Source organism: Oncorhynchus kisutch, linkage group LG24 (assembly GCF_002021735.2).
Source record: "Oncorhynchus kisutch isolate 150728-3 linkage group LG24, Okis_V2, whole genome shotgun sequence".
In the NCBI taxonomy this organism is placed as follows: Eukaryota; Metazoa; Chordata; class Actinopteri; order Salmoniformes; family Salmonidae; genus Oncorhynchus; species Oncorhynchus kisutch.
The window spans coordinates 1,854,662-1,998,840 of record NC_034197.2 but is presented as its reverse complement, the minus strand read 5'-3'; the positions used below and the strand labels follow the sequence as shown (position 1 = coordinate 1,998,840).

General features: G+C 42.9%; 1 protein-coding gene and 1 non-coding gene across 2 annotated transcripts; both read left to right on the top strand.

Moving 5' to 3' along the window:
• The first annotated feature begins 75,686 nt into the window (after positions 1 to 75,686).
• Positions 75,687 to 142,915, top strand: LOC116356838 (chemokine-like protein TAFA-5). Its single transcript, XM_031803401.1, has 5 exons — positions 75,687 to 76,246; positions 98,613 to 98,762; positions 107,764 to 107,891; positions 138,834 to 138,880; positions 141,664 to 142,915. The coding sequence occupies exons 1-4, from the start codon at positions 76,162 to 76,164 to the stop codon at positions 138,855 to 138,857; spliced, it is 387 nt and encodes a 128-aa protein (XP_031659261.1). The 5' UTR covers positions 75,687 to 76,161; the 3' UTR covers positions 138,858 to 138,880; positions 141,664 to 142,915.
• Positions 86,071 to 86,125, top strand: LOC116357040 (U7 small nuclear RNA). The gene has a single exon (XR_004205350.1). It is a non-coding gene; the product is annotated as a U7 small nuclear RNA (small nuclear RNA).
• Positions 142,916 to 144,179: the final 1,264 nt, after the last annotated feature.

Genomic DNA, 144,179 nt, shown 5'->3' with positions numbered 1-144,179 from the left:
TCCCCATTTTCAGTTGAATTCATCTAACTTTCTTTCTTGGCAACTCATAAGCAGGCCAGGTCGTATTTGCTTCATAGTCAATATATAATCATATTTCATGGCAGTGTAACGGTTACCTTTTTTTACAGAGTGATGAAAGAACACAATATGTCTGTCAGGGAATGCTATTCTGATATGTCAGATGAAGAGTTAGACCAGAAAGTCAGGGACATTAAGGCAAGATGCCCCATGCGGGCTTTAGAATGGTCAAAGGAAGTCTCAGAGCAGTGGGCCATCGTGTACAATGGTGAATAGTTGGGGAGTCTTTGCAGCGTGTAGATGGTGCAGGTATCATTGCCAGAATGATCCAGCTTCGTTGCATTGCTCTGCAAAAATACTCAGTTCCTGCACCCCTGTCTCTTGTACACATTGATACAAATCATACATTGATAAGGTACTAAGATGTATAATGTCTCCATCAAATCTAAGAAGTTATTTATCTTTTTTAATCTTACTTATTCCTAGACACATTTTCAATGATGTATGAAATTTGAGATGTTAAACTGGTAATAGATAAATAATGAATCAGGTTAATAGGTTAAACATTTCACTTTTAATTCCAATGTGGGTTTTTTCAAGATACAACATTGTCTCATTTGGTGGTATAGGTGAGTATATTATTTTGTATACATATTCCATATGTCCCATCACCTAATGAACAACCACAGCACCAATCTGGTGTTAAGATTTCTGTGCTCTATTGTCGCATCCTGAAAATGACATCTGCTGCTTTAGATTGAAAGGTCATATCTCAGTTATTATTTTCATATCTACCAAAAATAAGCTATTTTCTTTCATTTCAGATGTATGTTCACTGTCCGAGGAACAGGCCGTGGAAGCTTTATTGCTGGCAAAAGTGTCCATAACCAGAGGTAATTAAACTGTTCTGTGTTGTTTTTCTCTCTTCCTCTCTGCCTGTCTTGTTGTACATGGAACCTGTCTCACATGCATTAATTAAACAACCCTTAAGATGTCAGCTGCTAATATTCAGATTTACACCACATTAACACTCAACCATTTTCACTGGACTGTCAAGCCCCTGTTGCTGCCAAATGTATTGTCACTGTTACAGATGTGTTTCTTTTGAGCGTTCCAGATTCAGCAGGTGGAGGACCTGCTTTCTCAGGAGGATAATCTGGTATCTGGAAACACTGACAATGGGGTCATTGTTCCTGACATCCCATGCCCCTGTCTACTGGGAATCTTGCTGTGCTGCAACGTCAAGTGAACCCTACCACTGACTCCTCATATTTTGGTCAGGACATATAGATGCATGCTACTCGATTAGTTATGAGTATCCGGCCTTTTTAGGTGCAGTCCTGCCACACTATGTAGGATATTGTTTTAGACCCCCAGTGCCACTCATGATAATTGCAAACAGTTGTATTTTTTGGAGGAGGGTGAAGGATAGCAGGCCCAGCTGTCAAAGTGAGAGAGTAGGCTGGATAGAGCAGGTACTTTTGTGTAGTCTACTTCTTGTGAGGTTTTCTGTCCTCAGATAAAGAGAGATGTGAAAGCCTGTCTGCAGATTAAGAGTTCCCAATGAAGAGCAGTGGTTCTCATTCCTGGGGACTTAGAGGTGCACATTTTTGTTTTTGCCTCAGCATTTCAAAGCTGATTCAAAGGATCGACTCATCGTCAAGCTTCAAGTGGTATTTATGTATTCATTTGTGACGCTATCTTTGATATTATCCTGCTCTTGTCACATGCTACACGTATCTATCTATCCAATGTTAGCACTATGTGTTATAAGGGATATTATACAGGAAGTATTATTAAAGAGATGCTTTACATTGAAATACAGATAGAGATGCAGAAGTCCCAGAGTTAATGATCCAAGGTCAGTTTATATTAAACAGGAAGTATTATTAAAGAGATGCTTTACATTGAAATACAGATAGAGTTGTAGTAGTCCCAGAGTTAATGATCCAAGGTCAGTTTATATTATACAGGATGTCACGCCTTGGTCTTAGTGTTTTGTGTTTTCGTTATATATTTGGTCAGGCCAGGGTGTGACAGGGGTTTACGTGTTGTATTTCGTATTGGGGTTTGTTGTATTTGGGATCGCGGCTGATTAGGGGTGTTGTATAGGCTTGGCTGCCTGAGGCGGTTCTCAATCAGCTGTCAGGTGATTCTCGTTGCCTCTGATTGGGAACCGTATTTAGGTAGCCTGAGTTCGCTTTGTCTTTCGTGGGTGATTGTTCCTGTCTCTGTGTAGTTTCACCAGATAGGCTGTAATTAGGTTTCACGTTCCGTTTGTTGTTTTTGTATTTATTTAGTTATTTCATGTATCGTCACCATTTCCTCATTAAAGATCATGATTAACCACCACGCTGCATTTCGGTCCGACTCTCTTTCAACAAACGAAGAACGCCGTTACAGAATCACCCACCACATACAGACCGAGCGGCGTGGTTACAGGCAGCGACCGCAGGAAAAGCGAAAGGAGGAAGTTATGGACAGCAATGGCAGGGAGTATACGACGTGGGAAGAAATCGACAGGTGGGCGGCCGACCCAGAGAGAGTGCAGGAGCCCGCATGGGATTCGCTAAAGCAGTGCGAAGAAGGCTATAGGCGAATGGAGTTGGAGAAACAGACACGGCGGCGCAGAGCGAAACCCGAGAGTCACCCCAAAAAATGTATTGGGGGGGGGGCTCAGAGGGAGAGTGGCTGAGTCAGGAGATGGACCTGAGCCAACTCTCCTTGTTTATCGTGAGGAGCCAAGGAGGAGACCAGAACCAGAGCCGGTGTTAGAGGTGAGCGAAGATGAGACTGTGAAGGAGTTAATGGGGAAAGTGGAGTGGAGAGTAATGAGGGAGTTGCTAGCTTGGTGCTATAGATATCATATTCGTCCGACGGATCGTGTCGGGGATTTGATGGCACCTGAGTTAGCGCTCCATACTCGTCCTGAGGTGCGTGTTAGTCGGCTGGTGAAGTTGGTGCCAGCCTCACGCACCAGGCCTCCTGTGCACATCCCTAGCCTTGCACATCCTGTGCCACCTCCACACACCAGTCCTCTGGTAGCAGCTCCCCGCACCAGGCTTCCTGTGCGTGTCCTCGCTCCAGTATCACCAGTGCCCGCACCACGCATCAGGCCTACAATGCGCCTCGCCTCTCATGCTCTGTCGGAGTCTCCCACCTGTTCAGCACAGCCAGAGCCTTCCTTCCCTCCTGCGCTGTCGGAGTCTCCCGCCTGTTCAGCGCAGCCAGCGCTTCTCTCCTCTCCTGCGCTGCCGGAGTCTCCCGCCTGTTCAGCGCAGACAGAGCTGCCAGCCTGCAGGGAGCAGCTGGAGCTGCCAGCCTGCATGGAGAAGCCAGCCTGCAAGGAGCTGTCAGCCTGCATGGAGCAGTCAGAGCTGTCAGTCTGCATGAAGCAGCCAGAGCTGCCAGTCTGCAAGGAGCTGCCAGTCTGCAAGGAGCTGCCAGTCTGCAAGGAGCTGCCAGTCTGCAGGGTGCTGTCAGTCTGCAAGGAGCCACCAGTCTGCAAGGAGCCGCCAGTCTGCAAGGAGCTGCCAGTCTGCAAGGAGCTGCCAGTCTGCAAGGAGCTGCCAGTCTGCAAGGAGCTGTCAGCCTGCATGGAGCAGTCAGAGCTGTCAGTCTGCAAGGAGCTGCCAGTCTGCAGGGAGCTGTCAGTCTGCAAGGAGCTGCCAGTCTGCAAGGAGCTGCCAGTCTGCAAGGAGCTGTCAGTCTGCATGAAGCAGCCAGAGCTGTCAGTCTGCAAGGAGCTGCCAGTCTGCAAGGAGCTGCCAGTCTGCAAGGAGCTGTCAGCCTGCATGGAGCAGTCCGAGCTGTCAGTCTGCAAGGAGCTGCCAGTCTGCAGGGAGCTGTCAGTCTGCAAGGAGCTGTCAGTCTGCAAGGGGATGTCAGTCTGCAAGGAGCTGTCAGCCTGCATGGAGCAGTCAGAGCTGTCAGTCTGCAAAGAGCTGCCAGTCTGCAAGGAGCTGTCAGTCTGCATGGAGCAGTCAGAGCTGTCAGTTTGCATAGCGCAACTAGATCCGCCAGTCAGCCATGATCCTCTAGATCTGCCAGTCAACCAGATTCTTCCAGATCAGCCTGTCAACCAGAATCTTCCAGATCTGCTAGTCAACCAGAATCTTCCAGATCTGCTAGTCAACTTGAATCTTCCAGATCCGCCAGCCAGCCAGGATCTACCGGAGCCTACTACCTACCTGAGCTTCATCTCAGTACTGGGCTTCCTCTCAGTACTGGGCTTCCTCTCAGTACTGGGCTTCCTCTCAGTACTGGGCTTCCCCTCAGTTCCGGGCTGCCCCTCAGTCCCGAGCTGCCCCTCAGTCCCGAGCTGCCTCAGTCCCGAGCTGCCCCTCAGTCCCGAGCTGCCCCTCAGTCCCGAGCTTCCCCTCAGTCCCGAGCTGCCCCTCAGTCCCGAGCTGCCCCTCAGTCCCGAGCTGCCCCTCAGTCCCGAGCTGCCCCTCAGTCCCTAGATGCCCCTCAGTCCCGAGATGCCCCTCAGTCACGAGCTGCTCCTCAGTTCTGTGGGGTTCTGGGTGAGGACTATTAGGCCATGGTCGGCGGCGAGGGTGGATTATCCCAGGACGCGAAGGGGAGGAACGAGGACATTTATGAAGTGGGGTCCACGTCCCGAGCCGGAGTCGCCACCAATGACAGACGCCCACCCGGACCCTCCCTTTGGTTTTGAGGTGCGTCCGGGAGTCCGCACCTTGGGGGGGGGGGGGGGTTCTGTCACGCCTTGGTCTTAGTGTTTTGTGTTTTCGTTATATATTTGGTCAGGCCAGGGTGTGACAGGGGTTTACGTGTTGTATTTCGTATTGGGGTTTGTAGTATTTGGGATCGCGGCTGATTAGGGGTGTTGTATAGGCTTGGCTGCCTGAGGCGGTTCTCAAACAGCTGTCAGGTGATTCTCGTTGCCTCTGATTGGGAACCGTATTTAGGTAGCTTGAGTTTCGCTTTGTCTTTCGTGGGTGATTGTTCCTGTCTCTGTGTAGTGTTCACCAGATAGGCTGTATTAGGTTTCACGTTCCGTTTGTTGTTTTCGTATTTATAGTTATTTCATGTATCGCACTTATTTTCATTAAAGACATGAGTAACCACCACGCTGCATTTCGGTCCGACTCTCTTTCAACAAACGAAGAACGCCGTTACACAGGAGGTATTATTAAAGAGATGCTTTACATTGAAATACAGATAGAGATGTAGTAGTCCCAGAGTTAATGATCCAAGGTCAGTTTATATTATACAGGAAGTATTATTGAAGAGATGCTTTACATTGAAATACAGATAGAGATGCCCAGAGTTAATGATCGAAGGTCAGTTTTGCATTTCACCTCCTGATGGTTATGATGACTGACGTGTTAACACGATTAAGCTTTGTTTGTCTATTATATCTCTATCCATCTGTCACTCGTCTGCAGGTATGTTTTGATGTGAGAGACGGTGCCAGTCCCCTTAACGGCACCTCACCCGCTGTCACGAGTCCGACCGAGGGTGTTTCCCCTCGTCACCGGCCTATTAGCTGCCACTGATTGTTTTTCCTCCCCCTCCTTGTATGTTTAGTGGTAGCACCTGTGTATGGTTAATTAGTTTGTCTTTATTAGACAGCCGGCCCGCCTGGTTGTTGTGCGGGATTATTTCAATGTAACCTTCGGCTCTGTTGTAGAGGTACGTGTTTGTGCCTGGTCGTGATTTTTTCCATTGAACATTTAGATTCCCTGTGTTTGGGAACGTAACTTTTGTGAGCACCCTGTGGTGCGTTGGTGCTATTAAAAGACGCACAGCATTGAACTCTCTGTCTCCTGCATTTGACTCCACACCCACGACACCCGGAGCATTACACCCGCTCTTAAGATAACCTTCGGGCCGACTAGGAGCCTGGCTAAGAGACACCACAAGAGACACTATAATTGTGATGAACTGAGAGAGTATTAGGTAGCATTGGAATTCATTCATCTTATGCTGTCTTCCCTGCTCCTCTGTTCTTACCTCTTTCCTTTTGTCTTCTATACCTCTCTCCCCACCTTTCTTCCTCTTTTTATAATGCAAAACATATGTGCATTGAAGTACAGATTGAACTTGTATTCATAATAGAATATTACAATTATAATATTTATAACACCTGGATAATGAACTTTCAATAAAGCGTTTCACATTCTCCACTGGTTGAAATGAAGTATCTCATTGAAATACTATCCTGTGTCCTCAGATTAATGCAGATGAAGGGAGTTAGATATGCATAGGAAGTGTGGTACTGTTTTTTTCTGTATATATGAATTACAAATGAGCCTTTACTTAAATCATGTTTCTAGTCTATTACATAGTTACAATGTGTAATCATTGATGGAGCTTGTGGTAAACACTGTTGAAGTGTATAATTGTAATACATACATGCAGACACAGCATCATTCAAATAATGGAGTTTGATACATCTGGATTGTCTCAGAGATTCATACCTGAACCGCAACTTTATTTACCAAGGAAGAGTACATGATCAGTGAATATATTCAATGTACAGGCTACAATGTGGGGGATCTCACGCGTGGTAATAACTACAGTACATGTATATAGGACTTGCATCCTTGGCACAATAAAGTTATTATATTCTACTCAATCCATTGGCTTCATTAATGCCATTCAGACTTGAAGTCGATACAACAACAGGTTCATAGGTTCTGAACTAATGGTCCATACACAGATCAGCTACATACTGTAGCTAGCTACACATCCATAGGCGTACAGTTATTTTTATCCTCCACTACACAATAAGCAAATAAATAGCTAGCTATGTTACTTCAACTGTATTGCATGGCAAATATAAGCAATTCAAGCTAACACAGTTCTACATTAAATTTGCAGTAAATGCTTTAGCTAGCTAGATTCTTTACATCCACTGTTTCACAAGACGACAGCCTGGTTTGCTGGTTTTCTCAGGAGTCCATAAAACATTAAACAACACGCATTACAAATTCATTCTCATGTCATAACACCAGCCAGCTAGCTGGCTAATGTTAGCTAGTCAGCTAACTTGCTAAATAGGGATTTTTGTAAATTAACTTTACGGCAAAAAAATATGCACAAACGTTTGTCTCTACATCAACTAACATATTCCTCTCAATTATACATTTCTTGCTTGACTCGTTATGACGTTATAACCACTTACATTTGCTTCTACCATAATGTTTTGTCAAATTTGTTATTGGAACCACTCGATATGATTGGTCATATGAAAACCTTGGGACCCAAAAGCATAATCAGTGCTCTAACTCCCCCTTGTGGTGGTCTGGAGCAATGAAGCCGTGACGCAGGGTACCTCTAAGTCCCACGGTGTAAGCTCACAACTTTTAAAGGAGGAACCACTGTACTAAACATAAGGTTTGTGTGTTGTTATGAGTTGATTTGAAAGGAACCAAGGACACTCTTGGAGTGTTATACTGTATGCCCATGCCCACACTGCAGACAAGAAATGCCACTTTTTTCATCCCTTGAGTGCCATCCTCTATCTCTCAACTATCTCATTACATAACAACATAACAAATCAAGAACATGGTCTGTTTAGACCCAAAACATTTCCCAGAGGCCCTACTCCTCTGGGACATCTCACATATCTTTCATATTGGCTAACACACTAGAAGTTGATGTGATAACATGAGTTCAAACGTATGTTTAAACATGTACACCTAACATTCTATAACCCCTAATCAAATTAAAACATTGCTCACCTGGTGTATTTTTGTTGTTGTTGCAGGCCTGGCACTCATGGGCAGTGTACACAGAACCAGAACCAGGGACGGGACAAGAAGAAAAGAAGGACCACGCCTGTGGTGCCAGTGCCACAGGCAGCGAGCTGGACTGCACAGAGCACAGCCCAGCGCCCTTGTCGGGCCAGACGAAGGCCAACAAGGCAAGGGCGGCAGCCATCTTGAACCCTTCTTCCTCCTCCATCCACAAACACTAACCTGCCCTTTCAATCTTCACTATGGGACCAATCCGAACTAATTTGACAGACCTGTGTGTAATTTGAAACGTTGCCTAAATCACATGTTGATGTCAATGAGAAACAAGGAGAGAATTTGAGTTGAAGGACAAGTGAGGCTGGTGTGACAACTTGATATCACACCAAAAAGGAGGTGGTGAAAGAGTGACAGAAAAAACCTATTGTGCAAGCCGTAGATTAAGTTTTCCCTCTGCTCTGTTGACAACAAATTGGTTGTTTGTTTGTGGTAAGATAATTCAGACAAATCTATTAATTTCAAATGGACCAACTTAGGTCTTCTGTCTATGAATTAATGCCTTACTGAATTCAAAGTACAATCAATCACAATTCTTTCTCTCCTTCATTCTCCCTGTTGTTTGGCAAGCACAGGACCTCTCCAAGACGTTACTTCTCTATGTGGTTCCTGCTGTCCAGGGTTTCTTCCACTCCATCTCCCTCTACAGGGGGAACACCTTCCAGGACACCCTCAGGTAAGTCTCCACACGGGGCCGGGGCCAGGGCCAGTAGTCACAAAAGGTCTTAGAGTAGGAGTGCTGATCTAGCATCATTCTTCTCTTTTAGATCAAAATGAATAATATTATAAGGATGGGGGAGACCTGAACCTAGATCAGCACTCCTACTCCTACTTTTCTACATTGATAGACCCTGAATTGAAATATGTTGAGAGGGAGCCCTCTGGTGGCAGAGAGAATAATTTGTGTTGCTTCATGGACTTGATGCCTTGGTGTTGATTTGCTTTGGTTTGAATGTGTGTTGAAATTCAGCTTTTCAGGGAAACTTTTTTGTTGTTGTGTGTGAACCTATCAATAAATATGCAATGGACACAAGACTTGATGCTTCTGTTTACTTTCTCCAGGGTGCTGACCCTCTGGTTTGACTATGGGTACTGACCTGAAGTCAACAAGGCACTGGTGGAGGGCATCAAAACCATTCAGATGGACACCTGGATCTCACATGCTCATTTTCGATTTGCTTTTATTGTTATGTCCGTTGTGATAAAAGTTCTTGAAACTGAATTCTTCCCATGGGCAAGGTTGGTCTTGGGCCATGAATCATCCATAACAGTTATTCAACACAGTCTTATAGGACAGTAACAGAATAGGAAAGCCACATTGCATTTCCACGGGGGGATAACTATGTTATGTCTCCCTCTTGCCCCCTCGCCCATAGGTGATCCCCCAGCTGATTGCCCACATTGACAGTCCCCGAGCTCTTGTGGGCCGCCTCATCCACAAGCTGCTCACTGACATTATTCGGTAAGACCCCCAGGTAATGATTGGCATACTGCTGCTGGAGCTAGGTAGCCTTGGTTGGAAGCCTATTTCTGCTCTCTTTCCAACTTCATTAAATGATCGTGCCATGTTCTATCTCTCCCTCTTTTCTTCTGGTCTTTGAGCTATCCGTTGACCGTGACCTCCAAGTCTACCACCAATGCCCGCCACAACGCTGCTAACAGGATCCTCGAGAACATGTGTGAGAACTGCAACACCCTGGTCCAGCAACCCATCATGGTATGTGATGCTAGTCAGTGCACAATACTCCACCTCACAGTACAGCTATATACAGTACCAGTCAAAAGTTTGGACACAGCTACTCATTCCAGGGTTTTTCATTATTTTTGTTACTATTTTCTACATTGTAAAATAATAGTGAAGACATCAAAACTATTAAATAACACATATGGAATCATGTAGTAACCAAAGAAATGTTAAACAAATCCAAATATATTTTTGATTTTATATTTTTCAAAGTAGCCACCCTTTGCCTTGATGACAGCTTTGCACACTTTTAGCTTTCTCTCAAACAGCTTCACGAGGAATGCTTTTCCAACAGTCCCACATATGCTGAGCATTTGTTGGCTGTTTTTCCTTCACTCTGCAGTCCAACTCATCCCAAACCATGTCAATTGGGTTGAGGTCGGGTAATTGTAGAGGCCAGGTCATCTGATGCAGCACTCCATCACTCTCCTTCTTGGTCAAATAGACCTTACACAGCCTGGAGGTGTGTTTTGGGTCATTGTCCTGTTGAAAAACAAATGATAGTGGGACTAAGCGCAAACCCACATGTAGCTAACGCCCCACACTTTTCTGGTCTGGTATGTTCATTCTCAACTCATCCCTTATACACTCAGGTAAAAAGGTGGCGTTTCCGTCATGCTGATACGCTCTCTGAGCTCCCTCAGGCATGGCTACTTACTGGTGCAAAGCATCATCAAAAACGATGATCTCATTAGAAAACAAAAATTACATTCCTACCTTAACAGAAATAGTTTCATCCAATTTCATATCACATAGACAACGTATTGGATGTGAATTTGACAGATAACAGGAGGAACCTTCCTAAGTTATAGTATTTGATTTATACAGTTTTTTATCACAACATGAAAAGCAATACGACATTAGTTTTATACCTCATTGAGCATTTCCCACATTCAGATGTTAGAAATATTGTTCCAAAGTTAGATTTTTGGACGTTAAAGTTGTGGGCTGGCGAAAGTCTTCTGGGGATATTGACATTCCGATTTCAATACTAGAGAGCCAGATAGTCCTCTGCTGCATAAAATATACCACCAGTGTGTGGAGGAGTCAAAGAGAGGCACAGCACCCACCTCCACTCTTCAGTGGGTAAGAGAGGGACTGGTAATTTGTCAACTAGTGCCAAGCTGATCTGAGCCACTGGATTCTCAAGTGTAGTCATGACACTCCCATACATCTACATTTAAGCCAAAAAACATTCAAACAAAAAGTGGACAATGACCCAGCTACCATTTGAATCCGCTCTCTTTTGTGATCCACAGCTAACACTAACTGAAACAACCGATCCAGGACCAGAACGGACTCTGCTGGACAATCAAGCGGTGAAACAAGATGGCATTTTTTGCCACGAACAACCTTTTGACTGTATCCAACGAAATGTATCTTTCTGTTCCGAGTTTGTTGTCCACTGTAAAATCACTGGATGGACATTGGCCACACAATACAAACCAGGAACCACATGCCTGAATCCATGAGTCTTTGGCTCAAGCCAAAACTGTAAAAATGCATTAGTTAATGCTAACATTCTTAGTAGTTTCTATGGTACTTTTGTTTGTTAAGGGAAGTTAACAAGCTAAGTGGCATGCCTTTGTAAGTTGGAGCTTCTACTGTATAGCTTTCTCTTTCCTCAACCAAGAGTTGTGGAGGATATTAGTATGTGGAAGTACTATCTTTCCTTGTTGTTGGCCCAAATGTTGCCTCAATGTTGACACTAAGTCATCACTCTGTGTTTCTTTCCCATCTGTTGGAGATGACACTGTGTAGCCTGAGGCCTTGAACAAAAAGGCTATCCGGATTGTCAACAGAGTACAAGACAAACTGACTGGTAAGTCTTTCACTACACATGTAGTTATAAATGCTATCATATGCTATCATATACTAGGATACGCTAGTACAGGGGAATTCAACTCTTACCCTACAAGGTTCAGAGCCTGCTGGTTTTCTGTTCTACCTGGTCATTAATTGCATACACTTGGTGTCCCAGGTCTAAATGGGCTACTGATTAGAGAGGTACAATAAAAAAGTTTAATTTGAGGGTGCTAGTATATTAGCATTAATTGACTAATATTTGTTGTTTTCCTCATCAGGGCGAGATTTCTCACACAACAAGACTCTGGAAGTGTCGAACCCAATTGGAGCTCCTCATCAAACAGGAGACGTCACAGGAGAATCTGTGCCAGTGCTATATTGGTAGGTCAGTATGATCTGTTTCTGTTAGTCAGTCAGCCTGATGTTAGTCACTGTCACCAGCTTCATTAATAAGTGCATTGAATACGTCATCCCCAGAGTGACTGTACGTATACAGTTGATTTCAGAAGTTTACATACACCTTAGCCAAATACATTTGAACTCAGTTTTTCACAATTCCTAACATTTAATCCTAGTAAAAATTCCCTGTCTTAGGTCAGTTAGAATCACCACTATATTTTAAGAATGTGAAATGTCAGAATAATAGTAGAGAGAATTATTTATTTCAGCTTTTATTTCTTTCATCACATTCCCAGTGGGTCAGAAGTTGACATACACTCAATGAGTATTTGGTAGCATTGCCTTTAAATTGTTTAACTTGGGTCAAATGTTTTGGGTAGCCTTCCACAAGCTTCCCCCAATAAATTGTGTGAATTTTGGCCCATTCCTCCTGACAGAGCTGGTGTAACTGAGGCAGGTTTGTAGGCCTCCTTGCTCGTACACACTTTTTCAGTTCTGCCCACACATTTTCTATGGGATTGAGGTCAGGGCTTTGTGATGGCCACTCCAATACCTTGACAATGTTGTCCTTAAGCCATTTTGCCACAACTTTGGGAGTATGCTGTATGCTTGGGGTCATTGTCCATTTGGGAGACTCATTTGCAACCAAGCTTTAACTTCCTGACTGATGTCTTGAGATGTTATATCCACATAATTGTCCAACCCCATGATGCCATCTATTTTGTGAAGTGCAACATTAACACCTGCAGCAAAGCACCCACACAACATGATACTACCACCCCCGTGCTTCACGGTTGGGATGGTGTTCTTCGGCATGCAAGCCTCCCCCTTTTTCCTCCTAACATAACGATGGTCATTATGGCCAAACCGTTCTATTTTTGTTTCATCAGACCAGAGTACATTTCTCCAAAATATTACGATCTTTGTCCGCATGTGCAGTTGCAAACCATAGTCTGGCTTTTTTATGGCGGTTTTGGAGCAGTGGCTTCTTCCTTGCTGAGCAGCCTTTCAGGTTATGTTGATATAGGACTTGTTTTACCGTGGATATAGATACTTTTATACCGGTTTCCTCCAGCATCTTCACAAGGTCCTTTGCTGTTGTTCTGGGATTGATATGCACTTTTCACACCAAAGTACGTTCCTCTCTAGGTGACAGAAAGCGTCTCCTTCCTGAGCGGATTGACGGCTGCGTGGTCCCATGGTGTTTATACTTGCCTACTATTGTTTGTACAGATGAACGTGGTACCTTCAGGTGTTTGGAAATTGTTCCCAAGGATAAACCAGACTTGTGGAGGTCTACAATGTATTTTCTGAGGTCTTGTACCAAGTTCCAAACTGCCTCTGGAAGAAACGTCAGCACAATAATTGTTCTTTGGGAGATTGAAGAAATTGGTTTCCATGGCGAGCAGCTGCACACTAGCCTAAGATCACCAGGCGCAATGCTAAACGTCGGCTGGAGTGGTGTAATGCTTGTCGCCATTGGAATCTGGAGCAGTGTAAACACATTGTCTGGAGTGAGCATCATGCTTCACCATCCAACGGACAAATCTGTGTTTTGCGGATGCCAGGAGAACGCTACCTGCTCCAATGCATAGTGCACAATTGTCTGGGGATGTTTTTCAGCATTCGGGCTAGGCCCCTTTCAACTTTGTGGCAACTGCGAGCCAAGCATAATCGCCCAACATCAGTGCTCGACCTCACTAATGCTCTTGTGGCTGAATGGAAGCAAGTCCCCGCAGCAATGTTCCAACATCTAGTGGAAAGCCTTCCCAGAAGAGTGGAGGCTGTTATAGCAGCAATGTTCCAACATCTAGTGGAAAGCCTTCCCAGAAGAGTGGAGGCTGTTATAGCAGCAATGTTCCAACATCTAGTGGAAAGCCTTCCCAGAAGAGTGGAGGCTGACTCCATATTAATGCCCATGATTTTGGAATGAGATATTCAATGAGCAGGTGTCCACATACTTTTGGTGATGTCGTGTACGTACGGCATCTACCTCAATTACCTCATATGCTTGCACATCAACTCGGTACTGGTACCCTGTGTATATAGCCAGGTTATCGTTACTCATTGTGTATTTATTCCTTATTATTTTTGTTGGGGAGGGCCCATAAGTAAACGTTTCACTGTTTCACCACCTCTCCAATGTCAATGCCATCCTGAATCTCCCAGAACTGTCCTTGATAAGCTCCACCATCAGTCCTCCCCTCAGGCAGAGACACTGTGGAACTGGACTGCCACATGTCAGGCCATTCAACAGCCAAAATGCCGTCTGGAAATTGATAGTGTGTATTGCCGTCATATGTACCTATTTTGCTACCACCCCATGGCTGGCCAGCCCATGTGATACCTGAACTGGACTCGCATGTAAAGGATGAGCTTTCATATTGGGGAGACTCATGCATTGTTCTGGGAAACTGTGCAGTAATCCCAACATCCCTATAAGGACATGTGCTTTCTATGGCAAACAAGATGCACCTTTAGGATGGTAAAACTCACTGTATATGATTGTTTACGGTGGCTATGGATTGACTGTGAGATAGTGGTATTTGTCCACCATGCTTGATCTGCTCAACCTCCTCTGCAACCCTTTTACTGTCCATCTTCAAATGTATAGAAGACTTGCAGTTGCGTCACAAATAAATCAACCAATCAAATGTATTTATGACGCCATTTTTACATCAGCTGATGTCACAAAGTGCTGTACAGAAACCCAGCCTAAAACCCCAAACAGCAAGCAATGCAGGTGTAGAAGCACGGTGGCTAGGAAAAACTCCATAGAAAGGCCGGAAACTAGGAAGAAACCTAGAGAGGAACCAGGCTATGAGTGGTGGCCAGTCCTCTTCTGGCTGTACCGGGTGGAGATTATAACAGAACATGGCCAAGATGTTCAAATGTTCATAGATGACCCCTTTGTCAGATAATAATAATCACAGTGGTTGTAGAGGGTGCAACAGGTCAGCACCTCAGGAGTAAATGTCAGTTGGCTTTTCATAGCCAATTATTCAGAATTAGAGACAGCAATCTCTCCAAAAGAATGTGGTGATCGATGGTATCAAAAGCAGCACTAAGGTCTAGGAGCATGAGAACAGATGCAAAGCCTCGGTCTGATGCTATTGAAAGGTAATTTACCACCTTCACGAGTGCAGTTTCAGTGCTATGTTGGGGTCTAAAACCAGACTGAAGTGTTTCGTATACATTGTTTGTCTTCAGAAAGGCAGTGAGTTGCCACGCAACAGCTTCTAAAAAATGTTTTTTGAGAGGAATGGGAGATTCGATATAGGCCGATAGTTATTAATATTTTCTGGGTCAGGGTTTGGCTTTTTTCAAGAGAGGCCTTATTACTGCCACTTTTAGAGAGTTTGGTACACATCCGGTGGATAGGGAGCTGTTTATTATGTTCAACATAGGAGCGCCAAGCACAGGAAGCAGCTCTTTCAGTAGTTTAGTTGGAATTGGGTCCAATATGCAGCTTGAAGTTTTAAAGGCCAGGACTATTTTCATCAATGTGTCAAGAGATATTGTACTAAAGAAACGTCTCCTTTGATCCTAGGTCCTGGTAGTGTTGTGCAGACTCAGACATCCTTGGGTAGGTGGAGGGAGTCTGGAAGGGCATCTAGGAATCTTTGGGTTGTCCGAGAATTTATAGCACAATTTTTGATGATCCTTGGTTGGAGTCTGAGCAGATTATTTGTTGCAACTGCAAACATAATAAAATGGTGGTCCGATAGTCCAGGATTATGAGGAAAAACATTCAGATCCACAATAGTTATTTCACGGGACAAAACTAAGTCCAGAGTATGACTGTGGCAGTGAGTAGGTCCGGAGACATGTTGGACAAAACCCACGATGATGGCTCCAATAGGATCCGATAGGAGCTATAAAAAGTGATTGAGTAGGCTGCATAGATTTCATGACTAGAAGTTCAAAAGATGAAAACGCAGTCTTTTTTTGTAAATTGAAATTTGCTATCGTATGTTATCAACACCTCTGCCTTTGCGGGATGCGCAGGGGATATGGTCACTAGTGTAACCAGGAGGAGAGGCCTCATATAACACAGTAAATTCATCAGGCTTAAGCCATGTTTCAGTCAGGTCAATCACATCAAGATTAACGTCAGTGATTAGTTAATTGGCTATAACTGCCTCGGAAGTGAGGGATCTAAAATTAAATAGCCATATTTTGAGATGTGAGATATCACAATCTCTTTCAATAATGACAGGAATGTAGGTCTTTATTCCAGTGAGATTGCTACGGCGAACACCGCCATGTTTAGTTTTGTCCAACCTAGATCGAGGCACAGACATGGTCTCAATGGGGATAGCTGAGCTGACTACACTGACTGTGCTAGTGGCAGACTCCACTAAGCTGGCAGGGTGGCAAACAGTCTGCTGCCTGGCCTGCACCCTATCTCATTGTGGAGCTAGAGGAGTTAGAGCCCTGTCTATGTTCATAGATAAGATGAGAGCACCCCTCCAGCTAGGATGGAGTCCGTCACTCCTCAACAGGCCAGGCTTTGTGGGTGAGTCCCAGAAACATGGCCAATAATCTACACATTCTATCTTTTGGGAGGGGCTGAAAACTGATTTCAACCAGCAATTGAGTTGTGAGACTCTGCTGTAGAGCTCATCACTCCCCCTAACTGGGAGGGAGCCAGAGACAATTACTCGATGCTGACCAATCTTTCTAGCTGATTTACACGCTGAAGCTATGCTACGCTTGGTGACCTCTGACTGTTTCATCCTAACATCATTGGTGCCGACGTGGATAACAATATCCATATACTCTCTACACTTGCCAGTTTTAGCCTTAGCCAGCACTATCTTCAGATTAGCCTTAATGTCGGTAGCCTTTCCCCCTGGTAAAGAGTGTATTACTGCGGGTAATGGAGTCACCAATGACTAGGGTTTTCAATTTGTCAGAGCTAATGGTGGGAGGCTTCGGCGTCTCAGACCCCGTAATGGGTGGAGAAGAGAACAGAGAACACTCAGACTCTGACTTCAACTCGTTGCTTAATGGGGAGAACCGGTTGAAAGTTTCTGTCGGCTGAATGAGTGACACCGGTTGAGCATTCCATCATCATTTCCTTCTAGAAGCCATTAGAAAATTGTCCGGCTGCGGGGACCGTGCGAGGGGATTTATACTACTATTTGTACTTACTGGTGGCACAGACGCTGTTTCATCCTTTCCTACAATTAAATGACCCTTGCCTAATGATTGCGTCTGAAGCTGGGTATGCAGAATGGCTATCGTTCTCCTGTATATTATGAGCACAGCGACTGCAATTAGAATGCATAATGTTACTACTTAGCTTTGGCTGGTGGAGGTCCTGTAGAACCATGTCCAGATAAAGTGTCCGGGGTGAAAAAGTTGACTGAAAAAAGTTGAGCGAGGGAAGAAGAAAGAAAAAAAAGATATATAAAACGGTATTTAAAAAGTAAAAACTGTCAAATTGGCAGGTAGCAAAGAAACGCTAGTAACAAACAGCACAGCAGCACGTAGACAAGTCCACAAGTTGTGACCAGATAAGACGTCAAATCACCTAGCAACTGCACCAAGTGCCATGTTGGAAGACCAAACTCAGTCGGTTGAAAGTCCCCTGATTGTCCACATGGCTGGCTGCTTTTTGCTACCATTGGAAACTTCCGGAAGATTGCCCATTATTTCGTTTTTCTAAGGACCCAGAAAACAGAGGCAGTGGGAGAATCTATTCAAATAAGTAAATATCTGTTGAAAGAAAAACAATGTATTATTAGATAGCTTGCTACATAAACTTAGTGTGCATGCTAACTCAAATGAGCTTCTAACATAAAGTTCGCTAGTTGGCTAACTTGACATACTGTAAACTGAATTAAATATCACCCGCTAGCTAAATTCATATTAGCTAGCCACTTACACCTAGCTAACTAGCTAACAGCCATGGAAGAGGGTGAAAGGATTAGCTAGCACTTCCAGCTGTCAGATAAGGGATAGTAGTCTACTCTGGACAGGAGAGGTAACTTTGTGGGACATTATGAAAACATTCTCCAGTTCCAGTCCCAAGCAAGAAAAACTGAGGACAGAGATAATTTATTTTTTATTGAACCTTTATTTAACGAGGAAGGGCTCATTGAGATTTAAAATCTCTTTTACAAGAGCGTCCTGGCAAAGATAGGCAGCACCAAGTCATTAAAAAATTACAGACAAACAACATGAAAAACTACAAGTAATCTAGTAAAAACCATAGAATTCACAAGAGTAAAACAATATCAAACACAGCTAATTAAAAACATTGACAAGTCAGGGAATCAGTCTGAAGATCATTCATCAGTGATTTAAAAACATTGACAGATCAGGGAATCAGTCTCAAGATCATTCATCAGTGATTTAAAAACATTGACAGATCAGGGAATCAGTCTCAAGATCATTCATCAGTGATTTAAAAACATTGACAGATCAGGGAATCAGTCTCAAGATCATTCATCAGTGATTTAAAAATACCAATCGGGACAAGTTCTTCTAGTTTAAAATAATTTTGTAAGGTGTTCCAAGACGATGGCGCAGAGTACATGAAAGCCCTTTTGCCAAATTCAGTTGGGACATTTGGAACAGTTAGCAGGATAAAGTCCAGCGAACGAAGAGAGTACCTACCACATTTCTGAACAATATAAAAGCCCCCAAAAAAAGGTAGTAAACCCTCCTTGCCCTGACAGGCAGTAATAAGGGAAAGGTTCAGAGGTCTATTTCTTGCTTTAGAAAACACCATTAGTTTAGTTTTGTCAGTATTGAGGATAAGCTTCAATTGACACAAGGTATGTTGAACAGTATTAAAAGCAGTTTGCAAGTTCTGGAAAGCTTTTGTAAGACACGAGGCACCACAGTAAATAACAGTATCATCAGCATAAAAATGAAGTTGCGCATTTTGGACATTTTTGTCTAAATCATTTATATGAATAGTGAATGAGAGAGGACCAAGTACAGAGCCTTGGGGCACAACATTAAAGACAGACAATTTAACAGACATAAGCCCATCAAATTGTCCTATCAGCAAATTGTTCTATCAGCAGCAGTTCTATCAGACAGATAGTTAGCAAACAATACAACTACATGCTCTGAAAGACCGACACTCGACAATCTCTGCCTGACCAACTGTATCAAAAGCTTTAGAGAGATCAATAAAAAGTGAGACACAGTGCTGTGTTTTGTCAATGGCTTCAGTGATATCATTTAAAACATTCATGGTTGCTGTAATTGTGCTATGCTTCTTTCTGAAGCCCGATTGGTACATTGATAAAATAGAGTTAGTAAATAAAAACTCTTTTAGCTGTTCACTCACAAGGGTTTCAAATATTTTCACCAGGGGTGACAGCTTTGAGATTGGCCTATAATTATTTAAAATATTTGGATTTCCCCCTTTTAAAAGTGGTAGGACAATTGCTGATTTCCAGATTTTCATATGTAAGTGGTTCAGCTATGAAATCAGCTGCCAGATTTAAAAAGCAGGGATCCAAAACATCAGGACCTGCAGGCTTTCTCTGATCTATGGACTTCAGGGCTTTATGTACCACCTGCACTGAGAATGGCAAAAAGCTAAACGTTTGACCAGCTCTCACTGGTTCATCCACACAGGGTTGTACAGAGACAGAGGACACTGAATCAAACAGCCTACCAGATGATACAAAGCCCAGGCTAGATTGCGGTTGTGAATAATAAAAGACAGCTCAGAAGAAAACCATGGATTAACTCGCCCTTTAACTCTGAACCTGGAGAATGGGGCATGTTTGTTTATTATTTGGAAGAAAACATAATGAAATAATTTCCAGGCAGTTTCCACATCAGGGATAAACTCAATCTGCTCCAGTCAAAATAAAACAAATCATGAAAGAAAGCCTGCCCATTAAAACAATTCAAATTTATCTTACGAATAAAACGTGGGTTTGTCTTAGGAACCTTAGTATTTCTAACAGCAACAACAGCACAATGGTAACTTAAATCATTACAGAAAACACCAACCGCAGAATATTTATGTGGAACATTTGTCAATATCAAATCAAGCAGGGTAGATTTACCTGGGCATTTAAGATTTGGCCGTTGTAATGGTTCTCTTCTGGGGAAAGAGAGGCGGACCAAAATGCAGCGTGGTTAGTTTTGTACATCTTTAATAGAGATGAAAGTACAACAATCTACAAAACAAGAACTGTGTGTGTGTGTGTGTGTGTGTGTGTGTGTGTGTGTGTGTGTGTGGGGGGGGGGGGGGGGGGGGGGAACTGTCCTATCTGGTGCCACAAACACAAAGACAGGAACAATCACCCACAAGAGACCTAAAGAATATGGCTGCCTAAATATGGTTCCCAATCAGAGACAATGATAAATACCTGCCTCTGATTGAGAACCACTCAAGGCAACCATAGACTTACCTAGAGTACTACTCTAACCACAATCCCATTACTACAAACAACCCCAGCCAAAACAAACCACATAAATCCCCATGTCACACCCTGGCCTCACCAAAATACTCAAGATACGTAAGATTCATAGAATTACAAAACATCTTTAAATCATCAGACACCGGCTTTAACCAACACCAGTTGAGATCACCAATCAAGATCATTTCACTGTAAAGAAGTTTAGACATAAGGTGCGTCAAAGAAGAAAATGCATCACCGAGAACACAGGGGGGTCTATAACAGCCAATCACAGTTATAGAGAGTTATAGAGAGACCCTTTGAAACCTCAATATTCAAAGCAAGAAATTCCAACTGTTTACAAATAGTTTCAGACTTGCCACACTTACAGGGAATTTCGTTTTTTACATATATAGCAGCACCCCCACCTTTCTTAACTCGATCATTGCGATAAACATTGTCACCACTTATACAAATATCCTTATCAAAAAGGATGTTTATGGAGACATTGCATATCAGGGCCAGGGTTAGGTTGCACGTTACCTGATATCAACGAAAGAAGAATAACTAGGCACCTCGGTTTAATAACCTTGCATGGCTTCTCTTTTTTAAGAGACCTACTGTAAGCGAATTCTACAAGTGAGTTTCCAGACAATACAAAACAGTAATTTAAAACCATTAAAACCATTAGACTTTGGTAGTGACACAAATTCGTACTGTTCACAGATAAAACAATATAATATTCAGGGCTGTCTAAATTGAGAATAATGCAGCCTGTTTCTTAAAATTCATCTGTCCTCGGACACTGTTGGCAGATCCTGAGGTCCCAATGAATGTCCCAAGAGAATAAGGGTACATCCTTGTATACCATGTATTATACAGTTGACGTCTGAAGTTTACATACACTTAGGTTGGAGTCATTAAAACTAGTTTTTCAACCACTTAACACATTTCTTGTTAACAAACTAGTAATAGTTTTGGCAAGTCGGTTAGGACATCTACTTTATGCATGACACAAGTAATTTTTCCAACAATTGTTTACAGACAGATTATTTCACTTATAATTCACTGTATCACAATTCCAGTGTGACTTTAAACAGCTTGGAAAATTCCAGAAAATGATGTCATGGGTTTAGAAGATTCTGACAGGCTAATTGACATAATTTGAAACAATTGGAGGTGTACCTGTGGATGTATTTCAAGGCCTACCTTCAAACTCAGTGCCTCTTTGCTTGACATCATGGGAAAATCAAAAGAAATCAGCCAAAACCTCAGAAAATAAATTGTAGACCTTCACAAGTCTGGTTCATCCTAAACACCATGGGACCACGCAGCCGTCATACCACTCAGGAAGGAGACGCGTTCTGTCTCCTAGAGATGAACATACTTTGGTGCGAAAAGTGCAAATCAATCCCAGAACAACAGCAAAGGACCCTGTGAAGATGCTGGAGAAAGCAGGTACAAAAGTATCTATATCCACAGTAAAACGAGTCCTATATCGACATAACCTGAAAGCGCGCTCAGGAAAGAAGAAGCCACTGCTCCAAAACCGCCATAAAAAAGCCAGACTACGGTTTGCAACTGCACATGGGGACAAAGATCATACTTTTTGGAGAAATGTCCTCTGGTCTGATGAAACACAAATAGAACTGTTTGGCCATAATGACCATTGTTATGGTAGGAGGAAAAAAGGGGAGGTTTGCAAGTCGAAGAACACCATCCCAACCGTGAAGCACGGGGGTGGCAGCATCATGTTGTGGGGTGGATTGCTGCAGGAAGGACTGGTGTACTTCACAAAATAGATGGCATCGTAAGGAAAGAATATTATGTGGATATATTGAAGCAACATCTCAAGACATCAGTCAGGAAGTTAAAGCTTAGTCACAAATGGGTCTTCCAAATGGACAATGACCCCAAGCATACTTCCAAAATTGTGGCAAAATGGCTTAAGGACAACAAAGTCAAGGTATTGGAGTGGCCATCACAAAGCCTTGACCTCAATTCTATAGAAAATTTGTGGGCAGAACTGAAAAAGCGCATGCGAGCAAGGAGGCCTACAAACCTGACTCAGTTACACCAGCTATGTCAGGAGGAATGGGCCAATATTCACCCAACTTATTGTGGGAAGCTTGTGGAAGGCTACCCGAAACGTTTGACCCAAGTCAAACAGTTTAAAGACAATACTACCAAATACTAATTGAGTGTATGTAAACTTCTGACCCACTGGGAATGTGATGAAAGAAATAAAATATGAAAGTTAACATTCTCTCTACTATTATTCTGATATTCAACATTCTTAAAATAAAGTGGTGATCCTAACTGACGTAAAACATGGAATTTTTACTAGGATAATTTTTTGGGAGGTGTACCTGTGGATGTATTTCAAGGCCTACCTTCAAACTCAGTGCCTCTTTGCTTGACATCATGGGAAAATCAAAAGAAATCAGCCAAAACCTCAGAAAATAAATTGTAGACCTTCACAAGTCTGGTTCATCCTAAACACCATGGGACCACGCAGCCGTCATACCACTCAGGAAGGAGACGCGTTCTGTCTCCTAGAGATGAACATACTTTGGTGCGAAAAGTGCAAATCAATCCCAGAACAACAGCAAAGGACCCTGTGAAGATGCTGGAGAAAGCAGGTACAAAAGTATCTATATCCACAGTAAAACGAGTCCTATATCGACATAACCTGAAAGCGCGCTCAGGAAAGAAGAAGCCACTGCTCCAAAACCGCCATAAAAAAGCCAGACTACGGTTTGCAACTGCACATGGGGACAAAGATCATACTTTTTGGAGAAATGTCCTCTGGTCTGATGAAACACAAATAGAACTGTTTGGCCATAATGACCATTGTTATGGTAGGAGGAAAAAAGGGGAGGTTTGCAAGTCGAAGAACACCATCCCAACCGTGAAGCACGGGGGTGGCAGCATCATGTTGTGGGGTGGATTGCTGCAGGAAGGACTGGTGTACTTCACAAAATAGATGGCATCGTAAGGAAAGAATATTATGTGGATATATTGAAGCAACATCTCAAGACATCAGTCAGGAAGTTAAAGCTTAGTCACAAATGGGTCTTCCAAATGGACAATGACCCCAAGCATACTTCCAAAATTGTGGCAAAATGGCTTAAGGACAACAAAGTCAAAGTATTGGAGTGGCCATCACAAAGCCTTGACCTCAATTCTATAGAAAATTTGTGGGCAGAACTGAAAAAGCGCATGCGAGCAAGGAGGCCTACAAACCTGACTCAGTTACACCAGCTATGTCAGGAGGAATGGGCCAATATTCACCCAACTTATTGTGGGAAGCTTGTGGAAGGCTACCCAAAACGTTTGACCCAAGTCAAACAGTTTAAAGACAATACTACCAAATACTAATTGAGTGTATGTAAACTTCTGACCCACTGGGAATGTGATGAAAGAAATAAAATATGAAAGTTAACATTCTCTCTACTATTATTCTGATATTCAACATTCTTAAAATAAAGTGGTGATCCTAACTGACGTAAAACATGGAATTTTTACTAGGATAATTTTTTGGGAGGTGTACCTGTGGATGTATTTCAAGGCCTACCTTCAAACTCAGTGCCTCTTTGCTTGACATCATGGGAAAATCAAAAGAAATCAGCCAAAACCTCAGAAAATAAATTGTAGACCTTCACAAGTCTGGTTCATCCTAAACACCATGGGACCACGCAGCCGTCATACCACTCAGGAAGGAGACGCGTTCTGTCTCCTAGAGATGAACATACTTTGGTGCGAAAAGTGCAAATCAATCCCAGAACAACAGCAAAGGACCCTGTGAAGATGCTGGAGAAAGCAGGTACAAAAGTATCTATATCCACAGTAAAACGAGTCCTATATCGACATAACCTGAAAGCGCGCTCAGGAAAGAAGAAGCCACTGCTCCAAAACCGCCATAAAAAAGCCAGACTACGGTTTGCAACTGCACATGGGGACAAAGATCATACTTTTTGGAGAAATGTCCTCTGGTCTGATGAAACACAAATAGAACTGTTTGGCCATAATGACCATTGTTATGGTAGGAGGAAAAAAGGGGAGGTTTGCAAGTCGAAGAACACCATCCCAACCGTGAAGCACGGGGGTGGCAGCATCATGTTGTGGGGTGGATTGCTGCAGGAAGGACTGGTGTACTTCACAAAATAGATGGCATCGTAAGGAAAGAATATTATGTGGATATATTGAAGCAACATCTCAAGACATCAGTCAGGAAGTTAAAGCTTAGTCACAAATGGGTCTTCCAAATGGACAATGACCCCAAGCATACTTCCAAAATTGTGGCAAAATGGCTTAAGGACAACAAAGTCAAAGTATTGGAGTGGCCATCACAAAGCCTTGACCTCAATTCTATAGAAAATTTGTGGGCAGAACTGAAAAAGCGCATGCGAGCAAGGAGGCCTACAAACCTGACTCAGTTACACCAGCTATGTCAGGAGGAATGGGCCAATATTCACCCAACTTATTGTGGGAAGCTTGTGGAAGGCTACCCGAAACGTTTGACCCAAGTCAAACAGTTTAAAGACAATACTACCAAATACTAATTGAGTGTATGTAAACTTCTGACCCACTGGGAATGTGATGAAAGAAATAAAATATGAAAGTTAACATTCTCTCTACTATTATTCTGATATTCAACATTCTTAAAATAAAGTGGTGATCCTAACTGACGTAAAACATGGAATTTTTACTAGGAGAATTTTTTTTTTTAACCTTTATTTAACCAGGCAAGTCAGTTAAGAACACATTCTTATAAATGTATTTGGCTAAGGTGTATGTAAACTTCCGACTTCAACTGTATGTCTCCTCCTCTGTGTTGTTCCCTGTAGTAGCATTGCTTGTCATGTTTATGTCCAGACGCTGTTCCTCATCCGTTGTTGGGACAGTTTTATGTAGGCTCTAACATTTTGTGGGCACCGTTTTTCACCGTTATAGTGAAAGTAATGTGTTGTGTATTGGCTTTTCTGGCACAAAACAAAAAAAAAGATTGGGTGAGTTTACACCACCAAGATTGATATGCTAATATCGCTACAGTAATTGAGGGATGTCTCCTTTCGTGGAAAAGGACAAAGTAGTAGAAGAAGTAGATACTGATGCTGTTTAAGCATTGCTCATCTTCACAGTGGGAATCCAGTCAACAAGGGTGTCTTGATAGATGTCAGCTGGTGAACCTACAGTACTACATAAAGAAATAAATAGCACACCTGATGTTAGAATATCACTTCTTCAGCTCACCTATACCATCAGTGCTCTTAATTGTTTGGTTGTGTTTCATTCATAACATCGAATGTTGTAATGGCAGCCATATTGGATTTGAGGCCCCGTTACTTAATTGCAAGACTCGGGGCTAAAGATACAAAATCCTTTAAGGACCCCCAACATTTTTAATTTCGATGTCTGAGTCCACTTCTACTCCTTAGAAACGATTACAATCGCCACAAAATCAAAAAATGCATGCATTTTTGTCAGGCAGGATCATACACCACTGCATGAGAGCAGTGCTCCATTTCGGCATATTGTATTGATTTATTTACAGGTCTATACTATGCTTAAGATATCCTAATGTTGCTTGTTTCTCTATGTAGGGCAGACAATTGACTACTTGTATTTCACATTTTTGCAATATCAGAGCTTTCATTATTGGGTTACACAAGCATATGTTGCCCACCCCCCATTCGAGCCAGGCATTCTTCTGCACTGTTTGAGTTAAGGGGGTGTGTCACAATATCTATACATTTAACCACATTTTCAGTAATATATTTTTACCCAACCATGCATTTCATATATGGGAGACAGAGATACGGAAAAACATGGTTGTGTTTGTTATAGGGGTATCTCAACATTTTGGGGACCTTGCCACTAGCCTATATTATGATAATTTACCGTTAGCATCAATTAGATTAGCCTGGCTAATTCTGCATTCAACAATGCTTAGGCACTGCCTTGCTGTCTGGGAAGACAACTACAAGTTGCCTAAAGCAGGATCAGACGGGGACCCAGGCTACAAACCAGTATTTTAGTTGGGGAAACTTTAGGGGGGTTATGTTGGGAAAGCGTCAGACAACAACATTGACGAATACGCTGATTCGGTGAGCGAGTTCATTAGAACGTGCGTTGAAGATGTCGTTCCCATAGCAACGATTAAAACATTCCCAAACCAGAAACCGTGGATTGATGGCAGCATTCGTGTGAAACTGAAAGCGTGAACGACTGCTTTTAATCAGGGCAAGGTGACCGAATACAAACAGTGTAGCTATTCCCTCCGCAAGGCAATCAAACAAGCTAAGCATCAGTATAGAGACAAAGTAGAATCGCAATTCAACGGCTCAGACACAAGAGGTATGTGGCAGGGTCTACAGTCAATCACGGATTACAAAAAGAAAACCAGCCCAGTCACGGACCAGGACACGGCCTGCAACCAAAACATGCGGACTCTCCTTCACTGCAGCCGAGGTGAGTAAAACATTTAAATGTATTAACCCTCGCAAGGCTGCAGGCCCAGACAGCATCCCCAGCCGCGCCCTCAGAGCATGCGCATACCAGCTGGCTGGTGTGTTTACGGACATATTCAATCAATCAATCAACCACATGCTTCAAGAGGGCCACCATTGTTCCTGTACCCAAGAAAGCTAAGGTAACTGAGCTAAACGACTACCGCCCCGTAGCACTCACTTCCGTCATCATGAAGTGCTTTGAGAGACTAGTCAAGGACCATATCACCTCCACTCTACCTGACACCCTAGACCCACTCCAATTTGCTTACCGCCCAAATAGGTCCACAGACGATGCAATCTCAACCACACTGCACACTGCCCTAACCCATCTGAACAAGAGGAATACCTATGTGAGAATGCTGTTCATTGACTACAGCTCAGCATTTAACACCATAGTACCCTCCAAACTCGTCATCAAGCTCGAGACCCTGGGTCTCGACCCCGCCCTGTGCAACTGGGTACTGGACTTCCTGACGGGCCGCCCCCAGGTGTTGAGGGTAGGTAACAACATCTCCACCCCGCTGATCCTTAACACTGGGGCCCCACAAGGGTGCGTTCCGAGCCCTCTCCTATACTCCCTGTTCACCCACGACTGCGTGGCCAAGCACGCCTCCAACTCAATCATCAAGTTTGCGGACGACACAACAGTTGTAGGCTTGATTACCAACGACGAGACGGCCTACAGGGAGGAGGTGAGGGCCCTCGGAGTGTGGTGTCAGGAAAATAACCTCACACTCAACGTCAACAAAACTAAGGAGATGATTGTGGACTTCAGGAAACAGCAGAGGGAACACCCCCCTATCCACATCGATGGGACAGTAGTGGAGAGGGTAGTACGTTTTAAGTTCCTCGGCGTACAGATCACAGACAAACTGAATTGGTCCACCCACACAGACAGCATCGTGAAGAAGGCGCAACAGCGCCTCTTCAACCTCAGGAGGCTGAAGAAATTTGGCTTGTGACAAGCCAAAAGCACTCACAAACTTCTACAGATGCACAATTGAGAGCATCCTGTCGGGCTGTATCACCGCCGGGTACGGCAACTGCTCCGCCCACAACCGTAAGGCTCTCCAGAGGGTAGTGAGGTCTGCACAACGCATCACCGGGGGCAAACTACCTGCCCTCCAGGACACCTACACCACCCGATGTCACAGGAAGGCCATAAAGATCATCAAGGACAACAACCACCCGAGCCACTGCCTGTTCACACCGTTATCATCCAGAAGGCGAGGTCAGTACAGGTGCATCAAAGCTGGGACCGAGAGACTGAAAAACAGCTTCTATCTCAAGGCCATCAGACTGTTAAACAGCCACCACTAACATTGAGTGGCAACTGCCAACACACTGACTCAACTCCAGCCACTTTAATAATGGGAATTGATGGGAATTTATGTAAAATACATCACTAGCCACTTTAAACAATGCTACTTAATATAATGTTTACATACCCTACATTATCCATCTCATATGTATACGTATATACTGTACTCTATATCATCTACTGCATCTTTATGTAATACATGTATCACTAGCCACTTTAAACTATGCCACTTTGTTTACATACTCATCTCATATGTATATACTGTACTCGATACCATCTACTGCATCTTGCCTATGCCGCTCTGTACCATCACTCATTCATATATCTTTATGTACATATTCTTTATCCTTTACACTTGTGTGTATAAGGTAGTAGTTTTGGAATTGTTAGGTTAGATTACTCGTTGGTTATTACTGCATTGTCGGAACTAGAAGCACAAGCATTTCGCTACACTCGCATTTACATCTGCTAACCATGTATGTGACAAATAAATTTGATTTGATTTTTAACTCCTGCATGTATTTAAATGGTGAAGTCATGAGAGATGGTCCATGACTGATAAGTGGTGGAGGAGTTTAATGTCCAAATGATGCCATGCCATGTTAATGTCAAGCATTTTACATTGACTTAGCTAAGTGCTTCTAATTTGGTTCACTGATATGTGTATATTCAAAGATTGAGCAACTGAACTCAGAAGCGTTGATTTAAAACAAAAAAGGTAAAGAAGAAGCCTCCGATAAGGAAATTAGCGCCAAATCTTTAGTTCTCAGTAATGACTCATTAAGCATTAAATCCCAGAACGTATTACCATGTAAAGGTATCAGCCTGGTTATTTGCTGGTGCTTTTTGCTCAAGGCGCTGGCTGTAAAGAGGAAGTGCTGCCCATTATTTTGTTATGTCATTGCCATAATGCTAATGCATTCTAAGTTAAAACTGGAGAATGTGCTTCATAGAGCTCACTAGTCCATTGTATTATGGTGTGTTAATGTGACTGTATGAATATTATATGAATAACATACTCCATGCCTTTTACTGACTTAAACATTATTGATGGGTGTCCTGTGATATAATAGGAATGGGGGTATATGATTTAAGATCGTGATGATAATGTAAGCATTTTTCTGTGCCAATATATTGTGAAAAGATCTATTGGTAAGTGTCTTGTGCTCTGTAACATTGTCTGAATATATATTGCTATTCATGTTTGTAGACTTGGACGGTCATTGCCTTTGAATTATCTTCTACTATGCATGTGCAGAATTATCAGGAGAACAGTGAAGCAATCCTACCTACAGAGGGCCCTCCAGCTCTGTCCATGTGAGGAGCACCTCTGCAGAAACTGCTCTAACAGTATAGCATTTTTAGAGCTGACGTGAGGAGGGATTCTAAAATGAATAGGTTACACTGAAAACAGACGTGTTGGCCGATAGCTGATTGATCATTTCAACTCCATTCCTGATGATAGAGATCTAGGAACCCACAACAGCAGTTTGCCCTATGTAGACTAGCTTATCCCAACTAGCACATTTGGTTCCTTAGAAGTTGTGTTAATGTACCTTTTTGGGAACGAAGTCATACGTTTCCTGACCGTTTAAAAAAGGTTAAATCCTACCTGTTCTGGGAGCGTACATTTTTAGGTTGCAGGGATTGAGAACGTTTTACTATGGTTTCCTGAAGGTTTTCCTGGGAGGTTTAATTCACTTTCTGAGAATAGTTTTAATAACACTGCTAGCTTAGTTTGGGTTAACTGTTTTGAACTCCAAGCACAGATAGGACACTTGGAAATGTAATTTCCTTAGGCATTAACCATGCAAACACTTTTTTTTGTGGCACAGCGTCAGTGAGATTCAAAACTATGATTTTCTGTTCTCTATCCTTAGAATTAGTCCACTGCGTCACCAGGGTAGAGCTAGCATGCCATGTGTTTTTAACTCATACAAAGCTGTTCATTTTAGTCTAGTCACAGACCACATTTCCAAGGAAACAAGCACTAATGAAGATCAGGTGTGGCCTTTCTCTCTTTCTGTTTTATTCATTCATTCCCTGGTTCTCCTCTGAAGGTTGACTACTTATATATAGTTATGCATTACAGAACAAGTACCCACCCTTGTAATGTCACCCATTTACACATTGGGGCAGAGCCCTAGATTATCTGCTTGCGTTGTTTGATTCCTCTTCTGTGTTCTCTCTCTCCATCCCATTGGGCACACCACGTCATTCCAGCGTGGAAATTTGGGTAAAATTTGTTTGAGAGGTTGATCAATGCCTAGTTAAATATGAGATGTCAACCCTTATTCACCGACTAAAAAAAAACAGCCAAAAGTTTGTTGAATTCCCAATGTGATATCACTGCTTTCAGCCATCTAAAAGCACAACCAAATTCCAACGGAAAAACAATGTCAGATGTTTGCTTTACTTGTCCTCTAAATGTGTCATCACTGCACTTTCAACCATAAAAAAAAAAAACTTTGCGTATTATCACTGTGCTTCATCTAAGAGCACAACCAAATGACCTGGATTGCAGTTGAGGTTACATTAAAAGTACTTAGTGATCAATGCGTTTCAATATTCTGAACAGATTATTATACAAATTGTGAAGATCTTGACAATGCAACCAAATATCAACATTTAAAGTGTATCTAATGCTTGGATATTTTCTTCTGAGCCACTGGCTTAATCCTATTATTTAAGTTGTCTTTTTGGTTGAGTTGGAGACGTGGATCCAACATATAATGTGTTAACTTGTTAATAAGCTGTTTACTGTGTTGGAAAAGTGATTTTGAATTGTGTTTGGTTGTCAACGCAACCAAATATCAACATTTGAAAGAGATGTAACTTTTGTGCTACTGACTTAGTCTGGTGGTAATTACAGTTTGACTACAAATTAATAATTGATATGTTGGATTCACGTCTCCATCTCCACCAATAATCAAAGTTAAAGCTGAGGACTCTTTAACTTTTCTTGGTTGCGTTGACAACCAAACACAATTCAATATCCAGTTTGTCTACAACTTAATAATTGATATGTTGGAGTCACGTCTCCATTGCAAACAAAAATCAAGGTTAAAGAATAGGACTTAAACACAATAGGACTCAAACACAATAGGACTCAAACACAATAGGACTCAAACACAATAGGACTCAAATATCAAATCAAGCTTTAAAGTCACTTATGTCATAAACCCTCAAAGTTCCGGAATGGGGTGAAAATGGCAGCCAATCCAAACCAGTCTAATTGGAATTAATTGCAGTAGAGTCATAATCCTCATTTTACTCATGAAGGAAAATAAAAGTAAGGCATGTGATATATCCAAAATGTTAAGATTGTCATCCTAAAATATTATATAATTATAAATACGGTTTATATGGGTTGTATACCAATTTTCTGTAATAATAGTCTGGAAACAGACCAAATCATGTCTCAATTGTAGTTTTCTTGGAAAACTGTGTGACTACTATTATAAGATACAACATCAGTACTTGTTGCATTTGCAACTTGTCTAAGTCTTATCATCAACTGATTTCAGCCAGTGTATGGTTGTGGATTGACTGTATTGTTTCAATGGAATGTTGGCATATTGGCAGATCATTTGAATACTTTATGGAATCATTCCTCTAAAACTGTCTGGCTAGCTAGCTAACAAACCTACAGTGCAGATCATTTATTTAAATTAATTATTTTACACAAAATCTTATTACAGCACTGGCAATAATGGTTGACCAACTCCCTGACCAAAATGGCTGACCTTTATCCCATCATAACAGGTTCATGTCCATTCTAATATTCTAATTCCTAATTTTACGGAATATTTATTTAATTCAGAGCTCTCTCAATAATCATTATCCCGATAACACATTGGTAGTAGTCAGTGACGAATATGTTTAAAACCCTGGAAGTTGAGACCAAAGAAATAGCTGTAGAAAGAGCAACTCTCCAGTAGGAGGTGCTGCCTAGCCTATAGTTTTTTTCTGATAGTGGATATAATGTTGAAGATCTGTCGTTGTGTCAAAGGTACAAATCAACATGCTTAATAAAAGGTTTGTCTATGTTGACAATTGATTACAATGATGACATACTCATGTTATTGAAATTCCACCCTCAAAACAACAGTAAATTACTTTTTTCAAATCAAACGTGTTTTCCACTTTGATTCCATGCCACAATATGTTGTTGACAAATGACGTTGAAACAATGTTGATTCAACCAGTTTGTGCCCAGTGGGTTTTCTCTCTGCAAAGATTGTTAGTGAGAAGCAGAGTTTTCAGGCCGCATCTCCATTTAAGTGTTTTGTATTTTTTCAGCATCTCTGTCTGTTGAACGGCCGTGAGTCAATAGCTGAAATTAAATGGGCTCCATCGATCGGGGAGATTTGGCCAAGCATCTAGTCAGTCAATGATGACGAATGATAGTCATCGGGAGACAATGCCTCCTAAACGATGGAAGGTGAAGTGCCTGACCATGGAAGCCAGAGGACAAGCGTAATCAAGGACATAACATTTAGATTCATCCCTGCACTTGTATGCTGGTTAAATCAAAAAGTGGGCTGGCTAATATGGTCATCGTCCAATGATCTCCTCCTTGCTGTTCTCTTAACAACTCTCACTTCACAGTTGCTGTCTTTCGGGCTCCTATCCCTTCTACTTGCCGCTTTCAAGTGGTTAACTGTGAAGAAGACAGAGGGTTCGTATTGGCACATTGGAGAGTTCAGTATCTGGCCATGGAATGGAGTGTTTAAAGCAGGGCCAGCAGACAGTAGCAGCCTGTCTTTGTGCTGGTGTAGAAGCCTGTATCGGTTAACTTGACAACAGTTTAGCCATGTGGAGAGCTGCTCCCTAAGGAGGTTAGTCTGGTGTTGCTCCCTTTACCCTGGTTGCTAATGGGAGTTGGAGGGAAGTTAGACGTGACGGGAGTTCTCATTTCCTTTGTCCTAGCTACTTCTATATTTCTGGCCATTGCCTTGGTCTTTGAATATTTTGGTATGTTATAAGTTGGTACTAAGTGATCTAGAGTGAGATGAGGGCAGATTTCAGTTTTGTTTTCTTTCTAAATCCAGTAAATGGCTGTGAACCTTAGGTGGACCTAACCCATTGACTCTCAGCCGTCCTCAATTTGTCTCCATTGACCAGACCACCGCTGTCTCAGCCATTACATCTCCTGTTATTATTTGCCATAAAAATCAGCTGAACGGCGATTAACCGTGGGGCCTATAAAAGACATCGGGGTGTGAGATGGTGTCTGCATGTCATCAGTCAGATACAGTGGTGAAAACAGCAGCTTCTCCAGTGGGAATATATTTTTCTACATCTCAAAAATGAGGTTGTGTGAGGCAGAGGATGGAAGGAATGGGGGATTTTGGCGAAGGAGAGTGGTCTGATGGTGGATGCTGTGAGAGAAGGGTGGGAAAAAAGATTGTGAGAGAATGATGTTGAAATAATTCAGCCTTAAAGTTTGAGAGTGGCACTACAGCTACAATAGTGATTTTGTGTCTTTGTATTCCTCAAAAGTATTGTTTTGAGAATAAGGGGTTACTACAGTATAACAAAATAGGTATTGACATGCAATGCAACACTCTGCGATCAAATTATTGGATGGCCTTTACAGTGCTTGATTTAACTATGGTAGCTACAAGACTACTTGTTTTAGTCATCTTAACTCCCTCTCTCTCCCGTTTGCCAACTAACTGCACCACCTAGCTACTATAGCTCCATGGCCACTAAGGACAAGAGCCAAGGAGACAAGGAAGGAAGCCAATGTTGAATTAGTGTGACTCCAATGGCAGTGACTCAATAATTCAACTGTGAAGAGTCTGAATCATGCTTTGATGGTTTTCTGTTGCTCTAGCTACTCATCTATGAAATGCCCTATCCATTCAAACAACAAGCAGAGCTCTTCAACTCCAGTCCTGGAGGGCTAGAACATTTCCGTTTTTTAATCATCTCCTTCTAATTAGAAACAGATTCAGACCTGGGACACCAGGTGAGTGCAGTTACCTAGCAGGTTTTAGAGACATATAGCAGGTAGAAAGAAAAAGCTGTATTTCGGCCTGGAGTTGAAGAGCTCAGTACAGTACAGTCAGATCTGAGCCAGAGCTCTATTCTTATCATAGCCCTGGTGTAGTGATATATTCTAATACCCACGCTTGTGCACTGACCCCTGCCTGCGTCTCATAGCATAACCGTGTTCTGCAATGACAGAGGTGTTGGGAGACAAGACACTCGCTCTATCATCTGCTATCATTGTTTTTTGTTACATGGTTACACCACATACAGTACCGGTCAACAGTTTGGACACATCTACTCATTCAACAGTTTGGACACATCTACTCATTCAACAGTTTGGACACATCTACTCATTCAACAGTTTGGACACATCTACTCATTCAACAGTTTGGACACATCTACTCATTCAACAGTTTGGACACGTCTACTCATTCAACAGTTTGGACACATCTACTCATTCAACAGTTTGGACACATCTACTCATTCAACAGTTTGGACACATCTACTCATTCAACAGTTTGGACACATCTACTCATTCAACAGTTTGGACACATCTACTCATTCAACAGTTTGGACACGTCTACTCATTCAACAGTTTGGACACGTCTACTCATTCAACAGTTTGGACACGTCTACTCATTCAACAGTTTGGACACGTCTACTCATTCAACAGTTTGGACACATCTACTCATTCAACAGTTTGGACACGTCTACTCATTCAACAGTTTGGACACATCTACTCATTCAACAGTTTGGACACATCTACTCATTCAACAGTTTGGACACGTCTACTCATTCAACAGTTTGGACACGTCTACTCATTCAACAGTTTGGACACATCTACTCATTCAACAGTTTGGACACATCTACTCATTCAACAGTTTGGACACATCTACTCATTCAACAGTTTGGACACATCTACTCATTCAACAGTTTGGACACATCTACTTATTCAACAGTTTGGACACGTCTACTCATTCAACAGTTTGGACACATCTACTCATTCAACAGTTTGGACACGTCTACTCATTCAACAGTTTGGACACGTCTACTCATTCAACAGTTTGGACACATCTACTCATTCAACAGTTTGGACACATCTACTCATTCAACAGTTTGGACACGTCTACTCATTCAACAGTTTGGACACGTCTACTCATTCAACAGTTTGGACACATCTACTCATTCAACAGTTTGGACACGTCTACTCATTCAACAGTTTGGACACGTCTACTCATTCAACAGTTTGGACACATCTACTCATTCAACAGTTTGGACACGTCTACTCATTCAACAGTTTGGACACATCTACTCATTCAACAGTTTGGACACATCTACTCATTCAACAGTTTGGACACGTCTACTCATTCAACAGTTTGGACACGTCTACTCATTCAACAGTTTGGACACATCTACTCATTCAACAGTTTGGACACATCTACTCATTCAACAGTTTGGACACGTCTACTCATTCAACAGTTTGGACACATCTACTCATTCAACAGTTTGGACACATCTACTCATTCAACAGTTTGGACACGTCTACTCATTCAACAGTTTGGACACATCTACTCATTCAACAGTTTGGACACATCTACTCATTCAACAGTTTGGACACGTCTACTCATTCAACAGTTTGGACACATCTACTCATTCAACAGTTTGGACACGTCTACTCATTCAACAGTTTGGACACATCTACTCATTCAACAGTTTGGACACATCTACTCATTCAACAGTTTGGACACATCTACTCATTCAACAGTTTGGACACGTCTACTCATTCAACAGTTTGGACACATCTACTCATTCAACAGTTTGGACACGTCTACTCATTCAACAGTTTGGACACGTCTACTCATTCAACAGTTTGGACACATCTACTCATTCAACAGTTTGGACACGTCTACTCATTCAACAGTTTGGACACATCTACTCATTCAACAGTTTGGACACATCTACTCATTCAACAGTTTGGACACATCTACTCATTCAACAGTTTGGACACGTCTACTCATTCAACAGTTTGGACACATCTACTCATTCAACAGTTTGGACACGTCTACTCATTCAACAGTTTGGACACATATACTCATTCAACAGTTTGGACACATCTACTCATTCAACAGTTTGGACACATCTACTCATTCAACAGTTTGGACACATCTACTCATTCAACAGTTTGGACACGTCTACTCATTCAACAGTTTGGACACATCTACTCATTCAACAGTTTGGACACATCTACTCATTCAACAGTTTGGACACATCTACTCATTCATTCAACAGTTTGGACACATCTACTCATTCAACAGTTTGGACACATCTACTCATTCAACAGTTTGGACACATCTACTCATTCAACAGTTTGGACACATCTACTCATTCAACAGTTTGGACACATCTACTCATTCAACAGTTTGGACACATCTACTCATTCAACAGTTTGGACACATCTACTCATTCAACAGTTTGGACACATCTACTCATTCAACAGTTTGGACACATCTACTCATTCAACAGTTTGGACACATCTACTCATTCAACAGTTTGGACACATCTACTCATTCAACAGTTTGGACACATCTACTCATTCAACAGTTTGGACACATCTACTCATTCAACAGTTTGGACACATCTACTCATTCAACAGTTTGGACACATCTACTCATTCAACAGTTTGGACACATCTACTCATTCAACAGTTTGGACACATCTACTCATTCAACAGTTTGGACACATCTACTCATTCAACAGTTTGGACACATCTACTCATTCAACAGTTGGACACATCTACTCATTCAACAGTTTGGACACATCTACTCATTCAACAGTTTGGACACATCTACTCATTCAACAGTTTGGACACATCTACTCATTCAACAGTTTGGACACATCTACTCATTCAACAGTTTGGACACATCTACTCATTCAACAGTTTGGACACATCTACTCATTCAACAGTTTGGACACATCTACTCATTCAACAGTTTGGACACATCTACTCATTCAACAGTTTGGACACATCTACTCATTCAACAGTTTGGACACGTCTACTCATTCAACAGTTTGGACACATCTACTCATTCAACAGTTTGGACACGTCTACTCATTCAACAGTTTGGACACATCTACTCATTCAACAGTTTGGACACATCTACTCATTCAACAGTTTGGACACATCTACTCATTCAACAGTTTGGACACATCTACTCATTCAACAGTTTGGACACATCTACTCATTCAACAGTTTGGACACATCTACTCATTCAACAGTTTGGACACATCTACTCATTCAACAGTTTGGACACATCTACTCATTCAACAGTTTGGACACATCTACTCATTCAACAGTTTGGACACATCTACTCATTCAACAGTTTGGACACATCTACTCATTCAACAGTTTGGACACATCTACTCATTCAACAGTTTGGACACATCTACTCATTCAACAGTTTGGACACATCTACTCATTCAACAGTTTGGACACATCTACTCATTCAACAGTTTGGACACATCTACTCATTCAACAGTTTTTCTAAATGTTTTACTATTTTCTACATTGTAGAATAATAGAGAAGACATCAAAACTATGAAATAACACATATGAAATCATAGACTGTTGGAAAAGCATTCCAGGTGAAGCTGGTTGAGATAATGCCAAGAGTGTGCAAAGCTGTCAAGGCAACGAGTGGCTACTTTGAAGAATCTCAAATATAACATATATTTTGATTTGTTTAACACTTTTTTGGTTACTACATTGTTCTGTATGTGTTATTCCATAGTTTTGATGTCTTCACTATTATTCTACAATGTATAAAATAGTCAAATTAAAGAAAAAACCTTGAATGAGTAGGTGTGTCCAAACTTTTGACTGGTACTGTATATTAACTGTATATTTGTAGGCTCTCATCCTTCTCTCTTATTCAAAGCTTCTCTCCATTTTTTCAGCTGTGTACGGAAGTCTTTTCTCTCTTGTCGTTCTCCTCTCTTTTTGTCCTCAGGGTCAATTGTGAATGTGGTCAGGAAAAAGGCAGCCAGATGAATTCATGTTGTTGTAGAGGAGATGCCAGTCGCTAGAGTATAGATGTTATCTGTGACGTTTGAGGTTCATTGATGGGTTACTACCTCAACTGTATGCCCTCAGTTTAGTACGAGTGGATATGGACAAGAGTATGTCTAGGCCTTGATATAACGCCAGGCGCGCAAGCAAAACTAAATTCTAAAAGTGGACTTTTGTCCAGGACAATAGGGTTGTGAAACAATTATAGCCCTGCTGCCATACAGTTACCACATTATCCAGGCTCACAGACATTCTAATTTCTAGTCTTTTTCTATCTGTGCCTTTGCCTCATTGTTCATCTATCCAGGCAGGGACACAAAAGGATCAATTGGTCAGTGAGTTACGAACCGTAGAGAGGTGAGAGAAGGAGCAGGACAGACAAAGACACGGGCCAGGTTAGTCCATGGTAACACAGTGACTTCATCTGTGTCATTAACAGGCCACTGAGTGGGATGACACTACCATGCAGGTCAGCCAGTCTCACACGAGCAGCAGCCCCTTCGATTCACCTCACCTCCATTCTCTGACCCTCTCCATCTTTTTGCCATTCTTCTCCTCTTCGTCTTCTGTAGTCTCTCTTTCTCAACTTGCTTTCCTCCGTTTCTTGGCGTGCTCTTATAGAGTGCGACACTCCACCAAAGCAAAACAGTGGGTTGGCACAGTAAGTCACAGCAGGACACAGACAAACACAAAACAGTGGGTTGGCACAGTAAGTCACAGCAGGACACAGACAAACACAAAACAGCACAGAGGGGTAAACAAGGTCATTTATAGAGGCTTGTGTTCCCGTGAGGATCTGAAAACACACTGCACTGCATAGAGGGGGAAAGAGACAGCAAAAAAGTGGCATGATGGTAGCTGTCTGTTGTGGTACAAGTAGTGAGAGACAGAGGTGTGTGTCTGGTAAGGTGGCTTTCACAGTGTGACACCAAAGACTCTTAATGGTTTGTTAATACAGAATGAAGTAGCAGAATGCTGTCACATTATGTCGGTGTTTCTGGTGGGATGTGAACTCTGGTCTCCCTCTTGGAAATCCAATGTCTTAACCATTACACCTAATGTCCTCTTTGGTCGAGGACTTCATGCAGGGTTACCTCATCAGAACAGCATGATTCCAAATCACCTCCACTACACGTACATACTGGAGCTGTGCCTGTGTGATCTGCATCAGTCCTTCAGTAATGATGATCACGATTAATTTTCTTCTGTACGTGTTGTGTTTGTGACAATCAGCACTTCTGTTCAAAGAAATGTGGTTATGGGTGTTAATGTGTTTGTTTCTCCATTACCTAAGCTTGGTCGTGTGCCTCAGCTCCTATCTACATTTTGTGCTTGGCTGCACTGCACTTGCCCCAAAGCAAAGAGATTCTCTTGCTGTTTAGGTACTGCCTTTCAAAGCTGTGCATATGCAAGTGTGTGTGTCTGTGTGTAGACTACATGTGTGTGTGTGTGTGTGTGTGTGTGTGTGTGTGTGTGTGTGTGTGTGTGTGTGTGTGTGTGTGTGTGTGTGTGTGTGTGTGTGTGTGTGTGTGTGTGTGTGTGTGTGTGTGTGTGTGTGTGTGTGTGAAACGTGTGAAGTGTGTGTGTCTATGTGTGTTTGAGAGTGTGAAGCGTGTGTTTGCATGGCCATCATTTGAATGTCAGACACTTTCACAATTGAAATAATTGGTTGATCATTGACTAGATTTCACAGTGTGACTGATTGTGTATAACTCCGTGATTAAACATGAGAATTCTGTATCTTTACGCTACCGTGCCCTTTAGATATCATTGTCACAGAAGCTCTAAAGCCACGTTTTAACACAACAATTGTCTCAACCATTTTGTACTCACCACCCCAAGAAATACACTATCTTTCAAAACACAACGTATTAAGTGCCTTCTGTGAAAGGCATTACACAATGGTAGACTTCACAGTTCATTCAGTTTTAGTATTCTGATCATAGAGCTCTGATCACGGAATTATAAGTGCTTTCTGTGAAAGGCATTACACAATGGTAGACTTCACAGTTCATTCAGCTTTAGTATTCTGATCATAGAGCTCTGATCACGGAATTGCGAACGAGTCATGCGTTTAAATGTCCATAGTGTGTCCGAATTCCCTTTTGCACGCTATATTCAAATGCCAGTATGCATTCTACAAACGGTGGAATAGGCTAAATATGATAACATCTGATGGCAGTAGCTAACTAGCCAGCTAACCTCTGTAGCTCACCAGCAAGTTAGTAAGCAATGCTAAAGGGATTGCAAATGGGTTAGCATAACTCTAGCCAAACTAAAAATAATTGTCCTAAATATTATCTAGCTGACTAGCATTTATGAGTCCAGAAAACACATTCCTGACAGACTAGGAACATATTTCCGTTATAACGTTATAATAAAAGGTGCCTCTCGGGCCCAAAACACACGTTTTCTGGAGACTTGTGGGAGGAGTGCTGATGATGTCGCCCACTGTATGTGCTTTTGGTAGCCTGATTTTCATCCAAACTGAGGGGAAATCCACCCACAATGCATCGCTGACCACCTCCTCAATTGGTCAGCCAGATCTGAACACAATCAGACCACAAAGCAACTTTGTGCGTCTAGACGTGTCTTTTCTATTACATTTTTTGTCATTTTACCCCCTTTTCATGATGTCCAATTGGTAGTTATGATCTTGTCTCATTGCTGCAACTCCCCAACGGGCTCGGGAGAGGCGAAGGTTGAGTCACCCGGAAGCCAGCCGCACCAATGTATCAGAGGAAACACCTCAACTGACAACCAATGTCTGCTTGGTTGATGTATTCATTGTCAGCACTGCAGCCAAAACAAGTGATGTCACGACTTCGGCCCGAAGTCGGTTCCTCCCCATGTTCGGGCGGCGCTCGGCGGTCGGCGTCGCCGGTCTACTAGCCATCGCCGATCCACTTTTCATTTTCCATTTGTTTTGTCTTTGAGTGTTTGTGTTTGGGCAAGTGTAGTGTTTTACCTTGCACAATTCCTTATTCTGAGTAAAGTTACGTTGCTCCCAGTTCTCTGCTCTCCTGCTCCTGACTGCATTCACCAGCTACACCCACCATTCTGACAAGTGATTTGATTTCCCTGACCACAAATTAAGTTAGGGTGATAAAATGTTCAAATTGGGCTTCTCTCACAGCCATACATCACGGCCAACATATTTCACTACACAGCCACAGGCACCCAGCAGTGACACCCCTCTATTGGAAGATAGTTGTTGCAGCTGTTGCTGCTTGCCCCAGTTATCACTGTACAGCACAACAGCACACCCCTGCACAGCTATTTACAGCCACAGAGGAAACACTGATACACTGCTGCCTCCTGGTCGGCTCACCGATATTCTGGCTGTAAGATACACACATTGACACACCAATACACCAATATGTAAATATGTTTAATAGTAGCTCATTCCATTCTTTCACATTAATAGATATTATGGCTTTAAGATACAAACACATATACATACATACGTAAGCGTAACATGCTGATTCCATTCTATCTCAGTCAAAACTGAACACACACTAACTTGTCGTATGACTTATTTCTGTAGATTTCAAAGCAAATGGCAGTCTGTCTCTGTTAGAGAGCATCATGGAGCCATGTTTGATTGTTGTCTGGTAAAGACTGAGTGCTCAATCACCCAGAATTCCCCTCAGCACCACCCTCCCCACAATAGAGCCAGAAGCTTTCTGGAGTAGAGAACCTAGACACAGTTGTCTGGTATCTAAATCCTTTGACACAGTAACAATGGGAGGTCAACTGATCTGCTGGTTCATCCTTGTGGGTATTTGGTTGTCACCAAGTTAGGACCAGGTGTCCCCTGTCCATTCATGATAATCTAAAGCATAACTGATCCTAGATCAGCATTCCTAATCTGGGACACTTTATTAATACAGGCCCTGACTAGTTTGAGAGCTCACCACCTGCTTGCAGAGTGAGATTACAGGGTATGAACTAGACACAATTATCTGTGCTGGTTAAATCCTTTCAAAGCATTTAAACACACACAAAAATACACTATAAATAGTCTGATTAGAAATACTTCCGGCCCCACTGAAATATCAACCTATCAGGAACATTGAAAATAGCAAGGCTGTTAATTCACAACAAATATTTATCGTAAGAGACAAGACCCGGTGAATTGTAAGAAACCAGAGTACAGTAAACTTGAGTATAGTACATACAGGAATGTAGAGTAGTTTAGTATAGTATAGCTCAGTACTGTACTGAACTTTAAAAATGTATATATTTCACCTTTATTGAACCAGGTAGAACACGTTCTCATTTACAACTGTGACCTGGCCAAGATAAAGCAAAGCAGTGTGACAGAAACAACAACACAGAGTTACACATGGGATAAACAAACATACAGTCAATAACACAATGGAAAAATCTGTATACGGTGTGTGCAAATGAAGTAAATAGGTCATAGTGGAGAAGTGATTACAATTTCGCAATTTACACTGGAGTGATAGATGTGCATATGAGGATGTGCTAGTAGAGATACTGGTGTGCAAAAGAGCAGAAAAACAAAAACAAATATGGGGATGAGGTAGGTGGTTGGATGGGCTATTTTCAGATGGGCTGTGTACAGCTGCAGTGATCTGTAGGCTGCTCTGACAGCTGATGCTTAAAGTTAGTGAGGGAGACATAGGTCTCCAACTTCAGTGATTTTTGCAGATTGCTCCAGTCACTGGCAGCAGAGAACTGTAAGGAAAGGTGGCCAAATGTGTTGGCTTTGGGGATGACCAGTGAACTATAACTGCTGGAGTGTGTGCTACGGGTGAGTGTTGCTAAGGTGACCAGTGAGCTGAGATGAGGTGGAGCTTTACCTAGCAATGACCTGGAGCCAGTGGGTTTGGCGACGAATATGTAGCGAGGACCAGCCAACAAGAGCATACAGGTCACAGTGCTGGGTAGTATATGGGGCTTCGGTGACAAAACGGATGGTACTGTGAAAGACAACATCCAATTTGCTGAGTAGAGTGTTGGAGGCTATTTGGTAAATGACATCGACAAAGTCTAGAATAGGTAGGAAAGTCAGTTTTACAAGGGTATGTTTGGCAGCATGAGTGAAGGAGGCTTTGTTGCGAAATAGGAAGCCAATTCTAGATTTAATTTAGGATTGGAGATGCTTAATATGAGTATGGAAGGAGAGTTTACAGTCTAGCCAGACACCTAGGTATGTATAGTTGTCCACATGTTCTAAGTCAGAACCGTCCAGAGCAATGATGCTAGTCGGGCGGGCGGGTGCGGGCAGCGATCGGTTGAAGAGCATGCATTTGGTTTTACTAACATTTAAGAGGAGTTGGAGGCCACGGAAGGAGGTTTGTTAATACAGTGTCCAAAGAAGGGCCAGATGTATACAGAATGGTGTCGTCTGCGTAGAGGTGAATCCAATAATCACCAACAGCAAGAGCGAGATCATTAATATATACACAGAGAAAAGAGGCAGCCCAAGAATTTAACCCGGTGGCACCCCCATAAAGACTGCCAGAGGTCCGGACAACAGGCCCTCCGATTTGACACTGAACTCAATCTGAGAAGTAGTTAGTGAATCAGGCGAGGCAGTTATTAGAGAAACCAAGGGTGTGGAGTCTGCCGATAAGAATACGGTGATTGACAGAGTCGAAAGCCTTGGCCAGGACGATGAAGACGGCTGCACAGTACTGTCTCTTATCGATGGCGGTTATGATATCGTTTAGGACCTTGCTCGGACACGGATTGCATAGCGGAGAAGGTACGGTGGGATTCGAAATGGTCTGTAATCTGTTTGTTCACTTGGCTTTTGAAGACTTTAGAATGGCAGGGCATGATGGATATAGGTCTGTAACAGTTTGGGTCTAGAGTGTCTCCCTCTTTGAAGAGGGGGACGACTGCGACTGCTTTTCAATCTTTGGGAATCTCAGACGATATGAAAGAGAGGTTGAACAGACTTGTAATAGGGGTTGCAACAATGGCGGCTGATAATTTTGTGGACGAGAGGGTCCAGATTGTCTAGCCCAGCTGATTTGTAGGGCTCCAGATTTTGCAGTTCTATCAGAAAATCAGCTGTCTGGATTTGGGTGAAGGAGAAGCGGGGGGGGGGGCTTGGGCCAGTTGCTGCGGGGGGTACGGAGCTGTTGGACGGGCTGGGGTAGCCAGGTGGAAAGCATGGCCAGCCGTAGAGAAATGCTAGTTCCTAGCCTCAGTGCAGTGGGCAGCTGGGGGGAGGTGCTCTTATTCTCCATGGACTTTACAGTGTCCAAAAACTTTTTGGAATTAGTGCTGCAGGATGCAAATTTCTGTTTGAAAAAGCTAGCCTTTGCTTTCCTAACTGACTGTGTATATTGGTCCCTGACTTGCCTGAAAAGTTGCATATCGCGGGAACTATTCGAGGCAAGTGCTGCACGCCACAGGATGTTTTTGTGCTGGTCAAGGGCAGTCAAGTCTGGAGGGAACCAAGGGCTATATCTGTTCTTAGATCAACATATTTTGAAAGGTACATGCTTATCTAAGATGGTGAGGAAAGCACATTTAAAGAACAACCAGGCATTCTCTACTGACGGGATGAGGTCAATATCCTTCCAGGATAGCAGGGCCAGGTCGATTAGAAAGGCCTGCTTGCAGAAGTGTTTTAGGGAGTGTTTGACAGTGATGAGGGGTGGTCGTTCGACAACGGATGCAGGCAATGAGGCAGTGATCACTGAGATCCTGGTTGAAAACAGTAGAGGTGTATTTAGAGAGCAAGTTGGTCAGGATGATATCTATGAGGGTGCCCATGTTTATGGATTTGGGGTTGTATCTGGTAGGTTCCTTGATAATTTGTGTGAGATTGAGGGCATCTAGCTTAGATTGTAGGACGGCCGGGGTGTTAAGCATATTCCAGTTTAGGTCACCTAACAGTATGAACCCTGACGATAGATGGGGGGCAATCAATTCACATAAGGTGTCCAGGGCACAGCTGGGCGCTGGGGGGGGGGGTCTATAACAAGCGGCAACAGTGAGGACTGGCCACCCCTCATACCCTGGTTCCTCTCTAGGTTTATCCTAGGTTTTGCCCTTTCTAGGGAGTTTTTCCTAGCCACCATGCTTCTACACCTGCAATGCTTGCTGTTTGGGGTTTTCGGCTGGGTTTCTGTACAGCACTTTGAGATATCAGCTGATGTAAGAAGGGCTATATAAATACATTAGAGTTTTGGGTAATAGGTATGCTTTGTCAGTCTTGAATCCAGACAAAATCCAGAAACGTGATTGTTTCACCCTCTACGCTCTATAACCAATCAATTGTATTCTAAATAACTTTTAAAGTTTAGAAATTGTGTGTTTTTGTAATGGTAAAACATGGCATGTTTTCAATTTCCTGAAAATGTTCTGTTTTGAGATAATAAAAAACATCACTATCCTTCTACCTACACTCAAAGCCTAAAGAGAGGTTACAGTTTTATATCAACAGGCGATATCATAGCCTAAAGAGAGGTTACAGTTTTATATCAACAGGCGATATCATAGCCTAAAGAGAGGTTACAGTTGTATGTCAACAGGCGATATCATAGCCTCAAGAGAGGTTACAGTTTTATATCAACAGGCGATATCATAGCCTAAAGAGAGGTTACAGTTTTATATCGACAGGCGATATCATAGCCTAAAGAGAGATTACAGTTTTATATCGACAGGCGATATCATAGCCTAAAGAGAGGTTACAGTTTTATATCGACAGGCGATATCATAGCCTAAAGAGAGGTTACAGTTTTATATCGACAGGCGATATCATAGCCTGAAGAGAGGTTACAGTTTTATATCAACAGGCGATATCATAGACTAAAGAGAGGTTACAGTTTTATATCAACAGGCGATATCATAGCCTAAAGAGAGGTTACAGTTTTATATCAACAGGCGATATCATAGCCTAAAGAGAGGTTACAGTTTTATATCGACAGGCGATATCATAGCCTAAAGAGAGATTACAGTTTTATATCAACAGGCGATATCATAGCCTAAAGAGAGGTTACAGTTTTATATCAACAGGCGATATCATAGCCTAAAGAGAGGTTACAGTTTTATATCGACAGGCGATATCATAGCCTAAAGAGAGGTTACAGTTTTATATCAACAGGCGATATCATAGCCTCAAGAGAGGTTACAGTTTTATATCAACAGGCGATATCATAGCCTAAAGAGAGGTTACAGTTGTATGTCAACAGGCGATATCATAGCCTAAAGAGAGGTTACAGTTGTATGTCAACAGGCGATATCATAGCCTCAAGAGAGGTTACAGTTTTATATCAACAGGCGATATCATAGCCTAAAGAGAGGTTACAGTTTTATATCAACAGGCGATATCATAGCCTAAAGAGAGGTTACAGTTTTATATCAACAGGCGATATCATAGCCTAAAGAGAGGTTACAGTTGTATGTCAACAGGCGATATCATAGCCTCAAGAGAGGTTACAGTTTTATATCAACAGGCGATATCATAGCCTAAAGAGAGGTTACAGTTTTATATCAACAGGCGATATCATAGCCTAAAGAGAGGTTACAGTTGTATGTCAACAGGCGATATCATAGCCTCAAGAGAGGTTACAGTTTTATATCGACAGGCGATATCATAGCCTAAAGAGAGGTTACAGTTGTATGTCAACAGGTGATATCATAGCCTCAAGAGAGGTTACAGTTTTATATCGACAGGCGATATCATAGCCTAAAGAGAGGTTACAGTTTTATATCAACAGGCGATATCATAGACTAAAGAGAGGTTACAGTTTTATATCGACAGGCGATATCATAGCCTCGAGAGGTTACAGTTTTATATCAACAGGCGATATCATAGCCTCAAGAGAGGTTACAGTTTTATATCGACAGGCGATATCATAGCCTAAAGAGAGGTTACAGTTTTATATCAACAAGCGATATCATAGCCTAAAGAGAGGTTACAGTTTTATATCAACAGGCGATATCAAAGCCTAAAGAGAAGTTACAGTTTCATATCAACAGGCGATATCATAGCCTCAAGAGAGGTTACAGTTTTATATCAACAGGCGATATCATAGCCTCAAGAGAGGTTACAGTTTTATATCAACAGGCGATATCATAGACTAAAGAGAGGTTACAGTTTTATATCAACAGGCGATATCAAAGCCTAAAGAGAGGTTACAGTTTTATATCAACAGGCGATATCATAGCCTAAAGAGAGGTTACAGTTTTATATCAACAGGCGATATCATAGCCTCAAGAGGTTACAGTTTTATATCAACAGGCGATATCATAGCCTCAAGAGAGGTTACAGTTTTATATCAACAGGCGATATCATAGCCTAAAGAGAGGTTACAGTTTTATATCAACAGGCGATATCATAGCCTAAAGAGAGGTTACAGTTTTATATCAACAGGCGATATCATAGCCTAAAGAGAGGTTACAGTTGTATGTCAACAGGCGATATCATAGCCTAAAGAGAGGTTACAGTTTTATATCAACAGGCGATATCATAGCCTAAAGAGAGGTTACAGTTTTATATCAACAGGCGATATCAAAGCCTAAAGAGAAGTTACAGTTTCATATCAACAGGCGACATCAAAGATGTTTTTGGAGAGGCATGGAAAATAGGGTCTCTAAATATTGTGTTGTGTTGTTTGCTACCTGTGGTTTGGGAAGGATACGGATGAGTTGTTATCTGACAGGGAGGCAGCAGTGGTTGAAGTTTCAGAGACAAGCAAGCTGCTACCAGGCTTCGCAGTCACTTTACCTGCTGATAGTTTGACAACTGAGCGCCATCTTCTTCCTGCAGCTTTGACAAATAGTACTTTGGTTCCCTTCTCTGAAATGAGATGGCAATAGATTGGTACCATTCACACAAGGAAGGAAACAGCAGAGGATATACATCTTCCTTTGACTGAACACTCAACTCAGAGTATTGTGTTTGAGTCACAATATGCTTTCAAAATGTTTACAGTAACATTACACTTTGGCGTTGACAAGGGTGACCAAACGCCCCAAGGATAAGTTCCATCCCTCCACTGATACAGTACTTTAGCTGCCTTATTCTCATTTCCCTCTGGTTGTGACCATATTCCCTACACAGTGCTCTACTTTTGACCAAGGCCCATTGGGGACCATTTGGGTCACAACCTCTGTCTGTAGGGTACTGACAGTGGTTCCTGGCAGTGTTGCAAACACATTTTCAGGGGAAGTTGATAGAGGCAGGTCGATTTGTTGCTAAAAGTTGCTAAATGACGTTGTGATATCATTGCGTAATAATGTAAAACTGCGTCATTACGTAGAATACACAATAACATTACTCAAATTGACTGGCCATCTCGGCAAAAAATATGATTTGACATTTGTTAGTTTAGATTGGTTTGTTTATCACATTTTTATTTGTAAAAGTAATATAAACAACACATTTTATATGTGTGTATTGTGACTGAGTGTGTGACAGAAAAAAATCGTTTGTGTCATTTAGAGGGAAAATGCATGTATTTTAGTGTTTTAGTCACCTTTCAAAAGTTGCTAAAAGTTCCAAATACATTTGTTGCTAGGTGCTGTCTGAAAAGAAAGTTGCAAGGGTAGTCTGAAAAGTTGCTAAATCTAGCAACAAAATTGCTAAATTGGCATCACTGGTTCCTGGCCAGAGCTGCAAGATTAATTGGATTGCATGGCACCACTTTGTAATGGAGACTTAGAAAGCGCTAATAGCATTGAGAGACTCCCTAGTTCTTTCAAACGGATCTCAGCCTGCATTCCAATATAGTCGGACTGTAGCAAACCACATAGGGGCTCCTTTTTTATCTGTGTGTGAGTGTGTATGTGTGTGCGTGCGTGCGTATGTGTGTGCGTGCGCAAGTGCTTTTTTGTGTGTGCATGTGAGCACCTGTGTGTGTAAAATCTGTCAGCATAACTTTGTATACCATAGAGTATACCATATGCGTATGGATGGAAACCTACAATCTAGAGATTCAGTGTGATTTGTTACTATAGATACAGTACATGAAGAGATGTGTTTGGTCTCAAAGTCAGTTGATGTAGATAAACTAAATATACAAAGGTATGTGGACACCCACATGAGTGGATTCGGCTATTTCAGCCACACCTGTTGCTGACAGGTGTATAAAATCGATGACACACAGCCATGCAATCTCCATAGACAAACATTGGCAGTAGAATGGCCTTACTGAAGTGCTCAGTCACGTGGCACGTCATAGGATGACAGTCAGTTTGTCAAATGTCTGCCCTGCTAGAGATACCCCGGTCAACTGTAAGTGCTGTTATTGTGAAGTGGAAACATTCAGGAGCAACATCGGCTCAGCCGCAACGTGGTAGGCCAAACAAGCTCACAGAATGGGACCTCCGAATGCTGAAGAGCGTAGCAAGTAAAAATTGTCTGTCCTTGTTTGCAACACTCACTACCGAGTTCCAAACTGCCTTTGGAAGCAACGTCAGCATAATAACTGTTCATCGGGAGCTTCAAGAAATGGGTTTCCATGGCCGAGCAGCCACACACAAACCTAAGATCACCATGCACAATGCCAAGCTTCGGCTGGAGTGGTGTAAACCTCGTCGCCATTGGACTCTGGAGCAGTGGAAACACGTTCTCTGGAATGATGAGTCACGCTTTACCATCTGTAGTCCGACAGACTAATTTGGCAGATGCCAGGAGAACGCTACCTGCCCCAATGCATATTGCCAACTGTAAGGTTTGGTGGATAAGTAATAATGGTCTGTGGCTGTTTTTCATGGTTCTGGCTAGTCCCCTTAGTTCCAGTGAAGGGAAATCTGAACGCTATAGCATACAATGACATTCTATACATTCCATACAGAAATGTGACCGACCACCTTGATTCGGTCTTACGTTGTAAAATTTGAAATGGTGTTTTTTACGAAAAAGCAGACACAGAGCTACAAAATGGTATATCATACACTGCATTTGAGGAACAATGGGAAAGTAATTCTGCTTTGAAAGTTGATCACCTTGTAAACTCACTTTAGAGAAAATCCCCTTTGAATGTTTTGATATGTAGTGAAGAGCTCCTCTTTGTCTACACCCATTCAGCATCGTTCACACCCTCTTAAGCTTTAGCCCCACCCATCTCATTTCGCTCTCAGAGCGCACACTTGACGCTCTGGACGATTTATTTACCTCTGGATAACATGAAAACAGCCTTACCAGCTCCGCTGGCAACAATTTCATTATGCTTTTTTGCAGACGTTTACTGACACTGGCCATATTCAACGGGTGTTGTACACGTAACGTTAGCTAACAAGCCAGCCAGGTAACGTTAGCTAGTTTAACAACAATGAACCAAGTGTCAACAATGCCACAGTGCTGGGAGCTAACTAACCAGGTTCAATGTTTTGCTAGCTAACATTAGGCTCAAACTAGAAAAGCAAACAGCTCTGGAAAACAAATAATAACGTCAGCTAGGGAGCCAGCCAACTGTTAGCTAGCTAAACAACAATGAACACAGTGCCTACACTCCTTAACATTAGACTCTAACTAGAAAAGCAAACAGCTCTGGGAAAGAAATAATAATGTCAGCTAGGGAGCCAGCCAACTAATGTTAGCTAGCTAGCTAATAGTACAATTTAGCTTGAAATGAAACCACTTTCTGTCAAAATTAGAAGTGTGTATCTGTAACGTTCCCCAGATTATGTGTTGTAGTTTGTGTACTTGCATGTGTTTATTTCAGGAAATGGCTTCCTGAAATCCCTCAAGCAGCTGATTGGTCGACTCCAGGGCTAATTGGAGAGCTGACCCCGCCCCCTCGTCAAGGGGAAGGGGTCAGATGTCCTTTGTTTCTTAGTTTGTTTGTGAAATTGTTTAATATTCTCTTTCATTTGTTCCCAGGGGGAAAGGGGAAGGCACCTTGGGAGTGTTTAGGCAAGAGGCCCGCGGGCATACATATACCCGTAGTATATTCACTGTCTAGACACACTAGGTAAGACCTGGGTGGACCACCCCCTGTATTTTGGTTAGGGCACCAGGGGGTGCTAAATTAGGTAAGTAGTGGGTAGGCAGGTAAGATAGGAGAGGGGGGGGCTTTGAGATTTACTTTCTTTGCTTTGGTTCCGTCCAGCCCCTTTTCCCCATATTACCGTGTGAAGGAATAAAGTCCTTGTAAACGGTACCACATTCTGCCTGTTGTCATCCTTACTCGCACCTACAGTCCATACCTTTTTTTTCACTTCATGGAGAGTTTAGTTGTAGCAGGGTGTTGCGTTCCCTCTTCATAGAAGCGTGCGTAACATAATGGGGGCTCATCCGGGATCTTTCCATTAAACCCACCGGACCCTGCTGCTCTGAGCTCTCTCTGGTTAGTGATTGAGGTGTGATGGTAGGTTGTGAGTTTGGATGACTTGTTTAGTTAGTGTGTTCAGTAGACTGCATTGTATAAGATGGCTGCATCAGCCATCTCCAAGTTTTTTGAAGCGCCCTCTATTGATTGTTTGTTGAGGTTTCGTAAAGTAGACCTTATAGCTATAGCTGACCATTATGGATTTGTTGTCCCTGAGAAAGCCCTAAAGGCTGAACTTTTGTTGCTAGTCAGGGAGGGTTTAGTGAGAGAACGGATTCTCTCATTGCAAGGAGAGGAGACGGGTAGACCTTCTGATGCCAAGTCGGAGGACAGGGCGTACCCCCTTTACATTGCCCCGATTCGATCCTTTATCTTCTGCTTCGGGTCGTTCAGATGGGACTGCTAGGCTGAAGGTGAGGCTGGCTCGGTTAGAAATGGAGCAAAAAGATAAAGAGAGACAGATGAATTTTGAACTTGAAATTAGGAGAATAGAAGCTGACAAGGAGGTGAGGATCCGACAACTGGAGCTAGACGCTGCCTCCAGTGCGACTCCACAAGCTGCTCATCATCAAACCCACTTCGATGTGAGTAAAAACATAGCTTTAGTCCCTCCATTCCGAGAGTCGGAAGTTGATTCTTACTTCTCTGCATTTGAGCGTGTGGCCGCTGCGCTGCATTGCCCACTCGAGGTTTGGCCGCTCCTGTTACAATATAAATTGTCTGGAAAAGCCCAGGAAGTAGTAGCTGCTCTCTCCCTGGAAGACAGTTTACATTACGATACAGTTAAAACTACCGTGTTGCGGGCTTATGAGTTGGTGCCTGAAGCTTATAGGCAGCGCTTCAGGAACCACAAAAAAACGTCTCACCGTACATTTGTTGAATATGCTAGGGACAAAGAGTCTCTGTTTAGTCGTTGGTGTTCAGCCAGCACAGCTAACACCTTTGCTGATATTCGGGAGTTGATGCTGTTGGAGGACTTTAAAAGCAACCTCCCAGATAGAATTGTAGTTCATTTAAATGAACAGAAAGTGGCGACATTGGCCCAAGCAGCAGTGTTGGCAGATGAGTACGCTTTGACACACAAGACACTCTTTGGTGCACCACGTTTTGAAGGCCGGACGATTACGTCATCAGTTCCTCGTTCAGGTCGCTTTTCCTCTGACAACCCTAAACCTTTTCATGAAATCCGTGAATGTTTTTACGGTCACCAAAAGGGTCACGTGATTGCGGACTGCCCAGTTTTGAAAAATAAACCGCAACAGTCCCAGTCACCGTCCCCAAAAATGAAAAGTTTGGGTTTAGTCAAGTCTTTGGCTCTTCCATTGGATCGAGTTATTGATTCAGCATTTGAGAAACCGGATCCTGTCTATGCTCCGTTTATCTCTGCCGGTTGTGTTTCCTTAACAGGAGAACAAGTTGATCAAAAGCCTATCCAAATCCTACGTGACACCGGGGCGGCGCAGTCAGTAATCGTTACTGATGCTTTACCCTGGTCTCCTGAAACGTATTGTGGCTCGCATGTCATATTACAGGGGATAGAGACAAAAACCGTACCTGTACCATTACACTGGGTCCACTTAGTGTCAGACTTGCTATCAGGACGTTTCCGTTGACAATGTAGCTAGCGGTCTTACCTGTATACATGATCATGCATGATGGACGCGTCTCCCTTTCAGGAATTCCGTACCACGGTTGCCCGTAGTTTGAAGATGTAATCCGGAAACAGGTGTTTTCTCCATCTCTTTAGCTTTCATACTCTAATTCCACTGATTTCAAAACTTGATCCTCAAAAAAGTGGAGAGCAACACTTAAGCAGCTCCTCTACCAACACAGACTGACGAGTTCAAATAGACAGAAGCCTTCAATATGGCAGACCCATCTGAACTCCTCTCTCGGCATGTCTAGCCCACTCATTATCTCAGTCAATCGTGGCTAGTGGGAAGGTTGCCAACTTTTTCTGTGGCTTAACAAACAAGGCCCGTAAGTTAACAATTCTATTCTTATTTACAGATGACATACAAGTTTGTTATTAAGACACATAAAAGTTCACATGTTCAAGAAGCCATTTCTGCCAAAAAAACAAACATTTTGTTTACGTTCAAACGGATTTCCTGTGAAGTCGTGTCTTGCGACATACCATACCCCTAGTTTCCTGAATCGGGTCACATATTTGATGGGTCATGTGAAAGAAATAACCCCCAGCCACATCCAGTGGTGGAAAAGTACACAATTGTCATACTTGAGTTAAAGTATAAATCATTTCAAATACCTTATATGAAACCAGATGGCACAATTTGTTATTTTAAATTTATAGCAAGGGGCACACTCCAACATGTCACGTCTGCTCCCCCCCCCAATACCTGCTTCCTCTCTACAGCGTCATTCCATGTGACAACACTCAGACATAATTTAGTTTAGTGAGTCTGCCAGATCAGATGCAGTAGGGATGACCAGGGATGTTCTCTTGATAAGTGTGAATGGGACAATTTTCCTGTCAAAATGTAACAAGTACTTTTGGAGTCAGGGAAAATGTATGGAGTAAAAAAATATTTTATTTCGGAATGTAGTGAAGTTAAAGTTGCCAAAAATATAAATCCTAAAGTAATGCACAGATACCACCACTTAAGTATTTTGCTAAATGGATTTAGTCTTGCTAAATGGATGGGTCTCGACAGAAGGTGTAAATGGTACAGCCAAATGGTTACTCCCATAGTAGCAATATCAGAAATGGATAGTGTCAATATAAATCAAATAATATACAAGAACGATATCAGTCATAGACAAGGTAGTTATAAGCTGTAAAACAGGGAATAACAACAAAAAATCAGAAGACATTACAACCCTGCAAAACTTCAATTCACCTCCCAAGCTTAGATAAGAAGAATAACGTCGTACAACGCAATTAAAATCATTTTCAGCTGAAGTGCTGGTACTGCTAGATCTGTGGCAGCGGCCTAAAGTACGGAGTCAGGTGTTGTTGTCAGCCGTAGCTTTCCACCAGCACCGTACCATCCTCCAGTCCCACCAGCTGTGGGATGTTGACCTCCCCCCCATTCGGAGGCAAACTTGGTATGGCCTGTGATCAGGAAGTGAAGGTCCAGACTGTGGTGGAGCTTGTGCATGGTCCGCCAGGCACAATACCAGAGCATAAACTTGTTCTTGTTTTGGCCACTGAAGTTATCACAATTCAGGTCCACGCGTGTTTCACAAACTCCGTAGTTGGTGAAAAAAAAGTGCTGCCTTTGCTTGCTTGGGCCAGCTCTCTTTTTGATGGGAGGCATTCGACCATTCTCCTTGTATGACTGGTGGAGGAGAGTCAGGCGTGTTCTACTTATGCTGGAAGACAAATTCCAGGTACAAATATTTTAGCATTATTATACAATAGATGCCAAATGGCATTCTGAGATAAGATCACTACACACAGTTCATACACAATGTTAGCTAGCAATACAAACCGATTGTCATAGCTAGCTAAATTTGAGAAAACATCACTAACGTTACAAACACACTTCATACACGTAAGTTAATGTTAGCTAGCCATCTAACCTCAGCTGACGTTAGCTAGCTAACAGCAAGCTTGAACTTGTGGTCTTTTGTTTAGACATTTAATGTTAGCTAGCTAAAAAATGAACTAATCCTAATCCATAAAGTAACATTACTAGCAATACAAACCGATTGTCATAGCTAACTAAAGTTAACCAAATAGTTTCAATGTTAGCTAGCTAGCAAACCAGCCATCGAACTCCAGCTGGTTAGCTAACAGCAAGCTTTAACTTGCAATGAAAACAATTTTGTGACAAAATTAGAAATGTATAATATCTGAAACTGGAGCTAGATTCTTACCCGTATACATGGATGAAAGCTTCACGGCAGATGGCAACCCCTTTTATTAAATAAGACGTCCTGTGTCATTTCCGTTTAGTTTGCACAACAAAACTCGGGTCAACTTCTTTCGTGACAACAACACTGTTGATCACCATGTCAGAGAGAGTCAACATGGCACGATCATCCTCCAGAAAGTAATCCATCAGAACTTTTCCCCACAGATCTTTGTCAATTGCGCCTGATAAATTCAGGGCAGCAATGTAATTTAGAGCAATAGCAACATCTTTGCAGTTATCCATGGCTAACATTATATCTTCATAAAAAAACTGCACTAGAAAGGATTATCTACACATCCCGAGCAGCTCATTTTATCAACACAAGATGCTACACCATAGACCAATCTGAAACTCATCTCTCGGAATGTCCAGCCCACTCATTATCTCAGCCAATCATGGCTAGCGGTAAGGTTCCCTACTTTTTCTTTGGCTAAACCAACTAGCCTTGTAATTTAACAACTTTATTAATATTTACAGAGGGCATAAACGTCTGTTATTAAGGCACATGAAAGTTTGAGAAGGCATTTCTGCCAAAAAATGCATTTTACGTTCAAACGGCTCTCATTCGACGTACAACTAGTTTCCTGAATCGAGTCACAAACGCCCCTGGAGGCAGCAGTTCGACACCTATTCTGCCACTGGCTCTCTGCTGTTGTTCTGCTAAGCACTACTTTACATTCTAGTGTAGGTGACCACAGGCAGGGTGTAGTAGGTGCGACCACAGCCTTTGTGGAACGGGTAGGGGTTGTAACTTCCATCCGGGCAGGTGCCTGGGAGCCTTGCACTGGGTGCACACCGAGCAGGAGGAAACATAAACCCTCACGTCCTTGGTCAAGGTGAACCACCAGTACTTCCCCTAAGGCAACGCACCATCCGACCGGTGCCAGGGTGACCAGAGGAGAGTGACGTGTGGGCCCAATAGATCAACCGGTCACGGACAGCAGAAAGTACAGGCGCCCATCCCAGGGGGAGTGGCCTCTGTGTGCAACGCCCGCTCTATGTCCGTGTTCAGCTCCCACACCACCGGTACCACCAGGCAAGAGGCTGGAATTATGGGAGTGCATTGACTCGATTGCGTCAGCGATGAGACAGTGAGTAGCTATACCTCACTGTAATCTGATTGATCCCTCGATAGTCAATAAAAGGGCGCAGACCCCCATCCTTCTGCTTCACAAAAAATAATCTTGAGGAGGCAGGTGAAGTGGAGGGCCGAATGTATCCCTGCCCCAAGGATTCGGAGACATAGGTTTCCATAGCCGCCATGACTCCTGGGAAGTGCTGCGTCTACCAGGAGATTTATCGCACAATCCCCCCGTCGATGGGGTGGTAATTTAGTCGCCCTCTTCTTACAGAAGGCGAGAGCCAAATCGACATATTCTGAGGGGATGCGCATGGTGGAGACCTGGTCTGGACTTTCCACCGTAGTCGCACCGATGGAAACCCCCTACACACCTCCCACTTCTCCTGACCACCCCTTGAGAGCCCTCTGTTGCCATGAAATAGTAGGGTTATGACAGGCCAACCAGGGTAGGCCCAGCACCAGGGGAAACGCAGGAGAATCAATAAGACTGATTCTCTTCTTGTGACCCTCCTACGTAACCATGTCAAGTGGAGTGGTGGCCTCCATAATCAGCCCTGACCCTAATGGTTGACTATCTAGGGCGTGCACAGGGAAGGGCATATCCACAGGAACAAGGGGAATCCCTAAACTATGAGCAAATGACCGGTCAATAAAATTCCCACCTGCGCCTGATTCTACTAGCGCCCGCTGGGAATGCGGGGAAAACTCAGGAAATGAAATAAACACATACATGTGAGCAACAGGGGGCTCTGGGTGAACCTGGTGCCGACTCACCTGGGGTGACACGATAGTGCCCTGCCTGCTGCCTCAACTCCCTGAGGAACCCCTCCAGCACCGACCAGCAGTGTGCCCTCTGCGGCCACAGATGGTGTAGGAAATGGCCCCTCCTCCGGTCGCCCTAAGTGCAGTATCCCCCCCAACTCCATGGGCATCGGAGCGGAGGTGCTGGGGGATGGAACTGACAGGTCCCGATTCGGATGTCCGCAGGCAGTCAGCAGGTTGTCCAGCCGGATGGACATGTCACCCAGCTGGTCCAATGTGAGGGTGGTGTCCCGACAGGTGTCCTCACGCAGACTGCACCTGTAGTGATCGATCAGGGCCCTGTCGTTCCATCCCATGCTGGCGGCCAGGGTCCGGGAGTCCAAGGCGAAATCCTGCGCCCTCCTCGTCCCCTTCCTCAGGTGGAACAGACGTTCACCCAACTCTGCGTCCCTCACTCCATACGGCATTGACCCACTCCAGGGCTTTGCCTGTGAGGCAGGAGACGAGGGCGGACACACTCTCACGTCCCGAAGGAGCCGGGTGGATGGTCGCCAGGTAGACGGTCGCCAGGTAGAGCTCCAGCTGGAGTAGGAACCCCTGGCATCCGGCAGCCGTCCCATCATACTCCCTCGGGAGCGCAAGTCAAATCCCGCTGGGACCAGGTGAAGGAGGGGTGGACAGTGGGGCCTGTTGTAGTGGGGCTGGTGGAGGCGCTGAAAAACCTCCTCCTCTCTCCCAACAATCCATAGTCTGCAGCACGCGATCCATGGCGGTGCCCAGACGTTGCAACATGGTCGCGTGTTGCTGAACGCGCTCCTCCACTGCAACTGGGGGGCGTCTGCGCCTGCAGACTCCATTATTCGGGTGAGTGATTCTGTAATGTGGTCCTGTGTGTAGCTGGTGTAGAGAGTCAGGCGCAGGACAGCAGAAATGAGTAATCACTGTACTTTACTCAAAATTCAAGGCAAATATACGAGCCCACGAAATAATGAGCCCAAAAAATAACAAACAAACATGGGGAACGGAGGGTTAAATAATAAACAGGTAATTGGGTGAGTGAAACCAGGTGTGTAAGACTAAGACAAAACTAATGGAAAATTAAAAGTGGATCGGCGGTGGCTAGAAGGCCGGTGACGTCGACCGCCGAACGCCGACTGAACAAGGAGAGGGACCGACTTCGGGGGAAGTAGTGACATGATGCAATGATTGCAATATCAATGTATAGATATATGTTATTCAATCATTGCATCTGCACTGCTCGCGACTGTCTGCGTAGCCAGGCGCTAAAATAAAACTTGGTTCTATTCGTGACGCTTAACTCGCTGCAAGTCCCGACTCTCCCATCTAGTCATTTGTTTTTAGGAGCATATACCCACAGTTATACCCACGGGTGATTGAAAGACGAACTGAGGTCCACACGGTAGTGGTAATGCACCTTAAATTTGATTGCCAACCGCCATATAAAGTCCAAAAAAGAAGAAGCCTGAAGGAAGAGAGATTACTAGAAACAAACTTTTACCTTTTTATCTGTGGATTAATTGTCGGAGTAGATTTCAGGTGAAATAACAATCCAATGTTTATATCCCAGGCCAAATTAGCTAGCAACAGCAAGCTAAATTGCTAAATTGCCATAAATGTTTAATGCATTTCCACCTGTCCCCAAATGAATATAGTTGGTTCAGAGTTGGTTTTGATATTTCAACCTGCGTGCCCTGATAGCATCTGGTGTGGGGAGACAAAATCAACATGCGTGCGATGGTACAGTCTGTTCAGCATGTTAGTTTAACAGGGTTATATTGGTGATTGCCCTTGCCACTTCATTGTTAAGCCAATGGGTTTTTGGTTTTTAGTTTTGTCTTGCCTTCACCTACTCAACATTGCATCTTATTGGCTGGTTTGCGTGGCTTGCTTACAAGGGAGGAGGTTTCAGTTAGAATCGTCCCAGTGAACAAGCACCAAACCAGCTGTAAGTTGTTGGTTGTAAAGCACTGTACATCAAGTGATTTTTATACTCCCAAGTGATGATTTTAATATACAATTTATATCAATTTGTTTGTAAATGTCATTAGAACATCACACATAAGATGCAGCACTTTTTGTTTATATTTGTTGCAGAGAATTCCAGCTAATTCTAGCTAGCAACTTACTGTCTGATGGGGGTGGTTCATATATTTTGTACAGTGCGTGAGTGCAGAGTTGGATGGTGAGCCGTGCATTGCATGACTTCCAATTTTGTGCTGTTTCTATCAGGTCATTGTTAAAAAATATTATATTTTATATCGTAATTGCTATATTATTTTGGTAAATACGTTGCCCAGTGAACAAGCACCAAACCAGCATGAGTGAGTGCAGAGTTGGATGGTGAGCCGTGCATTGCATGACGTGCAATTTTGTGCTATTTCCATCAGAGAAATCTCCATGACTGGTGCTACAAGCTGGAGATCGTGTCACAACGCAAGAGGAGCACTGTTATATTAGCCTACATTGAGTGACATTAAACAAACACGCTTCTCAAAAGTGTGGGTGGTACAGGGAAGAATTTTCCCTGCTGAACAGGTAATCAAATATCTACCCGGACTATTTGCATTGTGTGCCTCCCCCAACCCCTCTTTTACGCTGCTGCTACTCTCTGTTTATCATATATGCATAATCACTATAACTATACATTCATGTACATACTACCTCAATTGGCCAGACCAACCAGTGCTCCCGCACATTGGCTAACCGGGCTATCGGCACTGTGGCCCACCACCCGAAAACCCCTCTTTTTACACTACTGCTACTCTCTGTTTATCATATATGCATAGTCACTTTAACCATATCTACATGTACATACTACCTCAATCATTCTGACTAACCGGTGTCTGTATGTAGTCTCGCTACTTTTATAGCCTCGCTACTGTATATAGCCAGTCTTTTAACTGTTGTTTTATTTCTTTACTTAGCTATTGTTGACCTAATACCTTTTTTTGCACTATTGGTTAGAGCCTGTAAGTAAGCATTTCACTGTAGGGTCTACACCTGTTGTATTCGGCGCTATTGACAAAACTTTGATTTGATTTGATATTTCCATGACAGACTGAGCAGGTGAATCAAATCAAATCCAATTGTATTTGTCACATGTGCAGAATACAACAGGTGTAGACCTTAGCGTGAAATACTTACTTACAAGCCCTTAACCAACAATGCAGTTAAGAAAATACCCCCCCAAAAAGTAAGAGATAATGATAACAAATAATTAAGAGCAGCAGTAAATAACAATAGCAGGGCTATATACAGGGGGTACCGGTTCAGAGTCAATGTGTCAATGTGCGGGGGCACCGGTGTGGAGGTGATTGAGGTAATTATGTACATGCAGGTAGGGTTATTAAAGTGGCTATGCATAGATAATAACAGAGAGTAGCAGCAAATAGTTTAGGTAGCCAATTGGCGCTCAGGTACCGCTTGCAGTGCGGTAGCAAAGAGAACAGTCTATGACTATGATGGCTGGAGCCTTTTACAATTCTTATGGCCTTCCTCTGACAATCCAGGTGAAAGTTATGATCCTTTATTGATGTCACTTGTTAAATCCACTTCCATCAGTGGAAATGATGGGGAGGAGACAGGTTAAAGAAGGATTTTTAAGAGACAATTGAGACATGGATTGTGTATGTGTGCCATTCAGAGGGTCAATGGGCAAGAGAAAAGATTGAAGTGCCTTTGAACGGGATATGGTAGTAGTTGCCTGTTGCCTGTTGCACCGGTTTCTGTCAAGAACTGCAACGCTGCTGGGTTTTTCACGGTCAACAATTTTCTGTGAGTATCAAGAATGGTCTACCACCCAAAGCATTGGAGTTAACATGAGCCAGCATGCCCTGACAAATTGAGGCTGTTCTGAGGGTAAAATGGGGGGTGGGGGTGCAACTCAATGTTAGGAGGTTGTTGCTAATATTTGGTATAGTCCGTGTATATCTGACTAAATGTAAAATAAACAAATAACAGTTTCGCTACTTCTGCAGATCTATGCTTATATACTTTTTAACCACAGCCACTTGTAAAGTACAGATCATCTTGAATTGAGTCAGATCCAGAATCCCCTTTATTCGCCAAGTTCATTTATATTTACATATAATCTGACTTGGTGAAATGGTGCAGCCAGGAATAGATTAAATATACAGACAGAATATAGACAGAGGAATTTCACATATCTATATATTGTATACGTTATGTAGACTTAGATACCATAAACAAAGAACAATTACACATTATAGGAGAATATTAGCAAATTAACAGTTGAGGGTTGTACTCTTAATTTAGCCTTGTAACCAGCCTGAGAGTTTTAAGCAAATTAATCAGGCTGGCATGCAAGTTAGTATTTCTGTACTACGAACCAAACATTCAGTGGTACTCTTATGTAAACTATATTAAATACAGGTAATCACATTGAAGTAAATATCCCTTTAACAATAGAGACCTGTCCCAAGAAGGCAGCCATGCTTACACATACCCATTTTTGATTACTAAAACTTGCTCAGAATTGAAATGCTCACCTTCCTTTATAAGTGGATTTATTTCATTTGTGGTTTTAAATAAATCAAGTCACTCCTTCTCTCCTTGGTAATCAGTTCTGGGCCATTAATAAGCGGAGGACTATCGACTGCCAAAGAAGCTGATCATTGAATGTGTAGAGACCATTAAACACAAACACTTCTAGGCTACTCAACAACAGTGAATTCATGTTCCTTATTGGCAAAATCCAGGGAAAACTTGGTGGTCTATTCCCAGCTAGCACATTTGGTTCCTTGGAAGTTGTTGGAAAGAACATTTTTGGTTTTCCATTGGTTCTAGGAAAGAAGCCATAAGTTTCCTGACCGTTTTTGAAAATGTTCTGAGAACAGAAGTGAAAATCCTACCTGTTCTGGGAGCGTACATTTTTAGGTTGCAGGGATTGAGAACGTTTTACTATGGTTTCCTGAAGGTTTTCCTGGGAGGTTTAATTAACTTTCTGAGAATAATTTTAATAACACTGCTAGCTTAGTTTGGGTTAACTGTTTTGAACTCCAAGCACAGCTAAATTGTAATTATTTCGCCACTACGGCCTATTTATTGCCTTACCTCCCTAATCTTACCTCATTTGCACACACTGTATATTGACTTCTCTCTATTGTGTTATTGACTGTATGTTTGTTTATTCCATGTGTAAATCTGTCTTGTTGTTTGTGTCACACTGCTTTGCTTTATCTTGGCCAGGTCACAATTGTAAATGAAAACCTGTTCTCAACTAGCCCACCTGGTTAAATAAGGGTGAAATAAATATACAGTGCCTTGCGAAAGTATTCGGCCCCCTTGAACTTTGCGACCTTTTGCCACATTTCAGGCTTCAAACAAAGATATAAAACTGTATTTTTTGTGAAGAATCAACAACAAGTGGGACACAATCATGAAGTGGAACGACATTTATTGGATATTTCATACTTTTTTAACAAATCAAAAACTGAAAAATTGGGCGTGCAAAATTATTCAGCCCCTTTACTTTCAGTGCAGCATACTCTCTCCAGAAGTTCAGTGAGGATCTCTGAATGATCCAATGTTGACCTAAATGACTAATGATGATAAATACAATCCACCTGTGTGTAATCAAGTCTCCGTATAAATGCACCTGCACTGTGATAGTCTCAGAGGTCCGTTAAAAGCGCAGAGAGCATCATGAAGAACAAGGAACACACCAGGCAGGTCCGAGATACTGTTGTGAAGAAGTTTAAAGCCGGATTTGGATACAAAAGATTTCCCAAGCTTTAAACATACCAAGGAGCACTGTGCAAGCGATAATATTGAAATGGAAGGAGTATCAGACTACTGCAAATCTACCAAGACCTGGCCGTCCCTCTAAACTTTCAGCTCATACAAGGAGAAGACTGATCAGAGATGCAGCCAAGAGGCCCATGATCACTCTGGATGAACTGCAGAGATCTACAGCTGAGGTGGGAGACTCTGTCCATAGGACAACAATCAGTCGTATATTGCACAAATCTGGCCTTTATGGAAGAGTGGCAAGAAGAAAGCCATTTCTTAAAGATATCCATAAAAAGTGTCGTTTAAAGTTTGCCACAAGCCACCTGGGAGACACACCAAACATGTGGAAGAAGGTGCTCTGGTCAGATGAAACCAAAATTTTACTTTATGGCAACAATGCAAAACGTTATGTTTGGCGTAAAAGCAACACAGCTCATCACCCTGACCACACCATCCCCACTGTCAAACATGGTGGTGGCAGCATCATCGTTTGGGCCTGCTTTTCTTCAGCAGGGACAGGGAAGATGGTTAAAATTGATGGGAAGATGGATGGAGCCAAATACAGGACCATTCTGGAAGAAAACCTGATGGAGTCTGCAAAAGACCTGAGACTGGGACGGAGATTTGTCTTCCAACAACACAATGATCCAAAACATAAAGCAAAATCTACAATGGAATGGTTCAAAAATAAACATATCCAGGTGTTAGAATGGCCAAGTCAAAGTCCAGACGTGAATCCAATCGAGAATCTGTGGAAAGAACTGAAAACTGCTGTTCACAAATGCTCTCCATCCAACCTCACTGAGCTCGAGCTGTTTTGCAAGGAGGAATGGGAAAAAATGTCAGTCTCTCGATGTGCAAAACTGATAGAGACATACCCCAAGCGACTTACAGCTGTAATCGCAGCAAAAGGTGGCGCTACAAAGTATTAACTTAAGGGGGCTGAATAATTTTGCACGCCCAATTTTTCAGTTTTTTATTTGTTAAAAAAGTTTGAAATATCCCATAAATGTCGTTCCACTTCATGATTGTGTCCCACTTGTTGATTCTTCACAAAAAAATACAGTTTTATATCTTTATGTTTGAAGCCTGAAATGTGGCAAAAGGTCGCAAAGTTCAAGGGGGCCGAATACTTTCGCAAGGCACTGTATATCTTGAATAACGTTCCAACCGGAGAATTAGAATGACTTCAGATGACCGGTGGAACGCAGGTCCTTCCCCTGTGAACGCGCCTGGTGAAAGCATGGTCCACTCATGGCAGTGGTCACTATTTCCTGTGTCATTCGACCCCCCTTTCACATTAGAGTCATCAGACAAAGTTCTATTGACATCTAATGGAAGGCGTGGGAAGTGAAAACTCTTCCATATCTCGCTGTAATTTCAATGAGAGCTTGGTTGAAAATCTGCCACCTCCAGAAAAAAAACAGGAAGTGGAATTTCTCAGTTTTTTGCCTGCTATATGAGTACTGTTATACTCACAGACATAATTCAAACAGTTTTAGAAACTTCAGAGTGTTTTCCATCCAATACTAATAATAATAACATGCATATATTAGCAACTGAGACTGAGGAGCTGGCCGTTTACAATGGGCACCTTTTCATCCAAGCTACTGAATACTGGGGCGGCAGGGTAGCCAAGTGGTTAGAGTGAAAGGTTGCAAGTTCAAGTTAACACACTGCCTGTGTGTTAACTAGGCTGTCACTGAAAGTAAGAAATTGTTCTTAAATGACTTGCCTAGTTAAATAAAGGTAAAAAGCCATAAAAAGTTAAACTCAGTTTTTCTAAATTCCTGACATTTAATCCTAGTAAAAATTCCCTGTTTTAGGTCAGTTAGTCAGTTACTTTATACTAAGAATGTGAAATGTCAGAATAATAGTAGAGAGAATAATTTATTTCAGCTTTTATTTCTTTCATCACATTCCTAGCGGGTAAGATGTTTACATACACTCAGGTAGTATTTGGTATCATTGCCTTTAAATTGTTTAACTTGGGTCAAACGTTTCGGGTAGCCTTCCACAAGCTTCCCACAATAAGTTGGGTGAATTTTGGCCCATTCCTCCTGACAGAGCTGGTGTAACTGAGTTAGGTTTGTAGGCCTCTTTGCTCACACACATTTTTTCAGTTCTGTCCACAAATTTTCTATAGGATTGAGGTCAGGGCTTTGTGATGACCACTCCAATACCTTGACTTTGTTGTCCTTAAGCCGTTTTGCCACAACTTTGGAAGTATGTTTGGGGTCATTGTCCATTTGGCAGATTTCTTTTGATTGTCCCATGATGTCAAGCATAGAGGCACTGCGTTTGAATGTAAGCCTTAAAATGCATCCACAGGTACACCTCCAATTGACTCAAATTATGTCAATTAGCCTATCAGAAGCTTCTAAAGCTTCTAAATTTTCTGGAATTTTCTAAGCTGTTTAAGGCACAGTCAACTTAGTGTATATAAACTTCTGACCCACTGGAATTGTATTACAGTGAATTATATCTGTAAACAATTGTTGGAAAAATTACTTGTCATGCACAAAGTAGGTGTCCTAACCGACTTGCCAAAACTACAAGTTTTAATGACTCCAACTTAAGTGTATGTAAACTTCTGACTTTAACTGTACACCAAATCGTTTTAGGGTTCATACACAGATTGGCTACATAGTTATCTACACATCCATAGGCATAAAGGTATTTTTATCCACCACTGCACAATAAGCAAGCAAATAGTTAGTTAGCTATGTTACTTCAGCTGCATTGCATAGCAAATATCAGCAAGGCAAGCTTACAAAATGGTACATTCAATTTGCAGTAAGTGCTTTAGCTAGCTAGATTCTTTACATCCAGTATTGAAAGCCTGGTTTGCTGGTTGTTTCAAGAGTCCCTAAAACATTAAACAACCAGAATTACAATTTCATAAGCATGGCACAACACCCATTAAGCTAGCCAGCTACCTGGCTAATGTTAGCTAGTCAGCTAGGTGACAAGAACAATATGCATTATCGTTTGTCTCTACATTAACTAACATATTCCTCTCAACTGTACATTTTTTGCAAAAATTGTTATGATGTTATAATTACTTACATTTGCATCCATCTTAGTATTCTTGTCAGCTACTGTATCTTTGCTGAAGAAAATCTCCAGCCTTGGGTCGCATTGCATCAAATTCATAATGGAAACCACAAGTTGGGTAATGTTTAACTTTTTCACAACCTCCGACGTTACATTCGTGCAGCCCAATGGTCCCCCGCCCTCTCCCCTTCTCATCGCTTTGTTTCCATTGAAAATTAATGGGAAGCGGTTTTTCACCTCGCGGCACCGCATGCTAGTGTACACGGGGCACTATATCCAGGGACCTGTCCTGGGAGTGGCATCGCGTGGACATCTGCATAGTTGTTGAGATAGAAAGCTATCCATCGATGCAGTAGAAAGCTAAGCTAGCTAGCTAGTGTTAGGGTTGCGTAAATTCGAATCTGGTATCAGGATAAATATGACAATGAGTCACCGATTTATACTATGTACTTTTTATTAGCTAAGTAATAAATGGCAAATGCAACTTTCGTATATACGGGCTCACTGTAATACCACGCAGGGCAGAACAGAGAACTGACAAGATGTATGTAAAACAGTATTCTTTATACTGTGATAGACAGTTCCAACCCGTCTGTTGGCCTATCACAGTAGAGACTGGGCGTGGTTTAAACTTGCTCAGCCTATTGCAGGCACTCTATCACAACTTTGTAAGATACAGCAAGTCACACCATGTGCTCAATATTGTTACATACAAATACAAGGACAAAGCATCTGCTGGGCTGTTATCTACAGTTTTGCAACATGCAGGTCACACCATGTTACTCAGTTCTTGTCACACACAAACAGGCAAGTAGCAAGCAGTTATTTAATCTCATAATGATGCTCCAGTGCACAAATGCAGACACCTCATACAACCAACATCAGATGATATTTAATCATATATATTCTAATGGCTATAATGTAAAACACAGGATCCAACACTAGCTACGGTGTAGCAGTAGTGACAGTGTGACTATTTATGATGCGTTTTGAAGTGCGAGAGAGTGTAGCCTGAGGTATGCCCCCCCCCCCCCCCCCCCCCCGCAGGTGATACACTACAGTAGCTTTGTTTGGGCAAACAGGAAAATCATCCAATTGAATAGCCTATTGTAGCACATTTAAAATATATAGCTAGCTTGGTAGCTTGTAATTATTCTATCATTTCGGAATATGGGTGGGTTTTAGTTCAGATCAGATAGTGGCCCGAAAGCCTGATGTGATGTGTTACAAGCTAGCCTCCAACGATCCGATGTGAAAATGCTCCATTGCTATGTTTCATCCTACATTTATAAGATTCAAAACTATATTTATACTCTGAATTTGGCAATAACACATACAGATTATGAATGCAAAGACAGTGTTTTGTTAAAACCACATGAGCTAGCTAGCGAGATCCCCAATTCAGGATTTTTAACTGAGCTGTTCTTTATAATTGACATATTCCTGAATTAACAATTAACTTGTTAGTTTAAATTTGGTTGATTGTCTAAACAACTGACACGATTGCCAGTTAGTTGCTCGTGTCCAACATTAGCTAGTGGGCTGATGTTGAAAGCACAGGCTCTGCGTTGCGTGTCCCAATAATCAAATTTAACATTAAGGGGTACCGTCGCGTGTGCTCCCTCTCCTGTGCTCTAGGTCGCCATGCTCCCGCGTCTCAGTCGGACTGACAGGTTTCCCGCGCCTCAGCAAAGGTGACCGGTCTGATCCTGATTCCCGGAATCGTCTTTTTGTTCGGCATCCTGCGGCTGTAGCATCGTGTTGGATAGGGGGTACTGTCACGTGTACTCCCTCTCCGACCTCTAGGTCACCAGGTAGCTCGTTATGGCAAACCCCTGTCACCATCGCTACACGCACTTGCGGTCATCAGACTCACCTGGACTCCATCACTTCCCTGATCACTTTCCCTATATATTTCACTCCCTTTGGTTCCTTCCCCAGGCGTCATTGTTTCTGTTCCTGTGTCAGTTCTGTGTTCGTGTTTCTTATTTTTGCATAATGTTGTGTTTATTTATTAAACCACTCACTCCCTGAACTTGTTTCCCGACTCAGCGCACATCATTACAATAAGTCAGAGCAAAATGTGTAGAATTGCAGGAAATTAGCTTAAAATTCCTTAAAAGAAAATGACTCAAGTAAAATACTACTTGATTAAATGTAAAATATGAATTGTTTTTAAATATACTTAAGTGTCAAAAGTAAATGTAATTCCTAAAATTACATTTTTTTTTAAATCATTTAAAATTCCTTAAATTAAGCAAACCAGACGGCACGATTCTTATATATTTTTTATGGATATACAGGGGCAGACAACACTGAGACATCATTTACAAACAAAACATTTGTGTTTAGTGAGTCCTCCAGATTAGAGGCAGTGTCACGCCCTGGCCACAGAGAGGCTTTGTCACGCCTTGGTCTTAGTGTTTTGTCTTTTCGTTATATATTTGGTCAGGCCAGGGTGTGACAGGGGTTTACGTGTTGTATTTCGTATTGGGGTTTGTTGTATTTGGGATCGCGGCTGATTAGGGGTGTTGTATAGGCTTGGCTGCCTGAGGCGGTTCTCAATCAGCTGTCAGGTGATTCTCGTTGCCTCTGATTGGGAACCGTATTTAGGTAGCCTGAGTTCGCTTTGTATTTCGTGGGTGATTGTTCCTGTCTCTGTGTAGTTTCACCAGATAGGCTGTATTAGGTTTCACGTTCCGTTTGTTGTTTTTTTGTATTTATTTAGTTATTTCATGTATCGTCACTTTTCCTTCATTAAAGTCATGATTAACCACCACGCTGCATTTCGGTCCGACTCTCTTTCAACGAACGAAGAACGCCGTTACAGAATCACCCACCACATACGGACCGAGCGGCGTGGTTACAGGCAGCGACCGCAGGAAAAGCGAAAGGAGGACGTTATGGACAGCAATGGCAGGGAGTATACGACGTGGGAAGAAATCGACAGGTGGGCGGCCGACCCAGAGAGAGTGCAGGAGCCCGCATGGGATTCGCTAAAGCAGTGCGAAGAAGGCTATAGGCGAATGGAGTTGGAGAAACAGACACGGCGGCGCAGAGCGAAACCCGAGAGTCACCCCAAAAAATGTATTGGGGGGGGGCTTAGAGGGAGAGTGGCTGAGTCAGGAGATGGACCTGAGCCAACTCTCCTTGTTTATCGTGAGGAGCCAAGGAGGAGACCAGAACCAGAGCCGGTGTTAGAGGTGAGCGAAGATGAGACTGTGAAGGAGTTAATGGGGAAAGTGGAGTGGAGAGTAATGAGGGAGTTGCTAGCTTGGTGCTATAGATATCATATCCGTCCGACGGATCGTGTCGGGGATTTGATGGCACCTGAGTTAGCGCTCCATACTCGTCCTGAGGTGCGTGTTAGTCGGCTGGTGAAGTTGGTGCCAGCCTCACGCACCAGGCCTCCTGTGCACATCCCTAGCCTTGCACATCCTGTGCCACCTCCACACACCAGTCCTCCGGTAGCAGCTCCCCGCACCAGGCTTCCTGTGCGTGTCCTCGCTCCAGTATCACCAGTGCCCGCACCACGCATCAGGCCTACAGTGCGCCTCGCCTCTCCTGCTCTGTCGGAGTCTCCCGCCTGTTCAGCACAGCCAGAGCCTTCCTTCCCTCCTGCGCTGTCGGAGTCTCCCGCCTGTTCAGCGCAGCCAGCGTTTTCCTCCTCTCCTGCGCTGTCGGAGTCTCCTGTCTGTTTAGCGCAGCCAGCGTTTTCCTCCTCTCCTGCGCTGTCGGAGTCTCCCGCCTGTTCAGCGCTTTCTTCACTACAGCGCTGCCGGAGCCTCCTGCCTGTTTGAAGCAGCCTGAGCTGCCAGTCTGCAGGGTGCTGTCAGCCTGCATGGAGCAGCCAGAGATGTCAGTCTGCAGGGAGCTGTCAGTCTGCAAGGAGCTGCCAGTCTGCAAAGAGCTGCCAGTCTGCAGGGAGCTGTCAGTCTGCATGAAGCAGCCAGAGCTGTCAGTCTGCAAAGAGCTGCCAGTCTGCAAGGGGCTGTCAGTCTGCAAGGAGCTGCCAGCCTGCATGGAGCAGTCAGAGCTGTCAGTCTGCAGGGAGCTGTCAGTCTGCAAGGAGCTGCCAGTCTGCAAAGAGCTGTCAGCCTGCATGGAGCAGTCAGAGCTGTCAGTCTGCATGAAGCAGCCAGAACTGCCAGTCTGCAAGGAGCTGCCAGTCTGCAAGGAGCTGCCAGTCTGCAAGGAGCTGCCAGTCTGCAAGGAGCTGTCAGTCTGCAAGGAGCTGTCAGTCTGCAAGGAGCTGTCAGTCTGCAAGGAGCTGTCAGTCTGCAAGGAGCTGTCAGTCTGCAAGGAGCTGCCAGTCTGCAAGGAGCTGCCAGTCTGCAAGGAGCTGCCAGTCTGCAAGGAGCTGTCAGTCTGCAAGGAGCTGTCAGTCTGCAAGGAGCTGTCAGCCTGCAAGGAGCTGCCAGCCTGCATGGAGCAGTCAGAGCTGCCAGTCTGCAGGGAGCTGTCAGTCTGCAAGGAGCTGCCAGTCTGCAAGGAGCTGTCAGCCTGCATGGAGCAGCCAGAACTGCCAGTCTGCAAGGAGCTGCCAGTCTGCAAGGAGCTGCCAGTCTGCAAGGAGCTGCCAGTCTGCAAGGAGCTGTCAGTCTGCAAGGAGCTGTCAGTCTGCAAGGAGCTGCCAGTCTGCAAGGAGCTGTCAGCCTGCATGGAGCAGTCAGAGCTGTCAGTCTACATGAAGCAGCCAGAGCTGCCAGTCTGCAAGGAGCTGCCAGTCTGCAAGGAGCTGTCAGTCTGCAAGGAGCTGTCAGTCTGCAAGGAGCTGTCAGCCTGCATGGAGCAGTCAGAGCTGTCAGTCTGCAAAGAGCTGCCAGTCTGCAAGGAGCTGTCAGCCTGCATGGAGCAGTCAGAGCTGTCAGTTTGCATAGAGCAACTAGATCCGCCAGTCAGCCATGATCTTCTAGATCTGCCAGTCAACCAGAATCTTCCAGATCTGCTAGTCAACCAGAATCTTCCAGATCTGCTAGTCAACTTGAATCTTCCAGATCCGCCAGCCAGCCAGGATCTACCGGAGCCTACTACCTACCTGAGCTTCATCTCAGTACTGGGCTTCCTCTCAGTACTGGGCTTCCTCTCAGTACCGGGCTTCCCCTCTGTTCCGGGCTGCCCCTCAGTTCCGGGCTGCCCCTCAGTTCCGGGCTGCCCCTCAGTTCCGGGCTGCCCCTCAGTCCCGAGCTGCCCCTCAGTCCCGAGATGCCCCTCAGTCCCGAGATGCCCCTCAGTCACGAGATGCCCCTCAGTCACGAGCTGCTCCTCAGTTCTGTGGGGTTCTGGGTGAGGACTATTAGGCCATGGTCGACGACGAGGGTGGATTATCCCAGGATGCGAAGGGGAGGAACGAGGACATTAATGAAGTGGGGTCCACGTCCCGAGCCGGAGCCGCCACCAATGACAGAAGCCAACCCGGACCCTCCCTTTGGTTTTGAGGTGCGTCCGGGAGTCCGCACCTTGGGGGGGGGGGTTCTGTCACGCCTTGGTCTTAGTGTTTTGTGTTTTCGTTATATATTTGGTCAGGCCAGGGTGTGACAGGGGTTTACGTGTTGTATTTCGTATTGGGGTTTGTTGTATTTGGGATCGCGGCTGATTAGGGGTGTTGTATAGGCTTGGCTGCCTGAGGCGGTTCTCAATCAGCAGTCAGGTGATTCTCGTTGCCTCTGATTGGGAACCGTATTTAGGTAGCCTGAGTTCGCTTAGTCTTTCGTGGGTGATTGTTCCTGTCTCTGTGTAGTTTCACCAGATAGGCTGTAATAGTTTCACGTTCCGTTTGTTGTTTTTTTGTATTTATTTAGTTATTTCCTGTATCGTCACTTTTCCTTCATTAAAGATCATGAGTAACCACCACGCTGCATTTCGGTCCGACTCTCTTTCAACGAACGAAGAACGCCGTTACAGGCTTTTTATTCTCTATTTTGGTTAGGCCAGGGTGTGACTAGGGTGGGCATTCTATATTCATTTCTCTATGTTTTTGTATTTCTTTGTTTTTGGCCGGGTATGGTTCTCAATCAGGGACAGCTGTCTGTCGTTGTCTCTGCTTGAGAACCATACTTAGGTAGCTCTTGCCCACATGGGTTTTGTGGGTAGTTGTTTTCTGTTTTGTATCTGTACCAGACAGAACTGTTTCGGTTATTCTTTTTGTCATTTTCGTATTTAGTGTTCAGTTGCTAATAAATTAACTATGAACACGTACCACGCTGCACCTTGGTCCTCACCTTCTTCTCTTGAATGCCGTGACAGGCAGTAGTAATGACCAGGGATGTTATCTTGATAAGTGTGTGAATTTGACGATTTCCCTGTCATGCTAAGTACTCAAAATGAGTACTTTTGGGTCTCAGGGAAAATGTATGGAGTAAAAAGTACATTGTTTTCTTTCAAGTGGAGTAAAATTCAAAGTTGTCACTTGTTCCTTAACCCTTTATCCCTAAATCCTAACCCATAGCCTACCTAACATCGTATCATATGAATTGTAATTCTTAACATATCATACAAAATTGATGGACATCCACAAATTAATACATACCATACAAAGAGTAACATATCATAAACAATGGAGATTTGGTTTTATGTACAGAATAATACGAAATGCTCTGAGACCAGGTTAAAGCGACTCATAGGCTAGGCCTAGAGCTGACAAGCCATTGGGCAAAAACTGGTTGAATCAATGTTGTTTCCACGTTATTTAAACAAAAATGTAAATGTGACAGTGGCAGTCAGTGTTGTTTAAGATGAGGGAGGATGATTCTTTCATGAACTTAGCCTTATTTTAACAGCATATTGGATGACTATCATTCATATTCCATTCACCCAGCTAAATGTAACAGCGATAGGTTTAGGCTACTACACACTCAAACTTTCCCTATACCCATCATGAGGTTGCCAGAACCTAGCCTATGAATGAAAGTTTACAAAGTAGGTGCACACAGGTCGAGAGACAAATTTGATGTGATAAACAGTGACACATGGACAGACATTGACATTCAATACCGCCTTGCACACTCTTGCTAGCATCTTAAGCCTTAGCCCCACCCATCTCTTTAAGGGTTGGTCCAACCGTTCTGTACTAACTTGCCAGCTACTTCCAGATATCTAAGAGAGAGAACAGCTCACTGAACATTACTCACCCTATTGCTCTATCTGTGGTTTCTCGTTCAGAGCGCACACTGGAGGCTCTGGCCAAAAAGTAGGATTGTTCCGAAAGCTCTGACCTCACAGCTACAGTCAAGCACCCAAGCTAACTGGCTAACATTGTCTAGCTACTTCCAGATGCATAATGAGAGAACACTCCACTCTGACCATTTTACTCCCCCTAGCAGAGCTGGTTAGGCAGTTTTCATGTTATCCAGAGCGTTGACTGTAACTGTGCTGCTGGCAACAACTGAATTACGCTTTGTTGCTGACGTTTACTGACACCGAACATTTTCAACGGGTGTTGAGCTTTCAAAAATTCATCAGTTATTATGCGCTCTGGCACACTAAGACGAAAGTCCTTTGTTAATAAATGTAGCTAGATAGCTAACGTAAACCCACCCCATTCTAACCGTGACATTCAAACGAGGCTGCAATGAAAACGAATGGGACTGTGTTGGCATCACAATCCGGGGTATGAACTACATTTCTATTCAAGCGTTGATTGACATGGTAAAGGACTAACAGTATTGGAGAAAATATGAAAAAACGGACCCCTCTGTGTCACTACGTAACGTACAGCACGCATTTGCAACTCATTTTGTGCTGTACCGCCTCTTTCCACCAGGGGTAGCCCTTCTCTCGCAGATTAAAATCATGCTTAACCATCTACACTTGTAAGAAAACTTCATTATTCATGATTTTTGTCTAAATGAATATAATTATTGCTAATATTAAACTAATATTTCATGACTAGGGTGCCAATTGCATTTTTTTTGCACGTCATTACTGCGAGCCGTCATGACACTCAAAAGCCAGAACAGCTGCAGTTCACTTGTGAGGCTAACGTTAGCGCAGCCCTAAAACCTTCAAACAGGTATGTGATGAGACATTACATAAACTCTTTATGTTCTATTTACATTTTAAAATTGATTAGTTGGACAAATCGGGTGAAAAAACCTGTTTCTTCACACAACATATTTCCCCCTTTCAAGATCACTTCGTAGCCTTCGCTCCCCACCCAACATTTAAAAAAAGACCGGACGAAGCTCATTGCCTTCTTGAATTATGCAGAGATGGGCATCAGGTCTCGTCATTAATTTTGTTGGAAAGGGGAGAAATTGTGCTTTACATTGGTATTGATATTACAGTTGATCTGGAAGTATTACGTTTTTTTGGGCGCAAAAATAAGGTCAATTGTACGGACCAAGGCGATGTACAAAAGTGAGTGGGTTTACGTTAGCTAGGTAAACAATGAATCCCAATGCATGATGTAACATTAGTTAGTGAGCCAGCTAGCTAACAGCACACTAACTTGAAATGTAAATACCTAGAATACTAGAACCAGGTTCTATGGCTATAACTAGTCAAGCAAATGTGTGAAATGAGATACGAAGAATAAGATCATACGCATAACATTAGCTAGCTAACAGTACACTTGAAATTAAACAACTTTCTTTATCAGCCCAGCATCTATGTTTTTAAGGATGTGCGTATGACCACAAACTTTTCTAAAACCAAAAGATTACCTTGACTTGGAAGATTTACAGTGTTGGATAGTCATAGTCAGCTAGCTAACATAGCATCCCTCTGTTTGAGCAGGGTGTTTCAGTAGGCTAAACTAGCTAGCTGCATTTGCTAGCTAAATTAAACTGAAAGTGAAAATACAATGACGGAATCTGTCTCTCTCTATTTCTCTCTTTCTTCTCCTTCATTTAGGAAGAAATTAATTTGTTCAAAACTGTTAAACTATTTTCTTTCTCTCTCTTTGAGTCAACTACTCACCACCCTTTATGCACTGCAGTGCTAGCTAGCTGTACATTATGCTTTCAGTACTAGATTCATTAATTAATTCATTCTCTGATCCTTTGATTGGGTGGACAGTTCATGCTGCAAGAGCTCTGATAGGTCAGAGGACGTCCTCCTGAAGTTGTCAAAATTACTGTGTAAGTCTATGGAATGGGTCAGAACGATGAGCCTCCTAGATTTTGTATTGAAGTCAAATGTACTCAGAGGACAGAAGCTAGCTGTCCTCCGGCTCTGCTACCCTACAGAGTGCTGTTGAGGCAACTGTAAACCTTCTTTGCAAAATAGTGTGTTTTAATCAATTATTTGGTGATGTGATTATATTTAGTAATGTTTTATCTAAAAAGGATCACTTTTTAAATGTTGCATTTTTATTCCCTGAGGAGGATGGTCCCCCCCCTTCCTCCTCTGACTCTATTGAAATGTGATGATGTTGAATCAACCTGGAAAATGTATTGGATTTGCAAAAAGTAATCAACTTGATTTTTTTTGGTTGATTTCACGTTGAATTCATGTTAGTTGACAACTCAACCAAATGTATATAAAAACTAGAAGTTGAACTGATGTCTGTGCCCAGGTGATAGAGATGGAGACACCGATAGCCTTATTTTAATGATCAATCTTGTCCAAATAATTCCAATAACTGACCAATGCAATACGTTTTGTAAGTGTACAAAACGAATCCAACAAAAGAGCAATTTTATAACCGGCCTTAATATGTTGACTTGCACACCACAAGTTACCTTGCAGAAATGTATATTCTGTTTTGATTTTCACGAGCCTAACTTTTATTTTTATTGTTATTGGGCTGAAGGAACAATCAGTGGGTACAGGTTCCGTCGTCTTCGGCTATTCACGTTCAAGCGCAAAGTTGCTTACGATTCTTGCGGAGATCTTGGTGTTCGCCTCCGCGTCTTGCAGAAGGCAGATCTTTCCAACGGCAGTCAGTGGATGGATAAACCTTACGGTCTACATGGGATAAACCTGTAACTTCCACCGGGATGAACGGTAGGCTATTTCATATCGCTGATGTTTCATTACAATATTCTCCTGAATTTGAATGTTTAGAAACTTGCCAAATTGACATCTAATTCTGATTCAATTTTGGGCTATGACGCTTCTATCGGTGTTCCACTCCCGACAACTCATCGACAGACAGTCACAGGACAAGATAAAAGGGGCATTTTGTAATAAGGGATCCTGTCAATCATAATCTTTTGGATTTTCCTCCACTAATTTACCGCGCAAGATGGATGCCAGCGACGGGCAATCAGAACGCCACATGAATAAGTATTCACCCATTTGAACGCCACCTTAAAAGTGGGAATAAAGAGGGGGACACGTCGAGACGGGGCTGCGGTCGGGAAAGGGAATGAAGAAGCTCTCGGCAGTTGGAGGAGCGTCACTCTGCTGTCTGCTGCTCCTGTGGGTCATCCACTCCCATCGCCTGAGAGAGGGTAAGTGCATAGCCTACGTGATGCATGCCGCGGTTACTCTACTTACTGTACGCTTTTATTCATGCAAGGAGATGGATCATTGTCTTGATACTGCTATACTGATATCTCAGTGTATAATTATAATTACAGAATAATGTTGTTTTGCTATGTTTTATTGCTTTTTACATAAAATTACCCTCTCTTAGGGTTGGTATTGTAGACCTTTTGTATGGGTTTGTTAGGGATTATTTAAGCAGTAATACCCGAGTAGGTGGTATATGGCCAATATACCACAGCTAAGGGCTGTTCTTTCACAAGACCCAACGCTAGTGTCTGGATTCTACGTGGAACCAAAAGGGGATTTCCCTTGAACCAAAAAGGGTTCTCCTATGGGGACAGCCGAAGAACCCTTTTGGAACCCTTTTTTCTAAGAGTGTATCACAAACCTAGAGGTACCGTATTGCTATTTTAAACAGGTTACCACCGCAATTACAACAGTAAATGAGTCATTTTGCATCATACCTGTGGTATATTGTCTGATATACCATGGCTTTTAGCGAAATCAGCATCCAGGACCCAAACTACCCCGTTTATAATTGTTGTTAGGCTACTCAAAAGATGAATATGGGAAGCACTACTCCTGTCATGTATGCTTTAGACTATCCCTGGCTATGATGTAGCCTTTTCATTTTGCTATTAGGCCTACACTATTATTCTTCATCATGTGCCTTGTGATTTCATACTGGTTTGTACTCATTCCTTGCCATTCTATGACAGTAGTAGCCTTCCGTGTTGAATTATGTATGCGCTAGTGCAATTGCACCTTCACTCGTCCACAGAATGGAAAGCAAAACCATGTTTCTCTCCGTTACCTCGGCAACGATTTGGAACTCTATAGTCATGTCTAAACGGAGAAGGACACCAACGCTTAGGAACTTGGTTATTCACTTTTTACGACTGTGTTCATTTTCTTCTCTCTTCTCTCAAGGCAAATGCATACTATGTCCTCCTCAGCTCCTCGTCTCTCAAACCAACAATATTTTATCCCTATATTCATTTCTTTGACCCGAAACGATTGACGAAAGGATGCTGTGTATGAGTCTGTTACAATCCTATTGTTCATTCATTTCCTTGTTACAGGCTGTAGAAACGAACCGATCAATTGAGTTTATTCTTTCACAACCCACTCTAAAGACTTTATAGAGTATAGGCCTACATAAAGTCTGCATATAAACTACTATAATACTATATGCCATTTAGCAGATGCTTTTATGCAAAGCAACTTACAGTCATGCGTGCATACATTTTACGTATGGGTGGCCCCAGCAGTGGTCGAATACACAACATTTGCCATTGCAAGCGTGCTCTACCAACTAAACCACACACGACCACTACATAGATCCTTCACAAATAATCAATATACTTTATTCAGACTCTATAAAGCCCTGAACTATGGAATACTATGCCCTACGATGCTGATCAAACCTGCAACTTGACCTTTTCTCTATGTAGCCCACAGTAGTTCAGTTTTGGGATAAATTACTAGAATTCTATTCTCAACCAAACAAGAAGGATGCATAGTCACAAAGATGAGGACATCCGTGGGCAGCCATGTTGATCTTTTGGAAACATTGTTTAGAATAAAGGTAGACAAACATTTTATGCCCACTGACTTCTCTTTCCTTTGATCCCAAGTCGACCACTTGCATCTACCTCCTATGCACTTGTGGAGATCTGAAAGGATTAGATATGATATGGTAGTAGCTCCTAGCCTGGATCACGTGGTACACAGCGAGGGAGGGCCGTGACACACTGGACAGGAGTCCGTTTGTTGGTGCCATATTCCCACAAAAAACTGTCTTGAACTTTGATTGGTTCTCAACAAACAAAAATATCCTGGGGGGTTGAGACTAGAGGTCGACCGATTAATCCGAATGGCCAATTAATTAGTGCCGATTTCAAGTTTTCATAACAATCGGTGATCAGCATCTTTGGACACCGATTATGGCCGATTACATTGCACTCCACGAGGATACTGCGTGGTAGGCTGGCTACCTGTTATGCGACTGCAGCAAGGAGCCAAGGTAAAGTGCTAGCTAGCATTAAACTTATCTTAGAAAAAACAATCAATCTTAACATAATCACTAGTTAACTACACATGGTTGATGATATTACTAGTTTATCTAGCTTGTCCTGCGTTGCATATAATCGATGCGGTGCCTGTTAATTTGTCATTGAATAACATCCTTCTTCGTCAAAGGGGTTATTTAACAAGCGCATTTGTGAAAAAAGCACACTCGTTGCACCAATGTGTACCTAACCATAACCATCAATGCCTTTCTTAAAATCAATACACAAGTATATATTTTTAAACCTGCATATTTAGTTAATATTGTCTGCTAACATGAATTTCTTTTAACTAGGAAAATTGTGTCACTTCTCTTGCGTTCTGTGCAAGCAGAGTCAGGATACATGCAGCAGTTTGGGCCGCCTGGCTCGTTGCGAACTGTGTGAAGACCATTTCTTCCTAACAAAGACCGTTATTAATTTGCCAGAATTTGACATAATTATGACATAACGTTGAAGGTTATGCAATGTAACAGCAATATTTAGACTTATGGATGCCACCCGTTAGATAAAATGTGGTTCCGTATTTCACTGAAAGAATAAACGTTTTGTTTTCGAAATGATAGTTTCAGGATTTGACCATATTAATGACCTAAGACTCGTATTTCTGTGTGTTATTATCATTAAGTCTATGATTTGATAGAGCAGTCTGCCATTCAAATAGCACTTTCATGCGTTTGCCAGCAGCTCTTCGCTGTGCTTCAAGCATTGCGCTGTTTATGACTTCAAGCCTATCAACTCCCGAGATTAGGCTGGCAATACTAAAGTACCTATTTGAACATCCAATAGTCAAAGGTATATGAAATACAAATGGTATAGAGAGAAATATTCCTATAATAACTACAACCTAAAACTTCTTACCTGGGAATATTGAAGACTCATGTTAAAAGGAACCACCAGCTTTCGTATGTTCTCATGTTCTGAGCAAGGAACTTAAACGTTAGCTTTCTTACAAGGTACATATTCGACTTTTACTTTCTTCTCCAACACTTTGTTTTTACATTATTTAAACCAAATTGACCATGTTTCATTATTTATTTGAGACTAAATTGATTTCATTGGTGTATTAAATTAAGTTAAAATTTGTGTTCATTCAGTATTGTTGTAATTGTCATTATTACAAATATACAGTGCCTTGCGAAAGTATTCGGCCCCCTTGAACTTTGCGACCTTTTGCCACATTTCAGGCTTCAAACATAAAGATATAAAACTGTATTTTTTTGTGAAGAATCAACAACAAGTGGGACACAATCATGAAGTGAAACGACATTTATTGGATATTTCAAACTTTTTTAACAAATCAAAAACTGAAATATTGGGCGTGCAAAATTATTCAGCCCCCTTAAGTTAATACTTTGTAGCGCCACCTTTTGCTGCGATTACAGCGGTAAGTCGCTTGGGGTATGTCTCTATCAGTTTTGCACATCGAGAGACTGACATTTTTTCCCATTCCTCCTTGCAAAACAGCTCGAGCTCAGTGAGGTTGGATGGAGAGCATTTGTGAACAGCAGTTTTCAGTTCTTTCCACAGATTCTCGATTGGATTCAGGTCTGGACTTTGACTTGGCCATTCTAACACCTGAATATGTTTATTTTTTAACCATTCCATTGTAGATTTTGCTTTATGTTTTGGATCATTGTCTTGTTGGAAGACAAATCTCCGTCCCAGTCTCAGGTCTTTTGCAGACTCCATCAGGTATTCTTCCAGAATGGTCCTGTATTTGGCTCCATCCATCTTCCCATCAATTTTAACCATCTTCCCTGTCCCTGCTGAAGAAAAGCAGGCCCAAACCATGATGCTGCCACCACCATGTTTGACAGTGGGGATGGTGTGTTCAGGGTGATGAGCTGTGTTGCTTTTACGCCAAACATAACGTTTTGCATTGTTGCCAAAAGGTTCAATTTTGGTTTCATCTGACCAGAGCACCTTCTTCCACATGTTTGGTGTGTCTCCCAGGTGGCTTGTGGCAAACTTTAAACGACACTTTTTATGGATATCTTTAAGAAATGGCTTTCTTCTTGCCACTCTTCCATAAAGGCCAGATTTGTGCAATATACGACTGATTGTTGTCCTATGGACAGAGTCTCCCACCTCAGCTGTAGATCTCTGCAGTTCATCCAGAGTGATCATGGGCCTCTTGGCTGCATCTCTGATCAGTCTTCTCCTTGTATGAGCTGAAAGTTTAGAGGGACGGCCAGGTCTTGGTAGATTTGCAGTGGTCTGATACTCCTTCCATTTCAATAATATCGCTTGCACAGTGCTCCTTGGGATGTTTAAAGCTTGGGAAATCTTTTTGTATCCAAAACCGGCTTTAAACTTCTTCACAACAGTATCTCGGACCTGCCTGGTGTGTTCCTTGTTCTTCATGATGCTCTCTGCGCTTTTAACGGACCTCTGAGACTATCACAGTGCAGGTGCATTTATACGGAGACTTGATTACACACAGGTGGATTGTATTTATCATCATTAGTCATTTAGGTAAACATTGGATCATTCAGAGATCCTCACTGAACTTCTGGAGAGAGTTTGCTGCACTGAAAGTAAAGGGGCTGAATAATTTTGCACGCCCAATTTTTCAGTTTTTGATTTGTTAAAAAAGTTTTAAATATCCAATAAATGTCGTTCCACTTCATGATTGTGTCCCACTTGTTGTTGATTCTTCACAAAAAAATACAGTTTTATATCTTTATGTTTGAAGCCTGAAATGTGGCAAAAGGTCGCAAAGTTCAAGGGGGCCGAATACTTTCGCAAGGCACTGTATATATAAAAATTGTCCGATTAATATCGTATCGGCTTTTTTTGGTCCTCCAATAATCGGTATCGGCATTGAAAATTCATAATCGGTCAACCTCTAGTTGAGACCTCTCGTTGTTAGAAAATCCAACAGTTGTATTGGAAGGGGGAGGCGCTTGGGGGCTGTGTGTGGTTGTCCATGTGGTTGTTTGAATGAGAGAGACATAGAGGAGAATCAATCAGTAAAAAAGCCCAGCCCCGTTCATTATCGATGCATTATGCCAACAACATCAAAGAGCCTTTCTGGACTCCGAAGTCAGGAAGACTTAGAGTTTGAAGTCAGCCAGTCTAAGTAGCTCCAACTTGCCCTCTGATTGACGAGAACACTATCCATATCCAATCTTCTCAGATCATCACATGTCCATAGATGCTAGTATAGAGGTTGATTTGATTTGGGATTAGGGCGCTCCTCCAGCATTTGAAGTCTTCTGAACTTCCCCATCACTCAAGTCAGATACCTCTTAGATAATGTGGACATGAATTCACCTCCACTTCCCTATTGTTAGAATGTGCACAAACACTACATAACCAAAAGTATGTGGACACCTGCTCGTTAACATCTCATTCCAAAATCATGAGCATTAATATGGATTAATATGGAGTTGGTCCCCCCTTTGCTGCTATAACAGCCTCCACCCTTTTGGGAAGACTTTCCACCACATGTTGAAACATTTCTGCTGGGACATGCTTCCATTCAGCCACAAGAGCTGATGTTGGGAAATTAGGTCTGGCCTGCAGCTGTGTTACAATTCATCCCGAAGGTGTTTGATGGGGTTGAGGTCAGGGCTCTGTGCAGGCCAAGTTCTTCCACACCAATCTCGACAAGCCATTTCTGTATGGACCTCCCTTTGTGCATTGTCATGCTGAAACAGGAAAGGGCCTTCCCCAAACTGTTGGCACAAAGTTGGAAGCACAGAATCGTCTAGAATGTCATGTAGCGTTAAGAATTCCCTTCGCTGGAACTAAGGGGCTAGCCCAAACCATGAAATAAAAAATCAAACTTTACAGTTGGCACTATGCATTCGGGCAGGTAGCGTTTTCCTGGCATCCACCAAACCCAGATTAGTCCGTCGGACTGCCAAATTGTGAAGCGTGATTCATCCCTCCGGAGACCGTATTTCCACTGCTCCAGAGTCCAATGGTGGCGAGCTTTCCACCACTCCGGCTAAAGCTTGGCATTGCGCATGGTTATCTTAGGCTTGTGTGCGGCTGCTCGGCCATCGAAACCCATTTCTTGAAGCTCCCGACAAACAGTTATTGTGCTGACGTTGCTTCCAAAGGCAGTTTGGAACCCGGTAGTTAGTGTTGCAACCGAGGACAGAAAATTATTACTCGCCTCCCACCTTAGCACGTGGCAGTCCCATTCTGTGAGCTTGTGTGGTCTACCACTTCGCAGTTGAGCCGTTGTTGCTCCTAGACAACTTCACAATAACAACACTTAAGGTAGACCGGGCAGCTCTAGCAGGGCAGAAATTTGACACATACTTTTATATATGCAGGATCTCAACCACACCTGACTTACACAGCTACTCAGTGCTCCTAGGGCCCATCTCCAACTCCCCCGGAGGCCCCTGGAAGCCCCTAGATGCCTAACAAAGAGAATGTGAGGGAAAAATTATTTATTCACCTTATTTGTTGGATATGTAACAATTATTTACTTAACGAACAGTAAGATATTTCTGTCCTGCTAATGCTGTGTTTTATGGTCTCTAGCACCGTGCAGCTAGTCTGGGTGGTGAGGACATGGGTTCTACTAGAGAGAGCTTGAAGCTGACAATTGACTTGTGTTGGTGATAAAACCTAAAGGCTAGCATTCTATAAGACAAGGTGTGGTGTGTGTGACACAAGATAGTGAGAGCCTGGAAGAGTTAAGAACAATGCCTCATTGTCTCATCTTCCTGGCATCTGGGACACTAAGTAAAATACCATCCTGTGTAGATAACCAAGGTGGCTTATGGGAAGGTTAGAAGTCACTGATGAAACAATCTTGGTATCAGCTATATAAAATCTGTGCATTGTCTGTAGAGGCTAGACTCTCAGCCTAACAGTCAGTCAAGACTGGTGGGCTGACGGTTTCATTATGGCAATAATCAATCAATATTAAATAAAGATGATTGTTTGAAGAAAGGACCACGACCAAGTCTCTCTCAGTACTGAATTTCCACGACAAGAGGTATTTGGTCTTGGGTGCCGGGCCGGTCATGAATCCTGCCACGACTGGCTGCGTCGCCTCCCCTCTATAACGGCGCCATCCGTCACAGTGGCAGCGACAGGAAATCAAAGTGCAGTAGCCTGTCCGGCTCACACGATTGGGCCCCAGCCCCACACTAATGGATTGCCTGTCAAGCCTCTCTCTACCCTCGCCAGGCTATTCAACGATACATTCGGAGATTTCTGTATTTCTCTCACCGGAGCCAATTCCTCCAGTTGTTCAGTGGACCAGCAGCTCCTCTCTCTTCATTTTGTTAACCTCAGCACCTTTGTTTTGGATGTGGGTTCGAGGACAGGGTGGAGATAGAGAGATGTTCTCTGATTAATGAGGTGGAGGTAGTTGTTGTTCTGACTATATCGGCAACGTAAGGTGATGGAATGGTAAGTTTGTCACTTTAGCTGTGTGCTGTAGCCTACTATGTCCAGCCTACTAAGTAAATTTGAAGCTATCAGCTCAATGAAAAATGCTTTGTAAAGTTTATAGAGAGATTTCAGTCTTCTCCGCAGCTCAGTTCAGTGGTGACAAGTCACAGTGAGGATGATTTTGATGTAAGTAAACCACTTCTCCTGTTTTGAAGTCGTATACCTACGGGGATGTTTATGGAAAAATGAAAATGTTTTTACAGCAAAATCAATCAAGGCCCATATTTTACAGCTCCCTGAATAGGAATTCTATTTTGCAGCAACTGTTTGCCTCCCTTGCGGTTGAGTTTGTAGTTATTTTCTACGTGGAGTGCATTGGAGTTTAAAATTCTTGATGTTATGGAGAGTGTGGGTGGAACGTGTAAATATTATCAGTAATTGTCCTCGTCTTTTCCTTCCATAGTATTTTTTAAATAATTTTATTCCACGAAAGGCGCTCCTTCCTGCATTTTAAAGGGTTAGGTTACCCAAATGACTTAATAACAAAAATGCCTCCTTACCTAAGAAAAGAAGTGTATTGCAATCCACAATCTGGGCTTAGACTACCTTTCAGAAACAAGCATTGATGACCAAAAACCAAAGAGAATGAATGGCCCCAGCATGCTCTTGGGCGTTATGAGTAGGGGTAAATCCCTTTGAATTTAATCACGTTTTGACAACACTCCTTTTGATTTGAACAAAACCTTCCGTACATATTTGCCCATTGTAGAAGTGCACTTAAAGTTACTTTTTGGATCTGAATGCAAAAACATTCAAGAGATAAAAGTACTCCAAGTTGATCCCTTCAATACCATGAGATATCCATGTCTTCATCACTGGAAAATATAAATGTTGAGATTTATGTTATTTAAAGCTTACAAACAGGGTTGTCAAACTATCCTATAATTTCTTGAAATAAACATATTTGCATATGTTGTAGCTTGATCCTATTTCATCTGATGTTTTTGACTAAGATGGTTGGAGGTCTAGACATCAGAGAATGTTGACTTGAATGGGAATATCTGTTGTTTTAAAATAAACTGTCAATCCTCTATAGGAAACCTGTTGAAATCCCAGAAATATAGATAATAGATAGACATTAACATTTAAGTTGACATTGATCAATGGATGGACTGATGGCCATCTTTGTGGCAGTAATTATAAGTTACAATTTCAATGGTGTACCAGCTAAATTGCAGGGATAGGTCCATTCTATTAATTATATTTCTATGATTGAAATGACACACACTGCATTCAACAACAACATGTTGTGTCTCAACCGATGGTGACAAAACACAAAAACCTCAGATGATGTACATGCTACAACACATGAGAATATGAAAAAAATCGAAGCCTACGCATTTCTTTTTATAACTGCCCATACCATAACCCCACCGCCACCATGGGGCATTCTGTTCACAATGTTTACATCAGCAAACCGCTCGACCACACAACGCCATACACGTGGTCTACGGTTGTGAGGCTGGTTAGACCTACTGCTAAATTCTCTAAATTACATTGGAGGCGGCTTAAGGTAGAGAAATTAACATTTAATTATTTGGCAACCGCTCTGGTGGACATTCCTGCTGTCAGCATGCCAATTGCACGCTCCCTCAACACTTGAGATTTCTGTGGCATTGTGTTGTGTGATAAAACGGCACATTTAAGCGTCACATTTTATTGTCCCCAGCACAAGGTGCATCTGTGTAATGATCATGCTGTTTAATCAGCTTCTTGATATGCCTGTCAGGTGGATGGATTATCTTGGCAAAGGAGAAAGGCTCACTAACTGGGATGTAAACAAATGTATTCATAACATTTGAGAGAAATAACCTTTTGTGCAAATGGAACATTTCTGGGATAATTTATTTCAACCGTTTTACCTTCCAGTGATGAAGACATGGATGTCTCATGGTAGTGTGGGGTATGCAAATGGTCAACTTTGATCACCTTTATCTCCTTAATATTCTGGCATTCAGGTCCAGAAAGTAACTTGCTGACCACTTCTTCTATGGGTAAACACGTATGGGAAGTTTTGTTTAAAACAAAAGGAATGCTGTCAAAAAGTGATTGACTTCAAATGGATTTACCTGTAGGCTATGAGAACATACTCTTATTTTCATTCACAAATCACCCCAAAATAAATCCAGTGACCCAGCATAAATCCAGTGACTCCCCAATATCCACATTTTTGCCACCCATGAGTGAGAAACCTACATGCCAAGTATAGGCCATATATTTGTGTTCATTTTTAAGAAAATAGCAATAGTGTTGAACATAGCTGTTCAGATCCCAGTCCCAACTACTTACAGGACAATTTGTGCTTTTGGTATTTGTCCAGTAGGTTTCCTCGACGAGAAAGCCCAAACAATTCCCAACTCAGCAAGTAGAGGTCTTAGGACAAACTAAAACACTCAAAGATATAGGTTATGCTACGTACTCCAAACTGTATCAGACATGCGTGTGTCCTGTTCTGGATTATTCAGCAGGAGTGTGGGGTGCTAAGAGGTACTGTATTTTAAAAACAAACAAGTTCATAACAGAGCACACACGTTACTCTTTAGGTGTCCACAAGTTTGCACCTATTCTTGCAATAACTGGGGACACGGGCTGGGAACCCTGTGAGGTGAGGTGGAACGCATGTATGGCATACTTTGGTGTAGACTGTTGGATATGCCAGAATAGCTAGTCAAGTTGTTCAAAGAAATAGAGAATGAAACACATTTTATCCTCTATTGACCTTTCTACCATGATATACGCTTGCTCTTATTCCAGAAAGCACACCAGATATGCCCTAGCATTATGTGGCTCTTGCTCAGCGCAAACTGGCTCTAACCAGAATAGAAAGAGTGGGAGGCCCCGGTGCACAATTGAGCAAGAGGACAAGTACATTTGAGTGTCTAGTTTGAGAAACAGACGACTCACCAGTCCTCAACTGGCAGCTTCATTAAATAGTACCAGCAAAACACCAGTCTCAACGGCAACAGTGAAGAGGCCCCTCCAGGATGCTGGCCTTCTAGGCAGCAAATGTACTTGTCCTATTGCTCAGTTGTGCACCGGGGCCTCCCACTCCTCTTTCTATTCTGGTTAGAGCCAATTTGCGCTGTTCTGTGAAGGGAGTAGTCCACAGCGTTGTACCAGATCTTCAGTTTCTTGGCAATTTCTCCCATGGAATTTCTCCCATGGAATAGCCTTCATTTCTCAGAACAAGAATAGACTGAATAGAAGAATAGACTGATGAGTTTCAGAAGAAAGTCCTTTGTTTCTGGCCATTTTGAGCCTGTAATCAAACCCACAAATGCTGATGCTCTAGATATTTAACTAGTCTAAAGGCCAGTTTTATAGCTTCTTTAATCAGCTCAACAGTTTTCAGCTGTGCTAACATAATTCCAAAAGGATTTTATAACGATCAATTAGCCTTTTTAAATGATAAACTTGGATTAGCTAACACGAGATGCCAATGGAACACAGGAGTGATGGTTGCTGATAATGGGCCTCTGTATGCCTCTATATGCAGATATTCCATAAAAAATCTGCTGTTTCCAGCTACAATTGTCATTTAAAACATTAACATTGTAATTCGGATCAATTTGATGTTATTTTAATTGACAAAAAAGTGCTTTTCTTTCAAAAACAAGGACATTTCTAAGTGACCCCAAACTTTTGAACGTTAGTGTATGTGTATATACAGTATGCAGTGAGTATGTATACAGTGTGTATATATGCAGTGTGTATGTATATATGTAGGTACATTATTTTACTGCTCTAGGGATGTAATCCAAACTTTTGAACCATAGTGTATGTGTATGTATACAGTGTGTATGTATACAGTGTGTATGTACGTATATTATTTTACTGCTCTAGGGATGTAATTATCGTTTGGATAACATTATTTACTATTGATAGTTTTTTTTTTTACTCTGTGATGTGCAATGCAGAGAAAGCCGGAAGAAGAATGATCATTTAATTACCATAGTGAACTGTAATGTTTGTTTGTGTCAATTAATCCCATAAGGGATGGGTTGCCAAATGGCGATTTGACACGAAAACAAAATGCCATTCATTCATAAAATTTAATTCAGTAGAAAATTATAATATATATTTTTTTAAAGTTTATAAAACAAAAAGACTATTACTAAATACCAAAGGTGAAAGTAAATGTAATGTATTGTGCACCATAACATTTTATTGGCCTAATCCTAGAATTTCATGTAGAATCCCTATTAGTTGAATAGGATCTCTTTGGGCATAGTTGTAAAGATTTGCCATTTTACTTTTAAAATGTATTACCTTTTATTGTGGTATAATAACTTTAAAAATAAAGAAAAACCCTTAAATCTTTTCACCGGTAGTGTATATACAGTGCCTTGCGAAAGAATTCGGCCCCCTTGAACTTTGCAAACTTTTGCCACATTTCAGGCTTCAAACATAAAGATATAAAACTGTATTTTTTAATGAAGAATCAACAACAAGTGGGACACAATCATGAAGTGGAACGACATTTATTGGATATTTCAAACTTTTTTAACAAATCAAAAACTGAAAAATTGGGCGTGCAAAATTATTCAGCCCCCTTAAGTTAATACTTTGTAGCGCCACCTTTTGCTGCGATTACAGCGGTAAGTCGCTTGGGGTATGTCTCTATCAGTTTTGCACATCGAGAGACTGAAATGTTTTCCCATTCCTCCTTGCAAAACAGCTCGAGCTCAGTGAGGTTGGATGGAGAGCATTTGTGAACAGCAGTTTTCAGTTCTTTCCACAGATTCTCGATTGGATTCAGGTCTGGACTTTGACTTGGCCATTCTAACACCTGGATATGTTTATTTTTGAACCATTCCATTGTAGATTTTGCTTTATGTTTTGGATCATTGTGTTGTTGGAAGACAAATCTCCGTCCCAGTCTCAGGTCTTTTGCAGACTCCATCAGGTTTTCTTCCAGAATGGTCCTGTATTTGGCTCCATCCATCTTCCCATCAATTTTAACCATCTTCCCTGTCCCAGCTGAAGAAAAGCAGACCCAAACCATGATGCTGCCACCACCATGTTTGACAGTGGGGATGATGTGTTCAGGGTGATGAGCTGTGTTGCTTTTACGCCAAGCATAACGTTTTGCATTGTTGCCAAAAAGTTCAATTTTGGTTTCATCTGACCAGAGCACCTTCTTCCATATGTTTGGTGTGTCTCCCAGGTGGCTTGTGGCAAACTTTAAATGACACTTTTTATGGATATCTTTAAGAAATGGCTTTCTTCTTGCCACTCTTCCATAAAGGCCAGATTTGTGCAATATACGACTGATTGTTGTCCTATGGACAGAGTCTCCCACCTCTGCTGTAGATCTCTGCAGTTCATCCAGAGTGATCATGGGCCTCTTGGCTGCATCTCTGATCAGTCTTCTCCTTGTATGAGCTGAAAGTTTAGAGGGACGGCCAGGTCTTGGTAGATTTGCATGGGAAATCTTTTTGTATCCAAATCCGGCTTTAAACTTCTTCACAACAGTATCTCGGACCTGCTTGGTGTGTTCCTTGTTCTTCATGATGCTCTCTGCGCTTTTAACAGACCTCTGAGACTATCACAGTGCAGGTGCATTTATACGGAGACTTGATTACACACAGGTGGATTGTATTTATCATCATCATTAGTCATTTAGGTCAACATTGGATCATCCAGAGATCCTCACTGAACTTCTGGAGAGAGTTTGCTGCACTGAAAGTAAAGGGGCTGAATAATTTTGCACGCCCAATTTTTCAGTTTTGGATTTGTTAAAAAAGTTTGAAATATCCAATAAATGTCATTCCACTTCATGATTGTGTCCCACTTGTTGTTGATTCTTCACAAAAAATACAGTTTTATATCTTTATGTTTGAAGCCTGAAATGTGGCAAAAGGTCGCAAAGTTCAAGGGGGCCGAATACTTTCGCAAGGCACTGTATTTGTTCTGCACAACCACTGCAGTGAATAATAGAGTATCTAAATATAGTAATACTTCTATAGTATTATATAGGTTATTTTCTTCATGTGTGCTGCCCTTCTTTATCAGGCTTTCGAAAAGGTTTGTATTTGAATCTGTGCTTCAAATTCAATACTTAACTGAGGTATCTTACAGATGTTGTATGTATGGGGGACAGAGGAAGGCTTAGTCATTCAAAAATCATATTTTCTCACAGAGTGAGTCCATGTAATTTATTATGTGATTTGTTAAGTCACATATTACTCATGAACTAATTTAGGCTTGCCTAAAAAAGGTGCTGAATAATTACTGAATCACTATATTTTAGTTATGAATTTTGTATTTATTAACAAGACAAAATAGAAGGATCTAAATACTTCTGAAAGGCACTGTATATTGTCCAAGTTACTGCATTCATCAGCTCAGAAAAATGCTTCTGGTTGTGGGTGTGTGGTTTTGATTGTCTTACTTTTACATAACATCACATATTCATCAACTCCGAAAATGCTTCTGGTTGTGGGTGTGTGGTTTCAATTGCCTCACTCAAATAACATCACTGCAACTACATTGCTGAGTCCCATGATTTCAACATAGGAATGAGACTAAGATATTGTCACACATGCAGATTAAGGTACATAGTGCTAGTTTGAGCTGGAGCCAGCCAGGTCAAAACTAAAATATGTGCATTAATAAAAAATATCCGAATTTAAGCCATAGTTAAAACATGTTTTTGATCCCATACCTTTTTCTTGGAGTATACAGTATTTACAGAATATTGAATTATTGAATCTTAAAAGTCATACAATAAGTTTACACAAAAATATTTCACATTTGAAATCACACTGCGCTGTGAATTTGCTTTGAGGTTTGTGTGTGTGTGCATGTGTGTGAATGTATCCATGCATCTCTGTAAGTGGGTACGTTTGTTTGTGTGTGACTCAGTGATAAGGTCATTTTCCCGGGAAGAGCTAGTCACTCTACTCGGTAGCGGGTGCCAGCGCCTGTAGATGTCATCTGTGATGGAAACCAGAGCGTGGGCGAACCCCCCCCCACCCCCCTGCCATCCCTTACTCTGTGGCCCGCCGTAAGTGCATTTCATAATCTGAAATAGAGGCGAGACCAAGCTTCTCCGTGCCAACGAGTGACGGAAACCCCCTGTCATATGAATTAACTCCTGCTCCTCCTGATGGAATGGGCCTGTAATCCTCCGCACTGTCTCCCTCCATCTTTCCCTCCATCTCTCTCTCCCTCCTCCCTCTCTTCTCTAAGCTTATCACATGTGGTCCCATTCATCTGGTTGCTGTTGAATCATGGGGAGAACATTGATAACAAATGGCACAGCCATAACCTCCAGGAGTGGGGGGACTTGCTGGATGTTTGTGTGTGGAAGGGGGGGGGGGGTGAGACTATTATGTGTCCGAATACTCATACTTGCATCCTAAATAGTAAGCCATTTTAGTATGCAAAAAATGAAGTTTAATAGTATGTGACATTTAGAAAATGAAGTCTACTTTATGTAGTGTTTGAGAGATAAGCAGAGCGGGTGCAGATGGACTCGGCCTGGAACCTGCTATGTAGTATCTACTGTCATCTTGGAAATAAACCTCTTCGTGATGTTAATGCTTTTTACTGTCGAGTTCCTCTTTACAACAACTAAAAATAACCCGCTTCCATTACCCGGGGATGCAACACTTTAAATGCCCAGATGTCATAATCATTTCGGCTTTGACAACAGCGGATCAATTAGATATGGGGATGCAGCACACTGCATTCTAATGCATTGGAAGAGGGGCTGCGAGTTTTGAAAGCTATATCTCCAAGTAAACAACAAAACAACTTGGAAGATGGCGAATAGCGAAGCTTCTGTGGTGGTGTAAGTCGTTTTTATTTGTAACTATTTGTAACTATTATTTCTTTATTTTTGGTCAAGTCCTTTTTTAAAACCAAAGTGGATTTCTTTTCTAATTGAAAAGTGTTTTTTGTTTACATGATATTTGTACATGTTATGTTGGTGTGTGTTTTACGTTCAATAGTAACAGTTTATATACGTAGATTTTTTTTTAACCTGCTCTTGCTAGTATCACTTTTTTTTTCAAGCTTACGCTTCGGCCTCTTGGCCTTCATCAGAGCTTTCTGCTCTTTGCTCTCTTATGAACGAAATTAACCATCTTTGGTATAGTAATAATATTAACGTTTTACCGGTACCGCATACCCCCACTACCCCTGTTTGAACTGCATTGTGGGATGAGCTGAAATAATGCCTCAAGCCAGGTAGTAGAGCTGGAAGTTAACCTTCATGGAGCAACTTTGTTCATCTTAATATTTCATTTCTGGCAAAGACATAAAGAAGCACCCATGACCTAAAATTTGAGCAAGGGAATATTCCACTGATTCCACTGATTCCACTGTGCAGCTCAATCATGTGCAGCTGAATAGGGAATATTCCACTGATTCCACTGTGCAGCTCAATCATGTGCAGCTGAATAGGGAATATTCCATTGATTCCACTGTGCAGCTCAATCATGTGCAGCTGAATAGGGAATATTCCATTGATTCCACTGTGCCAGGCAGCTCAATCATGTGCAGCTGAATAGGGAATATTCCATTGATTCCACTGTGCAGCTCAATCATGTGCAGCTGAATAGGGAATATTCCATTGATTCCACTGTGCCAGGCAGCTCAATCATGTGCAGCTGAATAGGGAATATTCCATTGATTCCACTGTGCCAGGCAGCTCAATCATGTGCAGCTGAATAGGGAATATTCCATTGATTCCACTGTGCCAGGCAGCTCAATCATGTGCAGCTGAATAGGGAATATTCCATTGATTCCACTGTGCCAGGCAGCTCAATCATGTGCAGCTGAATAGGGAATATTCCATTGATTCCACTGTGCCAGGCAGCTCAATCATGTGCAGCTGAATAGGGAATATTCCATTGATTCCACTGTGCCAGGCAGCTCAATCATGTGCAGCTGAATAGGGAATATTCCATTGATTCCACTGTGCCAGGCAGCTCAATCATGTGCAGCTGAATAGGGAATATTCCATTGATTCCACTGTGCCAGGCAGCTCAATCATGTGCAGCTGAATAGGGAATATTCCATTGATTCCACTGTGCCAGGCAGCTCAATCATGTGCAGCTGAATAGGGAATATTCCATTGATTCCACTGTGCCAGGCAGCTCAATCATGTGCAGCTGAATAGGGAATATTCCATTGATTCCACTGTGCCAGGCAGCTCAATCATGTGCAGCTGAATAGGGAATATTCCATTGATTCCACTGTGCCAGGCAGCTCAATCATGTGCAGCTGAATAGGGAATATTCCACTGATTCCACTGTGCCAGGCAGCTCAATCATGTGCAGCTGAATAGGGAATATTCCACTGATTCCACTGTGCCAGGCAGCTCAATCATGTGCAGCTGAATAGGGAATATTCCACTGATTCCACTGTGCCAGGCAGCTCAATCATGTGCAGCTGAATAGGGAATATTCCATTGATTCCACTGTGCCAGGCAGCTCAATCATGTGCAGCTGAATAGGGAATATTCCATTGATTCCACTGTGCCAGGCAGCTCAATCATGTGCAGCTGAATAGGGAATATTCCATTGATTCCACTGTGCCAGGCAGCTCAATCATGTGCAGCTGAATAGGGAATATTCCACTGATTCCACTGTGCAGCTCAATCATGTGCAGCTGAATAGGGAATATTCCATTGATTCCACTGTGCCAGGCAGCTCAATCATGTGCAGCTGAATAGGGAATATTCCATTGATTCCACTGTGCCAGGCAGCTCAATCATGTGCAGCTGAATAGGGAATATTCCATTGATTCCACTGTGCCAGGCAGCTCAATCATGTGCAGCTGAATAGGGAATATTCCATTGATTCCACTGTGCCAGGCAGCTCAATCATGTGCAGCTGAATAGGGAATATTCCACTGATTCCACTGTGCAGCTCAATCATGTGCAGCTGAATAGGGAATATTCCATTGATTCCACTGTGCCAGGCAGCTCAATCATGTGCAGCTGAATAGGGAATATTCCATTGATTCCACTGTGCCAGGCAGCTCAATCATGTGCAGCTGAATAGGGAATATTCCATTGATTCCACTGTGCCAGGCAGCTCAATCATGTGCAGCTGAATAGGGAATATTCCATTGATTCCACTGTGCCAGGCAGCTCAATCATGTGCAGCTGAATAGGGAATATTCCATTGATTCCACTGTGCCAGGCAGCTCAATCATGTGCAGCTGAATAGGGAATATTCCATTGATTCCACTGTGCCAGGCAGCTCAATCATGTGCAGCTGAATAGGGAATATTCCATTGATTCCACTGTGCCAGGCAGCTCAATCATGTGCAGCTGAATAGGGAATATTCCATTGATTCCACTGTGCCAGGCAGCTCAATCATGTGCAGCTGAATAGGGAATATTCCATTGATTCCACTGTGCCAGGCAGCTCAATCATGTGCAGCTGAATAGGGAATATTCCATTGATTCCACTGTGCCAGGCAGCTCAATCATGTGCAGCTGAATAGGGAATATTCCATTGATTCCACTGTGCCAGGCAGCTCAATCATGTGCAGCTGAATAGGGAATATTCCATTGATTCCACTGTGCCAGGCAGCTCAATCATGTGCAGCTGAATAGGGAATATTCCATTGATTCCACTGTGCCAGGCAGCTCAATCATGTGCAGCTGAATAGGGAATATTCCATTGATTCCACTGTGCCAGGCAGCTCAATCATGTGCAGCTGAATAGGGAATATTCCATTGATTCCACTGTGCCAGGCAGCTCAATCATGTGCAGCTGAATAGGGAATATTCCATTGATTCCACTGTGCCAGGCAGCTCAATCATGTGCAGCTGAATAGGGAATATTCCATTGATTCCACTGTGCCAGGCAGCTCAATCATGTGCAGCTGAATAGGGAATATTCCATTGATTCCACTGTGCCAGGCAGCTCAATCATGTGCAGCTGAATAGGGAATATTCCACTGATTCCACTGTGCCAGGCAGCTCAATCATGTGCAGCTGAATAGGGAATATTCCACTGATTCCACTGTGCCAGGCAGCTCAATCATGTGCAGCTGAATAGGGAATATTCCACTGATTCCACTGTGCCAGGCAGCTCAATCATGTGCAGCTGAATAGGGAATATTCCATTGATTCCACTGTGCCAGGCAGCTCAATCATGTGCAGCTGAATAGGGAATATTCCATTGATTCCACTGTGCCAGGCAGCTCAATCATGTGCAGCTGAATAGGGAATATTCCATTGATTCCACTGTGCCAGGCAGCTCAATCATGTGCAGCTGAATAGGGAATATTCCACTGATTCCACTGTGCAGCTCAATCATGTGCAGCTGAATAGGGAATATTCCATTGATTCCACTGTGCCAGGCAGCTCAATCATGTGCAGCTGAATAGGGAATATTCCATTGATTCCACTGTGCCAGGCAGCTCAATCATGTGCAGCTGAATAGGGAATATTCCATTGATTCCACTGTGCCAGGCAGCTCAATCATGTGCAGCTGAATAGGGAATATTCCATTGATTCCACTGTGCCAGGCAGCTCAATCATGTGCAGCTGAATAGGGAATATTCCACTGATTCCACTGTGCAGCTCAATCATGTGCAGCTGAATAGGGAATATTCCATTGATTCCACTGTGCCAGGCAGCTCAATCATGTGCAGCTGAATAGGGAATATTCCATTGATTCCACTGTGCCAGGCAGCTCAATCATGTGCAGCTGAATAGGGAATATTCCATTGATTCCACTGTGCCAGGCAGCTCAATCATGTGCAGCTGAATAGGGAATATTCCATTGATTCCACTGTGCCAGGCAGCTCAATCATGTGCAGCTGAATAGGGAATATTCCATTGATTCCACTGTGCCAGGCAGCTCAATCATGTGCAGCTGAATAGGGAATATTCCATTGATTCCACTGTGCCAGGCAGCTCAATCATGTGCAGCTGAATAGGGAATATTCCATTGATTCCACTGTGCCAGGCAGCTCAATCATGTGCAGCTGAATAGGGAATATTCCACTGATTCCACTGTGCCAGGCAGCTCAATCATGTGCAGCTGAATAGGGAATATTCCATTGATTCCACTGTGCCAGGCAGCTCAATCATGTGCAGCTGAATAGGGAATATTCCATTGATTCCACTGTGCCAGGCAGCTCAATCATGTGCAGCTGAATAGGGAATATTCCATTGATTCCACTGTGCCAGGCAGCTCAATCATGTGCAGCTGAATAGGGAATATTCCATTGATTCCACTGTGCCAGGCAGCTCAATCATGTGCAGCTGAATAGGGAATATTCCATTGATTCCACTGTGCCAGGCAGCTCAATCATGTGCAGCTGAATAGGGAATATTCCATTGATTCCACTGTGCCAGGCAGCTCAATCATGTGCAGCTGAATAGGGAATATTCCATTGATTCCACTGTGCCAGGCAGCTCAATCATGTGCAGCTGAATAGGGAATATTCCACTGATTCCACTGTGCCAGGCAGCTCAATCATGTGCAGCTGAATAGGGAATATTCCATTGATTCCACTGTGCCAGGCAGCTCAATCATGTGCAGCTGAATAGGGAATATTCCATTGATTCCACTGTGCCAGGCAGCTCAATCATGTGCAGCTGAATAGGGAATATTCCATTGATTCCACTGTGCCAGGCAGCTCAATCATGTGCAGCTGAATAGGGAATATTCCATTGATTCCACTGTGCCAGGCAGCTCAATCATGTGCAGCTGAATAGGGAATATTCCATTGATTCCACTGTGCCAGGCAGCTCAATCATGTGCAGCTGAATAGGGAATATTCCATTGATTCCACTGTGCCAGGCAGCTCAATCATGTGCAGCTGAATAGGGAATATTCCATTGATTCCACTGTGCCAGGCAGCTCAATCATGTGCAGCTGAATAGGGAATATTCCATTGATTCCACTGTGCCAGGCAGCTCAATCATGTGCAGCTGAATAGGGAATATTCCATTGATTCCACTGTGCCAGGCAGCTCAATCATGTGCAGCTGAATAGGGAATATTCCATTGATTCCACTGTGCCAGGCAGCTCAATCATGTGCAGCTGAATAGGGAATATTCCATTGATTCCACTGTGCCAGGCAGCTCAATCATGTGCAGCTGAATAGGGAATATTCCATTGATTCCACTGTGCCAGGCAGCTCAATCATGTGCAGCTGAATAGGGAATATTCCATTGATTCCACTGTGCCAGGCAGCTCAATCATGTGCAGCTGAATAGGGAATATTCCATTGATTCCACTGTGCCAGGCAGCTCAATCATGTGCAGCTGAATAGGGAATATTCCACTGATTCCACTGTGCCAGGCAGCTCAATCATGTGCAGCTGAATAGGGAATATTCCACTGATTCCACTGTGCCAGGCAGCTCAATCATGTGCAGCTGAATAGGGAATATTCCACTGATTCCACTGTGCCAGGCAGCTCAATCATGTGCAGCTGAATAGGGAATATTCCATTGATTCCACTGTGCCAGGCAGCTCAATCATGTGCAGCTGAATAGGGAATATTCCATTGATTCCACTGTGCCAGGCAGCTCAATCATGTGCAGCTGAATAGGGAATATTCCATTGATTCCACTGTGCCAGGCAGCTCAATCATGTGCAGCTGAATAGGGAATATTCCACTGATTCCACTGTGCAGCTCAATCATGTGCAGCTGAATAGGGAATATTCCATTGATTCCACTGTGCCAGGCAGCTCAATCATGTGCAGCTGAATAGGGAATATTCCATTGATTCCACTGTGCCAGGCAGCTCAATCATGTGCAGCTGAATAGGGAATATTCCATTGATTCCACTGTGCCAGGCAGCTCAATCATGTGCAGCTGAATAGGGAATATTCCATTGATTCCACTGTGCCAGGCAGCTCAATCATGTGCAGCTGAATAGGGAATATTCCATTGATTCCACTGTGCCAGGCAGCTCAATCATGTGCAGCTGAATAGGGAATATTCCATTGATTCCACTGTGCCAGGCAGCTCAATCATGTGCAGCTGAATAGGGAATATTCCATTGATTCCACTGTGCAGCTCAATCATGTGCAGCTGAATAGGGAATATTCCATTGATTCCACTGTGCCAGGCAGCTCAATCATGTGCAGCTGAATAGGGAATATTCCATTGATTCCACTGTGCCAGGCAGCTCAATCATGTGCAGCTGAATAGGGAATATTCCATTGATTCCACTGTGCCAGGCAGCTCAATCATGTGCAGCTGAATAGGGAATATTCCATTGATTCCACTGTGCCAGGCAGCTCAATCATGTGCAGCTGAATAGGGAATATTCCATTGATTCCACTGTGCCAGGCAGCTCAATCATGTGCAGCTGAATAGGGAATATTCCATTGATTCCACTGTGCCAGGCAGCTCAATCATGTGCAGCTGAATAGGGAATATTCCATTGATTCCACTGTGCCAGGCAGCTCAATCATGTGCAGCTGAATAGGGAATATTCCATTGATTCCACTGTGCCAGGCAGCTCAATCATGTGCAGCTGAATAGGGAATATTCCATTGATTCCACTGTGCCAGGCAGCTCAATCATGTGCAGCTGAATAGGGAATATTCCATTGATTCCACTGTGCCAGGCAGCTCAATCATGTGCAGCTGAATAGGGAATATTCCATTGATTCCACTGTGCCAGGCAGCTCAATCATGTGCAGCTGAATAGGGAATATTCCACTGATTCCACTGTGCCAGGCAGCTCAATCATGTGCAGCTGAATAGGGAATATTCCACTGATTCCACTGTGCCAGGCAGCTCAATCATGTGCAGCTGAAGTATTTTGCACTGCATAAGGAGTGTAGGATTCCATTGAAGACAGACAATGTAATGGACTCTTCCTTTGTTGTCTCTGCAGGCCAGTTGGCTGTGGGCACCTGTGAGATTGTGATGCTGAACAGAGACAGCAACGTGCCCAGATGCACCATCGCCCGTCAGACTGCCCGCTGTGCCTGCAGGAGAGGCCAGATCGCTGGCACCACGAAGGCCAGGCCAGCCTGCGTCGACGGTAAGTGTCAACAATTGCGGTTAGTTTTCAGAAATCCTCATTGGAGGATTTTGGATTTCATGCTTATTCCCTGGTTCTAGGAATCTACCAACTGGGATTTCTGGAAAAATAGGTAATTTTGCAACCCTAGCTGTATCTCTCCATGGTCATCTTCATCTTACATGGAGATCAACCACACTTGACCACCCCACTGCCCCAGTCCGCACTGCTCTGCAGTACATAAACAACAGGACATTTCTGGCGTATCTGGTACCACACAGTCTTTGTAATACTGTCTCTGGCTCCTGCGATGCTAATTAACCAAGAGAGAACTATGATTATAGAATAAGGAAATTGATTATTATTGGCTGCTAGAGTTGTAATGGTTCACCGTGCTGGCCGTGCTGCTGCTCCAGTTTCAACTGTTCTGCCTGTGATTATTATTATTTGACCATGCTGGTCATTTATGAACATTTGAACATCTTGGCCATGTTCTGTTATAATCTCCACCCGGCACAGCCAGAAGAGGACTGGCCACCCCTCATAGCCTGGTTCCTCTCTAGGTTTCGGCCTTTCTATGGAGTTTTTCCTAGCCACCGTGCTTCTACTCCTGCATTGCTTGCTGTTTGGGGTTTTAGGCTGGGTTTCTGTACAGCACTTTGAGATATCAGCTGATGTACGAAGGGCTATATAAATACATTTGATTGGATTTGATTCACCAAACCCATGGTTTGGTACGTATTGCGGTTTTGGGGTCACGGTTCGGTTTCAGTACAGATGAAAAATTAAATGCCAATGTTCAGCATTCACAATGTTCCTTGCATAGTCTGTTGTGACCAGATTGTTATGTTGGGCCTCACAAGTTTCCACTCTGATGCTGCATTTGTAACCATGTGGGAGGTGGGGAATTTACCAGTTGTGAAGTCTTAAATACCAGTCGGATGCATTCATGTGATTTGAACTCTTTGGGAAATGCTGATTGGCTAATTGCCAACAAGCTGTGTCAACCATAAACTAAAAGTACAGCTATCATCCTTGAAAGCAAATTACAGAGTTCAAAACCACATGAATAGATTGCTTTTTATAAATAATGTTTTGTTGCATTTAACTGTTGAAAATGCCGATATCGTGTCAATTTCCTTAGTAGGTGAGAAGTGGGTGCTCAGGATGATCGTTTCAAGTTTTAATGTCAGATGCACAAATACAGTGAAATGCCTTTTCTTGCAAACTCAAAACCAAACAATTCAATAATCAAATAAGAATGGAATACTAGAAACATTTGGAAGCTCACCCCCTACCCCTTACCCTAACCACTATCCTTAAACATAACCAGAGACCATCCTAGAGAAATGAACGACACTCGGGTGTGTCGCATTTATGATTTCCCTTTTAAAAGAGGTGCGTTTTCTGTTCTACTTTTCAGAAGCTTGACTTGTTTATCGTGTGTGGTTTTTTCCTGAGTGAGTTTGAGACTTAGTGTTTGTTGTTTTTCAAGTGTACTGTGATCCTGCAACTACCATTTCTCAGTAAAGTATTATGTTCATCCTTAACCACTGATTCCTCATCTGGTCTCTCCTCTACTCCTGGGTCCAACCTCACCACATCACAGTAAGCTTCTGCCGCAACATGGTCCCAGCAGAGATCACCCAGATCCAGAATGCTAAAACCCACCAAGGAACACCGCTGGGGCGGCAGCAAGAACAACTCTCCCAAATATCGGAGACCCTTTGGGCACTTACAGATTCCCTCTTACAGATTACCTGGCCCAACAAAGGAGGAGCCAATGCCCAAGTCTCATCGCCCAGTGCTAAAAGCGTCGCCGTAGTTCCTCCAGAGAACCTGCACCGGGAACCCAACATCCCAGCCCCCGAGTGCTGTGGCGGCCACCCGGGAGGATGCAAGGGGGTTCCTCCCTCAGCGTTCTCTGGTGTTCGAGCTACCGTCTCCTCGTTCCACATCGATCGAGCCATGATCTCCTACATCATCACTCTGCTCTCAGGCCAGGCCCTTGCGTGGGCAACGGCGATGTGGGAATAGCAGCCACCATCCTACAGTTCCATATTAGCCTTCACTGCTGAGCTGCGACGAGTCTTCAACCACTCAGTCGGCGGAAGAGAAGCGGCAAGCAGACTGTTCAACCTCGGCCAAGGGTCCAGACAAGTGGCTCACTTCACCGTTGAGTTCTTCACCCTCGCCGCAGAGAATGGGTGGAATACTGAGGCACCAGGGTCTGTCTAACTCCATCAAGGATGAACTGGCCGCTCGGGACGTGGGAGAGGACCTCGACTCCCTGATAATGCTGAACATCAGGTTTGACAACTGGATCCGAGAACGTGTGAGACAGCACCTTTTTGACACCAAACACTCTGGTTTCCGGGGGCACCCCAGCCCAGCAATTAGGAGCCCAGGCAGCTGGGACGCACAAGTCTGAGCCCACAGGAACGTGACAGGTGCATGCGCGGCGGCTGCTGCCTCTAATGCGAAGGTCTTGGCCATCTCCGTTCTACATGCCCAGAGTTGACGGGAAATGCCGGGGCTCACCAGGACAAGCTGTGCAGTTAGACCCCAGCTACCCGTTCACCGTCCAACACTACCCACAACCCTCCATTGTGACAACCGTCAGCACCACATTCGAACCTTCGTGGACTCCGGGGACTTGGATAATTTCAATGACCAAGACTTCTCCAGATAATTACAAATCCCCTGCGTGAAATCACCCATCCCTCTGTAGATTCAAGACCTCGATGGATGCCCCATCGGCTCCGGCCAGGTGGAATATCAGACCAAGCCCATTCCACCGCAGTTTAGGGTGAACCACTCTAAGACTTTTAGTTTTCTGTTGATTACTGCTCCCGAGAACCCCCTTATCCTAGGGTACCCCCTGGCTAATGCTACATAACCCACTCTTCTCCTGGTCAATGGGACACCTACTAGATGCCTAAGACCTCCACCAAAAATCAGGCTATAAATTCAGCTGTTTGACTCAAAAGGCATAGGCCTACAACGCAGTGTTTATCTACATTTTTGTTTAATTTATTCCTTCAGGTTGACAGTGCAAACTGAACCTGTAAGGTCCTGGGTGTCGTGAGGGTGAAATCAGGCGCAGGAAAGCAGAGAGTTCAATAAAGTGCTCCTTTAATGCACACACGGTGAACCACGGCCACCCCACTTTTGGGTGCTCAAACAAAATGCCCCAGACACAGGGAACGAAAACAGTCCAGCACTAGATACACGAACACGTACGTCTGTAGCAAACACCAGGGTTACAATAATCAATCCCGCACAAAGAAACGGGCGGGCCGGCTGACTAATAAAGCCCAACTAATTACAACCAACTCAAAACAGGTGTAATCAATAAACACATACGGAGGGGGAGAAAAGAATCAGTGGCATTTAGTAGGCCGGATGACGATGACCGCCGAGCGCCACCCGAACGGGAAGGGGAGCCACCTTGGGTCGGAGTCGTGATAGAGCCAAAGTCCCTGTACCGGACAGTTCGGTACAAATACATGTCCTTTTTTCTATGTTTTGTATTTCTATGTCTTGGCCTGGTATGGTTCTCAAGTAGGGACAGCTGTCTATCGTTGTCTCTGATTGAGAACCATACTTAGGTACCCTTTTCCCCCACCTGTTTTGTGGGAAGTTAACTTTGTAGTTACATCGCTTAATGGAATTACAGCATAGAGTTGTAGTGAAGGGTGGTGCTGTCTAAAGGAAATACCTACCACAGCGCAAATGCAACTGATCATTACTTGTGATACCGTAGTGGGTTTGGGAACTTTGCCTGTAAATATAATTGTGGAGGTAAATGGAAATGTAGAGGACTTCATGGTTTGATGGTTATTCAGATTCTCTTTCTATCATTTTCTCCTGCTCCCCCCCCACCTCACTGTACTTGTGCCTGTGACATTAAAACTTGAAATATCATCTTGACTTCTCCCACACTCTGATGTCACCTACTAAAGAAATGGCCTCTATAATGGCATTTATGACAGTTAAATGCAGTCTGGGTGGGGGGCCATGATGACAGGTGTCACAGCTCTCCCTATGTGACTACTTTACCCCGGGTGATATTCAGAAGGACATAAAGTTCGAAAACGTTTTAAATGGAAAAATAAAATGACCGTAGCACCACTCCGTAGCATCACTCTGTTTAATAACGTTTTTTTCCTATTGGACACGACCCAGCTGATTCAGTCCGTCTTCCAGCCAGGCTTTGCTATAGCGCTCTGTTGGTCCCTCTGATGCACACTTTTTTAGCCCTTCAGCAGTTGGATTTGGCTGTCACATAATATAATCACATCTACGTTTATGAATGACTGATCAATCTATGCTTTGTTATGTCTGATGGGTCGTGCTGACAATCCAATTTGCAGAGGGAAATTGAATTGTCGGGCTGGATAGCTGGACTTTTTCAGCAGATGAAGTGATTGAGCAGTAAGCTAAAGGGAATTTTCGAATACTTTTGTCATTAAAGCTAGGTCTATGTGGTCTTTGAATCCCTTTTTTACCCTTTTCCATTTCTAATATGATATTGGAAAACAGTTGGTGTTCAGTCAGCCTGTGTGTGTGCTGGTGTGCATACTGGCATGTGTGTGCACGACCATGCTAAGTCCCATGGAATGACAGATCTATACAGGACAGCAGTATCCAGCTCAAAGGGCCAACCTGACACACCCAATTATTGAAAACATGGACAAGGGGTTTACTTTACTGACATCATGTCACAATCACTAGGGACACAAATTCATTCACTCTCATGGGGGACATTTGCCACTGTAGTCCCTCTCTTTCAATTTGCCCACCATCATAAAGTCAGAAGGACCTTTTGGTAAACCGAAAGGAACAATAGTTCATGCCAGGTCCTGAGAGGACCGATTTAATATTTGAACAGACTTGAACACATACACACACACACACAGACACACACACCCAGTGTTTATTTATTTATTTATTTTACCTTTATTTAACCAGGTAGGCAAGTTGAGAACAAGTTCTCATTTACAATTGCGACCTGGCCAAGATAAAGCAAAGCAGTTCGACAGATAAAACGACACAGAGTTACACATGGAGTAAAAACAAACATACAGTCAATAATGCAGTATAAACAAGTCTATATACAATGTGAGCAAATGAGGTGAGAAGGGAGGTAAAGGCAAAAAAGGCCATGATGGCAAAGTAAATACAATATAGCAAGTAAAATACTGGAATGGTAGTTTTGCAATGGAAGAATGTGCAAAGTAGAAATAAAAAATAATGGGGTGCAAAGGAGCAAAATAAATAAATAAATTAAAATTAAATACAGTTGGGAAAGAGGTAGTTGTTTGGGCTAAATTATAGGTGGGCTATGTACAGGTGCAGTAATCTGTGAGCTGCTCTGACAGTTGGTGCTTAAAGCTAGTGAGGGAGATAAGTGTTTCCAGTTTCAGAGATTTTTGTAGTTCGTTCCAGTCATTGGCAGCAGAGAACTGGAAGGAGAGGCGGCCAAAGAAAGAATTGGTTTTGGGGGTGACTAGAGAGATATACCTGCTGGAGCGTGTGCTACAGGTGGGAGATGCTATGGTGACCAGCGAGCTGAGATAAGGGGGGACTTTACCTAGCAGGGTCTTGTAGATGACATGGAGCCAGTGGGTTTGGCGACGAGTATGAAGCGAGGGCCAGCCAACGAGAGCGTACAGGTCGCAATGGTGGGTAGTATATGGGGCTTTGGTGATAAAACGGATTGCACTGTGATAGACTGCATCCAATTTGTTGAGTAGGGTATTGGAGGCTATTTTGTAAATGACATCGCCAAAGTCGAGGATTGGTAGGATGGTCAGTTTTACAAGGGTATGTTTGGCAGCATGAGTGAAGGATGCTTTGTTGCGAAATAGGAAGCCAATTCTAGATTTAACTTTGGATTGGAGATGTTTGATATGGGTCTGGAAGGAGAGTTTACAGTCTAACCAGACACCTAAGTATTTGTAGTTGTCCACGTATTCTAAGTCAGAGCCGTCCAGAGTAGTGATGTTGGACAGGCGGGTAGGTGCAGGTAGCGATCGGTTGAAGAGCATGCATTTAGTTTTACTTGTATTTAAGAGCAATTGGAGGCCACGGAAGGAGAGTTGTATGGCATTGAAGCTTGCCTGGAGGGTTGTTAACACAGTGTCCAAAGAAGGGCCGGAAGTATACAGAATGGTGTCGTCTGCGTAGAGGTGGATCAGGGACTCACCAGCAGCAAGAGCGACCTCATTGATGTATACAGAGAAGAGAGTCGGTCCAAGAATTGAACCCTGTGGCACCCCCATAGAGACTGCCAGAGGTCCGGACAGCAGACCCTCCGATTTGACACACTGAACTCTATCAGAGAAGTAGTTGGTGAACCAGGCGAGGCAATCATTTGAGAAACCAAGGCTGTCGAGTCTGCCGATGAGGATATGGTGATTGACAGAGTCGAAAGCCTTGGCCAGATCAATGAATACGGCTGCACAGTAATGTTTCTTATCGATGGCGGTTAAGATATCGTTTAGGACCTTGAGCGTGGCTGAGGTGCACCCATGACCAGCTCTGAAACCGGATTGCATAGCAGAGAAGGTATGGTGAGATTCGAAATGGTCGGTAATCTGTTTGTTGACTTGGCTTTCGAAGAGCTTAGAAAGGCGCGGTAGGATAGATATAGGTCTGTAGCAGTTTGGGTCAAGAGTGTCCCCCCCTTTGAAGAGGGGGATGACCGCAGCTGCTTTCCAATCTTTGGGAATCTCAGACGACACGAAAGAGAGGTTGAACAGGCTAGTAATAGGGGTGGCAACAACATCAGCTGAATGGATTTGGGAGAAGGAGAAATGGGGAAGGCTTGGGCGAGTTGCTGTTGGGGGTGCAGTGCTGTTGTCCGGGGTAGGAGTAGCCAGGTGGAAAGCATGGCCAGCCGTAGAAAAATGCTTATTGAAATTCTCAATTATGGTGGATTTATCAGTGGTGACAGTGTTTCCTATCTTCAGTGCAGTGGGCAGCTGGGAGGAGGTGTTCTTATTCTCCATGGACTTTACAGTGTCCCAGAACTTTTTTGAGTTAGTGTTGCAGGAAGCAAATTTCTGCTTGAAAAAGCTAGCCTTGGCTTTTCTAACTGCCTGTGTATAATGATTTCTAGCTTCCCCGAACAGCTGCATATCACGGGGGCTGTTCGATGCTAATGCAGAACGCCATAGGATGTTTTTGTGTTGGTTAAGGGCAGTCAGGTCTGGGGAGAACCAAGGGCTATATCTGTTCCTGGTTCTAAATTTCTTAAATGGGGCATGTTTATTTAAGATGGTTAGGAAGGCATTTTTTAAAAATATCCAGGCATCCTCTACTGACGGGATGAGATCAATATCCTTCCAGGATACCCCGGCCAGGTCGATTAGAAAGGCCTGCTCGCAGAAGTGTTTCAGGGAGCGTTTTACAGTGATGAGTGGAGGTCGTTTGACCGCTGACCCATTACGGATGCAGGCAATGAGGCAGTGATCGCTGAGATCTTGGTTGAAGACAGCAGAGGTGTATTTAGAGGGGAAGTTGGTTAGGATGATATCTATGAGGGTGCCCGTGTTTAAGGTTTTGGGGAGGTACCTGGTAGGTTCATTGATTATTTGTGTGAGATTGAGGGCATCAAGTTTAGATTGTAGGATGGCTGGGGTGTTAAGCATGTTCCAGTTTAGGTCGCCTAGCAGCACGAACTCTGAAGATAGATGGGGGGCAATCAGTTCACATATGGTGTCCAGAGCACAGCTGGGGGCAGAGGGTGGTCTATAGCAGGCGGCAACGGTGAGAGACTTGTTTTTAGAGAGGTGGATTTTTAAAAGTAGAAGTTCAAATTGTTTGGGTACAGACCTGGATAGTAGGACAGAACTCTGCAGGCTATCTTTGCAGTAGATTGCAACACCGCCCCCTTTGGCAGTTCTATCTTGTCTGAAAATGTTGTAGTTTGGAATTAAAATGTCTGAGTTTTTGGTGGTCTTCCTAAGCCAGGATTCAGACACAGCTAGAACATCCGGGTTGGCAGAGTGTGCTAAAGCAGTGAATAGAACAAACTTAGGGAGGAGGCTTCTAATGTTAACATGCATGAAACCAAGGCTATTACGGTTACAGAAGTCGTCAAAAGAGAGCGCCTGGGGAATAGGAGTGGAGCTAGGCACTGCAGGGCCTGGATTCACCTCTACATCGCCAGAGGAACATAGGAGGAGTAGAATAAGGGTACGGCTAAAAGCTATGAGAATTGGTCGTCTAGAACGTCTGGAACATAGAGTAAAAGGAGGTTTCTGGGGGCGATAAAATAGCATCAAGGTATAATGTACAGACAAATGTATGGTAGGATGTGAATACAGTGGAGGTAAACCTAGGTATTGAGTGATGAAGAGAGAGATATTGTCTCTAGAAACATCGTTGAAACCAGGAGATGTCATTGCATGTGTGGGTGGTGGAACTAATAGGTTGGATAAGGTATAGTGAGCAGGACTAGAGGCTCTACAGTGAAATAAGCCAATAAACACTAACCAGAACAGAAATGGACAAGACATATTGACATTAAGGAGAGGCATGCTTAGTCGAGTGATCAAAAGGGTCCGGTGAGTGGAGAGGTTGGTTGGTGATTTAGACAGCTAGCCAGGGCATCGGTGTGAGGAACAATCAGTGTTAATTAGCGTCAACAAATACTAATGCTAATTCATTGTTTTCCGGACAGATTATATGGCGAGCACAAGAGTGGCCATCATTACATTACATCTAGACTGATGACATTCAAAGGATCTAATCAAGAACCCCTGATTGTGAAATACTTATTTCACGCTCTCCTCTCTCTTCATATTTCTCTATCTAGATGTCTATCATCTCTCTCTCTCTTCACTCTCTCATACTCTCCTTGCTCTCTAAAGTGTGAATTTAAACATTGATATACAGTAGCTTAATTGAGCTTGGTTCTAACTCTTGGTCCCACCCTCTCTCTCCCTCTTTCTGTCTCGCTGTCTCTCTCTCTCTCTCTCTCTCTCTCTCTCTCTCCTCTCTGTCTCCTTAGTGCGTATCGTAAGGAGTAGACAGTGGTGTGAGATGGCACCCTGCTTGGAGGGAGAGATGTGTGGCCTCCTCTTCAACCGCTCTGGTTGGACCTGTACCAAAGGTAGTGGCCACATCAAGACAGTCACGGTAAGACGTAGCCTTACAGTGTCATGTATGGAGTACACATTGAAACATGCAACTGCCATTAGCGTTGTAACAGGAATGGAGATAGAGGAATTTACATGGATTTTGAATAATGTGGATCTGTAACTGTTCTGTTATCATTGGTTGTAAATAACTTTGATACACAATTATTATACAATAAGTGAAAGACAGAGAAAGGGAGTGTGTGAATGTGCATGCATAAATAAATAAATAAATAATATTTCTCCTGTTCCCAAGTCCAAATTTTGCCTACATTTGGTGTATAATTTTACTGCCTATTCCCTATTCGCACGGGACTAGTTGGTTATGTAGCCTATTTATTGCCGCAGAATGTCTGTTATTCCAGAGGACGATTTGGATGGGACGCATTTTTTCTGCCCCCTGTAATAAAAAAATATGTTTTCTGTGTGAAGTATTTTTCTTTACCCCGGAACTGGAATCCCCCAACAGAAGCTATCCAGCTAACTAGCTACTAGCTAGTAGTCAGCTAACCACTGCTAGCGGTCATCAGCTAACCTTTAGCTCAGAAAGCTCTCACCAGTTTGTACAACGCGACTCAAACCAGAGCGTACCAGACCTATTTTCTCTCCATATCCCCAGATTCCCACCGCAAGCTCTGAACCTTTTCACCGGATCATCACAGCTAGCTAGCTGCAATCTGAGTGATTGTCTCGAAGCAAGCACCAATTAGCCTGGAGCTAACCCATGCTAGGCCCATTCTCCCGGCTAGCTGAAGAGGCCCATCAGCCACTCCTGGGCTACAATACCCGGACCCCTTATACTGCCGGTATGAGACACGGAACACCGCCGATCCTTCATGACTGGATTAACGACGTAACCCGCTCGAGGGGGTACTGAACTGGCCCCTATGCAGCGACGTCCCCTGAATGCCCATCTGCTATCCATGGCCCGCTAGCTGCTCGCCGAGGCCCGCTAGCTGTCGAGAGCATATTGGACTGTTAGCTGAACAGATACATCAGCCAATTTTTTGGGCCACTATACCTATTTTGCCAATTGGACTTGGACCCCTCTGCTACTCGGAACTCTACTAATCCATCACAACTGGTCTATCGATGTCACCACACGCGGAGGCTAAAACAGACTTTCCTTCTTCTCGACGTCCTTCTAAGGCCCTTCTGCTAGCTTGCTAGGCCCGGACTGCTAGCTGTCTGAATTGCCATGTCTTCAGCCAGCCCAACCATTCACTGGACCCCTATGATCACTTGGCTACGCATGCCTCTCCCTAATATCAATATGCCTTGTCCATTACGGTCCTGGTTAGTGATTATGGTCTTATTTCACTGTAGAGCCTCTAGCCCTGCTCAATTTGCCTTAACCAACCATTTAGTTCCACCTTCCACATATATGGTGACGTCACCTGGTTTAAATGTCTCTAGAGACAATATCTCTCTCATCATTACTCAATGCCTAGGTTTACCTCTAATGTACTCACATCCTGCCATACCTTTGTCTGTACATTATGCCTTGAACTTATTCTATCGCGCCCAGAAACCTGCTCCTTTTACTCTCTGTTCCGAACATACTAGACGACCAGTTCTGTTAGCCTTTAGCTTTAGCGGTACACTTATCCTACTCCTCCTATGTTTCTCTGGTGATGTAGAGGTTAATCCAGGCCCTGCAGTGCCTAGCTCCACCCCTACTCCCCAGGTGCTCTCATTTCTTGACTTCTGTAACCGTAAAAGCCTTGGTTTCATGCATGTTAACATTAGAAGCCTCAACCCTACGTTTAATTTATTCACTGCTTTAGCACACTCTGCCAACCCGGATGTCCTAGTCATGTCTAAATCCTGGCTTAGGAAGACCACCAAAAACTCTGAAACTACAACATCTTCCGACAAGATAGAACTGCCAAAGCGGGCGGTGTTGTAATCTACTGCAGAGATAGCCTGCAGAGTTCTGTCATACTATCCAAGTCTGTACCCAAACAATTCAAGCTTCTACTTTTAAAAATCCACCTTTCCAGAAACAAGTCTCTCACCGTTGCCGCTTGCTATAGACCACCCTCTGCCCCCAGCTGTGGCCTCGACACCATATGTGATTTGATTGCCCCCCATCTATCTTCAGAGCTCGTGCTGCTAGGTGACCTAAACTGGGACATGCTTAACACCCCGGCCATCCTACAATCTTAGCTCAATCTCAAACAAATGATCAATGAACCCATCAGGTACAACCCCAAATCCATAAACACGGGCACCCTCATAGATATCATTCTAACCAACTTGCCCTCCAAATACACCTCTGTTGTTGTCAATCAAGATCTCAGCGATCACTGCCTCATTGCCTGCATCCGTAATGGGTCTGCGGTGGGTCTGCGGACCCTCATCACTATCAAAGCTCCCTGAAACACTTCAGCGAGCAGGCCTTTCTAACCGACCTGGCCCGGGTTTCCTGGAAGGATATTGACCTCATCCCGTCAGTAGAGGATGCCTGGTTATTCTTTAGAAGTGTCTTTCTTCATCACCATCTTAAATAAGCATGCCCCATTCCAAAAATGTAGAACCAGGAACAGATATAGCACTTGGTTGTCTACAGACTTGGCTGCCCTCGACCATCACAAAAACACGCTGTGGCGTGCTGCACTTGCATCGAATAGCCCCCGTGATATGCAACTTTTCAGGGAAGTTAGGAACCAATTTACACAGGCAGTTGGGAAACCTAAGACTAGCTTTTTCAAGCAGAAATGTTCATCCTGTAGCACAAACTCAAAATCGTCCTGGAACTCCGTAAAGTCCATGGAGAATAAGAGCACCTCCTTCCAGCTGTACTGAGGCTAGGAAACACTGTCACCACCGATAAATCCACTATAATTGAGAATTTCAAGAAACATTTTTCTACGGCTGGCCATGCTTTCCACCTGGCTATCCCTACCCCAAACAACAACCCTGCACCCCCCAAAGCAACTCGCCCAAGCCTCCCCATTTCTCCTTCACCCAAATCCAGATAGCTGATGTTCTGAAAGAAGTGCAATATAAGGACCCCTACAAATCTGCTGGGCTAGACAATCTGTACCCTCTCTTTCTAAAATGATCTTCTGAAATTGTTGCAACTCCTATTACTAGCCTGTTCAACCTCTCTGTCGTATCGTCTGAGATTCCCAAAGATTGGAAAGCTGCCGCGGTCATCCCCCTCTTCAAAGGGAGACACTCTAGACCCAAACTGTTATAGACCTATATCTATCCTACCCTTCGTTTCTAAGGTCTTCAAAAGCCAAGTTAACGAACAGATTACCGACCATTTCGAATCCGACCGTACCTTCTCTGCTATGCAATCTGGTTTCAGAGCTGGTCATGGGTGCACCTCGGCCACTCTCAAGATCCTAAACGATATCATATCCGCCATTGATAAGAGGCATTACTGTGCAGCCGTATTCATCGACCTGGCCAATGCTTTCGACTCTGTCAATCACCACATTCTTATCGGCAGACTCAACAGCCTTGGTTTCTCAAATGATTGCCACGCCTGGTTCACCAATTACTTAAACTATTCCACCTTTATTTAACAAGGTAACCTGCCGAAATGACTACCGACCCGTAGCACTCACGTCTATAGCCATGAAGTGCTTTCAAAGGTTGGTCAAGGCTCACCATTATCTCAGAAACCCTAGTCCCACTCCAATTTGTGTACCGCCTCAACAGATCCACAGATGATACAGTCTCTATTGCACTCCACACTGCCCTTTCCCACCTGGACAAAAGGAACACTTACGTGAGAATACTATTCATTGATGACAGCTCAGCATTTAACACCATAGTGCCCATGAAGCTCATTACTAAGCTAAGGACCCTGGGACTGAACACCTCCCTCTGCAACTGAATCCTGGACTTCCTGATGGGCTGCCCCCAGGTGGTAAGAGTAGGTAACAACACATCTGTCATGCAGATCCTCAACACAGGGGCCCCTCAGCGGTGTGTGCTCATACCCCTCCTGTACTCCCTGTTCACCCATGACTGCATGGCCAGGCACGACTCCAACACCATCATTAAGTTTGCCGACGACACAACAGTGGTAGGCCTGATCTCCAACAACAACGAGACAGCCTATAGAGAGGTCAGAGACCTGGCAGTGTGGTGCCAGGCTAACAACCTCTCCCTCAACGTGATCAAGACAAAGGAAAAAGGAGGACCGAACATGCCCCCATTCTCATCGAGGCTGTAGAGAAGCAGGTTGGGAACGTCAAGTTCCTTGGTGTCCACATCACCAACAAACTATCATGGTCCAAACACACCAAGAGTCGTGAAGAGGGCACGACAAAGCCTTTTGCCCCTCAGGAGACTGAAAAGGTTTGGCATGGATCCTCAGATCCTCAAAATGTTCTACAGCTACAGACACACCTACTCATTCAAAGGTTTTTCTTTATTTTTTACTATTTTTTACATAGAATATTAGTGAAGACATCTAAACTATTAAATAATACATATTGAATCATGTCTCGGCAAAAAAATAAACATCCTCTCACTGTCAACTGCGTTTATTTTCAGAAAACGTAACGTGTAAATATTTGTGTGAACATAAGATACAACAACTGAGACATAAACTGAACAAGTTCCACAGACATGTGACTAACATAAATTGAATAATGTGTCCCTTAACAAAGGGTGGGTCAAAAGTAAACGTAACAGTCAGTATCTGGTGTGACCACCAGTTGCATTAAGTACTGCAGTGTATCTCCTCCTCATGGGCTTCACCAGGTTTGCCAGTTCTTGCTGTGAGATGTTACCCCACTCTTCCACCAAGGCACCTGCAAGTTCCCGAACATTTCTGTGCGGAATGGCCCTAGCACTCACCCTCAGATCCAACAGGTCCCAGACTTGCTCAATGGGATTGAGATCCGGGCTCTTCGCTGGCCATGGCAGAACACAGACATTCCTGTCTTGCAGGAAATCACGCACAGAATGAGCAGTATGGCTGGTGGCATTGTCATGCTGGAGGGTGATGTCAGGATGAACCTGCAGGAAGGGTACCACATGAGGGAGGAGGATGTCTTCCCTGTAACGCACAGCGTTGAAATTGCCTGCAAACCATGACGGACCCTCCACCTCCAAATCAATCCCGCTCCAGAGTACAGGCCTCGGCTTAACATTCATTCCTTTGACGATAAACGCGAATCTGACCATTACCCCTGGTGAGACAAAACCGCGACTCATTAGTGAATAGCACTTTTTTCCAGTCCTGTCTGGTCCAGCAACAGTGGGTTTGTGCCCATTAGCGATGTTGTTGCCGGTGATGCCTGGTGAGGACCTGCCTTACAACAGGCCTACAAGCCCTCAGTCTATCCTTTCTCAGCCTATTGCGGACAGTCTGAGCACTGATGGTGGGATTGTGCGTTCCTGGTGTAACTCGGGCAGTTGTTGCCATGCTGTACCTGTCCCGCAGGTGTTCAGATGTACCGATCCTCTGCAGGTGTTGTTACACGTGGTCTGCCACTGCGAGGATGATCAGAAGTGTCACAGTACGGACATTGCATTTTATTGCCCTGGCCACATCTGCAGTCCTCATGCCCCATGCAGCATGCCTAAGGCATGTTCATGCAGATGAGCAGGGACCCTGGACATCTTTCTTTTGGTGTTTTTCAGAGTCAATAGAAAGGCCTCTTTAGTGTCCTAAGTTTTCATAACTGTGACCTTAATTGCCTACCGTCTGTAAGCTGTTAGTGTCTTAACGACCGTTCCACAGGTGCATGTTCATTAATTGTATATGGTTCATTGAACAAGCCTGGGAAACAGTGTTTCAACACTTTACAATGAAGAACTGTGAAGTTATTTGGATTTTTACTAATTATCTTTGAAAGACAGGGTCGTGAAAATGGACGTTTCTTTTTTTTAAGGGTTTATTTTGATTTGTTTAACACTTTTTTGTTTACTGCATGATGCCATATGTGTCATTTCATAGTTTTGATGTCTTCACTGTTATTTTACAATGTAGAAAAGCTCTGGAATGAGTAACTGTTCCCAAACTTTTGACTGGTACTGTATATATTACCACAACGTACCGGTGCCCCCACACATTGACTCTGTACCGGAACTCCCTGTATAAAGCTCATCGACTGTTATTTTATCGTTGCTCCTTAATTATTGAATATATACTTTTTTTCTTAAAACTGCATTGTTGGTTAAGAGCTTGTGAGGTAGCATTTCACTGTAAGGTCTACTCTTGTTTATTTCGATGCACGTGATAAATAAAATTAGATTTGATTTGAAATGTGTTTCATGATGTTGCAAGGGCTAGTGGAAGCTGCAGTCATAAAAGGTGAGCCCGTAAAAGGTGAGCTCCTCGAAATAGTGGAGGAGTACAAATTCCTTGGACTAGTCATCGACAACAAGCTATCCTGGGATCAGTGTTCTGACGCTATTTTTAAGAAAGGCCAACAGAGACTGTATTTCCTACGGAAACTACACTTTTTAACGTTGATCTAATGGTTGTCTTTTATAAATCATTCATTGAGATCATTCTGTCCTACTGCTTGACCTGCTGGTTTGGGAACATCAACGTTGCACAGAAAAATAGGTTGGGCAAGATAGTCAGGTCTTGCGGAAAAAGCAAGAACGGTCATCTCTCTACCTGGGCAGAGCCCTACATAAGGCAAATAAAGTAGCGGTTAACTCTTCCCGTCCACTCCACCCTAAATTCCAGCTCCTTCCCCCTGGACACAGGTACAGACTACCTGAGGTTAAAAATAATAGGACCAAGTTCTATTTTATTCCGAATTCAATTCTGCAACTTAACAAATGTTGGACTAATTGCGCTTAGCACTTGCACTCTGAAATTGCACTTTACCCTGCTGATTTGTTTGTAAATATCCTCTGCTATTCATTGTACATTTTTAGATGTTATATGTTGTATGACTGCTGCAAGATGAATTACCTCTTTGAGGACATTCTGAATCTGAATCATGCATTTTGGCTGAAATCCTTAGCGCTCTATAAACAGAACAGCACACACAGGACGACTCGATGGGTCACAAAGAATTGTATTACAATTCAAAAAAATGTTTCTCCTGCTGCCCTGATGGCTTTCTGCCAACTGTTCCATCTCCCTCCAAGTTGTTAGCCAACATAAAATGATTGTAGGACCCATTTTCTGGACCCTGGACTAAAAAGCACTTTTAATGAAGAATCTCCATTGAGTATGACTATGCAAACCAGCATGCCTAAGTTCTTAATGCCCAAAGTTATTTTGATATCCCCTGCTCAAAGGTGGAGGAGACAGACTTTGAGCCCAGTGCTCAAAGGAAGGAAAAAGCCCCTGGATTTCTCTTTGGTTTTCATGCAGGATGTAATTGATTGTAATGTATTGACCTCCCCCCCCAGTTGTATAAGGAGTAACAAACTATTTCATTATATATATAAAACGAGCACACAGAGAGCAGAGGAATACTGTGTGTTAACAAGGAAAGAAGGATAGGTTTGGTAGGTATGAAACAGTATGGATAGATGGAAAGTATGAAACAGTATGCTATAGATGGAAACAGATGTAGAAAGAAAGATGACTTCAAACGAAAGAATGAAAGCTGACTGCTGAAATAATTTCTCTTCTCTTTTCCAATGGCCTTTATGTTTTTAGCTCCATTTTAAGAGCTAGTGAATTTCATGACTTTATGTCCCTGGGCACAGCCCCTTGTAGGTATAAATACTCCTCTGGTGCTGCCCCACTCTATTAATTAATCTATGTTTTCCTTTTATTTTCTCCTCGGTGTATGTTACCCCTCTCTTGTTCTTGTCAGAGCCCCTGTCTGAACACAGTCCTTTCCCCTGTCACTTAGCGCACTTTTAGCCCGCTTCGCATTTCAACTTCTGTCATTGACTACTTTTTCAACTGACATTTTTGTTTTACACAGCTCTGTTTTCTTTTCCACAAACTGTTGTCTGGTGTAAAAAAAAAAGACCTGTGTTCTGTTGGGGTGTAATGTTCAGAATGTTACATTGCTCTCGATTCCATGTGTAGGGTATCTTCTATACACCTCATTTCTATCGGCAATGGTCTGGATTGTGCTCCCTACTAAGTATGGAATGATGCACATCAATTAGTTAAAATTAGTAGGTACGTATTGTGGCAGACGGCAGGGAGAGATGAGGGGTGATTGAAAGAAGATATCGTGCAGCACGTTGGCTCCACCCCGAAGCCTTATATGGATTTCCTGCCGATGGATCGTTAAGCCATTGCGTGCTTGAGGATAAAAGAGGAAGCGGGCTGCACAAAGAGGGAAAGGACCGAGAGGGAAACGCGTATTGTGGAGAGTGTGAGAAGCGTGAGAAATATCTGTACCCTTACCCATTGTGAACAGGTTGCTGGATTCCCCCTTTCCCATGTGTGCAAATATCCCTAATAAACCCATTCATGGATGCTACCTTTATTAATGGGAGTATATTCTGGCTGGGGGATTTTTGTTAAATTATGTTCAATAATAACTAACTACATTCCTCAATCTGACTCCATTATTATGTGAATAAATACTATAGGCCCATAAGTGTATTCGATGGGTATAGTCAAGGTAGCGAGCCTTTTTTCACCACTCAAATTAATATGTGTCCAAGATAAATGTTATGCAATTATTAAGAGGCTGAGAGACAAAGAGCTAATATCTTGCGATCAATGTCCTAGCATAAAATTATTGAGTTAACCTTAGCTCTGAGCTGCAGAGTTAGAGTCCAAGCATAAATGCTTTGTGTAGTGTGAATAACATTTACCAATAGACCTACTAAATTATGAACATAAAGTCAATCAAATAATTAGAAGTGCATTTACTCAATTCAACCAGTACGATTTATTAGTCATGAAAGAATTGACAATTACAGTTGTCTTGTCTTTCCCTCCTGGGTGAGGATCAAAGAGAGACCCCCCCTCTAACTATCTCTTCTCTTTCTCTTTCTCTTTCTCTTTCTCTTTCTCTTTCCCTTTCTCTTTCTCCCACCAGAGGGGAAGGGGGGAAAAATTGGGCCAGTTGATGACTTTAACGACCGGTCGTAAAAAGTCTCTCTCTGGCCCTTCGCAGTATGGAATGTCTGAGGGAAATGGTCGGGGGACTTAAAGAGCAATCATGTCAGATAATTTATTGTTTGGTGATATCATTAAAGGCTTTAAAACGGAAACAATGTAACTTTAAGAGCTTTCACAATGTATATGTCAGAGTTACATCTACATGTTGTAAAACATATAGGAGTAAATATAAAACTATTTGTGAGAAGATTAAATGTGATTTTAGTCTTCGAAATGATAATTGTTTTTCATGTAAAGTTTTACCCAGTCAGTAACCATACCCACATGAGCACAGACATTATGTGACATTATGCCAAAAGGATGGAACACCCCCTTTGACCAGAGTGCTTAATAAGGACTCCTAACCCAATTTACATCAGACCAGTATACGGACGGTAAGCCGGATGTGACAAATGGTTTAAAACTATAAGACCAGACAATGTGGAGTGGTGGCTACACGTTCAAATGGTTGCGATTTAAATACTGACCAAAACATGCCGGCTTGCTGCCGGTGTGGAAAGTGGTCTTAGCTGTACCTTGATTAATCAACCACTAGACCAGAAAGTGTGTAGTGGTGGCTACATGTGGAAATGGTTAGACTCCACCAGACCAGAGAATGTGAAGACCAGCTTGACCAACAGCGTGAAGGTGAAGACTAGACATTCACAGTCTACAACCTTGACCAAAGACACCAGGGAGATCCCATAAAATGACCATTGGAACGTCTGAAGGATCCAGTCTAATGGACAACCATAGACTTAAACAAACAGAGACTTTCTGTCGAATTACTCCCCATGTAGACGGACCGGGCGATTTCAACAGAGAGATGACAAAGATATACAGTGGTTGCTCAACTAAAAGTTTTGCGATAAAGCTGCGGGACTTAGAGGTAATTTGTGGTTTAGTAAGGTACCCTGCATCACCACTTCATTGCTCCAGACCACCACAAGGGGGAGGTAGAGCACTGATTATGCTTTTGGATCCCAAGGCGCTGGTCTAAGACACTGCATCGCAGTGCAAACTGTGTTGCTACAGATGGTGGTTCAATACCTGTGACTGGGAGACCCATGAGGTGATGGTAGGCTTTTGATTTCTCTCCATCTAAAAACATAAATAAATATTTCCAAATAACAAACTTGCTTTATTTACAAATTAGTAACAATGTCTCATCCCATGTTCAAGAAGGGTCTTTTTTCTTGCTCATTTTCCATTATTTCAAAACTAAATCATATCCAAAATATCGTTATTAAAAAAAATGGGCTTATTATTATTAATTTAGAATGATATAAAAGCCCCTTAGATATTGTCACAGATATAATATTAACCATGTTTTCCTAGGCGTAGCAGGCTGTGAATTCTGCAAACAACGTTTCTAGCAGGACAATATATATTGAACATATTGGTCATGGCTCGTACAGTGCCTTACAAAAGTATTTTGTTGTATTATAACCTGTCATTGAAATTGATTTTTATTTGGATCAACACAACATACTCCAAATTGGTTAAGTGAAATTTAAAAAATGACTTATTAAAAAAATATCTCAAATGGAAAAGTGGTGCTTGCGTATGTATTCACCCCCTTTGCTATGAAGCCCCTAAATACGTTCTAGTACCTTCAGAAGTCACATAAATAGTTATATTGCACACAGGTGGACTTTATTTAAGGGTCTCATGATCTCAGTGTATACAGTGCCTTGCGAAAGTATTCGGCCCCCTTGAACTTTGCGACCTTTTGCCACATTTCAAAAACTGAAAAATTGGGCGTGCAAAATTATTCAGCCCCTTTAAGTTAATACTTTGTAGCGCCACCTTTTGCTGCGATTACAGCTGTAAGTCGCTTGGGGTATGTCTCTATCAGTTTTGCACATCGAGAGACTGACATTTTTTCCCATTCCTCCTTGCAAAACAGTTTGAGCTCAGTGAGGTTGGATGGAGAGCATTTGTGAACAGCAGTTTTCAGTTCTTTCCACAGATTCTCGATTGGATTCAGGTCTGGACTTTGACTTGGTCATTCTAACACCTGGATATGTTTATTTTTGAACCATTCCATTGTAGATTTTGCTTTATGTTTTGGATCATTGTCTTGTTGGAAGACAAATCTCCATCCCAGTCTCAGATCTTTTGCAGACTCCATCAGGTTTTCTTCCAGAATGGTCCTGTATTTGGCTCCATCCATCTTCCCATCAATTTGAACCATCTTCCCTGTCCCTGCTGAAGAAAGGCAGGCCCAAACCATGATGCTGCCACCACCATGTTTGACAGTGGGGATGGTGTGTTCAGGGTGATGAGCTGTGTTGCTTTTACGCCAAACATAACGTTTTGCATTGTTGCCAAAAAGTTCAATTTTGGTTTCATCTGACCAGAGCACCTTCTTCCACATGTTTGGTGTGTCTCCCAGGTGGCTTGTGGCAAACTTTAAATGACACATTTTATGGATATCTTTAAGAAATGGCTTTCTTCTTGCCACTCTTCCATAAAGGCCAGATTTGTGCAATATATGACTGATTGTTGTCCTATGGACAGAGTCTCCCACCTCAGCTGTAGATCTCTGCAGTTCATCCAGAGTGATCAAGGGCCTCTTGGCTGCATCTCTGATCAGTCTTCTCCTTGTATGAGCTGAAAGTTTAGAGGGACGGCCAGGTCTTGGTAGACTTGCAGTGGTCTGATACTCCTTCCATTTCAATATTATCGCTTGCACAGTGCTCCTTGGAATGTTTAAAGCTTGGGAAATCTTTTTGTATCCAAATCCGGCTTTAAACTTCTTCACAGCAGTATCTCGGACCTGCCTGGTGTGTTCCTTGTTCTTCATGATCCTCTCTGCACTTTTAACGACCTCTGAGTCTATCACAGTGCAGGTGCATTTATACGGAGACTTGATTACACACAGGTGGAATGTATTTATCATCATTAGTCATTTAGGTCAACATGGGATCATTCAGAGATCCTCACTGAACTTCTGGAGAGAGTTTGCTGCACTGAAAGTAAAGGGGCTGAATAATTTTGCCCGCCCAATTTTTCAGTTTTTGATGTTAAAAAAGTTTGAAATATCCAATAAATGTCGTTCCACTTCATGATTGTGTCCCACTTGTTGTTGATTCTTCACAAAAAAATACAGTTTTATATCTTTATGTTTGAAGCCTGAAATGTGGCAAAAGGTCGCAAAGTTCAAGGGGGCCGAATACTTTCGAAAGGCACTGTATATACACCTGCACCACCAAGCAAGCGGCACCATGAAGACCAAGGAGCTCACCAAACAGGACAAGGACATAGTTGTGGAGAAGTGCAGATCGGGGTTGGGTTATAAAAAAAATATCCAAAACTTTGAACATCCACGGAGCACCATTAAATCCATTATTAAAAAAATGGAAAGACTGGCACCACAACAAATCTGCCAAGAGAGGGCCTCCCACCAAATCTCACAGACCAGGAAAGGAGGCATTAATCAGAGAGGCAACAGAGAGACCAAAGATAACACTGAAGGAGCTGCAAAGCTCTACAGCAGTGATTGGAGTATCTGTCCATAGGACAACTTTAAGCTGTACACTCCACAGAGCTGAACATTTGGTGTTTGGCAAAAGGCATGTGGTAGACTCCCCAAACATATGGAAGAAGGTACTCTGGTCAGATGATACTAAATTTGAGCTGTTTGGCCATCAAGGAAAATGCTATGTCTGGCGCAAACCCAACACCTCTCATCACCCCTAGGCAACATCCCCACAGTGAAGCATGGTGATGGCAGCATCATGATGTGGGGATGTTTTTCATCGCAAGGGACTGGGAAAGTGGTCAGAATTGAAGAAATGATGGATGGCGCTAAATACAGGGAAATTCTTGAGGGAAACTTCCTGATGGAAGGTTCACCTTCCATCAGGACAATGACCCTAGGCATACTGCTAAAGCATCACTTGAGTGGTTTAAGGGGAAACATTTAATTGTCTTGGAATGGCCTAGTCAAAGCCCAGACCTCAGTCCAATTGAGAATCTGTGGTATGACTTAAAGATTTCCTGAAGGAGCTGGAGCACGTTTACCTTGAAGAATGGGCGAAATTCACAGTGGCTAGATTTGCCAAACTCATAGCGCAAAATGTGGCTCTACAAAGTATTGACTTTGTGGAGGGGTGAATAGTTATGCACGCTCAAGTTTTATTTATTTATTGTCATATTTCTTGTTTGTTTGTGGCATGTTGTGTAAATCAAATGATACAAACACCACAAAAATCTATTTTAATTCCAGGTTGTAAGGCAGCAAAATAGGAAAAATGACAAAGGGGGTGAATACTCTCGCAAGCCACTGTATTTGTTGCATTGTTGTATCGTCAATTTATCTAGCCAAAATGTCTTGATGGCCTTGACCAGTTCATCTTTGCTTGTAGGCTTGGCATAGTTACAGATTAATGTTTTCAGTTGATGCCAAAAAAGTTTCATTGGGTTTAAATCAGGAGACCTACATGTAGAGAATTGAAAACATTTGTTTAAATATACTGTAGGCCTACCGTAGGTGTTGGAGATCTCTTATTTATTTTTATTTTACCTTTATTATACCACATAAAGTTCCACTTCCTCTGCTGGTGTCTTGACCCAGTTCATGCCCTCTTTTGCAATGCAAACCCGGGCGGCAGTATGTTTTGTGTCGTTGTCTGCATTTGGAGAAGAAAAAAATACATTTAGCCTAATATATGTTTTGGTCTTTAGAAATATTCTTCTTCTTTTAGAGGCTCCTCTGTCCTCCACTCGTTACCTGTATTAATGGCAATTATTAGGAAATGGAAGACATACAAGACCACTGATAATCTCCCTCGATCTGGGGCTCCACGCAAGATCTCACTCCGTGGGGTCAAAATGATCACAAGAACGGTGAGCAAAAATCCCAGAACCAGACGGGGGGACCTAGTGAATGACCTGCAGAGAGCTGGGACCAAAGTAAAAAAGCCTACCATCAGCAACACACTACGCCTCCAGGGACTCAAATCCTGCAGTGCCAGACGTGTCCCCCTGCTTTAGCCAGTACATGTCCAGGCCCACCTGAAGTTTGCTAGAGAGCATTTGGATGATCCAGAAGATTGGGAGAATGTCATATGGTCAGATGAAACCAAAATATTACTTTTTGGTAAAAACTCAACTCGTCGTGTTTGGAGGACAAAGAATGCTGAGTTGCATCCAAAGAACACCATACCTACTGTGAAGCATGGGGGTGGAAACATCATGCTTTGGGGCTGTTTTTCTGCAAAGGGACCAGGACGACTGATCCGTGTAAAGGAAAGAATGAATGGGGCCATGTATCGTGAGATTTTGAGTGAAATCCTCCTTCCATCATCAAGGGCATTGAAGATGAAACGTGGCTGGGTCTTTCAGCATGACAATGATCCCAAACACACCGCCCGGGCAACGAAGGAGTGGCTTCGTAAGAAGCATTTCAAGGTCCTGGAGTGGCCTAGCCAGTCTCCAGATCTCAACCCCATAGAAAATATTTGGAGGGAGTTGAAAGTCCGTGTTGCCCAGCAACAGCCCCAAAACATCACTGCTCTAGAGAAGATCTGCATGGAGGAATGGGCCAAAATACCAGCAACAGTGTGTGAAAAACTTGTGAAGACTTACAGAAAACGTGACCTCTGTCATTGCCAACAAATGGTATATAACAAAGTATTGAGGTAAACTTTTGTTATTGACCAAATACTGATTTTCCACCATAATTTGCAAATAAAATCATAAAAAATCCTACAATGTGATTTTCTGGATTTTGTTTCTCATTTTGTCTGTCATAGTTGAAGTGTACCTATGATGAAAATTACAGGCCTCTCTCATCTTCCTCCAAGATGGCATAGCAGTTCAGACGTATTTTGTCCTCGTCTTGTCGTGTCCCGTATATATATATATATATATATTTACAACTTTTTTCACATACATTTTTTTATTTTTTTTCCATCAACTCATCTTCAAAACACTCTCCTGCAACCCGCCTCACCAATTTATATTTATAAAATAATTATTTACCTCAAATCTGTGGTCCTCCGGGAAGCTAGCCAGAAACTCCAAGAGGCTAGCCAGAAACTAGCCAGAAGCTAGCCAGGAGCTAGCCAGAATCTGGCCCAGAAGCTAATCCAGAAGCTAATCAGAAGCTAGTTCAGAAGCTAGTTAGCTTCTTTACTGGCAAATCGTTAGTATTCAGCTAACCACGGTTTGTGGTCATCAGCTATCCTTTAGCTCGAAAATCTATCGCCTGTTTTGTACGGCGCAGCGCAGCGCGGCTTGGAGCGGAACCAGTTTCTCTCTCCATGTCCCTGGATTTCGGCCGCTGGCTCTGGACGTTCATGCCTAGATCTCACATCTGGCTAGCTGCTATCCGTGTGACTATCGGCTTTCGTCGATTCCGGAGCAAACATCAATTATTCCGGAGCTAGCCAGCTCCGTCAATCACTCCTGAGTTCCATCAATCACTCCTGGGCTGCAGTCACCTATCCGGACCCGTTTTACTGCCTACGCGGAGCCCCACCGGGCCTTCACAACTGGACTGCCGATGTTATCTACCCGAAGGAGTTATTCGGCTGGCTCCTCCGTCGCGACGTTACCTGAACGCCCATCTGCGGCCTGCTAACCGTTAGCTGTCTTATCGGCTGCTATCTGAATAGACAATCAAAGAATTTATTTATTTATTTTTATTATTATTATTATTGTTTTCTTCTTGGGCCTCTATAACAATATCTATTGTTTTTATTTTTGTTGTTGTTGTGTAATTTGGATTAATCCCCTCTACCACACGGAACCCCACTAATCTACTGACGGAACGCAAGAGGTGGCTAATAACAGACCTCCATCCTATGCTAGCTTGCTACCGATGGCCTGGCTAGCTGTCTAAATCGCAGTGACCCCCAACCAACCTCTCCACTCACCGGACCCTTTTGATCACTCGACTAAGCATGCCTCTCCTTAATATCAATATGCCTTGTCCATTGCTGTTCTGGTTAGTATTTATTGGCTTATTTCACTGTAGAGCCTCTCGTCCTGCTCACTATACCTTATCCAACCTATTAGTTCCACCACCCACACATGCAATGACATCTCCTGGTTTCAATGATGTTTCTAGAGACAATATCTCTCTCTTCATCACTCAATACCTAGGTTTACCTCCACTGTATTCACATCCTACCATACCTTTGTCTGTACATTATACCTTGATGCTATTTTATCGCCCCCAGAAACCTCCTTTTACTCTCTGTTCCAGACATTCTAGATGACCAATTCTTATTGCTTTTAGCCGCACCCTTATTCTACTCCTCCTATGTTCCTCTGGCGATGTAGAGGTGAATCCAGGCCCTGCAGTGCCTAGCTCCACTCCTATTCCCCAGGCGCTCTCTTTTGACGACTTCTGTAACCGTAATAGCCTTGGTTTCATGCATGTTAACATTAGAAGCCTCCTCCCTAAGTTTGTTCTATTCACTGCTTTAGCACACTCTGCCAACCCGGATGTTCTAGCTGTGTCTGAATCCTGGCTTAGGAAGACCACCAAAAATTCAGAAATTTTAATTCCAAACTACAACATTTTCAGACAAGATAGAACTGCCAAAGGGGGCGGTGTTGCAATCTACTGCAACGATAGCCTGCAGAGTTCTGTCCTACTATCCAGGTCTGTACCCAAACAATTTGAACTTCTACTTTTAAAAATCCACCTCTCTAAAAACAAGTCTCTCACCGTTGCCACCTGCTATAGACCACCCTCTGCCCCCAGCTGTGCTCTGGACACCATATGTGAACTGATTGCCCCCCATCTATCTTCAGAGCTCGTGCTGCTAGGCGACCTAAACTGGAACATGCTTAACACCCCAGCCATCCTACAATCTAAACTTGATGCCCTCAATCTCACACAAATTATCAATGAACCTACCAGGTACCTCCCCAAAGCCTTAAACACGGGCACCCTCATAGATATCATCCTAACCAACTTGCCCTCTAAATACACCTCTGCTGTCTTCAACCAAGATCTCAGCGATCACTGCCTCATTGCCTGCATCCGTAATGGGTCAGCGGTCAAACAACCTCCACTCATCACTGTAAAACGCTCCCTGAAACACTTCAGTGAGCAGGCCTTTCTAATCGACCTGGCCGGGGTATCCTGGAAGGATATTGATCTCATCCCGTCAGTAGAGGATGCCTGGATATTTTTTTTAAATGCCGTCCTAACTATCTTAAATAAACATGCCCCATTCAAGAAATTTAGAACCAGGAACAGATATAGCCCTTGGTTCTCCCCAGACCTGACTGCCCTTAACCAACACAAAAACATCCTATGGCGTTCTGCATTAGCATCGAACAGCCCCCGTGATATGCAGCTGTTCAGGGAAGCTAGAAACCATTATACACAGGCAGTTAGAAAAGCCAAGGCTAGCTTTTTCAAGCAGAAATTTGCTTCCTGCAACACAAACTCAAAAAAGTTCTGGAACATTTTTCTATGGCTGGCCATGCTTTCCACCTGGCTACTCCTACCCCGGTCAACAGCACTGCACCCCCAACAGCAACTCGCCCAAGCCTTCCCCATTTCTCCTTCTCCCAAATCCGTTCAGCAGATGTTCTGAAAGAGCTGCAAAATCTCGACCCCTACAAATCAGCCGGGCTAGACAATCTGGACCCTTTCTTTCTAAAATTATCTGCCGAAATTGTTGCCACCCCTATTACTAGCCTGTTCAACCTCTCTTTCGTGTCGTCTGAGATTCCCAAAGATTGGAAAGCAGCTGCGGTCATCCCCCTCTTCAAAGGGGGGGACACTCTTGACCCAAACTGCTACAGACCTATATCTATCCTACCATGCCTTTCTAAGGTCTTCGAAAGCCAAGTCAACAAACAGATTACTGACCATTTCGAATCTCACCATACCTTCTCGGCTATGCAATCTGGTTTCAGAGCTGGTCATGGGTGTACCTCAGCCACGCTCAAGGTCCTAAACGATATCTTAACCGCCATCGATAAGAAACATTACTGTGCAGCCGTATTCATTGATCTGGCCAAGGCTTTCGACTCTGTCAATCACCACATCCTCATCGGCAGACTCGACAGCCTTGGTTTCTCAAATGATTGCCTCGCCTGGTTCACCAACTACTTCTCTGATAGAGTCCAGTGTGTCAAATCAGAGGGTCTGCTGTCCGGACCTCTGGCAGTCTCTATGGGGGTGCCACAGGGTTCAATTCTTGGACCGACTCTCTTCTCTGTATACATCAATGAGGTTGCTCTTGCTGCTGGTGAGTCTCCGATCCACCTCTACGCAGACGACACCATTCTGTATACTTCTGGCCCTTCTTTGGACACTGTGTTAACAACCCTCCAGGCAAGCTTCAATGCCATACAACTCTCCAATTGCTCTTAAATACAAGTAAAACTAAATGCATGCTCTTCAACCGATCGCTACCTGCACCTACCCGCCTGTCCAACATCACTACTCTGGACGGCTCTGACTTAGAATACGTGGACAACTACAAATACTTAGGTGTCTGGTTAGACTGTAAACTCTCCTTCCAGACCCATATCAAACATCTCCAATCCAAAGTTAAATCTAGAATTGGCTTCCTATTTCGCAACAAAGCATCCTTCACTCATGCTGCCAAACATACCCTTGTAAAACTGACCATCCTACCAATCCTCGACTTTGGCGATGTCATTTACAAAATAGCCTCCAATACCCTACTCAACAAATTGGATGCAGTCTATCACAGTGCAATCCGTTTTATCACCAAAGCCCCATATACTACCCACCATTGCGACCTGTACGCTCTCGTTGGCTGGCCCTCGCTTCATACTCGTCGCCAAACCCACTGGCTCCATGTCATCTACAAGACCCTGCTAGGTAAAGTCCCCCCTTATCTCAGCTCGCTGGTCACCATAGCATCTCCCACCTGTAGCACACGCTCCAGCAGGTATATCTCTCTAGTCACCCCCAAAACCAATTCTTTCTTTGGCCGCCTCTCCTTCCAGTTCTCTGCTGCCAATGACTGGAACGAACTACAAAAATCTCTGAAACTGGAAACACTTATCTCCCTCACTAGCTTTAAGCACCAACTGTCAGAGCAGCTCACAGATTACTGCACCTGTACATAGCCCACCTATAATTTAGCCCAAACAACTACCTCTTTCCCTACTGTATTTTATTTATTTATTTATTTTGCTCCTTTGCACCCCATTATTTTTATTTCTACTTTGCACATTCTTCCATTGCAAAACTACCATTCCACTGTTTTACTTGCTATATTGTATTTACTTTGCCACCATGGCCTTTTTTGCCTTTACCTCCCTTCTCACCTCATTTGCTCACATCGTATATAGACTTGTTTATACTGTATTATTGACTGTATGTTTGTTTTACTCCATGTGTAACTCTGTGTCGTTATATGTGTCGAACTGCTTTGCTTTATCTTGGCCAGGTCGCAATCGTAAATGAGAACTTGTTCTCAACTTGCCTACCTGGTTAAATAAAGGTGAAATAAAATAAATAAATACATATTTTTAAGTGGGAGAACTTGCACAATTGGTGGCTGACTAAATACTTTTTTGCCCCACTGTATATATATATAAAATCAAGTTCATGGCACTGTCATATAGCCCCGGCACCTACATAAAGTTGAGTGACTCATTCATCGCTTTGGATCAAAATAAATTAGAACCAACATTCTTTCTGATAGTCTTTAATAAAGAAATGTTTTGGTTATCCTGACCTGGACACCATGTACAGTATTATTAAACCCATTATGACTATTAGCAGGACAATATACCTTTACCAACGACTCTCTGTATTTTAATACTTAGTGCATTGCAATTGAACAGCATAAAAAACATTGTGGATGGGGCCTCCCGAGTGACGCAGTGGTCTAAGACACTGCATCGCAGCACAAGCTGCATTACTACAGATGCTGGTTCGATACCTGTGCTGGCCGCCACCAGGAGACCCATGAGGTGGCTTTTGGTTTCTCCAGAAATAAATCATTCTAAATAACAAACTGGTTTTATTTACAAATTAGTGAGAATGTCTCACTGCATGTTCAAGATTGGCCTTTTTCTTGCTCACTCTAGGTTAAATGAAAACAAAATCATCTCCAAAATATTGTTACTTTTAAAACAAAGCGATCATTATTATTATTAATTAATTTCTAATTATATAAAAGCCCCTTCAACATTTTCAGATATTCTCACAGATCCTAACGAAAAATTCCCCTTAGATATTAATTTAGAAACCTCCAATCCTCTAAAAGTAATTATTGGTGGAGAGTCCCGTCATTGATCAGCATTAAAAACCTTGTGGATGGGGCGGAGAGTCCCATCATTGAAAAAAATATCTTTAGATAAAGCGTATGAAATATGAAGTCAATATTTTTTGTACATTTCCCACATGGAGTAGGATTACGTGAAGCGATGTTAACTAACTTCATAGCAACACCGAAGGAGGTCTTGGTAATTAATTTTGATGGATTTAAACTCCTAATACAACATATTTAGAATTGAAGTCAGAAGCAATATCCTACAACTATTTTAGCACCGTTTCACGCTGCTCTGAGACAAACTCTGCTCCGAGACAAACTCAGGACTGGTCTTGATAAATCAATGAGATTTTTATTTTCACTGAATCTCTGTTTTGGTATTGGTTACACTACAATTAGAGTGTGGAAAATGTATGCCATTAGATATTAATTTAGAATCTTCCAATCCTCTTATGCTGTAGCCTACTCCCGACCGTCACGTTGTACAGCGCCATATTTTCCGTTCCATCCTTACGGAAACCTTTCTTGGTGTCACGCCCTGACCTGAGTATTCTTTGTTTTCTTTATTGTTTTGGTTAGGTCAGGGTGTGACATGGGTGATGTACTGTATGTGTTTTTGACTGTCTAGGGGTTTTGTAGGTTTATGGGGTTGTTTATATATGTCTATTGTTGCCTAGATTGGTTCTAAATTAGAGGCAGGTGTTTATCGTTGTCTCTGATTGGGAACCATATTTAGGCAGCCATCTTCTTTGGGTATTTCGTGGGTTATTGTCGTAGTTAACTGTGTCTACACGTTTGTAGTATAGCTTCACGTTCGTTTTGTTGTTTTTGTAGTTTGTTTAGTGTCCGTCTTCATAAAAAAATAACATGTATTCAATTCACGCTGCACCTTGATCTTCTCACTATGACGAACGTGACAGAATAACCCACCTTAAAAGGACCAAGCAGCGTGATTGGAAGGAACAGCGCTTAATGGAGAGATGGACCCAGGAGAAGGATGAATGGGTAACAACCTGGGAGGAGATTGAGAGTTGGTCGATCGATCCAGGGAGAGTGCCAGAGCCTGCATGGGATTCTTTGGAACAGCGCGAGGAGGGATACAGGAGAATGGAGGAACGACGAAGATATAAGGGTACAGGGCTAGCACAGAAGCCCGAGAGGCAGCCCCCAACATTTTTGGGGAGGGGCACACGAGGAGATTGGCTTAGTCAGGTAGGAGACCTGAGCCAACTCCTCGTGCTTACCGTGGGGAGCGTGTAACTGGTCAGGCACCGTGTTATGCAGAGATGCGCACGGTGTCTCCAGTGCGCATTTCTAGCCCGGTGCACTCTGTTCCAGCTCCTCGCATTGGCCGGGCTAGAATGAGCATCCAGCCAGGACGGGTTGTGTCAGCTTTACACTCCAGACCTCCAGTACGCCTCCACAGCCCAGTACGTCCTGTGCCGGCACCAGGCCACCAGTGCGCCTCGGCAGTCCAATACGCCCTGTTCCTCCTCCCCGCACTCTCCCTGAGGTGCGTGTCCTCCACCAGTACCGGCATCACGCACCAGGCCTACAGTGCGCCTCGCCAGTCCATAGCGTCCGGCAATAGTACCCAGTCCAGAGCATCCGGCAACAGTACCCAGTCCAGAGCGTCCGGCAACAGTACCCAGTCCAGAGCGTCCGGCAACAGTCTACAGACCGGATCCTCCTACGACGGGCCGCAGACCGGAACCTCCTATGACGGGCCGCAGACCAGAACCTCCTACGACGGGTCGCAGTCCGGAACCTACCACGACGGGTCACAGTCCGGATCCTCCAGAGTCTCCCTCCAGTCCGGATCTGCCAGAGTCTCCCTCCAGTCCAGATCTTCCAGAGTCTCCCTCCTGTCCGGAGCCGCCAGAGCCGTCAGCAAGCCAGGAGCCGCCAGAGCCGTCAGCCAGCCAGGAGCCGCCAGAGCCGTTAGCCAGCCAGGAGCCGCCAGAGCCGGCAGCCAGCCAGGAGCCGCCAGAGCCGTCAGCCAGCCAGGAGCTGCCAGAGCCGTCAGCCAACCAGGAGTTGCCGATGCCGCCTGTCACGCCGGCGATGCTGGAATCTCCCTCCTGTCCGGAGATGTATGTGTTTTTTGTACTGTCTAGGGGTTTTGTAGGTTTATGGAGTTGTTTACCATCTAGGTGTTTATATAAGTCTATGGTCTCCTAGATTGGTTCTCAATTAGAGGCATGTGTTTATCGTTGTCTCTGATTGGGAACCATATTTAGGCAGCCATCCTCTTTGGGTATTTCGTGGGTTATTGTCTATGTCTAGTTGCCTGTGTCTGCACGTTTGTAGCATAGCTTCACGTTCATTTGGTTGTTTTTGTAGTTTGTTTAGTGTCCGTCTTCATTAAAATATAACATGTATTCAATTCAAGCTGCGCCTTGGTCTTCTCACTATGACGAACGTGACACTTGGAATATAAACACCAATATTAATCAAATTAATTAAACTACAGACATTTCAGTGCTCTGTCATGGCCAGCGAAGAGCCCGTATCTCAATCCCATTGAACACATCTGGGACCTGTTGGATCGGAGAGTGAGGGCTAAGGCCATTCCCCCCCATAATTGTCTGTGAACTTGCAGGTGCCTTGGTGGAAGAGTGGGGTATCTCACAGCAAGAACTGGCAAACTGGTGCAGTCCATGAGGAGGAGATGCACTGCAGTGCTTAATGCAGCTGGTGGCCACACCAGATACTGACTGTTACTTTTGACCTTCCCCCTTACCTTGACCCTCTTAGTCACATGTCTGTGGAACTTGTTCAGTTTATGTCTCAGTTGTTGAATATTTACACATGTTAAGTTTGCTGAAAATAAACGCAGTTGACAGTGAGAGGACTTTTCTTTTTTTCTGAGCTTATGTTCTTACAAAAAGGTTTTAAATTCTCTAGTAATTTCAATATGGAGGACTATCAAATGCTCCTCAAAGCTGCCCTCTGGTGGTCAAACTAGCACTAACTTGCATTAATGTAAAATATTTGCTGACAATTAAATAACGTGGCCTACAGTGCGCCTCGCCAGTCCATAGCATCCGGCAACAGTACCCAGTCCAGAGCGTCCGGCTACAGTACCCAGCCCAGAGCGTCCGGCTACAGTACCAGGTGTGCTGCAGTATGACGCAACTTTTAATGGAGGAACCACTGTACAAGCGTAAATATGTTGGGGCAGCAGGGTATCCTAGTGGTTAGAGCGTTGCACTAGTAACCGGAAGGTTGCAAGTTCAAACCCCCGAGCTGACAAGGTATCTGTCGTTCTGCCCCTAAACAGGCAGTTAACCGACTGTTCCTAGGCAGTCATTGAAAATAAGAATCTTTCCTTAACTGACTTGCCTAGTTCAATAAAGGTAAAATAAAATAAAAAAGTTGCATATCTGAATGAGTGGTTGTTAGGGTGCTAAATATCCATATTTACGATAGTTTAATTCCTTTGTCTCTCTCCTCTCCCGCTCTTTCTTTCCCCACCCCTTTCATTGTGTAACAAGCTGTCATATCGGGTTAGTCTGCTAGGGACTTTTCATTGCATTATGTTAATAGTCGATGTATAATCTATCCTGTGTGAGTGTTTATGTAATTCTGTGATTATTTTGTTAGTTAGTAAATCAAGCCGTTTGTGTATCGCTGAGTCATCATGTAGACTAGGGTTTGTGCAGATTTGCATTATGTTAATAGTCAATGTATAATCTATCCTGTGTGAGTGTTTATGTAATTCTGTGATTATTTAGTTAGTTAGTAAATCAAGCCGTTTGTGTATCGCTGAGTCATCATGTAGACTAGGGTTTGTGCAGATTTGACGGATTATGCGACATTCAGAATGAGACTGATATGAGATAATTAATGAATGACTAATATAATAACGATATATTCTAATATTCTTGAGTTAATTCGGGAAACGGTAACTCATTAAACAAACTTTTTTCCGTGGTGCCCCAATATTGCTAATAAGTTCATTGTTACATGATTAATTTAATCGTAAGATTTAAACAGTTAATTGATTTGATAAAATAATCGTCATTGCATTAATGGTAGTCACGTCAAGACCAAGTGTTTATGAAATACATGATAAAATACAACAGAGCAAATTACTATCACCAATTGGCTAAGATTTACATAGGTACATGTGTCTTCAGTTCAGAATAATCTCTAAGATAAAAAGTCTGTGTGCACACACACAGAGAGCTTTCTAACATGTTGTCAAGTTAGTTGAATGGAGGAGACCAAGGTGCAGCGTGATCTGAATACATTCTTCTTATTTAATGAAACGAAGAACACTTAAACAAACTTTACAAAACATCAAAACGACCGTGACGCTATATATAAACAAGTGCAGACACAGGCAACTAACCATAGACAATAACCCACGAATTACCCCAAAAATATGGCTGCCTAAATATGGTTCTCAATCAGAGACAACGATAAACAGCTGCCTCCGATTGAGAACCAATCTAGGCAACCATAGACATACAAAACACCTAGATTAGTGAACAACCCCATAAACATACAAAAACCCTAGACAGTACAAAAACACATATATCACCCTTGTCACATCTTGACCTAACCAAAATAATAAAGAAAACAAAGAATACTAAGGTCAGGGTGTGACACAAGTCCTCAAAGTATGATTTAATGTACTGCCCTTTTAACCAAATTAATGTGGGAACTTACCCCCAACATCACCCCAACCTGAATCAACATTTATTTGCACTTTGCTAGTGAAAACAAAAGGCAAGAACAACATTCTCGTATCTAAACATCACAATTCGTATCTAATTGATAGGAAATCACATCTGTGTCGCTCCTTCTTTAAACTATCCGCCGTCCGTCGGACGTAATAACAGTGTCCATGCAACAATAAATCCACAGCACTTACAGCACAATACAGCTTTGTTTACTTGCTCTTTTTTATAGTTTCTAAACAGAACATGTGAGGTCCTTGGGCTATAAGGAGTAATGTTAGGCTCCTTTAGTTCATTATTGGGCTACATCTAACCATGTTGTCCTGGTGTAGTGTGTCATGATTATTATAATAATTTATTAATACGTCCTTGTGTTATGTCTTGCGGGTTTCATAATCAAGTCTTTGTAACAATTAAATAATGATGAGACAGGATTCAGTTCAACGATTTATCTAGGACAGGCTCGGTTTACACATACAGTGCATTCGGAAAGTGTTCAGACCCCTTCACTTCTTCAAAATGTTGCTATGTTACAGCCTTATTCTAAAAAAAAATGTTTTAATCCTGATTAATCTACACGCAATACATCATAATGACATTGCAAAAACAAGTTTTTGTATAAAAAAACATACCTTTATTTACATCAGTATTCAGACCCTTTGCTATGAGACTTGTAATTGAGCTCAGGTGCATCCTGTTTCCATTGATCATCCTTGAGATGTTTCTACGACTTGATTGGAGTCCACCTGTGGTATATTCAATTGATTGGACATGATTTGGAAAGGCACACACCTGTGTATATAAGGTCCCACAGTTGACAGTGCATGTTAGAGTAAAAAACAAGCCACGAGGTTGAAGGAATTGTCCGTAGAGCTCCGAGACAGGATTGTCGATGCACAGATCTGGGGAAGGTCCAGAAGAACAGTTGCCTCCAACATTCTTAAATGGACAAAGTTTGGAAACACCAAGACTCTTCCGAGAGCTGGCCGCCCGGTCAACCTGAACAATCGGGGAGTAGGATCTTGGTCAGGGAGGTGACCAAGAACCCGATGGTCACTCTGACAGAGTTCCTCCCGAGAGATGGAAGAAACTTCCAGAAGAACAACCATCTCTGCAGCACTCCACCAATCTGGCCTTTATGGTAAAGTGGACACCAGCTGGAGTTAGAGTTGTCCAAACCTTTGTCTGAATTCGAAGTTTCAGACCCTTGGAGATTTAATCCATCTGGAAAAGCATACTATTTTTTGTCATTGGTTCATAGACTACTTCCTTGTTGATGACAGACTTTTCCATTCCATATCTTCATGTTTATTTAATCCAATTGTTGTATCTGACCACACCCCTGATACTATGGAAGTAGTCTTTCAAACTGTTGACAATCTGTGACCGCCTTGGTGGATAAATACTCAACTGCTCTGTAATGAACATGTTTTGCGTCAAGTTGACTTTTTCATGGGTACAAACCCCAAACATCTCTGTGTCTACTCTCTGGGAAACTTTGAAAACTTATATCAGAGGTGAAATTATTTCCTACGCCCCACATTCGAACAAACTGAAAAGGGATAGGCTATCTAAGTTAACACACTGCATTGCCCAATTAGATTCCATTTATTCCATTTCACCATCTCCGGATATTTATAAGGAGCATTTAACTTGGCAAGCAGAATTTGACACATTATTAACAGACCAGGTTACTGAACTGCTTGTCAAGTCTAGGAGCACTTACTATGAACAAGGAGATAAAGCCAGTAAATTATTAGCTCACAAGTTAAGTCAACTATCATCATCATTTCAGATTCCTAAAATCCGTACATCGTCTGGGTGATCAATGATGACTTCAAGAGATTTTATCTTTATATACTTCTGGAAACAAAGCAGTTACATTCCATTTTCTTCCACTTTCTGTGCCTTCTGTCAGCCAGGATTTGGTAAAGAAAATTAGAGCAGCCGATCACTGTTGAAGAATTGTCTAATGCTGTCAAATCCCTTCAATCCGGGAGAAGCTCAGGGCCTGACGGCTACTCGTCAGAGTTTTATAAGACGTTTCTCTCCAAAATAGCCGCTATTCTAATTGAAATGTACAATGAAGCATTTGTAAATGGTGCTCTCCCACAGACTCTCGGTCAGGCAACCATTTGTCTTATTCTTAAAAAAAACAACAAGACCCTCTTGACTGTGTATCATACCGTCTAATTAGCCTGCTAAATGTTGACTATACAATTCTACCCAAACTCCTGGCAATGCGTCTGGAAACAGTCTTCCCATGAATCATCTCTCTGAATCAAACAGGATTTATTAAAAATAGACACTCATTATTTAATAATATATATCATCCTTCTGTCGCCAATACATCTGAAGCCATTATATCCCTGGATGCGGAGAAAGCGTTTGATCGGGTGGAATGGACATTTTTTACACTCCAAATAAATTAGCTTTGGCTCCAAATTCATGACTTGGCTAAGACTTCTGTACTCATCCCCTCAAGCCTCTGTCAGGACTAATAACACTCAATCAGATTGCTTCCTTTGCAACGATCGACACGCCAGGGTTGGCCTTTAAGTCCCTTACTGTTTACCCTCACCATAGAAACTCTTGCCATAGGACTTCGCTCCAACCCCCTCATCAAATGTATAGTCCGATACGGACACGAACGCAAACTGTCTTTACATGCAGATGATTTATTATTATATATATCCAACCTTTCTATTTCTGTTCCTGCTGCCCTTGCCACTTTCACATCCTTCGGTCACTTATCAGGGTATAAACTGAATCTCAGTAAAAGCGAATTGATGCAGCTTAATATGGCCACAAAAAATTCCCCTTTACAATAACTTGCCATTTAAAATTGACGGATGTAACCCGTCAGAATGCTCTCGATGGTGCATCTCTCTTTTGTTACATCTCGTGGGTTTCGTAATCAAATCTTTACAACAATTCAATAATGATGACCCTCATGATGCGCTGCGGCACAACCCCAATACACAACAATAGCAATTCTAGCAATAGGCCTAGAAGGTGCTATAGTATGTTTCACGGCTGATCTCATCCAACAAATAATGTACAGAGAAATGGGACCAGCCAGGCTGTTAGATGGCGACTGTTGTTCATCTTCCTTAGCCATTAGATTGAATGACAATGTGTGTTGCCTGGATAAGTACACAAAATCCCGCCCTGGTCTGATTGCATGCACTCTGGCATGTTGTGTATTTGGGGCTCTGCCGAGGCCGAATAGTAGAAATTCTAGGTGTTGTTAGTGGTTCTGAGCTTGATGAGTCTTTAGATGGTTAACCCCACCGAGCACAGGCCACCCCAGGATGCTAGCACATTACTGTGCAGTCCTCTTGTGATACAATTTGTATTTTTTTGTCATTGTGCTCGTAGTGTCTACAATGGCTGGGAACTCTGACGGTGAGAATTGGTGTCTTTGTCTGAACTACCGCAAGTGTTAATATAGTGTTGCATCAACTCCGGTTCAGTGTACAGTATGCAACCAAGCTGCTGGGGTTACTTGAGTAAATAGTTTGTAACAGTGGATTTTATATATGTAGCAATGTTTGTAGAGCTCTTGTTTTAGTGGCACAACTGGGGACTTTTCATTGTACATTGTCAAGTGGGTGGTCATGATGTGTGTTAGTGGTCAGAGGACCACTTGTTCAAGCCCAGTAAAGGGACCGGGACAGTGGAGGAAGCGAGGCTGTTAGCAGCACAGTGAAGCCAGTTACATAGAGACACATTCTTTTTTAGGGTTCGATCAGCACTCCTACTTTAAGAAGCTTGACACATACAGTCCCTGGAGCTCGGGGTCAGGGTTTATGCCTTTCAGTTAAACAAAGAATAGCTAGTTAGTGAAACACTCGATACCTTTGTTGTATCCCTCTTTTTCCATCCCTCTCCCATTCTTTTTTTTCTATCTTTCTCTTTGTAGCCTAAGGAGAGGACATAGTCTGCGATGTCCTTAGGTTTCTTGTCCTGTGAACACTAGGCATTGCTCAGCTGTTTGTTTGACTGGCAGTGGTACAGGCCACTATGTCTCTCCCACACCTCCTCCTCTCCTGGACCCAACTCACCTTGTTAGTGTCAGCATTTAACAGTGCCACTGCCTCCTCAGCACATTGGCCTGAGTTAGTATCCCCACAATCGATATCAAAGAGAAGTAGCGAGAGAAGGGCACTTAAATGTTGGAGCAGTACTAGCTCAGTTGGGACTCGCCTTTGGGGGGGAGAAATCCCTTTTTCTTTGAGAGCGAACGTAGGAAAAGTGCCAAAGTTGGGTATATCCCCAAAGCCAACACTTCCTTTGGCCGCCTTTCCTTCCAGTTCTCTGATGCCAATGACTGGAACGAATTACAAGAATAACTGTACATCTGTACATCTTATCACTCCAGTGTTAATGCTAAATTGTAATTATTTCACCCCTCTATGGCCTATTTATTTCCTTACCTCCCTACTCTTCTACATCTGCACACACTGAACATAGATTTTTCTATTGTGTTTTTTGACTGTACGTTTGTTTATGTGTAACTCTGTGTTGTTGTTTGTGTCACACTGCTTTGCTTTATCTTGGCCAGGTTGCAGCTGTAAATGAGAACTGGTCTCAACTGGCCTACCTGGTTTAATAAAGGTGAAATAAAAAAATTATTAAAATATCAATACCTCACCTTCTACTCGGTTCTTGGAGTTTATAATAGATAGCAAGGTCTTGGAACTCTTCTCACACAACACCAGTAGAGAATGTTCTAGACCTGCAGCCTTCAACTGAAGAAAAAAAATGAAATCAAGAAACCTTGGGCGTGCTCGGAAGATTCTATTGTGGTCATTTTAAGATCTTTTCTTATTTTGATATAAAGATGCAGCAGAAATACTTAGCATTTAGATGGGTGTGGTGTAACAGCACCGCTACGAGGAGTGTTTCTCTGATAGCGCTTGGTATTGCACTCCGACAGACAGAACAGACACAGCAGGCAGACAGACAAACAGACAGACCAGGCACCGACAGGACAGACGGACAGACACAACAGACAAACAAAAGGACCAGACACAGAAAGACAGGCGGGCGGGGAGACCCAACATACAGAGACACGACTGAACTACCGACTGACCAACAGATGGGTGGGAAGTGGAATACCAAACTTTTCCCGTTGTTGCTGCAGGAGCCCCCCGTACAGCAGTGAAGAGGCTCCTGGGAATGTCAATGTGTTTTACCACTCCACTGTACCATGGCCTTGATTGGCTACACAGACCATTAGCTTCCTGATTTTGAACAGCTTAGACATTAGCTTCTTGGAAGTAAGTTATTCATTCCCCACAGCTAGAAAGCACTGGCAGTTGTGTCCGTCCCTCTGGGCAAAAGGCAAACAGTTGTTTTTGATGCCTTACCAGTTTAAATGCCCTGACGAGTTTCTTTGAAAATGTGAGGGAAACAACAGAAAGTGTTCTGGGACATGAATGAGAAACACAAAATATTAGTGAATATTCACAGAGAATAGATAATGAAGTGGAAATAAAGTATTCCTTTGCTACAACATGCAGCGAGCATATAGTTAAATTTTCACTGGACACACAGTATATTGTAATTGTTCAATTGTGACCCTGGAAGGTAATGCCTCAGGAACCATGGCTGAGTCGCCCATATGGACCCACCTTACCTGCTAGTATTTCCTGGTATTGTATAGCTCAAAGGACAGAAAAAATGCTACATTTGACAAGTAAGCCTAACTTTACGTTTTGGCCCAGCATCACAATTGGCCTAGCATCGTCCTGGTTAGGAGAGGGTTTGGCCAGGGTAGACGTCATTATAACATCAGAATTAGTTCTTAACTGACTTGCCTGGTTAAATATAATAATACGTTTCCATCATCTAGCCTTAATAAATATAATTGTCTTTCTGTGCTTCAAAAGGGACATCTGTTATATGCTCCTTGACATTTTGCTGGACTAAAGCGTGATCATATACTTTGATAGAAGAGAGCTGTGGTCTGTCCTGAAGTTTGTCTTTTATCTTCTTTCTAGCCTTTGCCTAAGGAACCATCGTAAGGAGTTTAGAACACAGTGGGTAGGTGAGTCTGGCTCAATCCATTCTCTCAGTGTATGTTTCTTTTTTGCACTGACAGCTGTCAATCACATTTTTATATACAGTGGCAAGAAAAAGTATGTGAACCCTTTGGAATTACCTGTACTTCTACATAAATTGGTCATAGAATTTGATCTGATCTTCATCTAAGTCACAACAATAGACAAACACAGTCTGCTTGAACGAATAGCACACAAACAGAAATATGTCTTTATTGAACATACCGTGTAAACATTCACAATGCAGGGTGGGAAAAGTATGTGAACACTTGGATTTACTAACTGGTTGACCCTCCTTTAGCAGCAATAACCTCAACCAAACATGTTCTGTAGTTGCAGATCAGACCTGTACAACGGTTAGGAGGAATTTTGGACCATTCCTCTTTACAAAACTGTTTCAGTTCAACAATATTCTTAGGATGTCTGGTGTGAACTGCTCTCGAGTTAGCCTTACATTAATTAAGATAGCCTTACATTCTCCTGCAAAATGTCTTGATAAATTCATTTTTCTGTCGATGATAGCAAGCTGTCCAGGCCCTGAGGCAGCAAAGCAGCTTCAAACCATGATGCTCCCTCCCTCCACCATTGTTTACAGTTGGGATGAGGTTTTCATGGTGGTGTGCTGTGCCTGTTTTTCTCCACGCATAGTGTTGTGTGTTCCTATTAATCAACTCAACTGTAGTTTCATCTGTCCACAGAATATTTTGCCAGAAGCGCTGTGGAACATCCAGATGCTCTTTTGCGAACTTCAGATGTGCAGCAATGTTTTTTTGGACAGCAGTGGCTTCTTCCGTGGTGTCCTCCCATGAACACCATTCTTGTTTAGTGTTTAACGTATCATAGACCCATCAACAGAGATGTTAGCATGTTACAATAGATTTCTGTAAGTCTTTAGCTGACACTCTAGGATTCTTCTTAACCTCATTGAGCATTCTGCTCTGTGCTCTTGCAGTCATCTTTGCAGGACGGCCACTCCTAGGGAGAGTAGCAACAGTGCTGAACTTTCTCCATTTATAGACCATTTGTCTTTCCATGGACTGATGAACATCAAGGCTTTTAGAGATACTTTTGTAACCCTTTCCAGCTGTATGCAAGTCAACAATTCTTAAACTTATGTCTTCTGAGATCTCTTTTGTTCAAGGCGTGGTTCATGTTAGGCAATGCTTCTTGTGAGTGTTTTTTACAGGGCACCTCTAACCAACTTCTCCAATCTCGTCTCAATGTTTGTACTCCAGGTTTGCTGACTCCTGACTGTGTTTGTCTGTTGTGCCTTGTGATGAAGATCAGATCTAATTTTATGACCAATTTATGTAGAAATCAAAGTAATTCCAAAGTGTTCACATACTTTTCTTAATTCCATTCTTTTACTTTTAGATTAGTGTGTAATGTGAACTGTTAGATACAACTGCACTCTTGGAGCTCGGAACACACATTTTTAGCTATACCCTCAATAACATCTGTGAAATATGTGTACGTATGTGACCAATAACATTTGGTTTGATTTGAGATGAGCAGAAGTGCAGATCTGAGACCATCTTACAATCTACCAATTCTTACATTAATCGTTTTCACAGAAAATACATAATTGGTGGTTGCATTTTCCTCTGCGAAAACGGCTTTGATGAAAAAAGTACATAGGAACAATCTAAAGGCGCTATACTGCCATTTGAAGGCTACTTCAAATGGCTGTGTTGTTTAAGAAGACTAAGGAAATATACTGTTGTGTTGAGAGAGTGCGCTATGAATAACCAAATTAAGTCAAACCCACACAGAAAACCGTAAACTCCTTTTTAGGTTTCACCCGGTAAACATTGGCTACTGCAGTTTATCCAATTGCTTATTTAGTGAATTTCTGAAGCAATAGGAATATTATTTATCCATAGTGCAGGGCTGTGTGAATCCCAGCCTTGAAAAACTATGACTGTAAAATTGGGTGATATTGCAGAATCTCAATGCCTCCAAGTCTCACAGCCAATGTTGTAAGATTGATTTTCCTTCTTCCACAGAGATAACAAAATGTTTTGCATACATACACAAATTACCAGAGATGGGGAGAAAAAGGAAATTGGTTGCGTCATTTTCCGGGTAGCCTCAAATTCATGAATTTCTTTGCAGATTTCCAGACTCATATTTAAATGTATGAAAGCTTCATATGAGCGGTCTAGGGTGTCTAATTTGACGATTGCTCATGGTGAATCATTTATATGTGGAATGTTGTAATGTATGGCAATTTTTGATATGGTTTTATTATTATTGAACTCAATGAAATGTTAATAAAAAGTAGCTTTAGAATAGTACATGAAGTATACTATTAAAATAGTATGTTTTATTTAACCTTTATTTATACAGGTTATTCTCATTGAGATAAAATCTCTTACATAGTCCTTAAACTGATAACATCTCTTAAAAGCCTACATAGTCCTTAAACTGTCATTATACACAACTTGTTGGAATATTAGGAGTGTTTGTATAGTCAAATCAACATGCATTAGTCACATGCGCCGAATGCAGTGAAATGCTTACTTACAAGCCCCTAACCAACAATGCAGTTTTAAAAAATACAGACAAGAATAAGAGGTTAAAGTAACAAGTCAGCTGACCTGGGAAGTTGATTTCATTTTTCCCTATTATAAAGTTCATAGTTCGCTCAAGATGAAGTCATCCTGTATAAATGACAATGAACAACCACAAGTGATGAAATGCATTGTTTTCTCGATTCTACTGTTTATCCCCCTTTCTCCCTCTCTCTAACCCCCTACCCCCATCTCAGGTTTTTTTGTGCCAATCATGGCAGAAGGGGAACAGAGGGCAATCACCAGGCAAACACATTTTGTGTCGATTCACCATTTTTTTTTCTCAAACCACTACACACCCCCACTCCAAAAATCAGAGGAGCCCTACTATGTGACAGTGCACTGATGTCCGTACTAGTCAATGAAAGCAACACACCACAGCATCATCACCGGGACCCACATGCCACGTCACAGACTGAAATACAAAACCTACTGTATATAGCCTGGGTTGTTTCAGCACGGCAAGCAGGATATCATTGGGAGTCTATGCATGTGTGAGGAACCAATCATTTTTCTACCTATCCCTATGGAAAAAAATCTGAAGGTGTGTGTGTGTGTGTGTGTGTGCCCCTCGTGATATACAATGGGAACAAGTTGACATAATCTTGTTCTTAAGTGTGACACATCCAGTATTGTACTTCTGTCAAGAACTTTGTCACTTTACCTGAAGCTCACTTTCTTGTAAACTTGTATAAATCATGTTTTAAGGGATAATCATGGATTTAAAGCATCATTATAACAGAATCATATCTTTTCAATAGATAAATAGAAATAGAAAGATCTATGTCACATAAGTTAAAAACAGTAAGTATGTCCGTCAATGTGTAGTATCAATTCATTATTTCAAAGTTATGGTTTGAATTGCCTATGTTTTAATATGAAGCACATTGCAAGTGGCATACCTCCATACGACATCAAAGTGCTGTTGTTTATATTGGATATAATGTGTACATTCACTGTGTATCCTGTTCCGTGAACATTATCAACTTGAATTTATGTTACAAGAATATAAGAGAGCATCACAGAAAGAGTGAGATCATAAGGATATTGTAAACATATCACCCGAAATGTAGTTATTTTCCTTCGGAACACATGAGGATAAAATGACAGCCTCTCATCCCTGGGGCTAATGTGTGTGTGTGTGTGTGTGTGTGTGTGTGTGTGTGTGTGTGTGTGTGTGTGTGTGTGTGTGTGTGTGTGTGTGTGTGTGTATTTGTGAATGTAGTCATGTGTGCTTGATGCTTGATTCACAGTGACAACATTTACATGTGCACAGTATTCCAGATAGTAGCTCATATCCCAGTTTAGGTCTTATTCAGGATAAGATGTTTACATGCACCTTTGATATCCCGCTCAGGAGTATCCCTTTATCCATGAATAAACTAAATATTCAGAATTTTCCCGTGGACGGCGGAATGATTTTTTTGACAGGGGCTGCGGGATTTTTTGTTGTTGCCTCACTCAGATAAAAATAAATAATAATCTGACATTAAGTAGGCTATTTGTTTGTTTCTCCAAAATGTGATACATGCTTCTCTTTTGTCATTACTTGATACTCAATAATAATGTCATAAATCCATAGAATGATCATCAACAATCTAGTTGACATCTGTAAAGTATTATCTTTCATTTCTGCTTCTCACACGGAGCGAAGACGTTTGGGGCCCGGGGAGATTTTGCTAAATTTCCAAATTACATCAGTTGTTGGCCGGTTTTAAAGGACCCCACACACGTCCGAAAAATGACGAAGGCTACTTGTACATATTCACAAATTGGGTGTGGGAATTTCCATGTGGAGTTGATAAACATCAACATATAGCTAGCATGTGAACCTGCTAACCTTACCTATCTAACTAGCTAGCAAATGTTATATGTTGTTGCTGTTGATTCTGTTTTTAACTACAACATATTCAAAAGATTAGCCAGCTGGCTCTGTGGCTGGTTATGGATTTGTCATAATGATTTAAGGAAAACATCCCCACAGACGGAAACCACTTTGGCTTTGCCATCTATTTGTTATCTATTGTTATCGCCAACGTTTTGTCATCTTACAAAACTTGTGGAGGCGAGTCCGACATATAAATAGTTAGAAAGAATAAGATGAAGCTCCAGTAATAGGGGTAACTATTGAAAGAAAGCTGATACGCGTTTTTCTACATTGTAATGGACACGAGGGAACCTTTGGTAGGTAACGTTAACTGGTAGGCCTCGGCTGCAGTAGAGCCAAGCCAGGTCAGCCCTTGCTCATGGTTCTCACAGGGGAAGTGAAATTATAGGCTACATTGACTTTAGTCTTAATCACTTGTGGTTTCTAGCTAACGTTGCACCAATCAAAGCATTGAAGAAGAAGGCGTTTGCACCTCCTATTCTCATTTTCTCCATGGCTCAAGTGGACACAAGGCGGTTGGGCTCATTTTAGTAGTGAAGAAGAATAACTTTGCAGCTGTTTCTGATTCATTAACAATACCATGCTGGTGGGTGGTAACATTCAAATAATACCCAGCCCTGAAACGAAACGTGGGCTGAAAATAATTGGTATGTCATATCATATCAACAGTATCCAAGGACAAGACACTGCATTCACACAGATTTGCACAAAGTGGGCAGTTCGGATTTGTCACTTCAAGCACAAATATATAATTATTTGTCTAAAACAAATGATTGTGCAACATCATGGGTTAGCTCTAGCCATCATCTTTCAGGTTGAAAAAGT

What these genes read in the sequence shown, in the direction of transcription:
- LOC116356838 (XM_031803401.1), top strand. Translation starts at nt 76,162, where the DNA reads ATGAAGAAGCTCTCGGCAGTTGGAGGAGCGTCACTCTGCTGTCTGCTG. An exon ending in CTCCCATCGCCTGAGAGAGG is followed by an intron (nt 76,247 to 98,612) that starts GTAAGTGCATAG and finishes TTGTCTCTGCAG; the next exon opens with GCCAGTTGGCTGTGGGCACC. An exon ending in GCCACATCAAGACAGTCACG is followed by an intron (nt 107,892 to 138,833) that starts GTAAGACGTAGC and finishes TCTTCTTTCTAG; the next exon opens with CCTTTGCCTAAGGAACCATC.